Source organism: Ranitomeya variabilis, chromosome 5, assembly GCF_051348905.1.
Source record: "Ranitomeya variabilis isolate aRanVar5 chromosome 5, aRanVar5.hap1, whole genome shotgun sequence".
Taxonomy (NCBI): Eukaryota; Metazoa; Chordata; class Amphibia; order Anura; family Dendrobatidae; genus Ranitomeya; species Ranitomeya variabilis.
In genome coordinates this window covers 644568177-644712355 of record NC_135236.1, presented here as the reverse complement: position 1 = coordinate 644712355, position 144179 = coordinate 644568177, and the positions used below count along the sequence as shown (strand labels likewise).

General features: G+C 43.5%; 1 protein-coding gene across 1 annotated transcript; it reads right to left on the bottom strand.

Annotated features, from left to right (window-relative positions):
- Positions 1 to 51468: 51468 nt before the first annotated feature.
- On the bottom strand, positions 51469 to 122034 carry LOC143773992 (neuropeptide Y receptor type 2-like). Its single transcript, XM_077261287.1, has 2 exons — positions 121911 to 122034; positions 51469 to 53804 (listed from the first exon to the last, which is right to left on the bottom strand). The coding sequence occupies exon 2, from the start codon at positions 53789 to 53791 to the stop codon at positions 52640 to 52642; it is 1152 nt and encodes a 383-aa protein (XP_077117402.1). The 5' UTR covers positions 53792 to 53804; positions 121911 to 122034; the 3' UTR covers positions 51469 to 52639.
- Positions 122035 to 144179: the final 22145 nt, after the last annotated feature.

The window sequence follows — 144179 nt, the reverse complement described above, 5'->3', positions numbered from 1 at the left end:
TATATATTTTTTATTTTCACGACTCTGCATTATAAACTTCTGTGATGCACTTGGGCATTCAAAGTTCTCACTACACATCTAGATAAGTTCCATGGGGGGTCTAGTTTCCAAAATGGGGTCACTTTTGGGGGGTTTCTGCTGTTTAGGCACATCAGGGGCTCTCCAAACGCGACATGGCGTCCGATCTCAATTCCAGTCAATTTTGCATTGAAAAGTCAAATGGCGCTCCTTTGCTTCCGAGCTCAGCCATGCGCCCAAACAGTGGTTTACCCCCACATATGGGGTGTCGGCGTACTCAAGACAAATTGTACAACAGCTTCTGGGGTCCATTTTCTCCTGTTACCCTTGGTAAAATAAAAATTTGGAGGCAAAAAGATCATTTTTGTAGAAAAAATGCGATTTTTTTATTTTCACGGCTCTACGTTATAAACTTCTGTGAAGCACCTGGGGGTTTAAAGTGCTCACCACACATCTAGATAAGTTCCTTAAGGGGTCTAGTTTCCAAAATGGTGTCATATGTGGGGGGTCTCTACTGTTTAGGCACATCAGCGGCTCTCCAAACGTGACATGGCGTCCGATCTCCATTCCAGCCAATTCTACATTGAAAAAGTAAAACGACACTCCTTCTCTTCCAAGCTCTGCGGTGCGCCCAAACAGTGGTTTACCCCCATATATGGGGTATCGACGTACTCAGGAGAAATTGTACAACAACTTTTGTGGTCTAATTTCTCCTGTTACCCTTGTGAAAATAAAAATTTGGGGGCAAAAAGATCATTTTTGTAGAAAAAATGAGATTTTTTATTTTCACGGCTCTACGTTATAAACTTCTGTGAAGCACTTGGGGGTTCAAAGTGCTCACCACACATCTAGATAAGTTCCTTAAGGGGTCTAGTTTCCAAAATGGTATCACTTGTGGGGGGTTTCCACTGTTTAGGCACATCAGGGACTCTCCAAACGCGACATGGCATCCGATCTCAATTCCAGCCAATTCTGCATTGAAAAAGTCAAACGGTGCTCCTTCACTTCCAAGCTCTGCGGTGCGCCCAAACAGTGGTTTACCTCCACATATGGGGTATCGACGTACTCAGGAGAAATTGCACAACAACTTTTGTGGTCTAATTTCTCCTGTTACCCTTGTGAAAATAAGAATTTGTGGGCGAAAAAATCATTTTTGTGAAAACAAATGCGATTTTTTATTTTCACGGCTCTACGTTATAAACTTCTGTGAAGCACTTGGGGGTTCAAAGTGCTCACCACACATCTAGATAAGTTCCTTGGGGGGTCTAGTTTCCAAAATGGTGTCACTTGTGGGGGGTTTCCACTGTTTAGGCACATTAGGGGCTCTCCAAACGCGACATGGCGTCCGATCTCAATTCCAGCCAATTCTGCATTGAAACAGTCAAACGGTGCTCCTTCACTTCCAAGCTCTGCGGTGCGCCCAAACAGTGGTTTACCTCCACATATGGGGTATCGGCGTACTCAGGAAAAATTGCACAACAAAATTTGTGGTTAAATTTCTGTTTTTACTCTTGTGAAAATTAAAAAAAATGGTTCTGAAGTAAAATGTTTGCAAAAAAAAGTAAAATGTTCATTTTTTTCTTCCACATTGTTTTAGTTCCTGTGAAGTACGTAAAGGGTTAATAAACTTCTTGAATGTGGTTTTGAGCAGCTTGAGTGGTGCAGTTTTTAGAATGGTGTCACACTTGGTTATTTTCTATCATATAGACCCCTCAAAATCACTTCAAAGGTGATGTGGTCCCTAAAAAAAACATGGTGTTGTAAAAATGAGAAATTGCTGGTCAACTTTTAACCCTTATAACTCCCTAACAAAAAAAAAAATTGTTTCCAAAATTGTGCTGATGTAAAGTAGACATGTGAGAAATGTTATTTATTAACTATTTTTTGTGACATATCTCTCTGATTTAAGGGCATAAAAATACAAAGTTTGAAAATTGCAAAATTTTAAAAATTTTCGCCATATTTCCATTTTTTTCATAAATAATCGCAAGTAATATCGAAGAAATGTTACCACTAACTTGAAGTACAACATGTCACGAAAAAACAATCTCAGAATCAGCGGGATCCGATAAAGCGTTCCAGAGTTATAACCTCATAAAGTGACACTGGTCAGAATTGTAAAAATTGGCTTGGTCATTAAGTACCAAATTGGCTCTGTCACTAAGGGGTTAATTATAATGTTAGATAAATGTTGACAAAAACATTTCGCCTTCTTTTTTTAATAAAATCATATCGGAATGCAAATACATTGAAAGTTTATTTGTCCTTATGATACTTTACAAAGAATTTCCATGTTGCCAAATTTAAAGAGGCAGCGACGGATATCCTGATTAGGTTGGACATAGGACGGATGTTGGGGGTGGAGTTGGATGAATTGATGGAGCACCCTATGGATAACTGTCACAAGGGTGTCATGTCCCCCTGGGAGACCTGGAGTTAGGCGGTCACTTTGGGTAATTAATCACTCTTCTTTGGAGATGGTGTGATTCATGTCCTATTTTAGATGGATTGGCTTTCCTTCAGTGCTGAGAAGGTTAAGGGTTCTATTCATGCTGGTTGTTCTGAGTTGCTACTGCTTATCATTTACTCCCTCTGTACATACTGGCTCAGGGCATTTAGTCCCTGCTGGTGAAAGATTTGTCTTACTGTGCTGAGTGCTAAAGCTAAGTTGTTGAAGTGGAGTTGTTGTAGTTATCTTTAGTTTGCTGTAGTACGTATGTGTTTATCTCCTGGTCCCTATTCCCATTTAGTTTATTCTTCCATTTCCCTATCCTCCTGCCTATTGTTGGTTTGTGCTTTTGTTTAATAGAGGTTTTCTGTTATCCCTGTTTTGTCTTTGTGTCTTGTTAACTTTTATTTCTGTCCCATGCCTCATGGGGTGGGGGAGGAACACATTAGGGTTTAAAGGTACCGTCACACTAAGCAACGTCGCCAGCGATCTGTGACGTTGCAGCGTCCTAGGGAGCGATATCGCTGTATTTGACACGCAGCAGCGATCAGAATCCCGCTGTGAAATTGCTGGTCGCTGCTAGAAGGTCTGCACATTATTTGGTCGCTAGGTCGCCGTGTATCGCCGTGTTTGACAGCAAAAGCAACCATACCAGCGATATTTTACACTGGTAACCAGGGTAAACATCGGGTTACCAAGCGCAGGGCCGCGCTTAGTAACCCGATGTTTACCCTGGTTACCAGCGTAAAATGTAAAAATAAATAAACACTACATACTCACATGCTTCCCCCGGCGTCCGCTTCCCACACTGACTGAGCGCCGCAAATTGAAAGTGAAAGCACAGCACAGCGGTGACGTCACCGCTGTGCCCTGCTACTGCCGGCGCTCAGTCATTACAGGAAGCGGACGCCGGGGGACGCATGTAAGTATGTACTTACATTTTACGCTGGTAACCAGGGTAAACATCGGGTTACTAAGCGCGGCCCTGAGCTTAGTAACCCGATGTTTATCCTGGTTACCTGGGGACCTCGGCATCGTTGGTCGCTGGAGAGCGGTCTGTGTGACAGCTCTCCAGCGACCACACAGCGACGCTGCAGCGATCGGCATCGCTGTCGCTATCGCTGCAGCGTCGCTTAGTGTGACGGTACCTTAACAGGAGCATAGCATGGTCAGACACCCAGGTCTCTCTACCTTCAAGAGTACCCCCGGGATAGGAATAATTAGGGTCCCCACTCCAGGAACTGTTTGAGGCCCCTCTCCCTTACAGGAGATAGTCACAGTGTGACAGTAACAAGTAGAAAAGTTTTTTTCAAGCAAGTAAGGAATGTGGACAAAATTATTTTTGAGGAGGTTGCCCAAAAGATCTTGTCTCAGATAGTTGCAGAAGACTCCTAGACAGGGATATATATAGGAATTCCCGAGGTAAGAATTGGAAAAGCTATGACTTATTATGCTGGGATTCCAGCTGGAGGACAAGTGACATTTTTCCATTAACCCATTATCTATCAATGTCCTTTTTTTGGGACGCCTAACCTTTAGCTTCCAGCAAAGATTTTATAATTTTTATAATTAGGTCCAATTTTTTGTGTTGTGTTTGTAAAATGAATGTTTACAAAATATGAAATCATGTCATGGTCATTTTTAATATTGGGACGCCCTTTTCTGAAAAATCCGTACTTGAAAAAATTTTGCAAATTATGTTCCTGATTCATTAGGACCCAAATCATTAAAAATTTGTCATTAAAAAGAAAAATATGAAAATTGCTAATTTGGCAAGTAATAGGGTTGAGCGACTTTTCATTTTTTGAGATCGAGTCGGGTTTCACAAAACCCGACTTTCTCAAAAGTCGGGTCGAGTGAAATCGGCCGATCTTATTGAAAAGTCGGGGTCGGGGATCGGCCAAAACACGAAACCCAATGCATTTCAATGGGGAAGCATACTTTTTTTAATATTTGCTTCAGCACAATAATGTTGAAAAGCCAGTAATTCAATTGCCGGCTTTTCATTTCTCCTGCCTAAACCCGACATGATATGAGACATGGTTTACATAATGTAAACCATCTCATATCCCCCTTTTTTTTGCATATTCCACACTACTAATGTTAGTAGTGTGTATGTGCAAAATTTCGGCGCTGTAGCTATTAAATTTAAGGGTTAAATCGTGGAAAAAATTGGCGTGGGCTCCCGCGCAATTTTCTCCGCCAGAGCGGTAAAGCCAGTGACTGAGGGCAGATATTAATAGCCAGGAGAGGGTCCATGGTTATTGGCCCCCCCGTGGCTAAAAACATCTGCCCCCAGCCACCCCAGAAAAGGCACATCTGGAAGATGCGCCTATTCTGGCACTTGGCCACTCTCTTCCCACTCCCGTGTAGCGATGGGATATGGGGTAATGAAGGGTTAATGCCACCTTGCTATTGTAAGGTGACATTAAGCCAGATTAATAATGGAGAGGCGTCAATTATGACACCTATCCATTATTAATCCAATTGTTTGAAGGGGTTAAAAAACACACACACACATGATTAAAAAGTATTTTAATGAAATAAACACACCGGTTGTTTTAATATTTTATTGCTCTCTCAATCCATTTGAAGACCCTCGCTTGGCAAAATAATAAACCCACAATATACATACCTTCAGATGACCTGTCCCGTCCCACGAGGTAATCCATCTGAAGTGGTTAAAATATTTTACAGGCAGGAGCCCTGGTCATATGACCTGGAGCGTGGGAAAAAGTTCCCAGGCTGCAGTTCATGAGGACATCCAGCAGGGGGCGCATCACCGCGACTGAAGGTAACTATAGGTCATTGACCTACATTTCCTTCATTCGCCGGGGCTGCATTAGCAGGGCTCCTGCCTGTAAAATATTTTAACCCCTTCAGATGGATTACCTCGTGATTTCAGCCTCAAGCCGGGAAAACCCCTTTAAAATAGTTATCCAACTTCTAAGTGAAATAAATAAATATAACTATGCCAATGCTGTAGAAAAAGACATGGACCTCACATCCAAAAGTCATACATTGAGCTAATACCACCAGGCAAAAATTAGCAAAACTGAACATATGGTTCTTTTTTTAACATTTTGATCAGACTGTATGAAACCCCCTGCCATGCCATGGTGAACCTCTCAGTGGGTCCCTATCTTTTTTAGCCTGAAAAGTACAGCGCCTTGTGCCAACTAGCTCTTGAACGACAGTGCACCAGCAGGGTGGGCGACTTGGTGCCTCACAGCGCCCATGCTGCAAGGCTGAGTCCCCGTGACTCCAAGTCACACAATGCCAACACCAAGGAAAAGGAGCTAGAAAACTCACCTTCCACGTGTTCTCAGACAGTGAACAGAGGGCAAAAATAGGCAGTACCCCTCTTGCAGTCTGCTGCTAATTAAAAAAAATCCTGCTCCAAATGCGATAAATGCTGGTCCAAGTAAAAAAAAGACAGGGACAGACCATGCAATATGCCAAGAGACTGCTCTGCCTGTTTTTGCTCTCAGTTCACAGCCTGAGCGCTTTTAGAAGGTGAGTTTTCTAGCTCCTTTCACCTGGCATTGGTGCTGTGTGGTGGTCGTTGTTGCTGTGGTGTTGTGCCTTGGTGGCACATACTGTAGGTTTAGCTGCTGTCTGTGATGTTACACATTGTGAGTTTGAATCCTGAGGAGGCCAAAGAAGATAAATGTTTAATTAATTGTGTGTGCAGAGCGGAGATGCCGAAAAGGAGCTACAAAGTGATGACGACATCACACGGAGAGAGAAGAGTGAGTAATGGAGGACAGGTCAAAGCCCTGATGTGATGGGACTGCATCTTCACATTGGGACAGTCCTGCTGAATCCAGGAGGGTTGGGAAGTATGTTGTATCTAAAAATCTTTATGTATTTCATACTGATAAATAACTAAAATTGTCATGTCCCACGACTTGGGAAATCATTCAATGTTTGCATTGTTTGTGTTTTATCCTTCTTTCTAGGCAGAAGTTTGCTTTTCCCTGTATTTTGTCCCAACTCTCTCACTGTAGTCCTGTGATGTATGTTTGTTCACGCCCTTATTCTCCATTTTGTCATCATCACCATATCTGTATGCATCCTACTGCATGTACTCTGTTGAATATTCCTTTTTACCTGCTACTTTCATCATAATACAAGAATTTCGGTTAAAGCAATCCTCTTTTCCTGGAGTCTTCTTACATGAGATCGTGGCTGAGTTAAGCTATCTGATAAATCGGTATGAACGTGAGTACAGGTCAATACGGAAGCGCCCAAAAGAATAGGTCTATCCAGGCACCACTGCGTTCTACATACCCATGAGTCAGAATAGTAAAAAGGAATAGCCTGCCTTCAGAGACAGTAACTCAAGGTCTGTGCTGAACCTCAGTGGAAAAGGACATTTCCCAGATACACAGTAACCCAGTTCCCAGCCAGACCCCAGTGTGCATAGAAGCACACACTGCAGATAAACAGTGAGAAGTATAACCCTCATCATCCACTCATCCTGCCTGCAAACAAATCATGTCTGAAGCGAGGTATACAATGTCCCTACCAGACTTACAAACACAGGAAAGAGACCTAGATCCCCATCCACCAGCTAGTGAAAGAGGAAAACGTACAGTTAAACCTACATGGAAAGTCATGGAGAATTTAGAGACTGAAAAATGTGTTGTATATAGTGATGTGTCTTCACTATGGGAGAAAGTGCTGAGTCACATAGACACTGTATCAAGGCCTGCTTCTCATGAGTTACCACTAGAGGGAGTCCTAGAACAATTATGCACAGCATACCAAAGGTATATGGAGAAGACTGACCAATACATTATTCTCCTGAAGAAACTGAATCTGCCAGAGACTTTAAAAGAATTGCAAAGTTTCCAGCAGCTTAATTCTGAAAGGGACTGCACCGTACGTGACATTAAAACCAAGATAGAGGCTAAAATTGCACGGACACCAGATGCATCATCTCGCTCATCCAAATCGTCTAAGCACTCAAAACGCTCATCTAGGTCAAGTTCATCAAAATATTCCACTCTCAGCCAGCAGCTTATAAGGGCACGTGCTAAGGCAGAAACGTCTAAGATACAAGCAACCTTTGCGCAAAGGAGAGCAGAAATGGATGCAGCCACAGCACAAAAGAGAGCAGAAATGGATGCAGCCACAGCACAAAAGAGAGCAGAAATGGAGGCAGCCACAGCACAAAAGAGAGCAGAAATGGAGGCAGCCACAGCACAAAAGAGAGCAGAAATGGATGCGGATGCAGCACGCAAGGAAGCTCTGGAGAAGGAATGTGAGCACGCAACAGCCATGGCGGAGTTAAGGATCCTGGAGCGAGCTATCAGTGGGAGTCAAAGAGACAGCATCAGTTTGTGTGAAGTGGAGGCGGAGGACCCTATTGAACGCACAAGAGACTACGTGCTAAGCCAAAATGGCGAACAGCAGATCATCACTAACACTTCTGATGGCGTTCATGCTTCTCCAGGACACCAGGATGCCGATCAACTTACAGAACCCTACACTCAAGGTCAGTACAATGCTCCCAAACTTGAACTTCCTTCGTATTCCAGTATGCGCCAAGACCCTGCATCTCATCAAACTCCACAGGCTATTATCTACACGCAACCCAATATACCGGCAGGTCATTATACTCTCGACAACCGCACAGTGCCAGCTCCGCATGTAGCAGAGACTATACCCACCAAACCGGTTGCTGGACTAAATGCATATGCCACTCCATACTTACCCACGTTTCAAGTCCAAGACGTCTCCACTCCTATGTACAACACCACTCAGCCCACATTCGTGCATCCTAAGTCAGAAAGAACAGACATGTCCGACTTCGCAAGGTACATGATTCGCCGCGAACTTACTAAAACCGGTCTCACAAGGTTTGACGACCAACCTGAAAATTACAGAGGTTGGAAAAATGCCTTTAGAACCGTAACTAGTGACCTTGGCATCACTGCTGCCGAAGAGCTGGACCTGCTAATCAGATGGCTAGGACCACAATCCACAGAGCGTGTCAAGAGACTCAGGTCTGTACATACCAGTAATCCAATGGCTGGTCTCATGGCTGCATGGGAAAGACTAGAGAAAAACTTTGGCAGTCCAGAAGCCATAGAGGATGCACTGTTCAAGCGTCTACAGAGTTTTCCAAAGATATCAAGCAAAGACAGTTCAAAGTTCCTGGAGCTCAGTGACTTGCTGTTAGAGCTCCATCTGGCCAAGGCAGACACCCACCTACCTGGCCTCAGCTATCTGGACACTGCTCGTGGAGTAAATCCCATTATCTCCAAGCTACCGTACAACGTACAAGAAAAGTGGACTACACTAGGGTCAAAATACAAGAAAGACCATCAAGTGTCATTTCCTCCGTTCTCCTACTTCTGTGAGTTTATAAAAGATGTGGCAGAGCGCAAGAACGACCCAAGCTTTTCCTACCAAGAATCCAGTGGCCCAGCTTCACCTCCTTCTAAATACGTCAGCGCACGCTCGAACGACAGAAACCGCAGAGGTCCAGTGTCAGTGAAGAAGACGGATATTCTTCCCTTACCAACACCAGCCCCAGACAAGAGTAACAAAGGTGAAAAGATAGAGAACCCAAATCGTGAATGTCCCATCCACAAGAAGCCACATCCCTTAAAAAAGTGCATCGGCTTCAGGAAGAAACCGCTCCAGGAACGCAAGGAGCTTCTAAAGAGGTTCGGGGTATGCTACAGATGTTGTGCTTCTACTGAACACCTTGCTAAAGACTGTAAAACTACAATTAAGTGCATGGAGTGTGACAGTGAGGACCACGTACAAGCACTCCACCCATTCCGTCCTGACTCTACACTTACTCCTTCCCCCACCACGAGCCATGGCGGGGAGGACGCAGCTCAAACTGCAAGCCATACCACAATATCTTCTTCATGCACAGAAGTCTGCGGAGAAGACCTCTGGGACAAGTCCTGTGCGAAGATTTGCCTGGTGAACGTATATCCCAACGGTCACCCAGAGAAAGCCGTGAAGGTGTACGTCCTTCTGGATGATCAGAGCAACCGATCACTTGCAAGGTCAGAACTCTTTGATATGTTTAACTTAAAGGGAAATGCCTACCCTTACACCTTAGGTACCTGCAGTGGTGTTACAGAGGTTTATGGGAGAAGGGCCAGTGGTCTTACAGCGACATCTCTCGAGAACACCGTCGAGATACCGTTACCTACACTGGTCGAGTGCAACCAGATTCCATCCAATCGAGAAGAGATCCCAACGCCAGAGGCTGCTCTTCATCACCAACATCTCAAGGGGATAGCAAACAAGATACCAGCCCTCAACAACAGTGCAGATATCCTGATTCTGCTTGGCAGAGACATTCTCCGGCTGCACAAGGTGCGTCAGCAAATTAATGGACCACACGATGCACCATTTGCCCAACGCTTAGATCTAGGCTGGGTAATCATAGGCAATGTTTGCATACACAAGATGAAGAGACCTAACAACATCTCCTCTTACAAGACACACATCTTGTCAAATGGTCGCAGCACCCATTTCCAACCATGCCCACATCACTACTGGGTGAAAGAGAAAGTGAGCAACACCAAGTGGCAACAGGAATCCTTCAACAACATGAACACACTCCAGTCCTGGGAAGAAAACCTCGGGTCATCAGTGTTCGATTCCACAAGTAATGACAACAAGTTGGCACCCACAAGGGAAGATAAAGAATTTATAAAGGTTATGGATAAAGAATTTGTTCAAGACGACTCCAACAGTTGGGTAGCTCCTTTACCCTTTCGTTTCCCAAGAGTGAGGTTGCCGAACAACCTGCAGCAAGCAACTGCAAGGTTCTCATCCTTAAAGCGTACCCTAAAGAGGAAACCAGAGATGGAGAAGCATTTCATTGACTTTATGCAGAACATCTTTGACAGAAATCATGCTGAACCTGCGCCACCACTGAGGGAGGGAGAAGAATGTTGGTATCTTCCATCCTTTGGTGTCTATCACCCTCGCAAGCCTAATCAGATCAGAGTGGTGTTTGACTCCAGTGCTCAGTTTGAAGGCCTCTCTCTCAATAACCTGCTCCTAACTGGGCCCAACCTGAACAACAGCCTCCTTGGAGTATTGATCCGCTTCAGACAAGAACCTGTTGCCATAATGGCCGACATTCAGCAGATGTTTCATTGCTTCATTGTGAAAGAAGACAACAGAAACTATCTTAGGTTCCTATGGCACAAGGACAACAACGTCAACAATCAGGTCATAGACTACCGGATGAAGGTCCATGTCTTCGGCAACAGTCCCTCACCTGCTGTGGCGATCTATGGACTGAGACGGACAGCCCAGGAAGGTGAGAGAGAGTACGGTTCCGATGCTCGGCAATTTGTAGAGAAGAACTTCTACGTGGACGATGGGCTCAAGTCCTTGCCCACAAGCGAAGATGCAATTGACCTACTCTCCAGAACACAGGAAATGCTATCCACATCAAACCTCAGACTCCACAAGATTATCTCTAACAGTCAAGAGGTAATGAACGCGTTTCCATCTGAGGACCATGCCTCAAACCTAAAGGACCTCATCTTGGGTTCCGATGTTCCTCCAACACAGCGCAGCCTTGGTCTACTGTGGGATATCAAACGGGACACCTTCACTTTCCAAGTGTCACCCTATGACAAACCCTTTACCAAACGAGGAGTCCTATCTGTCATAAATAGCATCTATGATCCTCTCGGGTTTGTAGCACCCATCACTATTCAAGGCAAGATACTGTTAAGACAGCTTACGGCCGAGAACACGGATTGGGACACCCCGCTCCCAACTCAGAAACAGCAAAGGTGGGAGGCGTGGAAGAAGTCTCTGAAGTTCTTAGAGCAACTCCAAGTCCCACGTTGTTATTCTCCAAGATCACCTTCGACTGCAATCAGAAGAGAAGTCCATATTTTCTCTGACGCATCTACAGAAGCCATAGCCGCAGTAGCTTATCTGATGACCTTAGGAGCTAACAAGGTACACTGTGGTTTCATCCTGGGTAAAGCCAAATTAACTCCAAAGCCTGCACACTCTGTACCCAGACTCGAGCTTTGTGCTGCGGTATTGGCAGTAGAAATTGCTGAAGTTGTACAAGACGAAATGGACATTACAATTGATTCCTTTACTTTCTACACTGACAGCAGGGTGGTACTCGGGTACATTCACAACCAAACAAAGCAGTTCTATACATATGTGAGCAACAGAGTTGAGCGCATCAGAAGTTTTTCTACCCCTGAGCAGTGGCATCACATCTCCACCGATTTAAACCCAGCCGACCGAGGTACAAGACTCGCAGCTGCTTCTAAGCTTGGTGACAACATGTGGTTGACGCCTCCCAGTCTCCTGTACGAAGATTTCTGTGCGAACAACACCAAAAATGCTTATGAGCTGGTGGAACCAGAATCTGACAAGGAGATAAGACAAACTATCTCTGCTCACTATACTTCAATGACATCTAGGCAAGGTTTGAAGTCTCATCGTTTTGAACGCTTTTCAAGCTGGTCCTCCGTTGTACGAACTGTAGCTCGTCTCATTCACATTGCTCGCTGTTTTACAAAGGACAAGCCCTCAGGGTGCCATGGTTGGCACGTGTGTAAGAGTCGTCTTACTGCCGACGACATAGACCATGCTGAACAAGTTATCATCAGGTGTGTGCAACAAGAAGAATATTCACATGAGATTGGCAGTATTACCAAGGGAGTCAGCGTGTCCAAAAACAGCACTCTACTCGACTTGAATCCAGTAGTCGATCATCTCAAGTTTCTAAGAGTGGGAGGACGTTTAAGTAAATCAGACCTATACGATAAGGAGCAGAACCCTATCATCATTCCAGGTCGACATCACGTCACTACTCTGTTGATTCGGCACTATCACGAACGAGTACAGCACCAAGGCAGACATCTTACTGAAGGTGCCATCAGGTCTGCTGGCTTGTGGATCATGGGAATGAAGAGGTGCGTCTCTTCAGTTCTCCATAGATGTGTCAAGTGTCGAAGGTTACGAGGAAAACACCAACAACAACAAATGGCGAACCTCCCAGCAGATCGACTGAGCATGGACCAACCGTTTTCATATGTTTGTGTAGACGTCTTCGGGCCATGGTCGGTTGTTACCAGGAAAACCCGTGGAGGAGCCGCGAACAGTAAGCGATGGGCTGTCCTATTCACCTGTCTCAGTATCCGTGCAGTTCACATCGAGGTTATTGAATCCATGGATACCTCCAGCTTCATCAATGCCCTAAGAAGATTCTTTTCCATCCGGGGACCTGCCAAACAACTCCGGTCCGACTGCGGCACAAACTTTGTAGGAGCCTGCAAGGAACTGCAGTTTGACAACTTCTTGTCCGACAATGGATGCACTTGGGTATTCAACCCTCCACACTCTTCACACATGGGTGGATCTTGGGAACGCATGATTGGTGTTGCACGAAGGATCCTCGACTCCATGTTGCTGGACCATAAACTTCCCCTTACTCATGAAGTTCTGGTCACCTTCCTCGCAGAAGTGTCAGCCATAATAAATGCTAGACCTTTGGTTCCAGTATCATCCGACCCCGATGCTCCAACGATACTTACTCCAGCTACACTCCTTACACAGAAGATTGGAGCCGCTACAGTCCCACCTGGGAATTTCGATAACAAGGACATTTACAAACGTCAGTGGAGACAAGTTCAACACCTGGCTAATGTGTTTTGGCATCGCTGGAAGACCGAATATTTACGCTTGCTTCAAAACCGTCACAAATGGCAGACGCCCAGTCCCAATCTCCAAGAAGGAGACCTTGTTCTCTTAAAGGACAAAGAGGCTCATCGTAATGACTGGCCAATGGGACTTATCACCAATGTCCTACCCGGTGAGGACGGAAAGACTCGTAAGGTAGAAGTTAAGGTGACAAAAGGGGGCTCTACCCGAACCTTCTTCCGCCCGGTCACTGAACTCGTGCTGCTTCTACGTAAGGAGGATACCACATGAACTGAACATGCTCCTGGACGTTGTTCACGGCGGGGAGCGTTCCTCCTCATTCCCCAGTTTATTGAATGTTGACATTTTCCATTGGATTGAACCCTTAACATTCCCATTGGATTCTGGGTTGGTGGAAGAGTTTGCATGTTTGCGGCTTCCCCAATCTGAAGATGGGTTTTATATACTTGAACTTATCTTTCGGTGTGATCTACGGGTCAACAACAACGAGTTGGACTTAAAAATCTTTTATGTTTTATTATTGCATGCACGTTTTTCTTCCTCTTGTTTTTTCAGGTTCGAACGACTTCGAAGAATTACGGACATCGTGAAATCCAAGGATTTCAGACGGGGAGTGTCATGTCCCACGACTTGGGAAATCATTCAATGTTTGCATTGTTTGTGTTTTATCCTTCTTTCTAGGCAGAAGTTTGCTTTTCCCTGTATTTTGTCCCAACTCTCTCACTGTAGTCCTGTGATGTATGTTTGTTCACGCCCTTATTCTCCATTTTGTCATCATCACCATATCTGTATGCATCCTACTGCATGTACTCTGTTGAATATTCCTTTTTACCTGCTACTTTCATCATAATACAAGAATTTCGGTTAAAGCAATCCTCTTTTCCTGGAGTCTTCTTACATGAGATCGTGGCTGAGTTAAGCTATCTGATAAATCGGTATGAACGTGAGTACAGGTCAATACGGAAGCGCCCAAAAGAATAGGTCTATCCAGGCACCACTGCGTTCTACATACCCATGAGTCAGAATAAAAATGGTAGCCCAAAATTCAAATTAATGGCCTTATCTTAGATTGGCAGAACAAGCCAGAAGCGCAGTTTGTCTTTGCACTACAGCTCATCCATTTGTATGCAGAATGCTAGGTAGGGTTAGCTGCTGTTTCAGGCATGGCCAGACCTGTTGTTTGGCGCTATACCTGGATGGACATTTATAATCAGGTCTTTACGGTCGTGTAATTGTACAAATGATGAAAACATCTTTTTAGCAAATGGATTTGAAGTGACATTTCTTGTCTTTTCCAGCTGCCGTGCATTTTTGTAGTGTTAGATTAGTCGGAATTGCTGTACTTTGCATCTGTAACAAGGTTAATACGTTTGTCAAACATGGCACATAGTCACGGTATAAACCCCGTAATCTACACTTAACATGTTCCCTGCTATGCATAATGTTTGTCCTGCATCAGGGATCATAATAATCAAAGGAAACATTAATTGCAAGAATATAAATTGCTCTGATCCCTTTTAGAGCTGGTCAGGATGATTTGATGAGATGTTATTATGAGCTCTGCTAATGGAAATGCTAATAGATATTTGTACAAGATCATCTGGATACAGAATGAATATAAATGTCACTTCTGTCGCTGAGGGACACAGTTTGTAGCCTCATTTCTTTTTCTGTACTGTGTTCCCTTCAGTACACTATCTACCATCATCGGAAAACCAAATCAAGGGATGTTTTTAAATGTTTTGTGCCTTTACTGCTTGGGAATAATCCACACTTTGGAAAACATTGCCGTCTTACCTTTAAAATATAAGTCTAAAAAAATGCTTTGTTTTTATATTAATGGGACCTTGTTTTGGCCAAATATTGTCTTTCAAACCTTGGCTTAATTGACGACAGGAGAACAGGTGATTGTCCCCCAGTGACCCCCTGTACAGGAGAGGGCTTCCAAATATCACTCCCCAGATGAGAGCTACTCGCCACCGTTCACTTGATGCACTATACATAAACCTTGAGCAATGAGGAAAGCAATTTATCACAAATCAAATTTGTTTAAAAAAATTCCCCCAAATTTCGAATTTATTCAAATCCACATTTTTCAAGATTCGATTTGTGTGAACTCTGGCCAACTGGCCGCCATATTGCTAGATTCTGATAGACAGGAATGGGTTAAAAAAATATGCTCACCCGGCTTTGGCTTTCTCCATACCTGTGTCACCACCGATCCTCAGATCATCTTTGCTGTCTTCTCTTTTCTGTGTTCTATCTTTACCTGTTTCTGGCCCTCAGGTACTACCATTCTTCTCTAAACCCCATGGCGTCACATGGAGCGCAACACGTCACTGATGTTAATGACAGCCATTGTGCTACTTGCGATCCAATGAGAAGCAATACACATCATTTATATCACTGACTTGTATTGTGACTTACAGGATGGCATCAAATTTAATGAAAAACATCGTGGTAGCAGTAGGCTAGTGTCTTGTGTCTGAATTGTGGGTGTTTGTGTTGTGAGGGCCTTGTGCTGTTCAGGCCAATGGTAGCCGATGGTATTGGCTGGCCAGGACCACGAGTTTCATAGATTTATAAAGGAGACTTCTGTTCAAACATGGGAACTTTACTGAACTTGATGAGATTTCTGCACAGGGGATAGAGGGATCACAGTGTTAAGCACGTTTCATTTACATCAAGATGCTTTTTCACAGACATCGTTTCTTTCCACTATAGTTTACTCCAGGGCCAGTGTAGGTCACTGTTTTGCTCTACTTCGTCACAGCCTAGCTTGTTGCCACAGTACAGTTCAGTGAGTTTCTCTACACCCGCTCAACAGCTCCACGTCCTATCACTATGGACACCCTGGATCTTCCGCTCAGGACCCCCACTAGCGCCACAGACTTATTCCTCTTTAGGTCCGCACCTTCGGCGTTTATCAATTTCAGGGTCTCACGTGACACGTCATCCTATCCAAGGACCCATTTAAGGTGTAAGGCCACCCTGTTTCTTCTGCCAGTTCCCGATCGCACTACCTCATTGTCCCTTTTTCTCCTTTCTCTTCGTGTGGTCCCTTACTTATGATGGCGTCTTCTCCCACTATTTTTCATGCGCGGTTCCTAGATTGAAAGTTTGAATTGGAATTAATGGGACGCATGGAATCTCTCAGAGATCCAAAGTGCGCATCTTTGACTTGCGCGTTACTATCTGGGGATTCACAAATATGGGCCCACAACCCCATCCTCAAGAGCATGTGCATTGAGCGCTGTGGTACTGACCTAATGAGAGATGGCACGGGTGACATCATTTCACCAAGTGCGACTGAAAGATGAAAGTATTTCCTTCACTTTGTTTTAATGACATGCACAGCTGAACTTACTAGTCACCGGATTATGCGCTAATATTAAATGCATAATGGGGTGAGTCTGGCTACAAATTATATACACCCGACACTGGGTTATCAATAAATATATATCTGCACTTAATATGAATGCTGATTATGTGAAATACACTATAATGCACTTTACTGTGAGATAATTTGGGAACTGAAAATATGTTATTTGTTAAGTGCACCCCTTTTCTTATCTAGGATACAGATAGGAATTGTAATTTTATTCAATTTATTGCTTTATGTAATTTTGATCCTATATCATTTTAACCTGGCATACCAATACATAATTAATTTAATATTTTTTGTACTTTGGACTTTTAGTCGGCTTTTTTCTTGTGTTTCTATGGTGCTTTTTTCCAATTGTCAATTTTTAATAAGGTCCATTTTCACTTTATAATGTACTTTGATCTACTATACCTATATAGAAACCCCCAGGTTTTTGGTACCCTGTGTTGTGGTCCCCTTTTCTCGTGATGTTTTGTTCTGTAGTTATGTTATCTATCTACAAAAAAGTGACAAAGCAACATTATGTGAGGGCCAAAATATATGTCAACACTGAAAGTATGAGATCTAAACTACATAGTTTAAAATGTACTTACCAAAAAATGAAGGTTCTTAGAGCACAAATTGGCCAATTCATGTGTGCTCATCAACCACAACAAGGTGACCTCCTTCTGATGGGTCCTATCATCCTAAACATGCCTCTCTTGGACTATAAGCCTAAAATATAAATGAACAGAAACATCATTGAGCCCCAATGAGCTATTAACTCACATTTTTTTTTTTCTTAATTGGTATGCTGCCTTCATTTTTCTATCCGTCTATCTATCTATCTATCTATCTGGAATTCTTTTTCATCCTTTACTAGCATAGTTGGAGTATTTCATTATTCCATGAAAATGTAGGTATATACACATGGCTATACGTTTCTTAAATTGTGTATTTAAAAGGTTTGTCCCAAGAGCAAAGTTCATTTTAATCAATAAATCTTGGAATAATAATAATTTCCACAATTGAATGTGTGTAAATAAAATGTTCCTGTGCTGAGATAATCTTATAAATGTGCCCATGCTGTGTACCTATAGGTGCACTCCTCAAATTAACCTATAGGTAATTTTAATCAGTTCTACTTTCCCATTTACATTATAGGCTTGTAGCCCAAGAGACATGTTTGTCCATTTAATTGTTGGCATTTTAGCCCGAGAGTGGCATGTTCAGTTTTTTTCCAGTAGGATGGGACCAATCAGAGAAGTGTCACTTTGCTGTGGGTGATGGGTACACATAAATGGGCCAATTTATGCATTAAGATTAAGAACTTTCATTTTTTTAAGTATATCTTATTGAGGAACAATACGGCTTAGATTTAATGCTTCCAGTGTGGCCCTCACAGAGTGCTGCTGTATTTCCTTTTTATCTATCTATCTATCTATCTATCTATCTATCTATCTATCTATCTATCTATCTATCTATCTAATTAACTATCTATCTATCCATTCACCCATCCATCTACAGTACTCATAAGAAAAGTATATTAACACCTGTTGCCACTTTCTACTAAATCTTTTGTGGACTCAATTATCAGACAGATCAGTATAACATTATCCGGTTGACACTTTCCGGCATACAATAACGCAGTTGTGAATCTCATCACTGTACCAGTATATTTCAGACATATGTCTCATCAGATCTGATGGAACAGTGCCGTGTCTGAACATGAACGGTGGATGTTAAATGTGAAATTCTCTTTTAGCTTTTACGTCATTCATTATCCAGTAGCTAACAGTGAATCAGCTGAACCTATAGAAGTTTCTGGCCTGCTGGTTTGTTTCTAAAAGATTTTCAACTGAGATGATCTTCAGATGTTTGCAGCCATCCAGGGAGATGCATAGCAAAGGTATATACAGTGGGGCAAAAAAGTATTTAGTCATTCAGCAATAGTGCAAGTTCCACCACTTAAAAAGATGAGAGGCGTCTGTAATTTACATCATAGGTAGACCTCAACTATGGGAGACAAACTGAGAAAAAAAAATCCAGAAAATCACATTGTCTGTTTTTTTATCATTTTATTTGCATATTCTGGTGGAAAATAAGTATTTGGTCAGAAACAAACAATCAGGATTTCTGGCTCTCACAGACCTGTAACTTCTTCTTTAAGAGTCTCCTCTTTCCTCCACTCATTACCTGTAGTAATGGCACCTGTTTAAACTTGTTATCAGTATAAAAAGACACCTGTGCACACCCTCAAACAGTCTGACTCCAAACTCCACTATGGTGAAGACCAAAGAGCTGTCAATGGACACCAGAAACAAAATTGTAGCCCTGCACCAGGCTGGGAAGACTGAATCTGCAATACCAACCAGCTTGGAGTGAAGAAATCAACAGTGGGAGCAATAATTAGAAAATGGAAGACATTCAAGACCACTGATAATCTCCCTTGATCTGGGGCTCCACGCAAAATCCCACCCCGTGGGGTCAGAATGATCACAAGAACGGTGAGCAAAAATCCCAGAACCACGCGGGGGGACCTAGTGAATGAACTGCAGAGAGCTGGGACCAATGTAACAAGGCCTACCATAAGTAACACACTACGCCACCATGGACTCAGATCCTGCAGTGCCAGACGTGTCCCACTGCTTAAGCCAGTACATGTCTGGGCCCGTCTGAAGTTTGCTAGAGAGCATTTGGATGATCCAGAGGAGTTTTGGGAGAATGTCCTATGGTTTGATGAAACCAAACTGGAACTGTTTGGTAGAAACACAACTTGTCGTGTTTGGAGGAAAAAGAATACTGAGTTGCATCCATCAAACACCATACCTACTGTAAAGCATGGTGGTGGAAACATCATGCTTTGGGGCTGTTTCTCTGCAAAGGGGCCAGGACGACTGATCCGGATACATGAAAGAATGAATGGGGCCATGTATCGTGAGATTTTGAGTGCAAACCTCCTTCCATCAGCAAGGGCATTGAAGATGAAACGTGGCTGGGTCTTTCAACATGACAATGATCCAAAGCACACCGCCAGGGCAACGAAGGAGTGGCTTCGTAAGAAGCATTTCAAGGTCCTGGAGTGGCCTAGCCAGTCTCCAGATCTCAACCCTATAGAAAATCTTTGGAGGGAGTTGAAAGTCCGTGTTGCCAAGCGAAAAGCCAAAAACATCACTGCTCTAGAGGAGATCTGCATGGAGGAATGGGCCAACATACCAACAACAGTGTGTGGCAACCTTGTGAAGACTTACAGAAAACGTTTGACCTCTGTCATTGCCAACAAAGGATATATTACAAAGTATTGAGATGAAATTTTGTTTCTGACCAAATACTTATTTTCCACCATAATATACAATGTGATTTTCTGTATTTTTTTTTCTCAGTTTGTCTCCCATAGTTGAGGTCTACCTATGATGTAAATTACAGACGCCTCTCATCTTTTTAAATGGTGGAACTTGCACATTTGCTGAATGACTAAATACTTTTTTGCCCCACTGTATATATATATATATATATATATATCCATCAGTATACTGTATATGTATATAAATCTACTATATAATTGTCTAAGGGATACTTCCGTCTGTCTGCCTGTCTTTCTGTCTGTCTCTCCCGGAAATCCCGCGTCGCTGATTGGTCGCGACCAATCAGCGACGGGCACAGACCGGCCGAGAATTAGTCCCTCCCTACTTCCGTCCAGTCAGTGCCCGGTGCCCGCTCCATACTCCCCTTCAGTCAGCACTGACACAGGGTTAATGGCAGCGTTAAAGGACCACGTTATGCCGCTGGTAACGCACTCCGATAACGCTGCTATTAACCTTGTGTGACCAACTTTTTACTATTGATGCTGCCTATACAGCATCAATAGTAAAAAGATCTAATGTTAAAAATATTAAAAAACCAAAAAACCTGCCAGCTTCTGTTCCCAGAGATGCATTGCGAAATTACCCAGAAGACTTTCCTGGGGTGGTCCTCATGTGAGCCAGTTTCTTTGTAGCGCTTGATGGTTTTTGCCACTGCACTTGGGGACACTTTCAAAGTTTTCCCAATTTTTCAGACTGACTGACCTTCATTTCTTAAAGAAATGATGGCCACTCATTTTTCTTTACTTAGCTGCTTTTTTCTTGCCATAATACAAATTCTAACAGTCTATTCAGTAGGACTATCTGCACAACACAACTGATGGTCCCAACCCCATTTATAAGGCACAAAATCCCACTTATTAAACATGACAGGGCACACCTGTGAAGAGAAAACCATTCCCGGTGACTACCTCTTGAAGCTCGTCAAGCGAATGCCAAGAGTGTGCAAAGCAGTCATCAAAGCAAAAGGTGGCTACTTTGAAGAACCTAGAATATAAGACATATTTTCAGTTGTTTCACACTTTTTTGTTAAGTATGTAATTCCACATGTGTTAATTTATAGTTTTGATACTTTCAGTGTGAATGTACAGTTTTTATAGTCATGAAAATACAGAACAATCTTTAAATGAGAAGGTGTGTCCAAACTTTTGGTCTGTACTGTATATATAAATATATATATATATATATATATATATATATACTGTATATATATATATATATAATATATATCCATCTATCTATACATATATATAAAGTTCTAGCAGCAATCGGAAGAGAGGAAAATATATATTGTATATATTATATTACCCTCTGTGTATATATATATATATATATATATATAATGTGGCCAAAAGTATTGACACCCCTGCAATTCTGTCAGATAATACTCAGTTTCTTCCTGAAAATGATTGCAAACACAAATTCTTTGTTATTATTATCTTCATTTAATTGTCTTAAATGAAAAAACACAAAAAGAATTGTCCTAAAGCCAAATTGGATATAATTCCACACCAAACATAAAAAAGGGGGTGGACAAAAGTATTGGCACTGTTCGAAAAACATGTGATGCTTCTCTAATTTGTGTAATTAACAGCACCTGTAACTTACCTGTGGCACCTAACAGGTGTTGGCAATAACTAAATCACACTTGCAGCCAGTTGACATGGATTAAAGTTGACTCAACCTCTATCCTGTGTCCTTGTGTGTACCACATTGAGCATGGAGAAAAGAAAGAAGACAAAAGAACTGTCTGAGGACTTGAGAAACCAAATTGTGAGGAAGCATGAGCAATCTCAAGGCTACACGTCCATCTCCAAAGACCTGAATGTTCCTGTGTCTACCGTGCGCAGTGTCATCAAGAAGTTTAAAGCCCATGGCACTGTGGCTAACCTCCCTAGATGTGGACGGAAAAGAAAAGTTGACAAGAGATTTCAACGCAAGATTGTGCGAATGTTGGATAAAGATCCTCGACTAACATCCAAACAAGTTAAAGCTGCCCTGCAGTCCAAGGGTACAACAGTGTCAACCCGTACTATCCGTCAGCGTCTGAATGAAAAGGGACTGTATGGTAGGAGACCCAGGAAGACCCCACTTCTTACCTCGAGACATAAAAAGCCAGGCTGGAGTTTGCCAAAACTTACCTGAAAAAGCCTAAAACGTTTTGGAAGAATGTTCTCTGGTCAGATGAGACAAAAGTAGAGCTTTTTGGGCAAAGGCATCAACATAGAGTTTACAGGAGAAAAAAGAGGCATTCAAAGAAAAGAACATGGTCCCTACAGTCAAACACCGGAGGTTCCCTGATGTTTTGGGGTTGCTTTGCTGCCTCTGGCACTGGACTGCTTGACCGTGTGCATGGCATTATGAAGTCTGAAGACTACCAACAATTTTTGCAGCATAATGTAGGGCCCAGTGTGAGAAAGCTGAGTCTCCCTCAGAGGTCATGGGTCTTCCAGCAGGACAATGACCCAAAACACACTTCAAAAAGCACTAGAACATGGTTTGAGAGAAAGCACTGGAGACTTCTAAGGTGGCCAGCAATGAGTACAGACCTGAATCACATAGAACACCTGTGGATTGATCTAAAAATGGCAGTTTGGATAAGGCACCCTTCAAATATCAGGGACCTGGAGCAATTTGCCAAAGAAGAATTGTCTAAAATTCCAGCACAGCATTGTAAGAAACTCATTGCTGGTTACCGGAAGTGGTTGGTTGCAGTTATTTTGGCTAAAGGTTGTGCAACCAAGTATTAGGCTGAGGGTGCCAATACTTTTGTCTGGCCCATATTTGGAGTTTTGTGTGAAATGATCAATGTTTTGCTTTTTGCTTCATTCTCTTTTGTGTTTTTTCATTTAAGACAAATTAAATTAAGATAATAATACCAAAGAATTTGTGATTGCAATCATTTTCAGGAAGAAACTGAGTATTATCTGACAGAACTGCAGGGGTGTCAATACTTTTGGCCACAACTGTATATATACACAGTGGGTACAGAATGTATTCAGACCCCATTATATTTTTCAATCTTTGTTTCATTGCAGCTATTGGTGAATTAATAAAAGTTCATTTTTTTCCACAAATAATGTACACTCTGCACCCCATCTTGAATGAAAAAAAACTGAAATGTAGACATTTTTGCAAATTTAAAAAAAAAGAGAAACTGAAATATAACATGGTCATAAGTATTCAGACCCTTTGATCAGACACTCATATTTAAATCACATGATCTCCATTTCCTTGTGATCCTCCTTGAGATGGTTCTAAACTGATAGGACTTGATTTGGAAAGGCACACACCTGTCTATATAAGACCTCACAGCTCACAGTGCATGTCAGACCAAATGAGAATCATGAGGTCAAAGGAACTGGTCAAGGAGCTCAGAGACAGAATTGTGGCAAGGCACAGATCTGGCCAAGGTTACAATAGAATTTCTGCTTTTCTCAAGGTTCCTAAGAGCACAGTGGCCTCTATAATCCTTAAATGGAAGATGTTTGAGACCACCAGAAGTCTCCCTAGACCTGACAGTCCAGCCAAACTGAGCAATCGTGGGAGAAGAACCTTGGTGAGAGAGGTAAAGAAGAACCCCAAGATCACTGCGGCTGAGCTCCAGAGATGCAGTAGGGAGATGGGAGAAAGTTCCACAAAGTCAACTATCACTGCAGCCTTCAACCATTCAGGCCTTTATGGCAGAGTGGCCCGACGGAAGCCTCTCCTCAGTGCAAGACATATAAAAGCCTGCATAGAGTTTGCTAAAACGATACATGACGGATTCCCAGACTATGAGAAATAAGATTTTCTGGTCTGATGAGACAGAGATAGATCTTTTTGGTGATAATTCTAAGTGGTATGTGTGGAGAAAACCAGGCACTGCTCATCACCTGCCCAATACAATTCCAACGGTGAAACATGGTGGTGGTAGCATCATACTATGGGGTGTTTTTCAGCTGCAGAGACAGGATGACTGGTTGTCATTGAAGGAAACATGAATGCGGCCAAGTACAGAGATATTCACCTTCCAACAAGACAATTACCCTAAGCACACAGCTAAAATAACAAAGGAATGGCTTCAGAACAACTCTGTGACCATTCTTGACTGGCCCAGCCAGAGCCCTGACTTAACCCCTCTGTGACCTTAGACGTACTATCCCGTCGAGGTGACCTGGGCCTATCTGACCCTCGACGGGATAGTACGTCATAGCCGATCGGCCGCGCTCACGGGGGGAGCGCGGCCGATCGCGGCCGGGTGTCAGCTGACTATCGCAGCTGACATCCGGCACTATGTGCTAGGAGCGGTCACGGACCGCCCCCGGCACATTAACCCCCGGCACACCGCGATCAAACATGATCGCGATGTGCCGGTGGTGCAGGGAAGCATCGCGCAGGGAGAGGGCTCCCTGCGGGCTTCCCTGAGCCCCCCGCAGCAACGCGATGTGATCGCGTTGCTGCGAGGGTCTTACCTCCCTCCCTGCCTGCTCCAGACCCGGATCCAAGATGGCCACGGATCCGGGTCCTGCAGGGAGGGAGGTGGCTTCACAGAAGCCTGCTCAGAGCAGGCACTGTGAAGCAGCCTGCACTTCTCTCAGATCGGTGATCTGTCAGAGTGCTATGCAAACTGGCAGATCAGCGATCTGTATTGTCCCCCCCGGGGCAAAGTAAAAAAGTTAAAAAAAAAATTTCCAAATGTGTAAAAAAAAATAAAAAAAAATATTCCAAAATAATGAAAAAAAAAAAATATTATTCCCATAAATACATTTCTTTACCTAAATAAAAAAAAAAAAACAATTAAAGTACACATATTTAGTATCGCCGTGTCCGTAACGACCCGACCTATAAAACTGGCCCACTAGTTAACCCCTTCAGTAAACACCGTAAGAAAAAAAAAAAAAAAAACGAGGCAAAAAACAACGCTTTATTATCATACCGCCGAACATAAAGTGGAATAACACGCGATCAAAAAGACAGATATAAATAACCATGGTACCGCTGAAAGCGTCATCTTGTCCCGCAAATAACGAGCTACAATACAGCATCATCAGCAAAAAAATAAAAAAGTTATAGTCCTGAGAATAAAGCGATGCAAAAATAATCTATTTTCCATAAAATAGTTTTTATCGTATAAAAGCGCCAAAACATAAAAAAATAATATAAATGAGATATCGCTGTAATCGTACTGACCCGAAGAATAAAACTGCTTTATCAATTTTACCAAACGCGGAACGGTATAAACGCCTCCCCCAAAAGAAATTCATGAATAGCTGGTTTTTGGTCATTCTGCCTCACAAAAATCGGAATAAAAAGCGATCAAAAAATGTGACGTGCCCAAAAATGTTACCAATAAAAACGTCAACTCGTCCCGCAAAAAACAAGACCTCACATGACTCTGTGGACCAAAATATGGAAAATTTATAGCTCTCAAAATGTGGTAACGCAAAAAATATTTTTTGCAATAAAAAGCGTCTTTCAGTGTGTGACAGCTGCCAATCATAAAAATCCGCTAAAAAACTCGCTATAAAAGTAAATCAAACCCCCCTTCATCACCCCCTTAGTTAGGGAAAAATAAAAAAAATGTATTTATTTCCATTTTCCCATTAGGGTTAGGGTTAGGGCTAGGGTTGGGGCTAGGGTTAAGGCTACAGTTAGGGTTGGGGCTAAAGTTAGGGTTAGGGTTGGGGCTAAAGTTACGGTTAGGGTTTAGATTACATTTACGGTTGGGAATAGGGTTGGGATTAGGGTTAGGGGTGTGTCAGGGTTAGAGGTGTGGTTAGGGTTACTGTTGGGATTAGGGTTAGGGGTGTGTTTGGATAAGGGTTTCAGTTAAAATTGGGGGGTTTCCACTGTTTCGGCACATCAGGGGCTCTCCAAACGCGACATGGCGTCCGATCTCAATTCCAGCCAATTCTGCGTTTAAAAAGTAAAACAGTGCTCCTTCCCTTCCGAGCTCTCCCGTGTGCCCAAACAGGGGTTTACCCCAACATATGGGGTATCAGCGTACTCAGGACAAATAGGACAACAACCTTTGGGGTCCAATTTCTCCTGTTACCCCTGGGAAAATACAAAACTGGGGGCTAAAAAATAATTTTTGTGGGAAAAAAAAGGATTTTTTATTTTCACGGCTCTGCGTTATAAACTGTAGTGAATCACTTGGGGGTTCAAAGTTCTTACAACACATCTAGATAAGTTCCTTGGGGGGTCTAGTTTCCAAAATGGGGTCACTTGTGCGGGGCTTCTACTGTTTAGGTACATTAGGGGCTCTGCAAACGCAATGTGACGCCTGCAGACCATTCCATCTAAGTCTGCATTCCAAATGGCGCTCCTTCCCTTCCGAGCCCTCCCATGCATCCAAACGGTGGTTCCCCCCACATATGGGGTATCAGCGCACTCAGGACACATTGGACAACAACTTTTGGGGTCCAATTTCTCCTGTTACCCTCGGGAAAATACAAAACTGGGGGCTGAAAAATAATTTTTGTGGGAAAAAATTTTTGTTTTATTTTTACGGCTCTGAATTATAAACTTCTGTGAAGCCCTTGGTGGGTCAAAGCGCTCACCACACATCTAGATAAGTTCCTTAGGGGGTCCACTTTCCAACATGGTGTCACTTGTGGGGGTTTCTACTGTTTAAGTACATTAGGGGCTCTGCAAACGCAATGTAACGCCTGCAGACCATTCCATCTAAGTCTGCATTCCAAATGGCGCTCCTTCCTTTCCGAGCCCTCCCATGCGCCCAAACAGTGGTTCTCCCCACATATGGTATATCATCGCACTCAGGACAACTTGGACAACAGATTTTGGGGTCCAATTTCTCCTGCTACCCTCGGGAAAATACAAAACTGGGGGCTAAAAAAATAATTTTTGTGGGAAAAAATTTTTGTTTTATTTTTACGGCTCTGCATTATTAACTTCTGTGAAGCCCTTGGTGGGTCAAAGCGCTCAAAACACATCTAGATAAGTTCCTTAGGGGGTCTACTTTCCAAAATGGTGTCACTTGTGGGGGGTTTCAATGTTTAGGCACATCAGTGGCTCTCCAAACGCAACATGGCGTCCCATCTCAATTCCTGTCAATTTTGCATTGAAAAGTCAAACGGTGCTACTTCCCTTCCGAGCTCTCCCATGCGCCCAAACAGTGGTTTATCGCCACATATGGGGTATCAGCGTACTCAGGACAAATTGTACAACAACTTTTGGTGTCCAATTTCCTCTCTTACCCTTGGGAAAATAAAAAATTGGGGGTGAAAAATATTTTTTGTGAAAAAATAAGATTTTTTATTTTTACGGTTCTGCATTATAAACTTCTGTGAAGTACTTGGTGGGTCAAAGTGCTCACCACACCTCTAGATAAGTTCCTTAGGGGGTCTACTTTCCAAAATGGTGTCACTTGTGGGGGGTTTCAATGTTTAGGCACATCAGGGGCTCCCCAAACGCAACATGGCGTCCCATCTCAATTCCAGTCAATTTTGCATTGAAAAGTCAAACGGTGCTACTTCCCTTCCGAGCTCTCCCATGCGCCCAAACAGTGGTTTATCGCCACATATGGGGTATCAGCGTACTCAGGACAAATTGTACAACAACTTTTGGGGTCCAATTTCTTCTCTTACCCTTGGGAAAATAAAAAATTGGGGGCGAAAAATAATTTTTGTGAAAAAATATGATTTTTTATTTTTACGGTTCTGCATTATAAACTTCTGTGAAGTACTTGGTGGGTCAAAGTGCTCACCACACCTCTAGATAAGTTCCTTAGGGGGTCTACTTTCCAAAATAGTGTCACTTGTGGGGGGTTTCAATGTTTAGGCACATCAGGGGCTCCCCAAACGCAACATGGCGTCCCATCTCAATTCCAGTCAATTTTGCATTGAAAAGTCAAATGGCGCTCCTTCGCTTCCGAGCTCTGTCATGCGCCCAAACAGTGGTTTACCCCCACATATGGGGTATCGGCGTACTCAGGACAAATTGTACAACAACTTTTGGGGTCCATTTTCTCCTGTTACCCTTGGTAAAATAAAACAAATTGGAGCTGAAGTAAATTTTTTGTGAAAAAAAGTTAAATGTTCATTTTTATTTAAACATTCCAAAAATTCCTGTGAAGCACCAGAAGGGTTAATAAACTTCTTGAATATGATTTTGAGCACCTTGAGGGGTGCAGTTTTTAGAATGGTGTCACACATGGGTATTTTCTATCATAGACCCCTCAAAATGACTTCAAATGAGATGTGGTCCCTAAAAAAAAATGGTGTTGTAAAAATGAGAAATTGCTGGTCAACTTTTAACCCTTATAACTCCCTAACAAAAAAAAATGTTGGTTCCAAAATTGTGCTGATGTAAAGTAGACATGTGGGAAATGTTACTTATTAAGTATTTTGTGTGACATATCTCTGTGATTTAAGGGCATAAAAATTCAAAGTTGGAAAATTGCAAAATTTTCAAAATTTTCGCCAAATTTCCATTTTTTTTGCAAATAAACGCAGGTAATATCAAAGAAATTTTACCACTATCATGAAGTACAATATGTCACGAGAAAACAATGTCAGAATCGCCAAGATCCGTTGAGGCGTTCCAGAGTTATAACCTCATAAAGGGACAGTGGTCAGAATTGTAAAAATTGGCCCGGTCATTAACGTGCAAACCACCCTTGGGGGTGAAGGGGTTAAACCCAGTTGAGCATCTCTGCAGAGACCTGAAAATGGCTGTCCGCTAACATTCACCATCCAACCTAACGGAACTGGAGAGGATCTGCAAGGAAGAATGGCAGAGGATCCCCAAATCCAGGTGTGAAAAACTTGTTACATCATTCCCAAGAAGACTTATGGTTGTATTAGCACAAAAGGTGCTTCTACTCAAAACCGAGCAAAGGGTCTGAATACTTATGACCATGTGATAGTTCAGTTTTTCTTTTTTAATAAATTTGCAAAAAATACTACATTTCTGCTTTTTTCCATCAAGAAGGGGTGCAGAGTGTACATTAATAAGAAAAAAAAAATAACTTTTTTGAATTTACCAAATGGCTGCAATGAAACAAAGAGTGAAAAATTTAAAGGGGTCTGAATACTTTCCGTACCCACTGCATACTGTATATCAGTCCAGGTGTGACTATATGACTACATAAAGTGCAGAGTACTAGCAGGAACCACAAAGGACATGTGTGTATATGACTGTATAATATGCAAACCCCGGTGGTAATGTGTAGAGAATAATCAACTAAATACTTAGTCTCATATGTTGCACAAATGTGTCAATGAAAACATATGCTTCCACAACATGTATAGTGTGTAGTGATTACAAAATGGTATTCAAAATATAAGAAAGTGTATATCTGTGTGGAAGATCAGATGCATTGATTGGCAACTGCTGTAACACACAGGAATTACAGGGCTTAAGACGTACTAGTATCAATTAGTGTCCATTTGGTCAGTATAGAATGCACAGACATATAAGATTTGGCCCCATATGCTGCTAAAACATAGATGTAACTGTGGATGGATAGAACTATTTAGAAGGAAACGTACCAGGTAGGTGGTGTGCTGTGTTGGGAGTGTGGCGCCGAGCCCCGACGCATGTTTCGGACCAAAACAGACCTTAGTCAGACCTCCCCCCAAAAAAACATAAACTAAGGTCAGGGCCACTCATCTCCTTTACCATGCTTTCAAGTAGTTTACTTATGATTTGACTCTTACATTTGTTCTATCACTGGATTTTGCCTAAATCTTGTTCCTCTGGGTTTATCTGCTTAGATGTCGTTTGACATCCTAATTTTGACACCTTGCTCATTTTCTGCTATTTCTGATGACTGGATTGTGCAGCATTATGTAAATATCCCTATTTTTATTGTACTGATAGGTGAACTGTACACAATAGGCACTTTTTACCTTTTGTGACCCCCCCTATTTCCTGATACATCGTCAGCTTGCAAGCAGAGATCCCACTCCTCTTGGTAATTGTTGAATTATGTATTGCTGTGCAATGTCTGATATTTTCTATATATGCCCCCCTCTGAATGGTATAGTGTTACAGAATATATTGGCACAAAATACCGTAAATAAAAATTATTATTTTTATACTTGCTCCTTTTGCTTTTTTGTATCCTGACTGCCCTTCTCGTGATGATGCTTGACCTCTTTTCTCTGAGGAACATGGCATGGGCATGCGACATTACATGGGCATTCCTGAAGGCCCCCATACACATTATACTGAAGTCATCTGAAACAGCTGATATTGGCATCATTGATAGACAGTCTGAAGTTTATTGGGGCTTCCCAACTCTTCCACTGACTGATGATGTTGGGTTAGAAAAGAATCTGGCATACTACAGTTCATTGGGTGATCATTTTGATCTCCCATGTCAAACTCTTCTGAAAATACGGGAGGGCTTGGCCGAGCATTCTTGTGTATTGGAGTCCGGAGGGATAGCTGTTGACCAACCATTGTTCAGCCAAATTCATCCTATGTATTTGGTGGCATTCAGGAGCTGCAGCAATGTTCACAAAGTCACAAACTGCGTTTTAGGATACACTTTTTCAAGAAGCCCCAATTATTGATGTAAAATAGGAAGTCAACCCATGCTTGTTTAGTCCTGTTTACATGTAACATTGAAAGGAAAGGCGTTATACCATTGATTTTTCATTGGTATGACCTATCATGTGCTTTACTTCATCAACGGTGGCACATTACCTATTTACCTGCTCTGATGATAGTATGAGGTGCAGCAAGGTGATCAAATCAGGCATATTAAACTTTGCTGCACTGCCCAGGAAGTGCAAGGCAACCGCACATGCTCAAGATCTGAATGAGCCAAGTGGTAAATATACAAGGGTGGGAGGAAATTAAAACTGGATGGATAGTATTGGACACCGAACTTCAGAACTCTTCCATGCAATGTAAATGCTTATTTGACTCTTCATAGGCCTGTAAATGTCTAGTGTTTGAAATTTTTTGTTATTGCTTTTGATGCTTCTACAAAAACAATCAATTATATATTGAAAGATTGGCTCATGGTCATTAATGACATGACAGTCTGCCTTTAACTATGTAAAGAAAGATCTTACTTTGCATCTGCGACTACAGGCAATCAATTTTGGACCTTGAAACAATATTAAAATGATCAGAAATGAGCGTATCAATTCATGGAGGATCGAGTTTGAGTTGAATTTCCCAAAATTTGTGGTTTCATGCAAATGTGAACATTATGAGATTCGATTCGGAGTTTCTACAAAAACAATGTTGCCTTACACCATTTACACAACTGCTGAAGCATCAGAGAATGGGTTAACGTCATTTTGCCTCCCCATAATTTCCTGCAGCTATGACATCTAGTGGATTATCATACTTTTTCCCCCTCTCCCTAACCCCCTCCTCACCTCTCTTACTGCTGCCGAACACTGATCAATATTTGATTGCTTGATTTTGGACATTTTTCTTTTGTTTGTGTTTCCTGCAGCTGCCGAGTGCTTATCAGTGACACAAATCACTGATCAGGGTCTGTGCTTGCTGTTTTCCAAGACTTTTTTTGTTCCTGTCTATTACCACTACCACTCCCCTTCTTGCACCACCTCCATGTGTGCATCTTGTAGCCGCTGTGCGCTGATCAGTGACACAAATCACTGATTGGCACTGGTGCTTGCTGTTTTTCAGGACTTTCTTTGTCCCTGTCTATTTCCCACCCACCCCCCCTTCTTTTGTACCACCTCCATATGTGCGTCCTACAGCTGCCAAGCCACTCATCAGATGAACATCACTGATTGGCAGCCATACTGGCTTTTGGCAAGGACTTTTTTTTTCCTGTCTATTTTTTTAGAACTTTCTTGCACCACATCTGTGCGTACGTCCTATAGATGTAGAGCGCTGGTCAGGCACGCATCAGTGATCGGCCACCTGCTGTCCTTTTTTGTGTGTGTCAAAAAAGAATAAAAATAAATAATTTAGATATATTAGTTGATAGGACTAGATTAGGGACAGTAAAACTATACAGTAGTAATCGGTGATTGCTACAGTATTTTTTTACTGAATGTAGTTGGGGTTAGTGTCAGCATAGAGAAAAAGAACATCACATCTATTCATGCATCATACAGCCATGGAGCGCTGTTCAGTGATGCACATCACTGATCGGCCTCCGGTTGTTGCTTTTTTTGTGAAGAAATAATACAAAAGCTTTTGGCTTAGTTGACAGGACTAAATTATGGACAGTAAAAATATGCTGCAGTAATCGACGACTACTACAGTATTTTTTACTGAATTTAGTTAGGGTTGGTGTCAGATAGCATGGATATCTAGATAATGCCCAACCATCCAAATGTCTCAATAAGGATAACTACCTCTACGGCTCAATAATTCTTAACCACTTTAACCAGACAGCACCCGTGGGCCAGAACCTCATACAGGACTATCAGCCTACCCCGTCCAACTTGATCCATCTTTGAACACCTCAAAAAACACTCCACTCTATCTTCAATCAAAGTTGTCTCACCAACCTGCAGACCCCTATGGGCCTGCTCAGAAAAACTAACCAGTTCACCAAGCTGAAAAGCCCCAAAGGCTAGCACAAAAGCATCCAAGAACAGTAACACATCATAATTCGAAAAATAGACCACACATAAACAAGACAGCAGCCTGTCTAACAAACCAAAGGAAACCAGTCTCCTTCTATCATGACTATGCACACCTCTACAAAAAACTCTCAACTCTTGTCTAACCAAAAAATCCTTCATTATATCCTTCAACCCTTGCAACTTAAACAGAAATGCTAAGACCGCCAGCCTCTGTGTCATCATTATCGCCAATGTTGATCTAACCCTGGTGAAGTCGTGATCAACCTAGAACAAAATCAAAAACAGCTGATCCCTATACGAGGAACCAACCCACGACTTCACACCTAAAACTTCCCATTCTGCTCATGCTGTTCTGTACTGGCACTACGTAGCCATGGTCATCGATTGTCTAATTAGTTCAAAAACTACTCCATTACCAGGCTTCATAACCAGCCGGGACACTACATTGCCATGTCGTCCATCCATGGAACCTGTTCCCGAAACCTGTTGAACTGGAAACGGGACAATACATCAGTTACCTCATTTGACGCCCTCGGCAAATGTCTAGCTATAATACACACATTCCATTGCAAGCAATGCAATACCAGATGCCGCAAATAAGCTACTACTGGAAGTGATTTAGCCTTAAGAGAATTAATTGTATAAATCATAGACAGGTTATCACAATGAAAATAAACTTTCCTATTTCTGAATTACACAACATTTCACAAAAATCGTATCGTGCCAAGATACATGCCATCGGCCTGCGCACCAGCGTTCGTGAAAAAATGTCCCAAAACCAACCAATCATGCCACATCTGTATACAGCTGCAAGCCACCATTAGACACAACCTTCTCCATCCACAACAAACGTTATATTTTGACAAAAAATTATTTCAGAACACCAAATCGGCCTTAACCTTCAGATTACTTCTCAAATGTGTAGGAGATTTTATTTCTGCCATGGCAGCTGCCAAAAGCCTAGAAAAAATACGGCCCATAGGCATAATACGACATGTAAAATTGAGCTTAGGCAATAATGACTGAACCACCATCAAGCGAACCTTCTATTCCACCTAAGCACAGCCACTGCCAACTTCAAGTCTGCTAACTTATCTACTGGGGGCCTACATTCCATTGCCACCAAATCAATCTCAATTCCCAGAAAACGCATAACCGTAGCTGGGCCGTCAGTCTTAAATGGGGAGGAATCCCAAATGCTGAGGCTACCTTATTCAAATTGAACAAACCGCTGAACCAGAAGGGCCTATACAGGAAAAATCATCCAAGTAATGAATTATAATGGGAATTCCAGAAACGTCCCACACCACCCACTCAACAAATGAACTAAAGTCCTCCAAATATGAACAAGAGCTAGAACAACCCATTGGTAAGCAATAGTCTGCATAAAAGTCAACTTCCCACATGCAACCCAACAAGTAAAAAATTGTAAGGGTGCACTGGAAGCCAACTGAAAGCCGCTTCGATGTCTCACTTTGCCATCTAAGCACCTCTACAATATGATCTAACTAAATTGAGTGCTTTATCAAAAGACCCATATGATACGTAAGACAGTCCCGTATCAACACCATTGTTAACCCAAACACCAACTGGTTAAGCCTAATAATGAATAAGCCTAAACTTATTAGGTTGACATTTTGGAACCATGCTCAACAAAGACACACTCAAATTTGGCCTTGGTGGGTCTAAAAATGAATCCGTTATAAGCCCAAATTTCACTTCTTTGACAGTCCTTTGCTGATTTCAAATTTCCTTGCCTGAAAACTGGGGCCTGAGGAGCAAACAAAATCCTAAAACAAATCCTATAAAAAAAAACGCAGACCGAATTAGAAGCATCTTCTTAATTCACAATTGGTAAGTATTGTAAAGTACTCAGCACTCTAAATGTCGAAAAAATATTTTTATTCAGGAGGCAATCCACAGAATTTAAGTAGACCCTGTCATGATCTCAATGGCAAGAGAACATAGCATCAGCATATATAGAAACTAGCTCTTGGAAGATGGGAACTAAGCTGACCATGAACTAAACCTAACGCACAACTAGCAGTGGCCGGGTAGCATGCCTACGTTGATTCTAGATGCCCAGCACCAGCCGGAGGACTAAATTAAGCTAGCAGAGGAAAATATTAGTCCTAGCTCACCTCTAGAGAAATACCCCGAAAGGAGACAGAGGCCCCCCACATGTATTGGCGGTGAATTAAGATGAAATTACAAACGTAGTATGAAAATAGGTTTAGCAAATTTGAGGTCCACTTACTACATAGCAGAAGACAGAAAGGACACTTTCATGGTCAGCTGAAAACCCTATCAAAACACCATCCAGAAATTACTTTAAAACTCTGGCATTAACTCATAACACCAGAGTGGCAATTCCTGTTCACAAGAGCTTTCCAGACACAGTAACGAAACTACAGCTGTGAACTGGAACAAAAATGCAAAAACAAACATGGACAAGAGTCCAACTTATCTAGTAGTTGTCTAGGAGCAGGAACAAGCACAGAGAGGCTTCTGATAACATTGTTGACCGGCAAGCAACTAACAGAGCAACAAGGTTATATAGCGACTCCCACATCTTGATGGGAACAGGTGAACAGAGAAGATGAAGACACCAGTTCAATTCCACCAGTAGCCACCGGGGGAGCCCAGAATCCAAATTCACAACAGTACCCCCCCCTCAAGGAGGGGGCACCGAACCCTCACCAGAACCACCAGGGCGATCAGGATGGGCCCTATGAAAGGCACGAACCAGATCAGAGGCATGAACATCAGATGCATTCACCCAAGAATTATCCTCCTGGCCGTATCCCTTCCACTTGACCAGATACTGGAGTCTCCGTCTGGAAACACGAGAGTCTAAGATTTTCTCCACAACGTACTCCAACTCACCCTCAACCAACACCGGAGCAGGAGGCTCAACGGAAGGCACAACCGGTACCTCATACCTGCGCAATAATGACCGATGAAAAACGTTATGAATAGAAAAGGATGCAGGGAGGTCCAAACGGAAGGAAACAGGGTTAAGAATCTCCAATATCTTATACGGGCCGATGAACCGAGGCTTAAACTTAGGAGAAGAGACCCTCATAGGGACAAAACGAGAAGACAACCACACCAAATCCCCAACAAAAAGCCGAGGACCAACACGACGGTGGCGGTTGGCAAAAAGCTGAGTCTTCTCCTGGGACAACCTCAAATTGTCCACCACCTGCCCCCAGATCTGATGCAATCTCTCCACCACAGCATCCACTCCAGGACAATCCGAAGATTCCACCTGACCAGAGGAAAATCGAGGATGAAACCCCGAATTACAGAAAAACGGGGACACCAAAGTGGCAGAGCTGGCCCGATTATTGAGAGCGAACTCCGCCAATGGCAAAAAAGCAACCCAATCATCCTGGTCAGCAGACACAAAACACCTCAGATATGTCTCCAGGGTCTGATTAATCCGCTCGGTCTGGCCATTAGTCTGAGGATGGAAAGCGGACGAAAAAGATAAATCTATGCCCATCCTAGCACAGAATGCCCGCCAAAATCTAGACACGAATTGGGTCCCTCTGTCAGAAACGATATTCTCAGGAATACCATGCAAACGAACAACATTTTGAAAAAACAGAGGAACCAACTCGAAAGAAGAAGGCAACTTGGGCAGAGGAACCAAATGGACCATCTTAGAAAAGCGGTCACACACCACCCAGATGACAGACATCTTCTGAGAAACAGGCAGATCTGAAATAAAATCCATCGAGATGTGCGTCCAAGGCCTCTTAGGAATAGGCAAGGGCAACAATAATCCACTAGCCCGAGAACAACAAGGCTTGGCCCGAGCACAAACGTCACAAGACTGCACAAAGCCTCGCACATCTCGTGACAGGGAAGGCCACCAGAAGGACCTTGCCACCAAATCCCTGGTACCAAAAATGCCAGGATGACCTGCCAACGCAGAAGAATGAACCTCAGAGATGACTCTACTGGTCCAATCATCAGGAACAAACAGTTTATCAGGTGGGCAACGATCAGGTCTATCCGCCTGAAACTCCTGCAAGGCCCGCCGCAGGTCTGGAGAAACGGCTGACAATACCACTCCATCCTTAAGGATACCTGTGGGCTCAGAGTTACCAGGCGAGTCAGGCTCAAAACTCCTAGAAAGGGCATCCGCCTTAACATTCTTAGAACCCGGTAGGTATGACACCACAAAATTAAACCGAGAGAAAAATAATGACCAGCGCGCCTGTCTAGGATTCAGGCGCCTGGCGGTCTCAAGATAAATCAAATTTTTGTGGTCAGTCAATACCACCACCTGATGTCTGGCCCCCTCAAGCCAATGGCGCCACTCCTCAAAAGCCCACTTCATGGCCAAAAGCTCCCGATTCCCAACATCATAATTCCGCTCAGCGGGCGAAAATTTACGGGAAAAGAAGGCACAAGGCCTCATCACGGAGCAGTCAGAACTTTTCTGCGACAACACTGCCCCAGCTCCGATCTCAGAAGCGTCGACCTCAACCTGAAAAGGTAGAGCAACATCAGGCTGACGCAACACAGGGGCAGAGGAAAAACGGCGCTTAAGCTCCCGAAAGGCCTCCACAGTATCAGGGGACCAATCAGCAACATCAGCACCCTTCTTAGTCAAATCGGTCAATGGCTTAGCAATATCCGAAAAACCAGCAATAAATCGACGATAAAAGTTAGCAAAGCCCAAAAATTTCTGAAGACTCTTAAGAGAAGAGGGCTGCGTCCAATCACAAATAGCTTGAACCTTGACAGGATCCATTTCAATGGAAGAGGGGGAAAAAATATATCCCATAAAGGAAATCCTCTGTACCCCAAAAACACACTTAGAACCCTTCACACACAAAGAATTAGACCGCAAAACCTGAAAAACCCTCCTGACCTGCTGGACATGAGAGTCCCAGTCATCCGAAAAAATCAGAATATCATCCAGATACACAATCATAAATTTATCCAAATAATCGCGAAAAATATCATGCATAAAGGACTGGAAAACTGACGGAGCATTTGAAAGACCAAAAGGCATCACTAAATACTCAAAGTGGCCCTCGGGCGTATTAAATGCGGTTTTCCACTCTTCCCCCTGCCTGATTCGCACCAAATTATATGCCCCACGAAGGTCAATCTTAGAGAACCACTTGGCCCCCTTTATGCGAGCAAACAAATCAGTAAGCAACGGCAATGGGTATTGATATTTAACAGTGATCTTATTCAAAAGCCGATAATCAATACATGGTCTCAAAGAGCCGTCTTTTTTTGACACAAAGAAAAAACCGGCTCCTAAGGGAGATGACGATGGACGAATATGTCCCTTTTCCAAGGACTCCTTTATATATTCTCGCATAGCAGCATGTTCAGGCACAGACAGATTAAATAAACGACCCTTTGGGTATTTACTACCCGGAATTAAATCTATGGCACAATCGCACTCTCGGTGCGGAGGTAACGAACCAAGCTTGGATTCTTCAAAGACGTCACGATAGTCAGACAGGAACTCAGGAATTTCAGAGGGAATAGATGATGAAATAGAAACCACAGGTACATCCCCATGAGCCCCCTTACATCCCCAGCTCAACACAGACATAGCTCTCCAGTCGAGGACTGGGTTGTGAGATTGCAGCCAAGGCAATCCTAGCACCAAATCATCATGTAGATTATACAGCACCAGAAAGCGAATAATCTCCTGGTGATCCGGATTAATACGCATAGTTACTTGTGTCCAGTATTGTGGTTTATTATTAGCCAATGGGGTGGAGTCAATCCCCTTCAGAGGAATAGAAGTCTCCAAAGGCTCTAAATCATACCCACAGCGTTTGGCAAAGGACCAATCCATAAGACTCAAAGCGGCGCCAGAGTCGACATAGGCGTCCGTGGTAATAGATGACAAAGAGCAAATCAGGGTCACAGATAGAATAAACTTAGACGGTAAGGTGTAAATGGAAACAGATTTATCAAGCTTTTTAGTGCGCTTAGAGCATGCTGATATAACATGAGTAGAATCACCACAATAGAAACACAACCCATTTTTCCGTCTAAAATTCTGCCGCTCGCTTCGGGACAGAATTCTATCACACTGCATACTCTCTGGCGACTTCTCAGTGGACACCGCCAGATGGTGCACTGGTTTGCGCTCCCGCAAACGCCTATCGATCTGAATAGCCATTGTCATGGACTCATTCAGACCCGCAGGCACAGGGAACCCCACCATAACATCCTTAATGGCATCAGAGAGACCCTCTCTGAAAGTCGCCGCCAGGGCGCACTCATTCCACTGAGTAAGCACAGACCATTTACGGAATCTTTGGCAGTAAATTTCCGCTTCATCTTGCCCCTGAGATAGGGACATCAAAGTTTTTTCTGCCTGAAGCTCCAAATGAGGTTCGTCATAAAGCAACCCCAAGGCCAGAAAAAACGCATCCACATTGAGCAACGCAGGATCCCCTGGTGTCAATGAAAAAGCCCAGTCTTGAGGGTCGCCCCGGAGCAAGGAAATCACAATCCTGACCTGCTGTGCAGGGTCTCCGGCAGAGCGAAATTTCAAGGACAAAAATAATTTGCAATTATTTCGAAAATTCTGAAACCCAGATCTATTCCCCGAGAAAAATTCCGGCAAAGGAATTCTCGGCTCAGATACAGGTGCATGACAAACAAAGTCTTGCAAATTTTGTACCTTCGTGGCGAGATTATTCAAACCTGCAGTTACACTCTGAAGATCCATTACAAACAGGTGGACACAGAGCCATTCAAAGATTAGAAGGAGAGGAAAAAAAAAAATAAAAATTTCAGCAGACTACTTATTTCTCTCCTTTCTCAGCCAAGGATTTTAACCCTTTAGTAGGCCGGTCAAACTGTCATGATCTCAATGGCAAGAGAACATAGCATCAGCATATATAGAAACTAGCTCTTGGAAGATGGGAACTAAGCTGACCATGAACTAAACCTAACGCACAACTAGCAGTGGCCGGGTAGCATGCCTACGTTGATTCTAGATGCCCAGCACCAGCCGGAGGACTAAATTAAGCTAGCAGAGGAAAATATTAGTCCTAGCTCACCTCTAGAGAAATACCCCGAAAGGAGACAGAGGCCCCCCACATGTATTGGCGGTGAGTTAAGATGAAATAACAAACGTAGTATGAAAATAGGTTTAGCAAATTTGAGGTCCACTTACTACATAGCAGAAGACAGAAAGGACACTTTCATGGTCAGCTGAAAACCCTATCAAAACACCATCCAGAAATTACTTTAAAACTCTGGCATTAACTCATAACACCAGAGTGGCAATTCCTGTTCACAAGAGCTTTCCAGACACAGTAACGAAACTACAGCTGTGAACTGGAACAAAAATGCAAAAACAAACATGGACAAGAGTCCAACTTATCTAGTAGTTGTCTAGGAGCAGGAACAAGCACAGAGAGGCTTCTGATAACATTGTTGACCGGCAAGCAACTAACAGAGCAGCAAGGTTATATAGCGACTCCCACATCTTGATGGGAACAGGTGAACAGAGAAGATGAAGACACCAGTTCAATTCCACCAGTAGCCACCGGGGGAGCCCAGAATCCAAATTCACAACAAGACCCTATATCATGGGTCTTTCTCAAACTCTGTGTGATGTAAAAACAGAGAAATAATATAAGAAAAAAGGGTAACCTACATATCTGTATAATAAGGATAAATCATCCTATAATTACATAACACAAAAATGTAAATATATAATATTTCACCACATAGACAATATCTAGTCTATCACATCTCAATGTCCTCTATCATTCTGATAAAAGGCTAGTCAATTGAATATTCAGATTTATGCACAATGCACACAGGAGGATATAATAACTACTATAGAGATATTGAAATATGACCAAATTCAAATGAAGAATCAAATATTAGATCTAAAAGACATTAATCAAGCAAGCTGTAGGAGTCACCTTCAGTGATATATTAGTAGAGTAATGAAAAACAAGAGAAAAAAAGGGGAGTATTTCCAAAGGAATCGTCATACAATATAGACTATGTGTTGCAAGATCCCATGGTGTCTGTAGGTCTCCAGTAAGGAAGAGTACTGCAAGATAAATATGTACAAACAATTTATATAAATGCATGGGAACCCCTCTATTCTTGATAACCAGCCTTGCTGAAGCTGACAGCTGAGGGTTGCAGCCCCCCCAGCTGTGAGTTTTGCCTGACTGGTTATTAAAAATACAGGGAAATCCATGCCGGAAATTTCACTTATTTATTTTTTTATAGCGCAGGCGGCGGCTGATGAATACTTCCATCAACCACCACCTGCTCTCACTGTTATATGCAGCAGCAGGTGTAGGCTGATGGGAGTAGTAGTCCCATCAGCCATCGCCTGCTCTCGCTGTTATCAATTGAATATATAGGGAAGGAAATAATTATTTGATCCCTTGCTGATTTTGTAAGTAAGTTTGTCCACTGACAAAGATATGAAGAGTCTATAATTTTAAAGGTAACCTGTCACCCCCAAAATCGCGGGTGAGGTAAGCCCACCGGCATCAGGGGCTTATCTACAGCATTGTGGAATGCTGTAGATAAGCTCCCGATGTATCCTAAAAGATGAGAAAAAGATGTTAGATTATACTCACCCAGGGGCGTTCCCGCTGCTGGTCCGGGTCCGGCGCCTCCCATCTTCATCGGATGACGTCCTCTTCTGGTCTTCAAGCTGCGGCTCCTGCGCAGGCGTACTTTGTCTGCCCTGTTGAGGGCAGAGCAAAGTACTGCAGTGCGCAGGCATGAGCCTCTCTGACCTTTCCCGGCGCCTGTGCACTGCAGTACTTTGCTCTGCCCTCAACAGGGCAGACAAAGTACGCATGCGCAGGAGCCGCAGCGTGAAGACCAGAAGAGGACGTCATCTGATGAAGATGGGAGACGCCGGACCAGCAGCGGGACCGCCCCTCGGTGAGTATAAGCTAACGTCTTTTTATCATCTTTTAGGATACATCGGGGGCTCATCTACAACATTCCAGAATGCTGTAGATAAGCCCCTGATGTCGGTGGGCTTACCTCACCCCCGATTTTGGGGGTGACAGATTTCCTTTAAGGGTAGGTTAATTTTAGCATTGAGAGATAGAATATCAAAAATAAAATCCAGAAAATCACATTGTATAAATTATATAAATTTATTTGCATTTTGCAGTGAGAAATAAGTATTTGATTCCCTACCAACCATTAAGAGTTCTGGCTCCTACAGACCAGTTAGATGCTCCTAATCAACTTGTTACCTGCATTAAAGACAGCTGTCTTACATAGTCACCTTTATAAAAGACTCCTGTCCACAGACTCAATTAATCAGTCAGACTCTAACCTCTACAACATGGGCAAGACCAAAGAGCTTTATAAGGATGTCAGGGACAAGATCATAAACCTGCACAAAGCTGGAATGGGCTACAAAACCATAAGTAAGATGCTGGGTGAGAAGGAGACAACTGTTGGTGCAATAGTAAGAAAATGGAAGAAATACAAAATTACTGTCAATCGACATCCATCTGGGGCTCCATGCAAAATCTCACCTCGTGGGGTATCTTTGATCATGAGGAAGGTGAGAGATCAGCTTAAAACTAGACAGGGGGAACTTGTTAATAATCTCAAGGCAGCTGGGACAACAGTCACCAAGAAAATCATTGGTAACACATTACGCCTCAAGGTCCCCCTGCTCAAGAAGGCACATGTGTAGGCCCATCTGAAGTTTGCAAATGAACACCTGGATTACTCTGTGAGTGATTGGGAGCAGATGGTGCTGTGGTCAGATGAGACAAAAATTGAGGTCTTTGGCATTAACTCAACGCGCCGTGTTTGAAGGAAGAGAAATGCTGACTATGACCCAAAGAACACAGTACCTACTGTCACGCATAGAGGTGGAAATATGATGTTTTGGGGTATTTCTCTGCTAAATGCACAGGACTGCTTCACTGCATCAATGGGAGAATGGATGGAGACATGTACCGTAAAATCCTGAGTGACAACCTCCTTCCCTCTGCCAGGACATTAAAAATGGGTCATGGCTGGGACTTCCAGCAAGACAATGACCCAAACATACAGCCAAGGCAACAATGGAGTTGTTCAAAAAGAAGCACATTAAAGTCATGGAGTGGCCTAGTCAGTCTCCAGACCTTATTCCCATAGAAAACTTATGGAGGGAGTTGAAACTCCGAGCTGCCAATCGACAGCTTCAAAATCTTAATGATTTAGAGATGATCTGCAAAGAGGAGTGGACCAAAACTCCTCCTGACATGTGCGCAAATCTCATCAACTACAAAAAAGTCTGACTGCTGTGCTTGCCAACAAGGGTTTTGCCACCAAGTATTAAGTCTTGTTTGCCAGAGGGATCAAATACTTATTTCTCACTACAAAATGCAAATACATTTATATAACTTATACAATGTGATTTTCTGGATTTTATTTTTGATATTATATCTCTCAATGGTAAAATTAAGCTACCCTTAAAATTATTCACTGTTCTTGTCTTTGTCAGTGGGCAAACATACAAAATCAGCGAGGGATCAAATAATTATTTCCTTCACTGTGACTCTCAACTTTCTCACTGGCTTGCGCTGATCGTCGGCAAGCAAGGGAGAATGATGAGAGTGGTCTTCAGCACCCAGCGCCAGCGAGCAGGGCTAACAGTACCGCTGCTTCCCCGGCACTGGTACGTGTGGTACTGATGCAGCACGCAGCCAGCACATGGTTGCCACACATATGCCACAAGTATTACACACATAGACACTGATATCTCCGGTGCTGGTTTTTCAGGATGTGTGAAACAGGCATTAGTAAGATTTTCTTAGGTAGAATTTTTTTTTCCAAGAAATTAGCTATACCATGGAACACTGTGAAGATGGTCATCAAGATGTGGCTTAAGATTGGCACAACAGCGGCATTACTTAGAACTGGACGACTCTTAAAAATTGATGAAAAGACAAGAAGAAAATTGTTCTGGGAGGTTGTGAAGAGACATACAGGAACATTAAAGGAGCTGCAGGAATTTCTGGTAAATAGTGTTGTACTGCATATGACAACTATCTCCCATATTCTTTGTATGTTAGACCTGTGGAGTAGGGTAGGAACCCTTTTGTTACAAAGAAAAATGTCCAAGCTCATTTATATTTTGCCAAAACCTATGTCAAGTCTGCCAAAAAGCATATAGGAAACCATGTTATGGTCAAATGAGACCAAGGTTAAACTTTTTGTCAATTCCAGAAGGTATGTTGGTGCAAACAACACTGCACATCACCAGAAGAACACTGTCACCACAGTCCTTTGAAACTGTTTTCGGCAGCTGGAACTGGGGCTTTAGTCAAAGTGGCGGGAATGATGAACAGCTCCAAATATCAGTCAATGTTGCAGCTGCACAGGGGCCCTGAGGTGGAGGGGAGCCCATCCTGTATTTAAGGATATAATGGCCAACAGGTGGCAGCATTAAAGAACTGCAGCACAACATGCATTAGGGACTCTCTATATCATTGGGGGCTGTCGGAACAGAAGAAGAGAAGAAGAGAAAGCTCCTGTTGCAGCCCTCTCCATTCTGTGTGTGTATATATTGTATGTGTATATTGTGTATGTATATATAATGTATGTGTATATAGTGTATGTGGATATAGTGTATGTAAGCAATCAGTATGCATTAAGTTATATTCAAACAATAATAATGATAAATTATATTATTTCGCTATAGTAGGTGAAGGTGTAAGATAAATGAGCAATGCATTTAGCAAATAAATGTGTTGAAATCCCATTCCCCACCTGCAAGAATTCTATGCAAATAATGACATTCAGCTAATTGAACGATCAATCCATGAAGAAACTAACGTAAGCTCTTCTTCAGGAGTCTACAGTAGGAGAGAATATCTGGTCTTCCACATAGAGGCGAAGCAATTATTATTTTAATATTTTTTTCTTTTTTTGTTTTTGAAGGCAGCAAATCATTCACAGAAATAAGATGATGGGGAAAAAACTCTTTTACAAAAGAATTAAGTCTTTTACACGTCCTTCCTCCTCATCCTCAGACAAGAGCAGGCTGGATAATTGAGAGCAGTGAGGAAGCATGAAAGGTGTCCTCTGTAGATAGCGCCGCTCCACCTCTTATCTGTGTGGCTCTTTGGTGTAGCGAGTGCCTTAATACACTGGGCTTAGTGCTTTCAATCACTATAAGAAATACAGGATTTATATACTAAAGGAAGAACTTTGTTACATAGAAAGACATTCCCGATGTAAATTACATTGCGTCGTCATTTAAAGGAGTTTAATTTTTTGTCAGGAAAGCGCAGGCAAGTTTTCCAAACTACACTCATCAACACTGAAATTGCAATAAAAAAAAGAAAGGTCGTGGAATTATGGAAATTACATCACCGGTAGACAAGTTAATGATATGGAAATCATCAAAAAAAGAAAACTAAATTTTCAAAACATCTCAATTTATTCAGAGTTGTGTATGAGTGCCATGTGCAGAGATCCTTACACACGTTACATTGGTTTGGTGGTGGAACAGGTGGCACAGCCATTTCTCCAAAGTGTCCTTCCTTGGAGATGTTTTTCATCACGACAAAGCCAGGACACAGGTTGCTTGTGGCACAGTAAGCCATCTCGATGGCCTAAATGTGCTATCACATGTTACATTGGTTTGGTGGTGGAACAGGTGGAACGGCCATTTCTCCAAAGTGTCCCTAGAGATGTTTTTCAACATGACAAAGCCAGGACACATGTTTCTTGTGGTACTGTGAGCCACCTCGATGGCCTAAATGTGCCATCATGCGTTACATTGGTTTGGTGGTGGAACAGGTGGCACAGCCATTTCTCCAAAGTGTACTTGGAGATGTTTTTCATCAGGGCAATGCCAGGACATGTTGCTTGTGGCACAATTGGCCACCTTGATGGCCTAAATATGCTATAATGCGTCACATTGATTTGGGGGTGGAACGGCCATTTCTCCAAAGTGTCCCTAAAGATGTTTTTCAACACGACAATGCCAGGACACGTTGCTTGTGGCACAATTGGCCCCCTCGATGGCCTAAATGTGCTATCATGCGTCACATTGATTTGGTGGTGGAACGCCCATTTCTCCAAAGTGTCCCTAGAGTTGTTTTTCAACATGACAAAACCAGGACCCATATTGCTTGTGATACTGTGAGCCACCTCGATGGCTTAAATGTGCCATCACGCGTTACATTGATTTGGTGGAACAGCTGGAAAAGCCTTTTTCCAAAGTGTACATAGAGATGTTTTTCAACACGACAATGCCAGGACACATGCTGCTTGTGGCACTGTAAGCCATCTGCATGGCCTAAGGCAGCATCTCTGGACTAATAACCAATTGAGCACATCTGGTACATCATTGATCAGCGATTACAAAGGAAGTTGTAGATCATGATTATTTGCCCAATGCAATCAGTGCTGCAGAACATTCCTCAGATCACCTGATGACCTCATAGAGAGCAGCCAAGGTGTATAAGTGTGTGTGTTTCTTTGGTTGGTGATCATATTCGATACTGTATAAATTTAGATGTTTGGAAAATTAGGCTCCTATTTTTTCATCATTTGCATATCATTAGCATGTCTATCCATCCTATGATTTCCATAACCCCACGACTTTTCCTTCTTGGTGTTGCAATTGTGATGTTGAGGAGCAAATTTCACTCCTTCAATAAAATTGTTATTCTGTTGATTTTTACTTTAGACCTCACAGCAGTCAATGAGACATCTTTGCGAAAAATTGATGTAGGAAGATTTGATTTGGAACAATGCCACCTGTAGGGTAAGGTAAGGTATTGCAATCTAATAAAACATCCCAAAAAATTAATTTGAGAGTTAGAGTATAGGTATTCAGGGCGTACTTATAAAAACCCTTCTATAATGATGTTATAGTGTTGATGATTTTTAAAAAGTAAAAAAAATCAATTCACCCGACAAACAAGTATTTTGCTCATTCATTGGGCGATCGGCAGCATGTTTACACTTCACAATTATTGGGAAACAACTGTTCCTAGGAAGCTTGATTCCAATAATTGCTTAATATAAATGCACTATAAGGGGGAAAACATGGAGAGAAAGCTTTCGTGAAAAGGCTACAGGGTAGAAAAAGACCATGGCACTAAGAAATGACCTAACCTAATCCCAACCTTTTAAATTGATGATAGTGGAATTTGCAGACCGTACCCTCTGCAAGTTTTGCAATGTCGTCCTAATGTCGTCCTAGGGTTCCAGTGAAGGAAATAACTCATGTTATTTCAATTATCTCAATCACTGAATAAAAAAAAAATTATCCTTATTTCAATATTGGTTCTCTAGAGAGCCCCTTAAAGGGGTTGTGCCAAAAAATATTTATATTTATTTATAAAGAAAATTGTATGTTTTACTTTTTTTCAATTTACTAGTAAAATATTGAATGGTTCTAAAGATATTCATGTTTTATTATAAGGATGGTGCCCTATACAGTAATTTATGCTGCCTGCCTCCTGGTTCTGTGTATGCAATTGTTTCTAGGTGGCCAACTTTATTCTCCTGTGCCCAGCTGTAAAAAAATATAATTCTCCATCCCGGCCAGAGTAGTATTTACAGAGCCAGCGAGGCTGGAGAGAGCTATAGTTATGGCTTTGGATTTGACTTGGACTTTTTCCAGACTTTATCTTTTGTTTGCTGCCTTCCCTGACCCATACCTGTTGTAAGAAAGCTGCCAGCTCTGGCTCTGGATTTGTATGACCATGCTTCTGTTTATGGATTCTGGTGCCGAGCTTTGGAGATGCCCATCAGCAACATCTTTTTCTATTAGAAACTAATTTGGGAGAAGTGCCTGGGGATTTCCTGCACAAAGTCCATGCTCCAACGAAAATCCTTCACACGTCCGTCCCACGGTGTCATCAGTGTTTTCCATGAGTGTGTTACCCGTGTATCCGTTTTTACCTTTAGTCATCAGTGTTTTCCAGAATAGATAAAGTAAGAAAGAAATTACAAAGCTTCTCCTCCTTAATAACTGTAATGTTAAACACAGACAGCACACAGATGGCAAACATATGGCATACGGATGCCATCTGCGCGGTATAGGCATTTTTCATGGACCCATAGACTTGTATTGACCCTTGTCATCCATGCTGCTGGAAAAAAATGAACAAGTCTCCATGTGTTTTACATAGAAACACTGTCCATCTAAAATCATGGACTTGTGCATTGCACCATAGATTAGAATGGGTATGTGTGGCATCCGGGAAAAAACCAAATATCACACATACTGTAAACAAGGACGCGTAAAAGAGGTCTAAGGCAGACTGTGATGACACAGCATTTAATCTTAATTATCCGGACTTCTTATTTCAGTAGATACAGAGACATAGGCTATTGGCTGAATGTTGACCATTGAATTTGTGTTTTTCTTCGGTTGGTCAAGAAACATAGACTATTGTCATATGAGTCTGAATGTTGACACTAGTATTGATGTTTGTGAAATTGATGAATGGCTGCTGTTTGCCTCTTATATCAGCTCCTACAGGTTATTGTCTGCTATCTCCGCAAGACAGGGACGCAGGGTCATGCCCATGGGAAAGGAGAGCAGGCATTCAGTGGGATGAGCCCTGGTCCATGCAGTCTCAGGGCAGCGGACGAGAGCACCCACTTACTCCATGACTCCACACAGACAAGTCTGTGTCGGCTTCTATAGAATTTGAAAAAGCACCAACAACTGTCTTCTATCTCAGTAATGGAAAAATGTGTCTTCATCAATTACAGTCCAGAAGGTGAAAGAAGCAGATTTCTCTGATAAGATATATTACAAAGTTGCTTATTTTCATGTATGCTATTGATTTATATGCTAAAAATTAAAAGGGTCACTCCTTTAAGATTTTGGATTTGGTGAAATGTTAAGAACAAGACAATTTATTTGTTATGACAGAAAATGCAGCTTGTTCCGTTTTTATAAATTGTTGAACCTTCAAGCCTCTCTCAGCTTCTTTTAGCTTTAAGCCGGAGTGCTGAAGATGGTTGATGGATTAAATTTGTCTCAGGAGCAAAGTCTGGACATGTCGATTGTCAACGAGACATAAAGCAGTTATATCTTACAGTAGCTTCATTCTTGTAAATGGTGAGGGTCTCAGAGGCCAGACTTCACAGCTGAGAACATCTGCCATGTATCTAATACATCTGTGGAGTCTTCTATGATTTGAGGTATTCGTTATTCTAACTCCCACATTGGACGTGCAGTCCAGTGTAAGGCCACCATGGGTGAGTGGAATTCGGTTGAGAATCCAGTCATACCTCGTGGTCTCGCCCTAAAGTTGGTTTCACACATCCATGAAACATGGGTCATTCTCCGATGGAAGACTCTTGCCAACTAAAGGTCTTTCAACTTAAAAATTAAAACAACGGTTACGCTTTATTTTATAAATCAATAGTACACATGAAAATAAGCAACTTTATTATATATATTATTAGGGAAATCTGCTTCTTTCTCTTCCAAAATTGATCAGTCACTATCAAAATTCTCAGTTCTGAGGTAAAATCTGTATTCAGTGCTGACAGATTATTACATTACTGAGATAGGAGATGGCGGCTGCTACTGATCAGATTCTATGTAGACCGGAGGAGGAGGGAGGAGCTCTGCAGTTAGGCCGAAATTCACTCATCCATGGTAGCCAATGGCTGCTTGATTTTTTCCACGTTTCTTTCCAACTATCGTCTCTCACAGGTGGACAAAGGTCAGCCCCACCGCTAGCCGCACAGTGAGGTCTCACCCTAGGATGCTATTACAATTCCAGGTTTTGATCAGGTTTTTGGAGGCCAAAAACGGGTGTGGATCATAAAGAGAGAGAAGTGTGAAGGAAGGAAAGACATTTTTATAGCTTTCTAATCCAATCCTGATTTTGACCCAAGAAGCTAAGCAAAAAAAGTGAACAAAATCTGGAACTTACTTATAAGGTCAATTATACACAGAAGTTTGCCCAAATCCGACATTCTGAACCACGAGAGCCTCCTCCAATTGAAAAACGAATTTTTCGTGAAAAGTGTTTTTCTACTGGTAGAGGTTGATGGACCGTTCTGGTCAAACGCTTCTCCTTCAGCGGCGATTGTGTGGACAGAGGAACTGTGTAGTCTGTGAAGAAGGAGGAGGAGACTTATATACAGTAGGTACGGAAAGTATTCAGACCTCTTTAAAGTTTGTACTCTTTGTTTCATTGCAGCCATTTGGTAAATTCAAAAAAGTTCATTTTTTTCTCATTAATGTACACTCTGCACCCCATCTTGACTAAAAAAACAGAAATGTAGTAATTTTTGTAAATTTATTAAAAAAGAAAAACTGAAATATCACATGGTAATAAGTAATCAGACCCTTTGCTCAGTATTGAGTAGAAGAACCCTTTTGAGCAAGTACAGCCATGAGTCTTCTTGGTAATGATGCAGCAAGTTTTTCACACCTGGATTTGGGGATCCTCTACCATTCTTCCTTGCAGATCCTCTCCAGCTCCTTCAGGTTGGATGGTGAATGTTGGTGGACAGCCATTTTCAGGTCTCTCCAGAGATGCTCAATTGGGTTTAGGTCAGGGCTCTGGCTGGGTCAGTCAAGAAAGGTCCCAGAGTTGTTTTGAAGCTACTCCTTTGTTATTTTAGCTGTGTGTTTAGGGTCATCATCTTGATGGAAGGTGAACCTTTGGCCAAGTCTGAGGTCCATAGCATTCTGAAAGAGGTTTTCATCCAGAATACCTCTGTACTTGGCTGCATTCATGTTTTCTTCAATGACAACTAGTCGTCCTGTCCCTGCAGCTGAAAAACACCCCCACAGCATGATGCTGCCACCACCATGTTTCACTGTTAGGATTGTATTGGGCAGGTGATGAGCAGTGCCAGGTTTTCTCCACACATACCTCTTAGAAGTATCACCAAAAAAAGATCTATCTTTGTCTCATCAGACCAGAGTATCTTATTTCTCATAGTCTGGGAGTCCTTCATGTGTTTTTAGCAAACTCTGTGCAGGCTTTCATATGTCTTGCACCGAGTAGAGCCTTCCGTCAGGCCACCCTGCCATAAAGGCCCGACTGGTGGAGGGCTGCAGTGATAGTTGACTTTGTGGAACTTTCTCCCATCTTCCTACTGCATCTCTGGACCTCAGCCACAGTGATCTTGATTTTCTTCGTTACCTCTCTCACCAAGGCTCTTCTCCCATGATTGCTCAGTTTGGCAGGACAGCCAGGTCTAGGAAGACTTCTGGTGGTCCCAAACTTCTTCCATTTAAGGATTATGGAGGCCACTGTGCTCTTAGGAACCTTGAGTACTGCAGACATTCTTTTGTAACCCTGGCCAGATCTGTGCCTTGCCACATTTCTGTCTCTGACCTCCTTGGCTAGTTCCCTTGACCTCATGATTCTCATTTGGTCTGACATGCACTGTGAGCTGTGAGGTCTTATATAGACAGGTGTGCGCCTTTCCAAATCAAGTCCTATCAGTTTAATTAAACACAGCTGGACTCCAATGAAGGAATAGAACCATCTCAAGGAGGATCACAAGGAAATGGACAGCATGTGACTTAAATATGAGTGTCTGAGCAAAGGGTCTGAATACTTATGACCATGTGATATTTCAGTTTTTCTTTTTAATAAATTTGCAAAAATGTCTACATTTCTGTTTTTTTCAGTCAAGATGGGGTGCAGAGTGTATATTAATGTGAAAAAATAAACTTTTTTGAATTTACCATATGGCTGCAATGAAACAAAGAGTGAAAAATTTAAAGGGGTCTGAATACTGTCCTTACCCGCTGTATTAGCAAGTGCCACAAAATTGTGACCCTGACACATTTTTAGAACACTGGTGTCTTCTTAAGATGTGAAATTGCTACCCCTGTACCCCTATACTGTAGCTGCACCATGACGTTTAGGAGCATTTTAGTGATAATGGAGTTAAAGATGTAAAAATCAACCATTTACCAATATAATAATTTTTTAAATTGTGCCTCTGTTCATCATCAAGGGTAATGCATGGACACATGTAAATGTGTTGTTTATAGTGCTCCATAGCTGTAGTGTGTTATGCAATACTACTAGCGGAGTCTGCAGCCTCGGAGACCAGAATTTTAATTTTTACACATAACTGAAATACAGTACCAATGTATAGCTGAAGCTTAAAAGCAACCACCTCTTGTTGGCTAGAATGAAGCAACCAATAATTCTCTATTAAATGTCATTCAAACATTTTAAAAATATACATTTTCTGTACATTGGGTCTAATATACACAAATAATTTAATAAAAATAATACTGCAGTCTCTGCTCGGAAATATTTGGTTACAATAATTTGATGAATTGAATGTGTTTATGAATTAGAGATTTTAGTTGTAAATGTACTTATTTGGCTACCATATTAACATATCTACAACCAAATTACTCATAAGGTTTTCGGATCTATATCTGTCATAAAACCCCTAACTCTAACGACTTACAAAACGGATTCGTTGGTCCCGATTCATCAAGACCAGCAATTTTCTCTCTGGTCTTGCTGAGGGGGCATGTTGGAGTCAGATGTGCCCACCACTCAATAAATCAAGAGAATCTGACAAGTGGTGGGTGGCTCCGTATGCCACGACAGAACTCTGACTCCAGTCCCTGGCTGGAGTAGGATTTCTTTCATAAGAAAAGGAATGGATTGTCATGAATTAGGGTGCTTTCACACTGCGTTCTTTGTCACATTCAGTGGTCAAGTCAGGGCTTATGTCCGAACACCCCCCAGCAAAATGGGATTTGGGCATATGCACCGATTTGGCCATGGACTACAATGGTGCACATGGAGTCTACGTGTGCCCTGTCGTGCATAATTTTTGGGTGAATATGCCTACTTGAAGCGTAATAATCATAGTAAGTAGACTGTATCTGGGTGTTCATCTCCAGTAGGTGTATACACCCCAAAATTATGCAAAGCATACTCCCAAATCACAGCTTGCGGAGCAACTGAACATGGTGAAGAACGCAGTGTGAAAGCACCTTTAGATGAACTGTTGAGTCACAAATCTGCCGTGTACCATCCCTCCCCAGCTCTGCCCAAATTGCAGAGCTGGGAGAAACTGGAAGTAAGTCAAATGCAAAAAGCTACAAGTTGGGAAAAAAATTGCGCCTTTCAACTCAATTTGCGCCAGAATTCTGGCCATAGACGAATCGAGACCATTGTGTTTATTGGATACTGTTCAGTGACCAAATGGCTTTTGAAAGAGATTTTGTGAGTAGCTGGGAAGCTTGTTACACATGAGCTGGAGGATGTCCATTTTCTCCGGCATTCCGAAAACTACCATGATAAGTGGTGGCACGAAAAGTATAAGAATGACCCCGGAGAGAGCCATCATGTTGGCCATTATGCAGTTTATTCTTGCATCCAAAAAACATAAGAAACCCATTTCTGTAATTCTTATTCATCCATCCATAAAGGAGAGGGTTGGCAAAGGTAGAACACATGGCAATAACATGAAAGATGGAATAAAGAAGTTTGTACTCTTGGAATACAAGGACCCAGTCCAAGTCTATGGCCAACTGGAAGACATGAAAGGGAAGCCAACAAATGGCAAACAAGATGACCATCATCACCAGCATTTTAGTTGTGTTTTTTCTTCGCTGATGGGTGTCACTTCTTGGTGTTGGACTTATGTGGTTCTTCAGCTTCAACCATATTCTGGTATAAGCGAAGCATATTACAATGAGGGGAAGGACATACTGTAGAAGAAGCATCGAAATACTATAAATGGCAGCATCCCTGCTGTTATTTGAGGGCCACTTCTCTGCACAAACAGCTATTTTGAGTTTCAAAGCTGGCAAGTCCTCAAACCTATACTCTCGAAAAATAGCTAAAGGAATAGTAAAAATGGAAGCCACCACCCATGTGACTGTAACAATTAAGAAGCTGAATTTTTTGGAGATCCGACTACTTAGGTGAAATACAATACACCAGTATCTATCCAATGCGATGACAACTAAGGTCAGAGTTGAGACATTGACACTCATGGCTTGTGCATATGGTAACAAATGGCAAAGTACCGATCCAAATTTCCACTCATCCATCAATGTGTAGACCAAGGTGAAAGGCAGGCAAAGACTATCCACCATAAGATCAGCCACAGCTAAGTTGGCTATGAAAAAGTTTGTTACTGTCCTCATGTTTTTGTATTTCAAAATCATGTAGATAACCAAAGAGTTGCCAACCAGTCCCAAGAGGATAATCAAAGAATATGCTGTGATGAGGATCACCTGAACCCAAATGAGATTAGTGCTATCCGTCATGAAACTGGAGCCATGGAAAAACTGGATGGGGGAAACTGTGCTCTTTACATGCCGTCCTCTCAAATGAAGCTCTTCTGTCATGTTGCTTTGCTTTAATGTCCCCATTTGAGCTGAGAACATTCCTTGATTTTACCTACAATAGAAAGCAAGAGGGACAATCTTTAAGTTGAGCTTGGAATTTCCAACAGCATTAATATACAGTATATATGTAATATATATATATATATATATACAGTGGGGCAAAAAAGTATTTAGTCATTCAGCAATAGTGCAAGTTCCACCACTTAAAAAGATGAGAGGCGTCTGTAATTTACTTCATAGGTAGACCTCAACTATGGGAGACAAACTGAGAAAAAAAAATCCAGAAAATCACATTGTCTGTTTTTTTATCATTTTATTTGCATATTATGGTGGAAAATAAGTATTTGGTCAGAAACAAACAATCAAGATTTCTGGCTCTCACAGACCTGTAACTTCTTCTTTAAGAGTCTCCTCTTTCCTCCACTCATTACCTGTAGTAATGGCACCTGTTTAAACTTGTTATCAGTATAAAAAGACACCTGTGCACACCCTCAAACAGTCTGATTCCAAACTCCACTATGGTGAAGACCAAAGAGCTGTCAAAGGACACCAGAAACAAAATTGTAGCCCTGCACCAGGCTGGGAAGACTGAATCTGCAATAGCCAACCAGCTTGGAGTGAAGAAATCAACAGTGGGAGCAATAATTAGAAAATGGAAGACATTCAAGACCACTGATAATCTCCCTCGATCTGGGGCTCCACGCAAAATCCCACCCCGTGGGGTCAGAATGATCACAAGAACGGTGAGCAAAAATCCCAGAACCACGCGGGGGGACCTAGTGAATGAACTGCAGAGAGCTGGGACCAATGTAACAAGGCCTACCATAAGTAACACACTACGCCACCATGGACTCAGATCCTGCAGTGCCAGACGTGTCCCACTGCTTAAGCCAGTACATGTCCGGGCCCGTCTGAAGTTTGCTAGAGAGCATTTGGATGATCCAGAGGAGTTTTGGGAGAATGTCCTATGGTCTGATGAAACCAAACTGGAACTGTTTGGTAGAAACACAACTTGTCGTGTTTGGAGGAAAAAGAATACTGAGTTGCATCCATCAAACACCATACCTACTGTAAAACATGGTGGTGGAAACATCATGCTTTGGGGCTGTTTCTCTGCAAAGGGGCCAGGACGACTGATCCGGGTACATGAAAGAATGAATGGGGCCATGTATCGTGAGATTTTGAGTGCAAACCTCCTTCCATCAGCAAGGACATTGAAGATGAAACGTGGCTGGGTCTTTCAACATGACAATGATCCAAAGCACACCGCCAGGGCAACGAAGGAGTGGCTTCGTAAGAAGCATTTCAAGGTCCTGGAGTGGCCTAGCCAGACTCCAGATCTCAACCCTATAGAAAACCTTTGGAGGGAGTTGAAAGTCCGTGTTGCCAAGCGAAAAGCCAAAAACATCACTGCTCTAGAGGAGATCTGCATGGAGGAATGGGCCAACATACCAACAACAGTGTGTGGAAACCTTGTGAAGACTTACAGAAAACGTTTGACCTCTGTCATTGCCAACAAAGGATATATTACAAAGTATTGAGATGAAATTTTGTTTCTGACCAAATACTTATTTTCCACCATAATATGCAAATAAAATGATAAAAAAACAGGCAATGTGATTTTCTGGATTTTTTTTTCTCAGTTTGTCTCCCATAGTTGAGGTCTACCTATGATGTAAATTACAGACGCCTCTTATCTTTTTAAGTGGTGGAACTTGCACTATTGCTGAATGACTAAATACTTTTTTGCCCCACTGTATATATATATATATATATATATATATATATATATATATATAATTATCTCGACTACAAAACTGCCCATCATAAATTGGGAGTTGACAGTTGGGGTGGGGGTCCCTGCATACTGTCCAACAATGCCTAGTTTATTCATACATTTCTAGGAGGATTCACAGAGAAATAGCCCGACACAAAGTTCTGAAACAAGATGTTCAAAAATTATTATTTCATGCCTTGGAGAAACAAGAGTTATTGACCTGAAAGTAAACAACTGCCCATAACCAACCATCCCAAAAATACAAAAATATGTCCTCCTCGTAAGTGCTTAATTGTCAACCTTGACTCAACTACCCTAAGGCTATATTCCCGCAATGAGTATTTCGCACGTTTTTGATATTGCAGGTTTTTGGCACCTATTAGGTAAATTAGGTTACTTGCAATTTTTCATTGTGTTTTTTAACAATCGCTTTTATTGCCTTTTTGATGCTGCAATTTTTGTATTTCTTTGGTCATGTTTTAAATAAAGCTGCTTTGTTTTTTATACTTCTTGTTATTTGGCTTTGGTAAAGCGTAATTGATACAGCCATATGCTTATTAGATGTGTTTTAGTGAGTTTCCCCAGCAGAAACACCCTAAGAACTTACCGTATTTTTCAGACCATAAGATGCCCCGAACCAGAAGATGCACCCCAAATAGGGAAATAGAAAAAAAAATAATTTTATGTGTAAATGAGGGTCTGTTTTACAGTCTAAATATAGCTTACCAGGGTGGTGGCAGCGGTGGAGCAGGTCCCAGGAGATAGGGTCGCCGCTGCAGTAAGCCAGCGATGGCAAGAGTGAGGCGATGCTGCGGGCCCTAGTCTGGGAGCAGGCAGTGTCCCAGTGGTGCGACGAAGAAGCCATTGACCTCCCAGCATGGGCTTCAGGAAAATGTCAGTGGTGAGAGGCAGAAGCAGAATCCCCGCTGTTCACATTGATCTCCCAGGGGTGGGCTTCAGTAAAATGGCATAGAAGGTGGTGCATGTGCAGAATGAGATCTCAGATGTCACTGAGCTGAGGTTTCAATCTGTGCATGTGCCAAAACCACCTCCGGGAGATCAATGGCTCTTGCCTCACACCGCCAACATTTTCCTGATGCCCACGCCGGTGAAATCAATGGCTCCTGCCTTGCACTACCGTAACATTCTCTCCTCCCAGCCAAGACTCGGCAGCATCACCCGACTTCTGCTGCTGTCCCACAGCGGCGACCCTGCCTCCTGTGACCCCACTCCACCTCATGTTGATCACGGCAGTGAGAGCGGGTAAGCAGTCCATTGCACTGTCTGGCACCTTTACATTGCCGCCTTTAAGCACTTGTCACTTTATACATTTATTGTTATTATTTCTCATAGCCGGGTGCTATACATGTGCTTGAATTATGCTCTGCAGTATGTTATTTCACTGAGGATAGAAGTACTGAATGGTCATAGAACCCCAGCACTTTTAATGTATTAGATCTCTTGTACCATGAAATAATTATTATTATTAATACTGTTATATCCTCTAGTGAACCTCTGCTTTATTCTCTATCTTATTGGACATTACTGCATAATTATACCTCATGCTGCTATCCTTTTTACCTTGATTAATAATATATTGTTATCTCCCATCTCCCGCATCATGTTCTGTTGAGAGATTTTTATTTTTTGATTGCTGTCCTTATATGTGCTAATATGCTAATAAATATTTATTCTAATTTTAGTCGAGTGTCTTAGTATAGGTATTCTAAGTCTTTAGGGGTCACAAAACAATCATAATCTATGTATACATGCTAATGGTTGGTACCTAGTAGCACTCCCTTTTGAAAGTATCACGGCTTGAAAACGCTTTTTGTAGCCAGACAAGAGTCTTTCAATTCTTGTTTGAGGGTTTTTCATCCATTCGTCCTTGGAAAATTCTTCCAGTTCTGTGAGATTCCTGGGTCGTCTTGCATCCTCTGCTATTTTGAGGTCTAGTCACAGATTTTCAATGATCCTCAAATCAGGGGATTGTGAGGGCCATTGTAAAACCTTCAGCTTGTGCTTTTTGAAGTCATCAATTGTTGATTTTAATGTGTGTTTGGGATTATTATCCATTTGTACAAGTTTTACAAGGTTAGAGGTAAATGTACGTTCTGAGGCCAGCTTCACACAGATTCTTGGTTTATATATATACATCCCAAAATGAATGGACTGACCCTTGGTCTCCTGACCCAAATTTACAACCTCCTAGGTATTGCCATCCTTGTACCGCCCAAGAAATATGTCCATCTAAACAGAGCTTAAAGATGGATCTGTCTCTGTACATCCTAAATTACAATCAGCAATTAGCTACACTCACGAGAAAACAAGTATAGTATTAATGACTGTTTTCTGCTGTAGCCTTGCTGGTTTGCCAGGATCAGATATTTCACAGTTCAATGAGGGAAACCATCATTCAAAAATAAACTCTTTACTGAATGGGGATTTGGTAGGGATGATATACAATGGCTAGCGGGTACAAAATCTTATGAATGTACTCATTGCTCTTTAGTAGCAGGCACAGTAGCAGCAGCTGCCAGCTTCCTGCAGCTGCCGGGAGATCACGTGTGCCCGCTACTAAAGGGAACAAATATTCACTGTTTCCCACGCCCATGGGAGTGGAGAGCAGTGAGTATTTATTCCCTTAACTAGCAGGCACACGTGATCGCCCGGCAGTTGCAGCAAGCCGACGACTGCGACTATTGTGCTATTGTGCTATTAAACAGCAATGAATTTTCATTTCTCTTTAGCAGCGAGCACAGGCTTTAGCCACAGCAGCCGGCTCCAGCCTCCTGTGACCTGCTGCTCCTCCACTGTCGCTCACCCTCCATATTGTGGAACCCTCACTCGAGTATAAGGCTTCTTTCACACTAGCGTCGGGCTCGGCCCGTCGCCGTGCATCGGGCCGAGGTCCCCGACGCTAGCGTTGTCCCCGCCGCACAACGGGGGCAGCGGATGCATTTTTCCAGCGCATCCGCTGCCCCATTGTGAAGTGCGGGGAAGTGGGGGCGGAGTTCCGGCCGCGCATGCGCGGTCGGAAAAAGCGGACCGTCGGGAGCAAAAAACGTTACATGTTACGTTTTTTGCTCCCGACGGTCCGCAACAGCACGGCGCAACCGTCGCACGACGGTTGCGATGTGTGTCATTGCGTCGCAAATGCGTCGCTAATGTTAGTCAATGCAGAGAAATCGCATCCTGCAAGCACTTTGGATGCGTTTTTTCGGCAAAACGACGCATTTGCGACGTAATGCAGTTAACGCTAGTGTGAAAGTAGCCTAAGCCAAGGGAGGCTTTTCAGTGTTAAAAATGTGGTGAAAAACTCGGATTATACTCTCCTTGTGGCTATAATCGTGTATTATATACGTTTTTGACTCAAACGATTACATCCCCCATTGATATCACTGTTTTATGTCAGCTTATGTATGTATTTATTTCCGATATACAATTTTTTTCCTCCGTCAAGACATTTATTACTATGGTTTGCTATATTAATGATCTTGCTTTGATCCTAAACCTTATTTCTCTGCAAAGCCTTGAACTGCAGGTCACTTTCAATGACAGGAATAACTAGACTGCTATCCAGCTCCAGTCCGTCTTTGTTTAACTAGCGCTATCTCTGAGATCTTTAATTATGGAGAGAAAATGGAAAAAAAGGGTCTTTACTAAAGTTCTGTTTAACGCAGTACATGCTGGAAAGCAAAGAACTAATGAAACAATGGATATACAGTGGCTTGCTAAAGTATTCATCCCCTTGGCTTTTTACTTATTTTTTACATTACAATGTATGTTTAAATATTATTTAAATTCGATTTGTATGTGATGCATCAGCACTAAATAGTCTCAGTTGGTGAAGAAAAGTGAGAAACATATAGGCATAAATTAAGTTTATGGAATCAAGTAATTGGAATGTGCATATGTATTCACCCCTTTTTGCTATGGAGCCCCTAAAAATGTCAGACAGGACGTCCACCTGTGTGCAATCTAAGTGTCACATATCGGTCAGTATATACACTTTACCTTTTCTGAAAGGCCACAGAAGCTGTAACATCATTAACAAGAGGCGCCACTAACCAAACACCATGAAGACCAAGGAGATCTCCAAACAAGTCAGGGACAAAGTTGTTGAGAAGTACAAGTCAGAGTTAGGTTATAAAAAAATATCCCAATGTTTGATTATCCCCGGGAGCACCATCAAATCCATTATTGTCAAATGGAAAGAACATGGTACCACAACAAACCTGCCAAGAGAGGGCCGCCCACAAAAACTCTCAGCCCAGGCAAGGAGGGTATTAATCAGAGAGACAGCACAGAGACCAAGGGTAGCACTGAAGGACCTGTAGCATTCCCATGCAGAGACTGAAGTATCTGTCTATACAACCACAATAAGTCATACACTCCATAGAGGTGGTCTTTATGAAAGAGTGGGCAGAAAAAAGCCTTTACTTACAAACAAAACCTGTAAGGCATCTTTTGAATTTGACGAAAGACATGTGGGAGAGTCCCCAAATGTATGGAAGAAGGTGCTGCAGTCAGATGAAACCAGATTTGAACTTTTTGGCCACCAAGGTAAATGCTATGCTTGGCGCCAAATCAACACAGCTCATCACCCCAAGAACACCATTCCCACTGTGAAACATGGTGGTGTCAGCATCATGCTATGGGGTTGTTTTTTGGCAGCAGGCAAAGGGAAAATGGTCTGAGTCAAGGGTAAGTTGGATGATGCGAAATACAGGGATATTCTTGAGCAAAACCTGTTTCAGTCTGTCAGTGATTTGAGACTGGGATGGAGGTTCACCTTCCAAAAAGACAATGACCCAAAACTAAAGCAACACTCGAGTGGTTTAACCCCTTAACAACTTATGACTTATAGGTAAGTCATAAGCCGGCTCCGGAACTGAGCCCGTGTGTTTTCAGGCACATGAGAGCTGATCTGATCAGGTGTCATGCTCTCCTAACAGTCGTAGCTGGAATCGCAATCCACCCCTTGTGGCTGGCGTTCATAGCAGATAAGCATTTCTGCTACACAATGCAGGGCTGAAACCTTGCTATGTATAGCGCAAGCGATCAGAAGATCGCAGCTTCTAGTCTAAGGAGACTAATGAAGCAAGTGATAAGTTAAAAAAAAAAAAAAGTAAAAGAAAAATATAAAGGTTATATCACTGCCCTTTTGCCCCATGCAAAATAAAACAATAAAAAACATACATTCAGAAACGCCCGATCTATCAAAATGTAAAAATAATTAATTTAATCAGTAAGTGGCGTAATGAGAAAAAAATCAAAATGCCAAATTATTATTTTTTCTCCGCAGCATTGCAATAAAAAGCCATAACGGATAATAAAAACATTGTATCTACCCAAAATGGTATCAACAAAAATGTCAGATGGTCAGCGTGCAAAACAAAAACCCTCACCCAGCCCCAGATCACAGAAAATGGAGACGCTACAGGTCTCAAGAAAACGGTGACTTTTTTCTTTCCCACAAACTTTGGATTTTGCTTCACCACCTAAATAAAAAAGAACCTATACATGTCTGCCTGGGGAATCATAATGGCAGGTTAGTTTTCGCATTTAGTGAACGTGGTGAAAAAATAAAATTGTGGAATTGCACCAAACCGACAATTATATTTCTTATTTAATTTAAAACTTAATTTCTAGGAAATCCTAACAGTGTGCTTTGCTATTTTCAGAAGTTTTGGAAGTCGGATAGAGAATGTCAAAGGAAGTGAATACTTTTGCAAGCCACTATAAATAAGATTATTTAGTTGTGGTCCTATCCTAATCAATATCTATTTATCTCCTGTATATATATGTGAAACATTGTCAATGCAGCAATGTGTGAACAGCACTCAGGACTGATTCACACCTAAAAAATAGTTGCCAACATTACAGATTCTCATCCACAGACAATCTGCTGCTCAGTCAGTGCGTCTTCTGTAATCCTCATGTTCCCAGCGTCATACACCAAAGATGTGAAATACTAATTTTAATTCTCAAATATATTTTATTGTAACTAATTCTTCATTAACTCATAATGGCACAAGGACTAAATCTATAGTCATATGAATAATTGCTCCCACCCAATTGCCCACAAAGGAAATGAAATACACCTAGACAGATTTTTTTTATTAATGAAAATATATTGGAAAAGTTGTTATTCTGCTCTATATCCCCCCTATAAGTTCCTCTGTAAATGAGTTTTCCAAATTGTAACATTAATATGAAATCTCTAAGACTATGTTCACACTGCAGCCAAAATCTGCTCTCTTGGCAGTGTAAGCAGGTTCGGAAATGCAGCAATGCAGGGATTGCAAAACAATGCTGTATAACAACATTATTTAATTTTGAACAAAAGGATGAAACTGATCTTCTCACAGGGAGTTAATAAACACTAAACAAGAATCAAGGGGGTTAAAGAGTTAACGCAACAGTCTGATAGTTAAACGGTACTTATCGTAGTCTTTTCTGATCCTCATCCACATAGAGTCTGATGGGAGTCGGAGTACCGGCAATGGCTGGCGTGGTGTCCTCAGATGAATCCCAAACAAAATCATGGTCCAGCTTCTGGCAGCAACAGGCGGTCATCGGTTTTGCCCGCTGAGCTCCTAGTCCATAAATCTGTGCAGCCGAAGAGGGGAGCGCTGCAAGAGTCTCTGTCCAACGTGGATGCTGCTGTGCGTCTATCAGAAATGAGGAATGCACCTCAGGGTCCTGCACCTGGCCCCCGCTCCTCTGCGAGAGCACTGTACTCTGCGCAAGTTCTGCCTCTGTAACTGCAGAGCGCACCGCACACCTCCCACTGCTCTCACCGCCGGCGGGAAACTCTGACTTCTTTCCCGTGCTTCATGTACACTACTTGGCTTAGCCATGCCCCCTCTACCCTGTCCAGTCCCCCATTCTTTCCCCCCTGCAATGCTGGACGTAACCTCGACAGTTCCGGACCCGGCATGACGTAGGTACCCGCAGCCCGGTCTTCCTCCTTACAGCCGTAAAAAAGCTATCTTCAAAATGACTGTCTTGAAGGATTTTTCGACTTGTTTCTTTTTTCAGTGAGGATTATGTGTGTTTTGTCTACAGCACATGTATAATAAATCTAGTTTTAGTTATGAAAAACATTTCAACAACACCCCCCCAATAAAAAATTTTGCATCTTTTTTTTTTCACTTTTTCATTGTTTTCTATAGGTGAAAACAGGTACAGACTGGGGATGAAATTCAGTCCTGGCATTTGAAATCACACAGGCCCATGTTGTCCCCGTCCCCATGAAACAGATGGGATATATTACTAATATTACCCTGGATGGAGGAAATGAAAATTTTCTACAAGACCAATATCTCTAATGATACCCGTGGCCTGCTGGGGTAAGTAACGGAGTCATCAACTGTGTACTCCTTCACAACGCTTAACAGTATGGGTATCTTGAGAACCGATTCTATTTAACAATGTAGCAGACAAGGCAGCCCTTGACCAGACAGGCCCTTCTGGCATTTGCCAGAATTGCCAGATAGCCAGTCCGGCCTTGGGTGAAAACATGCTGAAAGAATTGACATGCTACAGGTTTCGAAATCGCTGCATTTCTCAAATTCAGTCAGGAAAAACAAGTTTGTGCATGAGTTTCTGAAATATCATAACTTTTGCTGGTACTGTTAAAACAGATTTCAATTTGCATAAAAAACACAGCAAAGAAAAGGCTGAATGTGAACATAAGGTAGTCCCTGAATTGTTCCTTAAGCATCAAGGAACTACTGGACCACACAATTCACCACTCAAATATATGTTATAAAAAATTATTTTAATAGTGCAACCTATTAAAATATACAAATTCCAAAATAAATCCTGTTTTTTACAACACAAAAAAAGACTGTGCCTCATTTGTGAGGGACCACCCAGCAGGAGATTCTTATGGACAATAACCAGATAGTGTGAGGAGACTGCAGGCATGGAGGATTCAGTAATGGACTGTACATAGACCAAGGGTGATAAGGGTTTATTAAACAGCAGAAACTCCACGCAGGGAGAAAACGGAGGGATAATATTCCCTAATACAGCAAATGGCTAATGGGAATAACTTAAGGGACAGGGACAAATAAAGCAGACAATTCAAATAAATATAACTTATCACTTAGACGCCAGTCACGGTCGAACTCATGTCTGTGACTGGGGCCGCTTAGATTGCGTTGCCGTGGGAGTCTGTCACAGTCCTGAGGAAGATGGGGTAGTATTGCCTGATGTTGGTGGTGTCCTCTTGTGGTTCTGATGATGGTGGCAACTCCTCGGGATCCTGATGCTGGTCTTGGGCGATGAAGAGGGAAACGTCCTTATCCTCAGTGGTAAGTGTCCCAACACTACGGAGACCTGCATCACTGCCCAAACACAGTTTACAATGGGCAGCCCGGGTCTGTGCTGTATAGATGCGTTCCTAAGTCCCATTCACAGACCTTGTCTCTCACGGTTAGTGCTGTCAGCGGGGGCGGCTGTGGCAGCGGTCTCAGCGAGGGCAGCGATGTCAGCGGGGACAGCGGTGTCTGAACAGCACCCTGTCGGTTGTCTCCTGTCGAAGCGCTTATCTGTCCCAGGCTCTGCTCTACCCTGCCCAGTCACCTCACAGCTGATTTTACCTCACAGGCATCTCACGCGCTCGACATTCCCGCCCAAACTGTTTGAATCCTCGCCCGTGAACGTTCTCTCAGCTTGACCACGCCCCCTTCTCTCGAGTACAGGGAGCGGTCCCGCGCTTTACGCTTTCTCCTCTATAATTTAGGTGACAGCCGTGATGGTTCCGTACCCGTTACGGAGGAGACATGCCTAGTTGGTTTCTTCCCCTTACATAAGGTAGTCCCTGTATTGTTCCTTAAGCATCAAGGAACCACTGGACCACACAATTCACCAATGAAATATATGTTATAAAAAATTATTTTAATAGTGCAACCTATTAAAATATACAAATTCCAAAATAAATCCTTTTTTTAAAACACAGAAAAAGACTGTGCCTCGTGTGTGAGGAACCACCCAGCAGGTGATTCTGAAGGACAATAAACAGATTACAGTTCAATTATATATATATATATATATATATATATATATATATATATATATACTACAGGTAATAAAACGCCTCCTGAGGAAGTATAATTCGAAACGTGCATTGGGGCTGAGGACAGCACAGCGGGACACCGTAAACACCTACAGGTAATCAATTAATCTACCCATACTTTTTTAATGCATACAAGAAAACAATATATTCAAGCTACTTGGCATTTATTTTAGCAGAATATATCTGCTTCTATGCATATGCACTTTCTACAGTTCACTTACACATTTTTTGCTACGTAGTTTGTTACCTGTAGTATATATATAAAATTATATGAAATGATTAGAAGTTATATAATATTATCCCTTTTATGTAAGACTAGCTGTTTCCAGCCAGCTAACGCTCGGCACGCTCATTGCTATCTAGTTAACGCTGCTGGTGATTTAACTAATCGTAATAGTAAATAATGACAACATTCAATAGCGCTTACGCAGGTGGTAAATTAACTTAAAATGAAGTTAATAACAATAATAATCATTAAAAATCTGAATAATACTAATAACCAATCCTACGATTTAGTCGATATTGTTGTTGTCGATCAGCAACTGCATTGTTGTCCGGATTTTCCTGCGGCCTGTGAGATGGACCTGGTAACTCTTCTTGGCTCATTTTGTTTGGGAGAATGCGGATGCAATTAAATGTATGTTTACCTTGGCTGAAGTGGTTGAATTACATAGAAAGGAAGTGCTGCGTGTGGTAATGTGGGGGGGGGGCGGAGCCTCCTGTGGCAAATTGTGGGGACGGAGTCTCATGTGGTAATGTGTGGGGAAGGAGCCTCGTGTGGTAATGTGGGGGGATGGAGCCTCGTGTGGTAATGTGGGGGAATGGAGCCTCGTGTGGTAATGTGTGAGGACGGAGCCTCATGTGGTAATGTGTGAGGACGCAGCCTCGTATGGTAATGTGTGGGGACGGAGCCTCGTGTGGTAATGTTGGGGGGACAGAGCCTCGTGTGGTAATGTGGGGGGACGGAGCCTCGTGTGGTAATGGGGGGCGGGATTATGTGTGGTAATGTGTGGGGGGCGGGATTATGTGTAGTAATATGGTGGTGGGTGGGATTATGTGTGATGATGTGGTGGGGGGCGGGATTATGTGTGGTGATGTGGTGGGGGCAGGATTATGTGTGGTAATGGGGTGGGTGGCGGGATTATCTGTGGCAATGTGTGGGGGGCGGGATTATGTGTAGTAATGTGGTGGGGGGTGGGATTATGTGTGATGATGTGGTGGGGGGGTGGGATTATGTGTGGTGATGTAGTGGGGGGCGGGATTATGTGTGGTGATGTGGTGGGGGCAGAATTATGTGTGGTAATGGGGTGGGGGGTGGGATTATGTGTGGTAATGGGGTGGGGGGCGGGATTATGTGTGGTGATGTGTTGGGGGGGCGGGATTATGTGTGGTGATGTGGTGGGGGGCGGGATTATGTGTGGTGATGTGGGGGGGCGGGATTATGTGTGGTGATGTGGTGGAGGGGTGGGATTATGTGTGGTGATGTGGTGGGGGCGGGATTATGTGTGGTGATGTGGTGCAGATTGTGTGTGGTAATGTGGTGGGGGGCGGGATTGTGTGTGGTAATGTGTGGGGACAGAGCCTCATGTGGTAATGTTGGGGAGACGGAGCCTCATGTGGTAATGTGTGGAGACGGAGCCTCGTGTGGTAATGTGTGGAGACGGAGCCTCGTGTGGTAATGTGTGGGGACGGAGCCTCGTGTGGTAATGGGGGGTGGGATTATGTGTGGTAATGTGGTGGGGGGCGGGATTATGTGTGGTAATGTGGTGGGGGCGGGATTGTGTGTGGTAATGTGGGGGGCGGGATTGTGTGTGGTAATTGTTGTGTATCCGCTTTTTGGGCTCCCCTGGTGGTTGCTGGTGGTACTGGTGACTTGTTTGCACTTTGCTTCTTCTGTTCACCTGCTTCCATCAGTGTTTGGGAGTTTCCTATTTAGCCTTGCTCTCCAGTCATTTCCTTGCCGGTCATCATTGTAACCAGAGCCTTCGGTTGCATGTTCCTGCTACTAGTCTGCTGATCAGCTAAGTGGACTTTGTCCTTTTGTTTTGTACCTTTTGTCCAGTTTGCAGTTTTTGTGATTCTCTGTAGCTGGAAGCTCTTGCGGGCTGAAATTGCCACTCCTGTGTCATGAGTTGACACAGGAGTCTTAAAGTAATTTCAGGATGGTTTTTTGAAAGGGTTTTCAGTTGACCGTGAAGTCCTCTTTTGTATCCTTCTGCTATCTAGAAAGTGGACCTCTCTTTGCTAAATCTACTTTCATACTGTGTATGTCTTTTCCTCTTAATTCACCGTTATTACATGTGGGGGGCTGCTATCATCTTTTGGGGTATTTCACTAGAGGTAAGCCAGGTCTGTTTCTTCCTCTACCAGGCGTAGTTAGTCCTCCGGCTGGCGCGTGGCATATAGGAAGCCGTAGGTATGCTCCCTGGCTACTGTTAGTTGTGTGGTAGATTTAGCTCACGGTCAACTCGAGTTTCCATCACCCGAGAGCTCGTTTGTTACTTATGTGTTTTTTACGTTCCCTTGCCATTGGGAACTATGACAGTATGACCGGCCAACAAAGTGTTAATTGTTTGGGCTGAAGCAGGAGAAAAAGAAGTGTTGAAGGGAAATTTTTTTTTTTTCTTTCCCTCAGAGTTTTGCTGCCTAGCCCTTAATTGCTGTCTAGCTGCTTCTTACCTCCTCTTAACCCTTGAATGGCTCTGACCTTAGCTGTTTAACATGGATGTCCAGAGTTTGGCTGCAGGTTTAAATAATCTTGCTACCAAGGTTCAAAATTTACAAGATTTTGTAATACATGCTCCTATTTCTGAACCTAAAATCCCTACACCAGAGGTGTTTTCCGGAGATAGATCTCGGTTTTTGAATTTCAAATATAATTGTAAATTATTCCTTTCTCTCAGACCTCACTCCTCAGGAGATCCTGTCCAGCAGGTTAAGATTGTAATCTCTTTGCTGCGAGGTGACCCTCAAAATTGGGCATTTTCATTGGCACCAGGGGATCCTGCGTTGCTCAATGTGGATGCGTTTTTCCTGGCTTTAGGGTTGCTTTATGAGGAACCTAATTTGGAGATTCAAGCTGAAAAAGCTTTGATAGCCCTATCTCAAGGGCAAGATGAAGCGGAGATATACTGCCAAAAATTTCGTAGGTGGTCTGTGCTTACTCAGTGGAATGAGTGCGCCTTAGCGGCAAATTTCAGAGAGGGCCTTTCTGATGCCGTTAAAGATGTTATGGTCGGGTTCCCTGCGCCTACAGGTCTGAATGAGTCCATGACAATGGCAATTCAGATTGATCGGCGTTTGCGGGAGTGCAAACCCGTGCACCATTTGGCGGTATCTTCTGAAGAGACGCCAGAGAAAATGCAATGTGACAGAGTTATGTCCAGAAGCGAGCGGCAGAATTATAGGCGTAAAAATGGGTTATGCTTCTATTGTGGTGATTCTGCTCATGTTATATCGGCATGCTCTAAGCGTACTAGGAAGGTTGACAAGTCCAGTTCAATTGGCACTTTACAGTCCAAATTTATTTTGTCTGTAACCTTGATTTGTTCATTATCAGTTATTACCGTGGATGCCTATGTGGACTCGGGCGCCGCTCTGAGTCTTATGGACTGGTCCTTTGCCAGGCGCTGTGGGTTTGATTTAGAGCCTCTGGAAGTCCCTATACCTCTGAAGGGTATTGATTCTACACCTTTGGCTTGTAATAAACCACAGTTCTGGACGCAAGTGACTATGCGTATGACTCCAGACCATCAGGAGGTGATTCGCTTCCTTGTGTTGTACAATTTACATGATGTTTTGGTGCTTGGATTACCATGGTTACAGTCTCATAACCCAGTCCTTGACTGGAAGGCTATGTCTGTGTTAAGCTGGGGATGTCGGGGGGCTCATGGGGACACTCCTATGGTGTCCATTTCGTCATCTATTCCATCTGAGATTCCGGCATTTTTGTCTGATTATCGTGATATTTTTGAAGAGCCTAAGATTGGTTCACTCCCTCCTCACAGGGATTGTGATTGCGCCATAGATCTGATTCCTGGCAGTAAATTTCCAAAGGGTCGTTTGTTTAACCTATCTGTACCTGAACATGCTGCTATGCGCGAGTATATTAAGGAGTCCCTGGAAAAGGGACATATTCGTCCTTCTTCATCACCTTTAGGAGCCGGTTTTTTCTTTGTCTCTAAAAAGGATGGCTCTCTGAGGCCTTGTATTGATTATCGTCTCCTGAATAAAATTACAGTCAAATATCAGTATCCGTTGCCTTTGCTGACTGATTTGTTTGCTCGCATAAGGGGGGCTAAGTGGTTCTCTAAGATTGATCTCCGTGGGGCGTATAATTTGGTGCGAATTAAGCAGGGGGATGAGTGGAAGACCGCATTTAATACGCCTGAGGGCCATTTTGAGTATTTGGTAATGCCTTTCGGCCTTTCTAATGCACCTTCTGTCTTTCAGTCCTTAATGCATGATATTTTCCGGGAATATTTGGATAAATTTATGATTGTGTACTTGGATGATATTTTGATTTTTTCTGATGACTGGGAGTCTCATGTTCAGCAGGTCAGGAGGGTTTTTCAGGTTTTGCGGGAGAATGCTTTGTGTGTAAAGGGTTCAAAGTGTGTTTTTGGGGTTCAAAAAATTTCATTTTTGGGGTATATTTTTTCCCCTTCTTCTATTGAGATGGACCCTGTCAAGGTTCGGGCTATTTACGACTGGACGCAGCCTACTTCTCTGAAGAGTCTCCAGAAATTCTTGGGCTTTGCTAATTTTTATCGTCGATTTATAGCTGGTTTTTCTGGCGTTGCTAAACCTCTGACGGATTTGACTAAAAAGGGTGCTGATGTTGCCAATTGGTCCCCTGCAGCCGTGGAGGCCTTTCGGGAGCTTAAGCGCCGCTTTTTGTCTGCCCCTGTGTTGCGCCAGCCTGATGTTTCTCTTCCCTTTCAGGTTGAGGTCGATGCTTCCGAGATCGGAGCGGGGGCGGTTTTGTCGCAGAAAAGTTCCGACTGCTCAGTGATGAGACCTTGTGCGTTCTTTTCGCGAAAATTTTCGGCCGCCGAGCGAAACTATGATGTTGGTAATCGGGAGCTTTTGGCCATGAAGTGGGCATTTGAGGAGTGGCGTCATTGGCTTGAGGGTGCCAGACATCAGGTGGTAGTTTTGACTGATCACAAGAATTTAATTTATTTGGAGTCTGCCAGGCGCCTGAATCCTAGACAGGCACGTTGGTCGTTGTTCTTTTCCCGGTTTAATTTTGTGGTCTCGTACTTACCGGGTTCTAGGAATGTGAAAGCAGATGCTCTTTCTAGGAGTTTTGAGCCTGACTCTCCTGGGAATTCTGAACCTGCTGGTGTCCTTAAGGATGGAGTGGTTTTGTCTGCTGTCTCTCCAGATTTGCGACGTGCTTTGCAAGAATTTCAGGCGGATAGACCTGATCGTTGTCCGTCTGGTAGACTGTTTGTTCCTGACGAGTGGACCACTAGAGTCATCTCGGAAGTTCATTCTTCTACTCTGGCAGGTCATCCGGGAATTTTTGGCACCAGAGATTTGGTGGCTAGATCCTTCTGGTGGCCTTCCCTGTCTCGAGATGTGCGTGTTTTTGTGCAGTCTTGCGATGTGTGTGCTCGGGCCAAGCCTTGTTGTTCTAGGGCTAGTGGGTTGTTGTTGCCCTTGCCTATTCCGAAGAGGCCTTGGACGCACATCTCTATGGACTTTATCTCGGATCTCCCTGTTTCTCAGAAGATGTCTGTCATCTGGGTGGTGTGTGACCGTTTTTCTAAAATGGTTCATTTGGTGCCATTGCCTAAGTTGCCTTCCTCATCTGAGTTGGTCCCTCTGTTTTTTCAAAATGTGGTTCGCTTGCATGGTATTCCGGAAAACATCGTTTCTGACAGGGGTACCCAGTTCGTGTCTAGATTTTGGCGGGCAGTCTGTGCCAGGTTGGGCATTGATTTGTCCTTTTCGTCTGCATTCCATCCTCAGACCAATGGCCAGACGGAGCGAACTAATCAAACTTTGGAGACTTATTTGAGGTGTTTTGTGTCTGCGGATCAGGATGATTGGGTTGCCTTTCTGCCGTTGGCGGAGTTTGCTCTTAATAATCGGGCTAGTTCTGCCACTTTGGTTTCTCCTTTCTTTTGCAATTCAGGGTTTCATCCGCGTTTTTCATCTGGTCAGGTTGAATCTTCGGATTGTCCTGGAGTGGATGCGGTGGTGGATCGGTTGCATCGGATTTGGGGACAAGTGGTGGATAATTTGGAATTGTCCCAGGAGAGGACTCAGCAGTTTGCTAACCGTCGTCGTCGTGTTGGTCCCCACCTTCACGTTGGGGACTTGGTGTGGTTGTCTTCCCGTTTTGTCCCTATGAGGGTTTCTTCTCCCAAATTTAAGCCTCGGTTCATCGGTCCTTATAGGATTTTGGAGATTCTTAACCCTGTTTCCTTTCGTTTGGACCTCCCGGCATCTTTCGCTATCCATAATGTGTTCCATCGGTCGTTGTTGCGGAGATATGAGGTACCGGTGGTTCCTTCTACTGAACCTCCTGCTCCTGTGCTGGTGGAGGGTGAATTGGAGTACGTCGTGGAGAAGATCTTGGACTCCCGTATTTCCAGATGGAGACTTCAATATCTGGTTAAATGGAAAGGCTATGGTCAGGAAGATAATTCTTGGGTAACTGCCTCTGATGTTCATGCCTCGGATTTGGTTCGTGCCTTTCATAGGGCTCATCCAGATCGCCCTGGCGGTTCTTGTGAGGGTTCGGTGCCCCCTCCTTAAGGGGAGGGTACTGTTGTGTATCCGCTTTTTGGGCTCCCCTGGTGGTTGCTGGTGGTACTGGTGACTTGTTTGCACTTTGCTTCTTCTGTTCACCTGCTTCCATCAGTGTTTGGGAGTTTCCTATTTAGCCTTGCTCTCCAGTCATTTCCTTGCCGGTCATCATTGTAACCAGAGCCTTCGGTTGCATGTTCCTGCTACTAGTCTGCTGATCAGCTAAGTGGACTTTGTCCTTTTGTTTTGTACCTTTTGTCCAGTTTGCAGTTTTTGTGATTCTCTGTAGCTGGAAGCTCTTGCGGGCTGAAATTGCCACTCCTGTGTCATGAGTTGACACAGGAGTCTTAAAGTAATTTCAGGATGGTTTTTTGAAAGGGTTTTCAGTTGACCGTGAAGTCCTCTTTTGTATCCTTCTGCTATCTAGAAAGTGGACCTCTCTTTGCTAAATCTACTTTCATACTGTGTATGTCTTTTCCTCTTAATTCACCGTTATTACATGTGGGGGGCTGCTATCATCTTTTGGGGTATTTCCCTAGAGGTAAGCCAGGTCTGTTTCTTCCTCTACCAGGCGTAGTTAGTCCTCCGGCTGGCGCGTGGCATATAGGAAGCCGTAGGTATGCTCCCTGGCTACTGTTAGTTGTGTGGTAGATTTAGCTCACGGTCAACTCGAGTTTCCATCACCCGAGAGCTCGTTCGTTACTTATGTGTTTTTTACGTTCCCTTGCCATTGGGAACCATGACAGGTAATGTGGTGGGGGCGGGATTGTGTGTGGTAATGAGGTGGAGGGCGGGATTGTGTGTGGTAATGGGGTGGGGTGCGGGATTATGTGTGGTGATGTGGTGGGGGCGGAGCTACTGTGCAGGGGGCGGGATTAGCGAGTAATCACGTTGCCTCTTATATATATAGATTCCTACAAGACTGATATAGTGTAATAAGCAGGCAAAACTGAATAAACGTTGGTTAACTAAACAGTCTCTTGTTAATGGTTCCATTTATTGTGGCTCTGTAGCCTGTCACTCTATGAAGGCGCTGTGGATCGCAGAATGCCGGCAGTGTTCGATGTAATGTCTGCTGGCGTCCTTGCCTAGCACATGGTCTTTCTTCAGGTGGCAGCGGGCGGTCACCCCGCTGAGCCAATAGTCCATATATTTTTGGAGTAAGAAAGTAGAGCTCCCCACAAGATTCGTCTTGGCGCGGGTCTCCTTAAGCAGCCGCTGTGACCTGAAGGGCTGCGCTGCAGTGTTTTACCCGGCATGCGCCTCTCTGGATATCGGCCAACACCCGGATGTCTGTACTCTGATGCTCCGTCGATAAAATGCTCCCCTGTGCAGCCGCCGGTTTTGGTGAGTTCCTCACTATGTCACCCTTTCTCTTCACGTCGCGGCCTGTCGCTCCCCTCTCACTGTTTGCGGTCTGTACCTCATCAGTGTTCTGGCGGGAAGGCCTCTTCCGTTGCCACGCAACCCATTTTACCTCACACTGACTGGCCACGTCCCTTTCACCCTTGTTACGGTCTCGCTCAGGCTGCAATCTCGTTCCCCCCAGGAGGTTCGGCCCCAGCAGATCCGGACCCAGCATTTCAGCAGATCTGGCAGCCCGGTCTTTCCTTCTACAATAGGATCATGCTGAAAATTCCACATACTACCAATCAAGAATGGTAACTATATTTCTTATTTCATTTAAAAATTAGTTTCTAAGTTTAATGTTCCAATGAATGTGGGCTGGAACTCCAGACACAGCACCCAGAAGTCAGCAGAGCTTTATGTACTAGTCCTGAACCCTTACAACCACATACTGGTAGCTACCAGAGACCCAATCTTAAAAATGTTATTCAGAAACTAGTAAATTAATCCATAGGATGAGGGATAATTTAATGATACCCAGGAGTCCAAACACTCTGACCACCAAAAATATCGAGATTTCTCTTTAATTTGAATTGCTTCCAGTCAATGACAACTTAGTGGTGCATAGTATGCTTCTACATACAGATTCATTGTTCACACAAAACGTCAAAGCTCCCCTAAGTGGTAGCTGCAGAAAAAAACTGAATTTTATTATTTAAAGAGTAACTAAACTTTTTTTTATTATGTAATTATTGATCAGCCTTTGCAAAATTATGAATCTTTGCAATGTGCTCCATTATCTTATTTTGCTTCCTTCTCTCTCAAACATGATGATAAAAGTACTATTTTGCCTGCCTAGCTGATGCTATTTTAGAAGCTCCTTTGAGCTGCTGCTCTAGGAAGAATCTGTACTGAAACACTATTTACAAACAATATGCCTGTGTGAGCATCTTTGCTCTCCTCCCCCATACTCAGACAGTGGGAGTATTTACAAATAGTGTTTGAACACAGATTCCTGGTAGAGCAGCTGTTCAAAGCAGTATCAAAAGGAGCATCAACTAGGCAGTCAAATCAATACTTTCAGCAAGGTGTTTGAGAAAGAGAGAAGAAACCAAAATAAGGTAATGGGGTACATTATAAAGAATCATTACTTTGCAAAGTCTGATCAATTATTACATTTTAGTTACTTTCTAACGTTATTGAAAAATATATCAAATATTATACACCATGTTTCTGGTGTAAAAAAAGTAATCTGCTTATTAAAAATTGTGACATTTTACTACAGCACAACTGAGGATAAAAATGGTGATTTTTTTCTCTCCCTTTTACTTACGCTCTGGGATAAATGTTTGCACTGATACTACATACATACTAGGAAGGAATGCCATTTATGTGTTAAAATTGAATAGAAAACCTACATATCTTAAAATAAAAGATGATCCTGAAAGGCGTTGTACAGGATACGAAAAACATGGCTTCTCTATTTCAAAAACAGTGAAAACTCAGTTCATGGCTTGGATCTGATATTGGAATTCAGCTTGATTAAACTTAATGGGGCTGAGTTGCAAAACCGCACACAGCCTGTAGGATGTTATGCTACAAAAAGAAACAGAGACTTACTAGAACCTCCCAATACAGGGAAACAAAGGGGAACAGGTGGAGTGGAGAAGGAGCACACAGTGTCCGCAAAGATGTATGCAAGCATTGAATATATGAATTCTAAATGTCATGAATGCCAAATAGACTATACTTAGAAAATTAAGGTATTTAGTGCACAAATTGGACTGAACAGAACCTCCCAATACAAGTAAACAAAGGTGAACAGGTGGAGTGGAGAAACAGCACACAGTGTCTGCATTGAATACCGTATATACTCGAGTATAAGCCGAGATTTTCAGCCCATTTTTTTAGGCTGAAAGTGCCCCTCTCGGCTTATACTCAAGTCATTGTCCCAGGGGTCGGCGGGGGAGGGGAAGCGGCGGCTGTCACATACTCATCAGCTCCTGGCATGGTCCCTGCATCTCCGATGGTCTCCAGGAGACGGCAGCTCTTCCTGTGTTCAGCGGTCATGTGGTACCGCTCATTAAAGTAATGAATATGGACGCATATTCATTACTTTAATGAGCGGTACGTGACCGCTGAACGTAGGAAGAAGCTGCCAGCTCCCGGAGACCATTTGACAGTGAGAAGCTGCCAGGGACTGCGCCGGGAGCAGGTGAGTATAACGGGGGAGGGTGAGCATTGCGCGATATTCAACTGACCCCGTTCCACCGCCGGGCGCCGCTCCGTCTTCCACGTACTCTGCCTGTGACTCTTCAGTTCAGAGGACGTGATGACATAGTTAGTGTGCAGCAGTGGAACAGGGAAGGTGAATATCGCAAGTGTCGGGAGCTTGAGCGACGAGAGGTGAATATGTGATTTTTTATTTTAATCGCATCAACAGCATATGGGGCATAATCTATGGAGCATCTTATGGGGCATAATCTATGGAGCATTTTATGGAGCATAATCTATGGAGCACCTTATGGGGCATAATCTATGGAGCATTTTATGGGGCACAATCTATGGAGCACCTTATGGGGCCATCAACCTTTATGCCGAATTGTATGGTGCTTAATCTATGGAGCATCTTATGGGGCATAATCTATGGAGCATTTTATGGGGCATAATCTATGGAGCACCTTATGGGCCATCAACCTTTATGCCGAATTGTATGGGGCATAATCTATGGATCATCTTATGGGGCATAAGCTATGGAGCATCTTATAGGGCATAATCTATGGAGCACCTTATGGGGCCATCAACCTTTATGCCGAATTGTATTGGGCATAATCTATGGATCATCTTATGGGGCATAAGCTATGGAGCATCTTATAGGGCATAATCTATGGAGCATTTTATGGGGCATAATCTGTGGAGCACCTTATGGGGCCATCAACCTTTTTGCCGAATTGTATTGGGCATAATCTATGGAGCATCTTATGGGGCATAATCTATGGAGCATTTTATGGGGCATAATCTATGGAGCATTTTATGGGGCATAATCTATGGAGCATTTTATGGGGCATAATCTATGGAGCACCTTATGGGGCCATCAACCTTTATACAGCATTGTATGGGGCATAATCTATGGAGCATCTTATGGAGCCATAATCGACCTTTATACAGCATTGTATGGGGCAAATGTTTCTATGGAGCATCTTATGGGGCCATTATAAACCTTTGTGCAGCATTATATGGGGCATATTTTAATATGGAGCATCTTATGGGGCCCATCAAGAACTGTATGGAGCATTATATGGGGCTCCTGATTCAATATGGATATTCAAAAACATTTAACCTACTGATGTCTCAATTAATTTTACTTTTATTGGTAGCTATTATTATTTTTGAAATTTACCAGTAGCTGCTGCATTTCCCACCCTAGGCTTATACTCGAGTCATTAAGTTTTCCCAGTTTTTTGTGGCAAAATTAGGGGTCTCGGCTTATACTCGAGTATATACGGTATATGAATTTTAAATGTCATGAATGCCAAATAGACTATACTTAAAAAATTAAGGTATTTAGTACACAAATTGGACTGAACAGAACCTTCCAATACAAGTGAACAAAGGTGGACAGGTGGAGTGGAGAAACAGCACACAGTGTCTGCAAAGATATATGCAAACATTGAATATATGAATTATAAATGGCTTGAATGCCAAATTGACTATTCTTAGAAAATGGAGGTATTTAGTGCACCAGTTGGACTGATCAGAGCCTCCCAACAGAATGAAATGAAGGTGAACAGGTGGAGTGGAGAAGCAGCACACAGTGTCTGCGACGATATATGCAAGCATTGAATATACGAATTCTAAATGGCTTGAATGCCAAATAGACTAACTTTGGAAAATTGAGGCATTTAGTGCACAAATTGGGCAATTTGTGTGTGACCACCAGATATGACAAGGCAACCTTTCCTTGATGGGACCCTAACCTTTTTAGATGTGCCACTGTTCTTTAAAAACAAATCAGCCATATTTTTTCTAATTCTGTCCAACCCTTTGATTTCCAGACTTGGACATCAAATCAAATGATAACAAATATTGAACGTGATATTTGACATACACTGTAACATAGTAACATAGCAACATAGTTAGTAAGGCCGAAAAAAGACATTTGTCCATCCAGTTCAGCCTATATTCCATCATAATAAATCCCCAGATCTACGTCCTTCTACAGAACCTAATAATTGATAGAACAACTAGAAACAGGTAAGAGATATGAGCTGAGGATGAAGTGCTCCATCAAGCTGCAGCTCGGATGTCTATCAGGGTCATATGGGATTGATTCGTTGGGATTTTAGCTTTATTCTACTTCTGAGTTTATCTCATCTACCAGATGGAAAATGGAAAACGACTCCATAATATGCTCCTTTCCTGCCAATTGGCTGTCTATAAAACATATTTCTCTTGCAGTATATGACCTTCTGAACGGAAGGCAAACAGAGCAGAACGCTGTGTGAGTGAGTGACAGAATACAACATTGATTATTTTAGGTACTCCGGGTTTTGGTAGTTTGGGGGTCCAGCGACATGAAGGGAGACATAACACATTAATAACAAACCCTATAAATAATAAGACAACTAAATACAATAAAGTTGTAGGGTGCCCACAGCAAGAACATAACAATGATTTTTCTATGGACAGTAGATAGAAAAAAATATTGTCCCCGATTCAACAAGACTTTTCTCGAGCAGTCTTAATGAGAGTCATGCATGTGTCAGATGCACCAAATTTATGAATTTGGCGCATGTTATTTGTATCATGTGTTTCCATGCACCTCGCTAGAAATATTACCCCAGTCAGGCTATACTAACGAATACTGACCAAATGTATTTCCTGGAATATAAGCTGCATGTAGCGCCCAAATGTGGTGAAAGCCTAAACCTGGCACGTTTCCGGTGTCTTTCTTCTGACAAAGAAAAATTCAAACTTCTGGATTGTTTGCCCTTAATCAAACAGGTTGTTCAGAATTATGACAGACTTAATCTAGAGTCCAAGTTCATTGCGCCATTGATAAATTGTGTTCGCTCGGTATGGCTTCCCAATAGGCCCCAAAACAGTAGACTATCCAAGAATCTCAAGGCAACAGAGGATAATCCTTGAAAAGTTAGACCTTTATTCCTTAGCATTAAAAAATCACAACAATGCAACATTTCGGCTATATCTGGTATATGTGGGAATCAAAGTGTGTAAAATGCCTAAGATATAAACTCAGCAGGTACTCACCTACCTTGGGTCCAGCGACGGATCCCTGCCACTGCTCTGGTTCTGGTGTTTTCACTTCACCTCTCTAGCCAATCACTGAGCTTAACCTCGCGTGCCGTCAACCACAATGCACTTTGGACGTGATGTCACCAACGTGCGTTTCGGTGCTCAGCCTTCTTCCGGGGGAGACATGAATAATGGAGACAACAAAAAATGAAGACATGCCAAAACTAAGGCCACGTTCACACATTCAGTATTTGGTCAGTATTTTACATCAGTATTTGTAAGCCAAAACCAGGAGTGGGTGAAAAATACAGAAGTGGTGACGTGTTTCTATTATACTTTTCCTCTGATTGTTCCTCTCCTGGTTTTGGCTTACAGATACTGATGTAAAATACTGACCAAATACTGAAGGTGTGAACATGTCCTAAATCTGAAGGTCTGATCAAAATTTGTGATACAACTTAACGGGTCCATGAAAAAAATTGGACCACACTCGCTCAGATGACCGATTTTCGCGAACTGTCAAAAATGTAGAAAGTAGAGAATTTTGTTTAACATTTCCAACATACCAGAAGATTGGATTATACTCGTCCAGGCGCTGATCAAAGTCTGATCAGAATAATCGGTCACTTTTTCTCGTACTTGGAAAAAATGGACGAGTGAATGAGCCCTTAAAGTACGGTAAATAAACAGGTGTGTTAGGAGGGGCGCTGCTTAGCACCAAGAAGAAGTGTGTATCAAGCTCTTCTCTGTGTATTTTGAGTATTTTACATAACTCCTCATTGTATTTTAATGCTTTTGGAATAATATTTGCTGGATTTTTACGTACTGGTGAATGTCGCAATTAAACTCTTATTTTATGTTTTGTTACTGTATAAATGTGAAGAACTATAGAAAATAGCTGTAATAACAGATTCTGAGAACTTTTACATACAAGTCACATGGCTAAAACATTTTCCAGAAAAAAGTGACCCACAGAAAATTTGACCCCCCCATTGGATTTGTAGTATTTTATTGAATCCGGTTCTGTATCTGTGTACTACTTGTACGCCCAAGTAACCAAACAGATCCCAAACTCCAGGGTGCTTGTAAGCGGAGGATGTTACTTTGCTTCAATCATATTATTACGCATTTGATAATTGTCACCGTGTAAATATTTACTTGAAGGATTATGGGGCCGTGCAGGCTGGTCTGCGAAACGCGATAATCCAAAGTTTTCTCCATTTCCCGTGGCAGGTTGTTTTTCCGCTCTGTGATTACAACAGCAGGCAAAAGCAATTGGCAAAGTAATCTACTAAACAGGCGCACACCTCTGGGAACATTACAGAACAAAAACAATATCGCTTTGTGTGAAATGAATATAGAAATGTAGGGGAAACAAGTGGATTGCTTGATAAGAATTGCCTGCCTCTCAACATACTACAATGTAAGCATTCACAGCTTACTTAGGAAATCCCATCTTTCACAGTCAATGCCTTCTAATTAAAATCAGTAGGTGTGCAAACAATGGCAATATACACGCTCCATCACTCACCAGCGCTAAAAAATGTCTACAAGCAGTAGGTCACCTTGTGCAAACCTTTTTATTCTCCAGGCAATGTATAGTTTGTAGAAAAAATGTAGCTGCCCCCTTACACTATGAGCACACAAGAGCTTTTTTTAAAGTTTTTGGAGATGGTCCTCTCCAAATAAACTTCCTGAAAAATTTTATTAATTTCTATTTTAAAACCACTACGCTGTTAGTATTGTCAGTGTTTTGAGCTTTTGTTTTATGCTTCAGGTTTGAAAAATGCCTAGTTGGAAAAAAAAAGAGCGTGTATATTACACTTTTGAAAGGGCTCCTGAAGAAAAATGCTCCGAAATAGGCACTGTCCAATTAAAAGGCTGTAAAAAATGCTTAAAAAAAAAAAAAACCTCTTCTAAACGTTTAAAAAAAAAAATCTTCAAATCCACTTCAGGAAGAAAACGATAACTCCTCCAGAAAAGGAGAGCTTTCCTTAATGGGGTTGTCCAGGCTTGAGGTACAAGTCTGCAGTCACTCTTTGTGTCTGCAAACTTGTGAGTCCTCACAGTGTGTGCATTGCGCGCTGTAAGGATTTTCTGATGCCAGGGCATGGGGTGGATGGGCTTATTTCTGGCCACATTCTAACTAGACTTACGGTATATTGAGCAAGGACATGCACGTCTAGTTGGCACCACACCGCATGTATTCAAATTACATACTTTTGCTCACGCATCCATCTGCACCGACACCGCAGAATCCTGACAGGGCAAACACTGCATGCTATGAGTATCCATATAGCGTTACTGCAGACTTGTACCTCAAGCTCAGACAACCCCTTGAAGTGATTTCTGTATGGATAATGTGTTGGGGTTGCCCACTCCGAACATAACTCTGTGTGCACATAGCCTTTAGTGTTGTTCAGGATTATAAAATTGTTGGCTGCTTTTTTTAAAAAAACAAAACACGGTCACACCTGAAATGTTGAAGTAATAAAGCTGAGCTACAAAATCACACACAACTGGAGGACAGATGTAACCCTGTTTTAGGATGCAAGATTTTCTGTCCCTGGGCAACCTTTTTAAGGGGACTGCCATATTCTTACAAGGATTCACTGGGTGTTCCACTGCTTGAATCTCACAAAAGAGCACCTGTCATATGTGGAGAACTTATTAATAAGTGCTTAAGACTAGTGATGAGCGAATATACTCGTTACTCGAGATTTTCCGAGCATGACCTCCGAGTATTTTTTAGTGCTTGGAGATTTCGTTTTCATCACCGCAGCTGAATGATTTACAGCTACTAGCCAGCTTGATTACATGTGGGGATTCCCTAGCAACCAGGCAACCCCCACATGTACTTATTCTGGCTAACAGATGTAAATCATTCAGCTGCGGCGATGAAAACTAAATCTCCGAGCACTAAAAAATACTCGGAGGACACCCGAGCGTGCTGGGGAAATCTTAAGTAACGAGTATATTCGCTCATCACTACTTAATACCCCTCCTTGGCAAAAAGGTACTACATGATTCCAATTATGAGTAATCCATAAAACTAAAGAATTTGCCAGGTCCTCCAGAGAGAGCGACATTTAATACGACTTATATGTGTCCTGAATAAGGGATTCTTTGTGAGAGGTTTCCTGGTTTTATCAAGTATCAAACTGAAAGAAGCACACCTCCTCCCATCAAAGTTTTTCTCCTCTTAATATATTGCAATCACCATATTATATGGCATTGTGTTCTTACAATTGCTCATTTTTCCCTTCTACCCAGTTAATTCTTCTCTTTTCCATTAGGCAAGTTGAAGCATGTGTCATCACCCTATAAGATCAATAATGGGTTAAAGGCTTGGGACTCCAGGTTGCAGTCACTCTTTGTGACTTCAGAATCGTGAACCCTCGCAGTGTGCAGAATGCACACTATTAGGATTCTCCAGTGCCAGGAGCAGACTGTTACGTGACCACAAGTATTTGATTTGAAAACATGCGGTCACGTGCTGACTAGATGTGAAAATTCAGTCACATGGACTGATTGCAGACTTGAGGCCCAAGTTTTGGATAATCCCTTTAGGCTCATTAGCTGCAGACTTTTCTACTCCTCGATCCCTCTGTGCATAATGGGTGAATGCAATTTAATTTCTATGATTTACTTAGCACCTCCTGTGACCTGACATACAACCCTCCCTGTGTGTGGGTGATTTTGGCAGGGGCGTATCTGGGGGGGGGGCAAAGTGGGGAATATACCCTGGATGCAGAGGGCCGAGGGGGCGCTGGCGGGGCCACTTCTGTCATGATCGTGGAAAAAGAAAAGTAATTACCACACGAAGTGACATTGGTCAGATTTCAAACGTTTGGTCTGGTCTTTAAGGTTAAAATTGGCTTGGTCTCTACGGGATAAAAAGTGTTTTTTAGCTCATTGCTTGGGAATGCAGCAACAGATAGAAGAAATAAGGGTGTCAATGGATTTACATTTCAAAGAACTGTATTCCCATATATACGGTTTGGGGGGGTTGATCCTACTGATAGATTCAATTTAATGGGTAGGAGAAGCTTAGATAATTTAGTTTTTTTCATGTGAGAAAAAAATGGGTGAAACAAGGATTGTAAAACCTGACACCAAAAATGGATTGAGAATGAAAAATCTACAAACTGTTTTTCAAGAATGAGGATTTTCCTCCCACGCTCCTAAGACATACCTATAGGGAATTTAGATTGTGAGCCCCAAGGATAATGTCTGTAAAGCGCTGCAGAATCAATGGCGCTAAATAAATGAGTAAAATAAATTAATTAATTAAAAAAACTGTAAAACCAGACGAAACAACAGTTTTAATAATCAATTTTGAATTGTTCAAGTCAGTAGGTGTTTTCATTTAGTGCTAATTTGCATACAAACGAGTTGTTTTTCCAGAGCTGTCACTAGGAACACTTTCTCCTTGCAGCGGTGTTAGACATTCACAGTAAACCCGGGAGCGGGTGAATTCTTCAACTCCTCCTGCTCCTGCTTATTAACTGACAAAATGTGGCAAATTCTTATCTACAGAAATAAACACAGCAGGCGGCGAAAATGCCAGAATATATAAATAGACGCGAACCACCGATAGCAGGGAAGTTACAGGTTGTGTGAGTAGCGGTATGTAACCCCAGTATAAAATAATGAAGTCAATCAGTTTCGTATCATACTGCATTGTATTCTAGCATTGTGTGGGAATTATATGGGGAAATGCATCAAGACGGGCGAAGATTTCAGCTTCTATGTACGTGGCATACGGTAATTTTTTGTGCCGCCCTGTTTCCTTTAATTAGGCACGACCCACTGTTATTAATAGCGTAAAAAGGGCAGAAAAATGCCAAATTTTGCCAAAAATTTTGTTTCAAATTTTGAAACGTTTGATCAAAGAAAAGTTGTGTAGAGGGAATGATCAGTTCCCCCCTATGGGTGTACAATGTGGCCTCTTTAAAAGATTATTATATAAATACTGCATGTTATGTGGGCACTATATGGAAGGAGTATTTTGGCATTATATGAAGGTATACTGGTATAACGAGGGTTTAAACTATGAAAAATTCTGAAAAAAGTTACAATTTTCAAAGAATACTGCAGTGAAATCAAAATACCATACCCGGGCTGGTTTATACCTATGCTCCCTATTTTCACTTCAGTCACTGGAGTGCCGAGACAAAAGCAAGGCTGAATCAATACCGATAATTAAAATCAAATTCCTTAGCCAATTAGTTTTGTAATAAATAATTAGGGTCTGGAGTAAAAATATTTTAATATATTGCTCCAAACAGATATAGAGTTATAAGATACCATGTTAGTAAACTGCTGGCATTACTAAGGGGTTAATGGTAATATCAGAGTAAACAAAGCGCCTAAACTCCCTCTAGTGGTTGCAGCAGGCAGATGGGCCAGCGGAATGCCCACAACATCCACAGAAGTCAATAAATCATTTTCAGACTTTTAGTCTCTATTTGAGATGAGCTAATATATTTGCAGGACGTTGGACCAGTAGCCAGGTCAGTATTCCATGGCCGCTGGACGGGAGCCTTGTGAGCTTCCTCCTACCTGTCAGCATCCCTCTTTTGATTAGATGGCCTGGCATGACGTTGCGGAAGTCACTCCACAACGGTGATGGTGTTCCAGGCAGGAAAATCAAAAGAAAAGCCAATTGGTATTTTAATACCAGGACTTTTTCATTTATTATGCCTATGAGTAAGGACAAGAATGGTCTGAAACGCGTGAGCTGCTTCATGTCCAGAGTCAGAATGAGCAGATCCATGGAAGTTTGGGTTCGTTGGGTTGGACCGAACTTTAGTCCAAAGTTCGGTTCGGGTACCAGAACTCTACCCAGACTTTATCCAGAAGCAGAACCCATAGAAGTCAAAGGGGACCCAAACTTTAGTCTTGTAGAATGGTTATAGTAAGTGCTAGAGGGCTGCGAAAGGAAGCAGAGTCTCACTCTCTCTCTTACAGTTTGGGTTGGATCATCTCTAGTCCTGACTCCTAAGCTCCCTGTGGGTGTGGGTTTTTTTTTTACCCTTGTGTTTTTATGCATTTTTTTTTAATAAACTTTGCAATTTTTTTTCAGTTCCGGAGCTGGATTACATTCCTCCATATTTTATTCTTCTGTCTCCTCGGGAATACCAGTTTCGAAGATCCGTCCTTCGGACATCCTCTGAATCATTGGTCTTTTCCTGTGGCATTTTGGTAAGTAGATGGTTTTCTTTTTTATTGTATCCATAGTCTGTGGCCACTGGACTGGAGCCTTGTGAGCTTCTTCCTAACTGTCAAAATCCCTCTTTTGATTAGCCGGCTTGGCATGACGTTATGTGCATCACTCTGCAACGATGACGGTGTTCCAGGCAGGAAAATCAGAAGATGGGCCGGCATGAAGGAGACAGCTTGCAGGGCTTGTGCACTCAGGAAGTGCAGCTAAGCTCAGGGAGTGCAGGAAAGGTCAGTGGTGCAGACTGGGGCGTCGCGAGGCACTTAGATCCAGGGCCCCACACCCGAATCAATAGTGCACTGCACCGAATTTCCTGTTCCTGTTTTTTAAATGAATAAACTTTTTTATAATTACAGGCAAGTACGCACACATGCAGGGTTTGCCTGCATGGTATGGCTGTGTGATAATCTTGTAGCTTCTCCCTGCTCCTCCTCCTAGGAGCCAGCTATGGCAGAGGATTTATCTATTCGTGTGCAAAGCGGCTGCACAACATCAGTGAGATCGTGAGCTCCCTCCTCTTCCCTCTATATCAGTTATGCAGCAAATTCATTAACTCATTTTAGACATTAATTCTGTTGGCCTCTATCTAAAGACAGAACAGATGAATGGAATTTCAGAATACAAGTGAGAAAGTAGTCCATGATATTACATCTATGAGGGTGCAGTCAGACGGATGTATAACACTGCTGACAATCACATCGCAGTGCATAAACTGGCCTTTTCCATCATGGCCTGATAAGAAGACAGAGTGCGGGACGCCATCCAGAAGTGGACGTCCACTGTGGTGATCTGAAGGCGTGAGTGACCCGGGCCATTACTTCCAATGCTGACATACGGTACAGGGTTTGGTCCGGAACTGTGCAGCAGACGGGACGGCGACCCGTCAGTGTGAGGAGGGTCCATAGAACATTACATGACTTTGTCAGAAGGACTTCTGGCTTACCGGGAAACACTGGTGGCCCCCATTAGCACCTATAAATTAATTGGAAACGTGCTAGAGAGACATTATCGCATGGCCTTATAGTTATTGCCATCCATAAAAGTTATCACACAAGGGACATTAAGGCATCGCTCCTACTGGAAAAATGTCCAGGATGGAGAATCTGTTCTGCATCTATTAAAGTGTGTTTATTGTCATTTTTGCTAATATTGTATTACTTTATATCCTGTTCACTTTGAATAATTGACTCCTTGCGAAATTAACCCCTTCATTTCGTAACCTGCTTACGCATTCACCTTGAGAATTCACCTTGAGAAGAACATTCTAAACCGGTCCACCGTCAGTGTGTCACTATAGTTTGCCGCCTGCCACTTGGGGTAGACAGAAGCTATGAAATGGAACCAAAGAGTTAACACTTATTATTTTCGATCATATTATAAAAATGTTTATTTCCAGTTATAAATGTTTACAAATGGGGTCACCATATCTGTGTCCGGTAAATTTTCCGAAGCTCATTTCCAGTTGTTTACAATTTCTTGCAGGATACTTAGAAGAAAAACTGTTTAGTTCTCATCCCAGGAAAAGAAAATTTGGTTGGCATTATAGATTTACTACAATTAAGCGATTACATGGTGTCAGGCGGCATAACCGGAGTACAGTAGTGAACGTTAGGAGTGAATTACCGATCCTTGTGTTCATTAAATCACGTTATTAATTGTCCACAGCGTAATTACAATGTAATTTCCTTAATTTGTTTCTGTTTTTTTTTTTACCAGGACTGGAGAAATATAGATCAGCTACTAATGTCGTAGCGTATAAAATACCATACAATGCTTTTATAAGGATTTATCCAATCTAGAAAAACTACTTTATGATGGCCACCACATCGAATTACTGGGGTATTGAACTTCAGACTGTCATTTGTGGCGTTATAACTATACAGATAAAAGGCTGGGGGAATGGCTCACTGCTTGCAACAGTGGGAACTGGTCATTGAAGCAGGTTATTTGATGGAGAGCAGACATGGAGTGAGTACAGAGAGTAATTAACAGGCAGCTGTCAATGTTGGAGAGCCATCTGGGCCAACCGAGGTGTTCCGTATGGTTCCACTGGCAAATACTGTAGGTGTTAAATGCCAGATGTCAAAGTTTTCACCATTCTGACTGAACTCTATAGACAGCAAAAGGTGAAACTATATTTGAAGGTTTTTTTGCATAATAATTCTAATTTCACAGAATCCATGGATCTATCCATGATCAGGGAACACATTAATTTCTGTGGGTACGATAGCAAAAGTTTTGGTATTTGGCAACCCACAGGAATGCAATTTCCCCCTAAATTCTGGATATATCGTATTCATGCGTGGTATGGAATGCTTGATGTGTGTTCACTAAGATGGCGGCAATATTGTTTCTCTAGGAGTTTCCTGTGGAATAATATGACCCTCAATAGGAACTAGGGACAAAACTGAGGATTAATCGCAACTAATCAGCCATCTTCCTCTGACCTCAGCTGAGGGAGGATTGAGAAGTGAGGGGTCGGGAAGACCTCTTTATAACATCTCATCAACCGAATACTACTGTCAGACCCCAGGAGAAGCAATGAGCATTGCTGATCTGTAGATATTTCCTGCGGTGTCCTCCTCTGCCAGAAGCTCTGATGGATCCAACTTGTAAGACTTCTGTATTTTATCCCTTTTATTTTATGCTCTTTTTGCCTGTTTCTATATCTTTTTATTATTTCATCTTTTGTAACTTTTTCAGCACTGTTCTTCATTTCATATATTAAATCTAAAATATAACAAGTTTGCTGCTTGCTGCTCATTGTGAGACTATTGCGATAGGTGAGTGGACGGGTGAGTGTTGGAAGTGGAGTCCCTCTGTGGTAGCATCCGAGGCACATGAGAGGTGTTTCCAACAAATCAGTGGTGGGGATATTAATTCATGACACTTACTAATCAGATCTGTCACAGAGTGGTCTCTAAATGTGGAGACCTACGGTAATCGCTTTTGCTGCTTTACCTCTGGTACTGCATCTCGGGCTAACTTTCATTCAATAGTCTATTACCATGAGCAACTTTAGGACCAGTCACCCATGGCTATGCAAATTCGCTTTGTTCCAGCTTGACCAAAAGTGTAATTCTGAATTCTTTATTCCTTTGCTGAACCAGCATGAGCGTTTCACATCCAGCTCCCAGCACAAACGCATGTAGAAAATATTACAAAATTAAAACGTTTGGCTTTGCATACTGTATGTACTGTTTGGATCTTTGTCTGGCTGGGCCCCAAAATGAAAAAAAAAACAGCCAATAAAAATATATAGGGATGAGCAGACCCATGGATGTTTGGGTTCATCTGAACTCTAGTCCAAAGTTTGGTTCGGGTTCCAGAACTCTACCCTACCTTGAACCAGAAGCTAAACCCCTTAGAAGTCAACGGGGACCCGAAATCTGGGTGTGCTAAATTCTCTTTCTCTGTCTCATTTGTGTTTGGAGTTCAACACTAGACACTAGCTGTCCGATACAACCCCCAACTCGACAGTTCGGGTTCGCTCATCTCTAAAAATTTATAGTAAGCCTCCTGATTTTGCGTGTCACTATAGACATGGACTGGAGCAAGGTTGTGAGGCTACAATGTAAAGGCATGCTTACATTGCACAATACAACATGCTTGCTGGTTGGCGATCATTTAATACCGTTTACAAAGGCCAACCCTGTTTCCCTACACTGGAAGATCTGTAATAGACTGTTCACTGCGCATTGGCAGCCACTGTTGAGTATGAGTCCTGTTTACACAGAAAGATGTGCTGCCGAGAACAAAGATCGTTTGTGCAGTGCAAAACATCACTTCACCCAAAGAACAAGCATTTTGCTCTCTCTTTGGGTGATCAGCAGCCTGTTTAGACTGCGTCATTCTAGAGAAACGACAATCGCTCACCTTAAGACACAGAGATTGCAGTTTTACAGCTTTATTAACGTGTAGCTCTGGCTTAACTGTGTAATCCTTATTGGGGATCTCAACAGGAATTATCATGTGGCCTATCCTACTGCACTCTAGACAGGTGGAGAAAAAAAAGTGTGGCAGATTTACCAAAATTGTTGAAATGTAAATGCCAGGATGTTGCAGTTTTAGTCCATGCTGTTGCAGGGGGTTGTGGTGATCAAACTGTATAGTTTTCATGTGATTGTTTTGGTGATGGATATTTCACCAGAACATCATCACTAAATGACTACATCACATTTAAAATATAGGATGTCATGGATGATTACTGCAATTTGATCATGAACTTGTGTAAATGGTCTGCAAACAATGAGTGTTTTTATTATATCCAGTGGCGTATCTTGAGGATCATGAGCCCCAATGCAAAATATCCAATAGGGCACCCAACTATTGCAGGTACTGAATAGTAACAGTCTTTTCATATGGGCTAAAGGGACCTTTTGGGTCCCCATAGACTCTAGGGCCCGGGTGCAATTAAAACCCCTGCATCTGTTATAGTTATACCCCTATCAACACCTAACTGTTTAATTGCACCCCTGTTTAGCTTCACTTCTAAGGTACACCATTTTTTTTACTTTTGCTGGTATTTATTGGGAAAAGAAGGTAACAATTTTAATAGAAGCGGTTGTCAGAGCTTGTTATCTAATATATCTTTAGGGGATGTGCAGCGCCCCAGAGTCCTGGTCGTTGCAGTATCATGGCTCAGCCACTAGGGGGGGCCATGGTGCGTTCGATGGCACTGAAGGAGTTCTCTGAGCAGGTATCACAGTCACCAATACATTTCACAGCTGGGCCTCCGGGGGGAGCTAAGGGTGCTATTCATTAGGCCACTCCCCACCATAGTGGGTAAACTGGGGGTCAGGCAGGAAGTTAGGGAGAACGCTGACGGGATTGAACGGAGCAACACCCTGTGGCAGGGGGTGTTGTGAAGGGAGAGACTGTAGGGTCTCTGCCAGGGGTGGGATCCTGGCAGAGGCTTGGCATTGAAAGAACGTAACGGGTCCGCGCAGGCTCCTGGAAGCGGCGGGACTCAAGAAAGGACTAGAAGCGAGATAGATTGTGCTGAGTGAGAAACGAAGTCAAGCGAAAGGAGATACCAGTGAGGGTTGTGCTGAAAGAGGCAGCACCTTACTGAGGCGCACTACCGGTGGCCGGAATGCCGAGGAGGTAAAGAGTTTCAAGCCATACCTCAGACCTACGGCAGGGCAGTTAGCTTTAGGCGGACTGTCTCACGCATCACCCAGGAAGGCAAAGGGGGGTACCAACAGGAGAGGGGCGCGGATAGAGTCCCGGAAGATCTCCGAGCCTCCCCGTCATACGGGTGCGTTCCTACCATAGTATCTGGAGGGACGAGGAAGATCATTGCGAATTAAGTTGTTGTGAGGGAACACGAGAAACAGACACAACAGTTGTGGGGTACTTTCCGTAAGCACAGCAGGGAAGGACTGCAACACATAGCGCTAGAAGGAAGGCACCGATTTCCACCTGCAAGGAGAGCTCTGGAAGTGCCATTGGACCGGCCGGACTTGCGCAGCCTGGTGAACCGTATTCTGGACTGAGGACCCAGAGAGCTTCAGTAAAGAGGTAGAGAGACTGCAACCTGGTGTCCTCGTTATTTACCGCGACCTGCACCCCACAACTGCACCGCTACACCGTTACTACATCACTTATTGCACCGGACGTCCCCCACTGACAGACAGGGCCACGGACCGGGTCTAGCCACCGTGACAACCCCAGGACTGAGACCTAGAGGCCCGGCTCCGGGTACCCCTCGGCCCTGCGGCGGTGTGGGGGCGCTCCAAACTTGGCGTCACGAACAGGATCTACTTAAGCCTGAAGAATCAGGTCATGTGTGCCTAGAGACTGTGATTTACTGTGCTTGGACTGTACTTTATTGCAAGACTGTGTGCTGCGCCATTAGCCGCCAAAAGTTCCCGCCAAAAGGCGCCGCCATTGCTACACCCCAGGAGAAGGAGGGTGTGTTATGGGCGGAGACTCCCAGTGTGGCGCGAGAAATGGCTACCGCCCCCTGCACTTCTGGCTGCAAAGAGATGACCTGCCCCAAAACAGAAGAGAAACACCCCTTGAGATGCAACGGCGGGAAGCGGGTGATGGAGAAGCCCGACCTCAGAGAAATGGCGGAGTCAGGTGCATGCACTGCCACCGACTATCAGGCAGCGATGATGAACGGCGAGTGCCTGAGCGAGGAAGAAGTGGTTCAGGCCTGCCCTTCTTCACCGGAGATGGACCGGAAGCCTGCGGATCCGACAGCGGAGCTATGTCCACCAATCCCGACCTTGGAGTTAGAGGAGGAGGAACCACTGCAGGCGGAGCGGAATCCGAGCATCCCATTGGCGGGGCCCCGGTCCGGGCTGCAGCCGATTCCAGCGTCCTTGTTAACGGACCGGAGCGACACCGATGGAACCACATTAGACGCAGGTATGGCCGACGCCCCTGCTCCCCTTCACGAGCCCGCTTCCATGACCCACCTCTATCGCAGTAGGGAGCGACTTATCTCGGCAGGGCTAATGGTGCTATTCCCCGATGACCTGGGAAGGATGGTGCCACCGCTGTCGACTGGAGTGGGGGAGCCTGTGGATGTGAGCTTAGATGGAGTAGTTCTTCGGTGGGACACCCCCTGGTTTAGAGCAGATGGATCCCGGGAGAACGGGTCCACTCTTGCGGTGCTTACATGGGAACAATATAGACAGTGCTTGATTCTACAGTGGAAAGGCCGGAAAGAGGCCGAGTCGATGGGCCCATCGAAAGTACAACAACCCCCTCCGGCATGGGATGACAGAGATGTGACAAGGCGGGGCACTGTGTTGGCCTACCATGCAAGAAGAGGGTGGGGCCTCATACACGAGCCAGGATTGGATACTGACGTTTTTGTTGCGCATTGTAACGTGAGGGCTCCCTGCTGTGGCCGAAGTGGAGAACCATTGAAAAAGGGGGATTCGGTGACCTACAGCCGCCACCAGAACCCGCTCGGGTGGTATGCACGGAATGTTCGGCGGTGTATGTCTGGAGCCGCGACCCTTACCGCCTCGGACCTGGTCCCAGGAGCACCCGATCTTGTCACCATCGCAACGGTGCGCCTGGTTGCGGCCACCGAGTTGGCCAGTCGAGTTCATCTTCACGTTCGAACCGCGGACGCTGGCACCACGGTGGCTGGGAGGCAGGAGCCCAAGCCACCAGATAAAGAATAAACCTCGATACCATGGAAAATGTAAATAGTTACTGTTTGTCTTTTATTCCTTTAAGTTGCTGCTAAACCCGCCCAGGGTTAATGGATCCCTCTGTTCACCCGGGATCCTCTTTGTTTGTTTTCCTTTCCTAAAATTTTTGCACAAGTTTAAAGAACTGCAGAAATCATGGACTGTGCATGATTCGAACTTTCCTTTGTAAATAGTTGCACCTTCTTAAGGGTGCTCCCTACTGGTTTTAGCCAAAGACACTTTGCGAAGATATTTGCCCTATTGGTTTGAGCCAAAAGACACTTTGCGAAGATTCCTTCTCTACTGGGTTTAGTTAAAGACACTTTGTGAAGATCCCGGGCTGGAACTTTGCATAAGACTGGTAGGCTGAGAAGACGAGCTACCTCAGAAAGACTTGGTCCCCTCTTAAAGGGGATGTGACGAAGTAAATTTGAAAGAGATACTGTTACCGAACAGTAATGTGATAATGATGCCTTGAAAAAGAAAATGTAACTGTTTTACATGCCGAGTTATATGTGTTGAAGTTGTTGAAATGTGAAATCTGAATAATGTTTTGTAGAAAGGAAAGATGCAGAGAGCCCGTAGGGGTAGATGTAGAAGCCTGCATAGTTGAAAGTAAAAGAAGTAATAATGAAGGTGAGGATAGAAGGTAAACCCCGCGTCCCCATTGAAAAGTTACTTTGTTACTAAGGACAGAGAGTGAACCCGTAGGGGTTAGAGAGTGAGTCCTTAAAGGAGCCGAGTAGAGCGGGCTCAGAGTTCTTTAAATGAAAGGAATGTTATGTCTATACTGTGTATAGTAGCGAAAGGCAGTAGGCCCTGGCTGAACAGGGCGGTCCTGTAAAAGAAAGGAGAGGCAGTAGGCCTGGTGCCGTAGGGACAGGCGGTCCTGCAGGTTCACAAGAAGGAGAATGTAAAGTTGAAATGCCTTATAATGTGATTATAGGAAGGCCTTTGATAGACTAAGAGTGTGAGTTTCTTAAAGGCAATGTTAAGTTATTGTTCTAAAAATTGCACTAAGTAGAATACCCGGTTGGGTAACAGAAGTTATTTATGCTCTGTAATTTATAATGTTGATTATGTTTGTAACGTTAAAAGTGTCCTCACCTCCCATAAAGGGAAGCTTACTTAAGTATACTTACTGTTATTTACACTCAACAAAATTGTATGTCTTTTTGCTAACCTGTATTGTTGTTTTTCTTCCCAGTCCCGGAGTACTGTGTTTAACCAGGGGGGAGTGCAGCGCCCCAGAGTCCTGGTCGTTGCAGTATCATGGCTCAGCCACTAGGGGGGCCATGGTGCGTTCGATGGCACTGAAGGAGTTCTCTGAGCAGGTATCACAGTCACCAATACATTTCACAGCTGGGCCTCCGGGGGGAGCTAAGGGTGCTATTCATTAGGCCACTCCCCACCATAGTGGGTAAACTGGGGGTCAGGCAGGAAGTTAGGGAGAACGCTGACGGGATTGAACGGAGCAACACCCTGTGGCAGGGGGTGTTGTGAAGGGAGAGACTGTAGGGTCTCTGCCAGGGGTGGGATCCTGGCAGAGGCTTGGCATTGAAAGAGCGTAACGGGTCCGCGCAGGCTCCTGGAAGCGGCGGGACTCAAGAAAGGACTAGAAGCGAGATAGATTGTGCTGAGTGAGAAACGAAGTCAAGCGAAAGGAGATACCAGTGAGGGTTGTGCTGAAAGAGGCAGCACCTTACTGAGGCGCACTACCGGTGGCCGGAACGCCGAGGAGGTAAAGAGTTTCAAGCCATACCTCAGACCTACGGCAGGGCAGTTAGCTTTAGGCGGACTGTCTCACGCATCACCCAGGAAGGCAAAGGGGGGTACCAACAGGAGAGGGGCGCGGATAGAGTCCCGGAAGATCTCCGAGCCTCCCCGTCATACGGGTGCGTTCCTACCATAGTATCTGGAGGGACGAGGAAGATCATTGCGAATTAAGTTGTTGTGAGGGAACACGAGAAACAGACACAACAGTTGTGGGGTACTTTCCGTAAGCACAGCAGGGAAGGACTGCAACACATAGCGCTAGAAGGAAGGCACCGATTTCCACCTGCAAGGAGAGCTCTGGAAGTGCCATTGGACCGGCCGGACTTGCGCAGCCTGGTGAACCGTATTCTGGACTGAGGACCCAGAGAGCTTCAGTAAAGAGGTAGAGAGACTGCAACCTGGTGTCCTCGTTATTTACCGCGACCTGCACCCCACAACTGCACCGCTACACCGTTACTACATCACTTATTGCACCGGACGTCCCCCACTGACAGACAGGGCCACGGACCGGGTCTAGCCACCGTGACAACCCCAGGACTGAGACCTAGAGGCCCGGCTCCGGGTACCCCTCGGCCCTGCGGCGGTGTGGGGGCGCTCCAGATGCATTAGGGTTCCTGCTACCTTACTCTGAGCCATTCCTATTTATATCATCTTCTTAGGTTACCCCATGTCTGTGCCACCTTCTCTCTGCTCTGGAAGACAGAAAATAATAACATGGAGGTAAGCAACAAGAGCAAAGTCACAAAAAACTAAAGGTACCTTCACACTAAGCGACTTTGCAGCGAGAACGACGACGATCCGTGACGTTGCAGCGTCCTGGATAGCGATATCGTTGTGTTTGACATGCAGCAGCGATCTGGATCCCGCTGTGATATCGCTGGTCGGAGCTAGAAGTCCAGAACCTTATTTCGACGCTGATCACCCGCTGTCATCACTGGATCGGCGTGTGTGACGCTGACCGAGCGATGTGTTCACTTGTAACCAGGGTAAACATCGGGTTACTAAGCGCAGGGCCGCGCTTATTTACCCTGGTTACCATTGTAAAAGTAAAAAAAAAAAACACTACATACTCACCTTCTGATGTCTGTCACGTCCCCGGCGTCCACAGGGTTACGCGCAGCTGCTCAGAGCTTCCTGCACTGAATGTGTCAGTGCCGGCAGTAACAGCGGTGACGTCACCGCTGTGCTCTGCTTTCCGGCCGCGCTGACACATTCAGTGCAGGAAGCTCTGAGCAGCAGCGCGTAACCCTGTGGACACCGGAGGGCATGACAGACATCAGAAGGTAACCCTGGTTACCATTGTAAAAGTAAAAAAAAAAACACTACATACTCACCTTCTGATGTCTGTCACGTCCCCGGCATCCACAGGGTTACGCGCAGCTGCTCAGAGCTTCCTGCACTGAATGTGTCAGTGCCGGCAGTAACAGCGGTGACGTCACCGCTGTGCTCTGCTTTCCGGCCGCGCTGACACATTCAGTGCAGGAAGCTCTGAGCAGCAGCGCGTAACCCTGTGGACACCGGGGGGCGTGACTGACATCAGAAGGTGAGTATGTAGTGTTTTTGTTTTTTACTTTTACAATGGTAACCAGGGTAAATATCAGGTTACTAAGCGCGGCCCTGCGCTTAGTAACCCGATGTTTACCCTGGTTACCCGGGTGCTGCAGGGGGACTTCGGCATAGTTGAAGACAGTTTCAACGATGCCAAAGTCGTTCCCCTGATTGTTGGTCGCTGAAGAGAGCTGTCTGTGTGACAGCTCCCCAGCGACCTAAACAGCGACGCTGCAGCGATCGGCTCATTGTCTATATCGCTGCAGCGTCGCTGAGTGTGACGGTACCTTAAGGGTTACCCCATTCCAAGGTGATGCAAATGCCAAAGACCAAACCCTCAATGTCCTGACCTTGGAGTAATGATATTGCACCCACAAAGGGCAGTACCGGCAGGTAGCATCGTCAGACTATAGCCAGAGGTTGGTACATGGAGCAGCAGTAGGATCTTGAGGATAAGCGGGAATCGTAGTCAGGATTTAGCCTGAGGTCGGTACATAGAGCAGCAGTATTGTAGGGAGGATAAGCGGGAATCGTAGTCAGGATTTAGCCTGAGGTCAGTACATAGAGCAGCAGTAGGATCTTGAGGATAAGTGGGAATTGTAGTCAGGATATAGCCAGAGGTCAGTACACAGAGCAGCAGTATTGTAGGGAGGATAAGCAGGTAACGTAGTCAGGATATAGCCAGAGGTCGGTACACAGAGCAGCAGTATTGTAGGGAGGATAAGCAGGTAACGTAGTCAGGATATAGCCAGAGGTCGGTACACAAAGCAGCAGTAAAGTAGGAGGATAAGCAGGTAATGTAGTCAGGATATAGCCAGAGGTCGGTACATGGAGCAGCAATAGGATCTTAAGGTTAAGAAGCAGGTGGAAAGAAGGTAGACTAAAGGCTGGGAGCTCAATAGTCTCACAATGAAGGAAGTGCAGTGCCAGGTTTAAGTAGGGTGCTCAATCAGAAGATCACAGGATGAGCCAATCAGGAACTTGGGGTGGAGACATCAGAACAACAGCGTTACTAGTATCTGATTTAGCAAGGAACTGTCAAGTGAGCTGAATAGCTCAGAGGGAAGAGCCGGTGCACAAGAGCTGCTGGGTTCGAATCCTGACACCAATCTGTATGTATCACTTCTAGCCATGGGCTTGATACAGTAGGGCCTTTCCTGTGTCAGTACAAGGCCAGAATTGTTTGATTAGGGGGGCTGACCGACTGCTCTTTTTGAATCACATAGACCTAAAATAGTTGGGCTGGCGACCTGCAACCACCTGTGATATGAGAAGTATTTAGCAAAATATATAACTTTCTATATATTACATAAATATATTAACTTGACAACCCCATCCATCCACCCCTTCTGTCGCTATACATGCTGTATGTATTGATAAGAACCTCTTGTAGACACCATGTAATCATTTTTTTCCTTTTTATCACAAGGGGTGAGTGGTATGAAAAAATCTGAAATATGAGGGGGCGTAGATGGTAACATATAAAAAAAAATCTGTTCCTCTTCACAAAGGAGAGAATGAGCTCCTGTCGTGTCGCTTTCAGAGTCTCAGTTTTTCTCTTCTCACCTGCACATGCCGGCAAGAGCACTAATTTATTTCTCATCAGTGCCATTGTCCTCTAGCTCAATTAGCCATTTTTTTCTCAGTGCAATTACACCAGGGAGGGAGCAAGTCGCAGCTTAAGTAGACACTAGTTCTGTGATCCCTCACCCGGTGCCTCTTCTTGTCCATCACTTGCTGTGCCCGGGACATAATGGTAAAAGCTATGCAGATATTCCCTGGTCACAAACTTCAGGATCATAAGGATATAGAATCCAGCAGAATCTGCAGCTGTTCTGCTCTTTCCATTGCTTTTCTTTCGCTAATTTGTAATTTAGTTTAGAGAACATGTCAGATTAGCTGAGGATATGGGATACAGCTGTATGGAATATGATGGCACTGCAGAAATAATACTATTTAAGGGGTTGTCTGATGAGGGAAACCACTTCATATGCTCTTATCAGGACACATTGACATCATGAATTGGGTCTGCTCGAGACCCCCTCCATTAGTCAGAGATGGAAGCCGCTAACAAAAGTCTGCTCTTCTCTGTACAGTTATTATATTGATGGCTATTCATTCTCCTAAGGGGGTGTCTCATTTATGTAATTAATTTCGGCCTTTTGCAATCTTTATTAGGCTACTACAAATTAAATGTATTATTACATCCAGTCCTCCTTTAAAAAGGACCTATAATTTCCCCAAAATTGTCAAATTTTTTACATCACTGTTCTCCTGGATTTGGCATGTTTTTCATTTGTTCCTGCTCCTCTCCGCTTCTGAGATATGGCCCCATCTTCCTTGTAAATGAATTTAGTCCTTTCGGCCAACTGGGTGTGAATCTCAAGTAGATGCCCACAGAGAAGAATTTAGGACAACACCCTATTGTCTAACAGGATTAGGTCCTACATTCAGGGAAGATGGGGCCATATCTCAGGAGTGGAGAGGCCCAGGATCAAAAGAAAAATAGCCAGATTCAGGAGACCAGCGGCATTTACTCAACTAAAAAAATTACATATACTGTATATGGCAAATTGTCTCTTCAGAGAGGAAGAGGACTAGCGCTCTAGTGCCACCTATTGGAAGTAGCAATCCTAAAAGTCAATATCGACCCTATAACGAGCCTTGTCACATGACTTAGGATAAAAGCCAAAGCCAAAATCTCAATTTGCAGACACTGTGTTTCGTGGTACTGTCCCTCATCAGTGCAAAGTGTAAGATCTGGCATATATATGATATATATCGCAAGTGACAGGTTCCCTTAAAATTCGTCCTTTTAAATTAAAGGTTATCACACATATAAAAAAAATAGTTTAATCTGTTAGATAATGCAAAAGTTTTCAATTCTAACAATTTAAAAAATATTTTGAGTCTGGACATTGACTTTATAGACTTTTAAGGCGCCTTCTGGTTTTTGATTCCTTCTCAGAACATCGACCTAATATGTCCAGTGCCAGGGTACACACATGCTCAGTAGTTCAGTCAGTAAGATTGAATCCCCTTATTATATTAGGTGGCCATTTAGAGAGGAATCGACCGAATAGCAGGAGGGTACCATCAAATGTATGTAACAAAAATTATTCTAAATGAAAAATTGTCTTATTTTGTATTGACTAAGTTAACCATATTTTGATCATGGAAGAACCACTTTATCCATTATGTGATCCTTTGGCAGAGATTTACATAGTCTCCCTGCTCTATAGTAAAGAATCCCTGTGTATTCCATGTCCCCTTTTTACAGCTACAGTGCCTCTTTAAATTATTGTTCCTTTATTCAAAACTTTAACTCATAAAATGTGGCATTATAAAGAACTAGCCAGTAAAGGCCCTAACATTCTATCACCTGTAGCCCAGCAACCGCCTTTTCGCGAGACCTTAGGAAACAGGTAATTTCTGGGTTAATGGAGTAGAAGCTACCAAGGTACTGGGTTAGATGTCTCACTTTTTGGAGAATTCTATTATCTCTATTAGAAGGGTGGAAAATGAAGTATTACTGTAGTATAGACTAAAATTAACATGGATAAACCTTTGTGTATGTAATAATGATTGTCTCTGTAGTCCAAAGTGCTTAATATCAACCACATACAAAGAATCACAGCCTGATCAGATAAAACTCCAAATTAAATTCTCCCAAATTAAATAAAAGGGACTCTGGAATATTAATTTTAAAGATGCAATAAAAACAGATTACACTCATTCCATATCATAAACCGGGCAACCATAACAACAATCAGCCTTCTAATTTAAGAGAAAACATAATCAAGGGGTAGGGACAACGGATGCATCATAGCCCTGGGTTCTGATGGGGTTAAAGTCCACTGTGATACACATAAGAGAATCAAAATTATTGTCTTATGGTAGGTGAGCGACCCTGTAGCAGAATATGCATCAGGGCCAAGCTTCTTTAAAGTGAATCTGTCACCATATGTGACCTATCTAACTTATTAACATGGGCATACAGATTATTGACTGCTGAACAAGGTCATACCTGTGTAAACAGGTTACTTGGATGCAACAGCGCAGACAATGAGGAGGCGGTGGTAATCAATCAACACTACCTTTCTAGCACATAAAAAAGTATCTATCTATAGGTGTGTGTGTGTGTGTGTAAATATATATGTGTAAGTGCAGCGCCCCAGAGTTCTGGTCGTTGCAGTACTGTGGCTCTGCCACTAAGGGGAGCCATGGTACGTTCGATGGCACTGAAGGAGTTCCTCCAATCAGGTATCACAGACACCAATATGTTTCACAGCAGGGCCTCCGGGGGGAGCTAAGGGTGCTATTCATTAGGCCACTCCCCACCATAGTGGGTAAACTGGGGGTCAGGCAGGAAGTTAGAAGAGAACGCTGACGGGATTGAACGGAGCAACACCTTGTGGCAGAGGGTGTTGTGAAGGGAGAGACTGTAGAGTCTCTGCCAGGGGTGGGATCCTGGCAGAGGCTTGGCATTGAGAGAACGTAACGGGACCGTGCCTGCTCAGCTTAGCGGCGGTGCCCAAGAAAGGACTAGAAGCGAGGCAGATTGTGCTGAATGAGAAACGAGATCAAGCAGAAGGAGAATACCAGCAGGGGTTTTGTTGAAAGAGGCAGCACCCTGCTGAGGCGCAATACCGGTGGCCGGAACGCCGAGGGAGTGGATTAGAATACAGCTTCAAGCCATACTCCAAACAGCGGCAGGACAGTCGGTCTCAGGCGGGCTGTCTACCACATATCACCTATGAAGTCTTGGGGGGCAATTGCGGGAGAGGGGCGTCTCTAGGGTCCCGGAAGAACTCCAGGCCTACCTGACAAACGGGTGCCATCCCAACCTGAATACAGGGAAGGGGTGGATTACAGAGGAACATCAAATCGAGTTGTGAGGGAACTTAAGAAACAGACACAACCGTTGTGGGGTCACTTCCCGGGAGCTCAGCAGGGAAGGACTACAACACACAGCGCTAAGAAGGAAGGCACTGATTTCCACCTGTGAAGAGAACTCTGGAGGTGCCATTGGACCGGCCGGACTTGCGCAGCCTGGTGAACCGTATTCTGGACTGAGGACTCAGAGATCTCCAGTAAAGAGGTAAAGAGACTGCAACCTGGTGTCCTCGTTATTTACCGCGACCTGCACCCCACAACTGCACCGCTACACCACCGTTAACACCACTTATTTTCACCGGACGTCCCCCACTGACGGACAGGGCCACGGACCGGGTCTAGCCACCGTGACAACCCCAGGACTGAGACCTAGAGGCCCGGCTCCGGGTACCCCTCGGCCCTGCGGCGGTGTGGGGGCGCGCCGCATATATATATATATATATACACTCACCGGCCACTTTATTAGGTACACCATGCTAGTAACGGGTTGGACCCCCTTTTGCCTTCAGAACTGCCTCAATTCTTCGTGGCATAGATTCAACAAGGTGCTGGAAGCATTCCTCAGAGATTTTGGTCCATATTGACATGATGGCATCACACAGTTGCCGCAGATTTGTCGGCTGCACATCCCAAAGATGCTCCATACAAGGCAGGATGGATCCATGCTTTCATGTTGTTTACGCCAAATTCTGACCCTACCATCCGAATGTCGCAGCAGAAATCGAGACTCATCAGACCAAGCAACGTTTTTCCAATCTTCTACTGTCCAATTTCGATGAGCTTGTACAAATTGTAGCCTCAGTTTCCTGTTCTTAGCTGAAAGGAGTGGTACCCGGTGTGGTCTTCTGCTGCTGTAGCCCATCTGCCTCAAAGTTCGACGCACTGTGCGTTCAGAGATGCTCTTAGGCCTACCTTGGTTGTAACGGGTGGCGATTTGAGTCACTGTTGCCTTTCTATCAGCTCGAACCAGTCTGCCCATTCTCCTCTGACCTCTGGCATCAACAAGGCATTTCCGCCCACAGAACTGCCGCTCACTGGATTTTTTTTCTTTTTCGGACCATTCTCTGTAAACCCTAGAGATGGTTGTGCGTGAAAATCCCAGTAGATCAGCAGTTTCTGAAATACTCAGACCAGCCCTTCTGGCACCAACAACCATGCCACGTTCAAAGGCACTCAAATCACCTTTCTTCCCCATACTGATGCTCGGTTTGAACTGCAGGAGATTGTCTTGACCATGTCTACATGACTAAATGCACTGAGTTGCCGCCATGTGATTGGCTGATTAGAAATGAAGTGTTAACAAGAAGTTGGACAGGTGTACCTAATAAAGTGGCCAGTGAGTGTATATATATTGCTCAAAAACATAAAGGGAACCCTAAAATACCGCATCCTAGATATCACTGAATGAAATATTGTAAAGTTGTAAATCTTTATTCATTACATAGTGGAATGAGTGGAGAACAGTAAAAGCTAAAAATGATCAACGTAAATCACAACTAATATCCCACTGAGGCCTGGAGTTGGAATGATGCTCAAAATCAAAGTGGAAAATGAAGTTTCAGGCTGATCCAAGTTCAGTGGAAATGCCTCAAGACAAGGAAATGATGCTCAGTAGTGTGTGTGGCCTCCACGTGCCTGTATGATCCCCCTACAATGCCTGGGCATGCTCCTGATGAGGTGGCAGATGGTCTCCTTAGGGATCTCCTCCCAGACCTGGACTAAAGCATCCACCAAATCCTGGACAGTCTGGGGTGCAATGTGACGTTGGTGGATGGTGCGAGACATGATGTCCCAGATGTGTTCAATTGGATTCAGGTCTGGGGAACGGGCGGGCCAGTCCATAGCTTCAATGCCTTCATCTTGCAGGAACTGCTGACACACTCCAGCCACATGAGGTCTGCATTAGGAGGAACCCAGGGCCAACCGCACAAGCATATGGTCTCACAAGGGGTCTGAGGATCTCATCTCGGTACCTAATGGCAGTCAGGCTACCTCTGGCGAGCACATAGATGGCTGTGCGGCCCTCCAAAGAAATGCCACCCCACACCATTACTGACCCACTGCCAAGCCGGTCATGCTGAAGGATGTTGCAGGCAGATCGCTCTCCATGGCGTCTCCAGACTCTGTCATGTCTGTCACATGTGCTCAGTGTGAACCTGCTTTCATCTGTGAAGAGCACGGGGCGCCAGTGGTGAATTTGCCAATCCTGGTGTTCCGGTGGCAAATGCCAAGCATCCTGCACGGTGTTGGGCTGTGAGCACAACCCCCATCTGTGAACATCGGGCAATCAGACCATCCTCATGGAATCGGTTTCTAACAGTTTGTGCAGACACATGCACATTTGTGGCCTGCTGGAGGTTATTTTGCAGGGCTCTGGCAGTGCTCCTCCTGTTCCTCCTTGCAAAAAGGCTGAGGTAGTGGTCCTGCTGCTGGGTTGTTGCCCTCCTACGGCCCCTTCACATCTCCTGGTATACTGGCTTGTCTCCTGGTAGTGCCTCCAGCCTCTGGACACTATGCTGACAGACACAGCAAACCTTCTTGCCACAGTTCGCATTGATGTGCCATCCTGGATGAGCTGCACTACCTGAGCCACTTGTGTGGGTTGTAGAGTCTGTCTCATGATACCACGAGTGTAAAAGCACAACCAACATTCAAAAGTGACCAAAACATCAGCCAGAAAGCATTGGTACTTAGATGTGGTCTGTGGTCCCCACCTGCAGAACCACTCCTTTATAGGGTGTGTCTTGATAATTGCCAATAATTTCCATCTGTTGCCTATTCCATTTGCACAACAGCATGTGAAATTGATTGTCAATCAGTGTTGCTTCCTAAGTGGACAGTTTGATTTCACAGAAGTTTGATTTACTTGGAGTTATATTATGTTGTTTAAGTGTTTCCTTTATTTTTTTGAGCAGTGTATATAGGCAAGTAAGCATGATATTATGGGCAACAGAAATAAGGGTACTACAGTATATTATAAGACAGTATCAGAACTAAATGTGATATCTTATTTATCGTTCTATTTATATACATTGTCTTTATTATCTAGCAGTTGAACGACTGTTAATGAGTAATGCTTAGCCTTTATGTCTCAGCGTAACGGGCGTCACTCTGAATTCTAGACGCGTCATCGTCATATTCTCTTTAAGGGTCTCTGATCGCTACACTGGCCCTAACGAGGGTCACGAGTACTTCTCACTAGGCTCCAAGTCCTAAATATATGAGTCATTTGGTGCAGAGTGTGCTCCTCATACTGGCCGCCTTTGTTCCCTGAAGCACGTACCGTACGTCTATGCTGGAAGTAACAGCGCGGTTCACTTGAGGTCTTCTTTTAGGGATGACAGCCGTTTCCCTCTGGCCGGCGATCAGCATCTGACTTTCAGGGATTGACCTACAAAGTCGGTTTTTGGTGCTTGAACTAAAAAGTCAGTCTTTTCGGTGATTGACTTAAGTTGTCGAGACCTCCCCAGGATCAGACAGCTCTCAGTTAGTTCTAGCACAATGTTGACCATGAGCCCATTCTATTGCCCTCATATGCTCTTCCTTTCACATCCTGACCTCAACTGACTTGTCCTTTGCCATCCTGGTTTTCCTGGCCTTTTACATTTAGCAACTGCACCACAGCTATTACCTGACCCGGCATCCGCCTCAAATTCTTCCATCCAGGAAACACACTCTCAGTCCTTCAGTTCCTGCCTATCCAGTCCAACCAGCAGATGTCAGCATTTAGTAGCAGGTGCTGTGCAATATTGATTAAATGCATTTTTCTTTTGCCACACCTTTACACCTGTATGCCTCATATCAGATGCCTTGTTGTGGAAAAATCAGCTTTTATCTCTTTATGTAAATGACTGTTTCCAGGCTATTGGGAGGATGTTGCCCGGAAGATAACACTGCCTCCTCTCTTCATTATCCTATCTTTCTCTTCCCATATTGTCACTCTGTCTCTGTGACATCAGGTGCATGGCTGGAAATCCCATGCCTGCGCATTCTGACTGCCATCGCTCCTCTTCAGCATTCCTCCCTTCTATGGGCATTGGCTTCACACATCGTCTGCGCAGGTGGCGGCGAGTCACTGGTACTTTCTCTCCCAGTGATCTCCCAATGATTTTATTAAACTGGGGCATCGGAAATTACATTCTTACTCTGCAGGGAGAGAGGAAAGAAATTGGAAGGGTACCTTTTTCTGTGAGCCAGAGATCACTGGGAGCAGAAGTACCAGTGACTCTCTGGGATTGTATCACCAGGACTTTAGTGAACAGTTGTCTGCAGTGTGAGGGAACTCAATTGTGTGTATTGAAAGGAAGCAAAGGTCAAAATATTGGGACTTAAACTTTCTTACAGAGAACAGTGGACTTTCAAAGTTTTAGTGAGAAGTTGTACCGGTGCACCTCAAGTAGTTGGGTCCTCATTAAAGAGTTGGGAACTGAGAGTAGCTGGTAACAGCCAAAGCATTACACCTCAACCCATGTGGCCTTCTCAGGGGAAGACAAAGTCTTCCATAATAGTTTGCTGGATAGTCATGAGATGTAAGAGTCTGAAAAGAAAAATTAATTGGTATCAAATGTAAGCAAAAAGAGGTTTATTTTTGAAGTTTGGTCTCCCTCATTTTGTTCCTTAACATCTGTTCCTGGCCTGCCCGATATAACAACACCATGCAATCTGCAGAGGTGTGTCTCCCAGGTAGCAAGAGCACACACACGGAGCCAGGATCCCGATTTTCATATAGTATGCATGATAGACGAGTACCTTGCCTAAGCTACCACCTCGCACCACGTTACACTTCCACAACAAAGCATCTGATATGAGGCATACGGGTATGACTTTTTTCGGCAGTCTATAACCTGTATGCCCATATTAATAGGTTAGATAGTTCAAATGCTGTGATAGATTCTATTTAAGTTACAAAGCTATTATAATCTAATATCTGGGGAATACACTGAAAGCTGGAGACATGGAATTATGAAGTTATGAGATAAGGTAAGAGACCCATAGACAGTGATGAACACCTTCACAGTAATTAATTTTAATAAAGACTATAATCTGATAATGAGCAGACAAGTGCAGACGTAATTACAGACATTTTCCTGATAAATGTTCTGTCTGTTATACATGCACAGAACTCTGAAAAATATCATTACAATCTTACAAAAAATGAATCTTATATTCTGCCCAATTTCAGACAGCCATGAATTAAGGTCCATACGAGCTCTAAGTCTCATCCAGTAGCAGGCTCTAGGTGCGACCATAAGAGGGACCATGCTACAGCCACCTGAAAGGGGCTTTACCAACATGGGAAATCCTGATTTTATATTTGTGAAACTATTAACATACACTCACCGGCCACTTTATTAGGTACACCTGTCCAACTTCTTGTTAACACTTAATTTCTAATCAGCCAATCACATGGCGGCAACTCAGTGCATTTAGGCATGTAGACATGGTCAAGACAATCTCCTGCAGTTCAAACCGAGCATCAGTATGGGGAAGAAAGGTGATTTGAGTGCCTTTGAACGTGGCATGGTTGTTGGTGCCAGAAGGGCTGGTCTGAGTATTTCAGAAACTGCTGATCTACTGGGATTTTCACGCACAACCATCTCTAGGGTTTACAGAGAATGGTCCGAAAAAGAAAAAAAATCCAGTGAGCGGCAGTTCTGTGGGCGGAAATGCCTTGTTGATGCCAGAGGTCAGAGGAGAATGGGCAGACTGGTTCGAGCTGATAGAAAGGCAACAGTGACTCAAATCGCCACCCGTTACAACCAAGGTAGGCCTAAGAGCATCTCTGAACGCACAGTGCGTCGAACTTTGAGGCAGATGGGCTACAGCAGCAGAAGACCACACCGGGTACCAATCCTTTCAGCTAAGAACAGGAAACTGAGGCTACAATTTGTACAAGCTCATCGAAATTGGACAGTAGAAGATTGGAAAAACGTTGCTTGGTCTGATGAGTCTCGATTTCTGCTGCGACATTCGAATGGTAGGGTCAGAATTTGGCGTAAACAACATGAAAGCATGGATCCATCCTGCCTTGTATGGAGCATCTTTGGGATGTGCAGCCGACAAATCTGCGGCAACTGTGTGATGCCATCATGTCAATATGGACCAAAATCTCTGAGGAATGCTTCCAGCACCTTGTTGAATCTATGCCACGAAGAATTGAGGCAGTTCTGAAGGCAAAAGGGGGTCCAACCCGTTACTAGCATGGTGTACCTAATAAAGTGGCCGGTGAGTGTAGATGTAATTATTGGAGACTTAAAGAGGTTGTTCCCTTTCAAAATATCTTGTCTGCGGACAAAGTTTGCTATAAAAAAAGCCATACTTTACTCGCCCTCCTTGGGTCCAGCAGTGAGTCTCTGTTGCTTCTCCCAGTGTTTGGTTTTGGCTGCGCTGCTGATCTCATTTTGATAGTGCGGCAGCCAATAAGTGAGCTCAGTGGCTTTGCCTATGTAAGCAGAATGCTCCACTCAGAGCTGCAGTACGAACTGATTGGCTGCTGCACAAATAAACAACAAACCAGTCTTTTCTTTTGGGTAAGGCAAAACAAATCAAATGGTCTCGCCAACTTGCTGTCAAAGGCTTTTTTAAGACGATGTCTTTCTCCAGCTCAACATCATCTACTGAGCTAACCCTACTGCCTGTTATTAGGCCTGTAAGTCCTGAATTGGAGTATGGAAACAACATTTCCCACCCAGGTTCTTTTAGTCACTCCTAAATCCTGGACCGGAAATACAGTCAAAAATAAAATCATCTCATTAATTTATTGTTACTGGTGGACTTTCTCCCGGGACTTACATCACCGAGGTCAGCCACCTCAGTGACACACACCTGCCATCCAGGACCTTAGCGCCTGCTTTCTTCCAATATGTTTGACTAACTGCGCAAAATTACTAAGATTTTCTGATAATGGATAACCCCTGTAGGTAAAAGACCTTCATGTGATATATTTGTAAGGGATCCTGAGTAAGACATAGATGTTGGTGTTCAGCAGAATAATTGATCTTTGTGATTATCTGTTTAGCAGATAATTGATCACTGTGCATTCTTGAGTGATCTGCACTCTTCCTCGCCTTTATGCCACTTGCATCAGTCACTTTAAAGGGAACTGCTCATCTATTCCTTGCGCTCGCAAACACTTGCCATGTAACAAGCGATAATTTGATCACACAACATGGTGATAGACACTCCAGAAGAGGAGTAATTATTCAGAAAATGATCTCCTTGCCTCCCCAACGTATTCATAATAGGAGTCTCCATTGGATGGTAACTTTATGTCACTGGCTAATTATCAAAATTCGTCAAGATCTCCCTTTTTTTTGCTGACTTTAGCTTTGGTGCATTTCTCTTCTTTCTGACACATCAGATGATGGCTGCTTCATTCATTAGTCCTATATTAAGTTCCTCTGACTGCACACATGGTTAGAGTTGCACTCAGCACTTCATGTCCCCACTTCCTAATATCATCCCTGTGCCACATTGTTGCAACTGCCTCATCCTTGATCTATGTTGACACCTACTTCCAACTGGAAGCTACTGTAGTTGCAGAATTTTGTCTTTCAGCAGAATCATCAGGAGTGTGGGGGAAGAAGCCTTGGGAAATACCCCAATCATTACATGAATCATCTCAACATAGAGTTTAACAAGATGGACAAACAAAACTGAGGACGTACACACATATCAACAAAGTGTAACTTCACATAGCGCCATCTGCTTTCTGCTAAACACATTCCCACTCTTTAGCATGAGCCTGCAGCTGTTGTATACGGTAAAATTGAAAAATTTCAGTAAACTAATTGCAATTGGTAAAACAAACACAAGCCAAGGTCAAGGAAAAACAAGCCAATGATAGAGGACAAGAAATTTCACATTTATTTGCCCTTTTAATAATGCACATCAAGCGAGACAACCTGGGATAAACCATAAACCTTGAATGTACTGTACACAATAATCATATTCATCTACCATCAGTCAATTTGAAAATAGGATGAGTATGGATTCAAAAGAGGAAATAGAGATCCACATTTATCGATTAATTTGTATAGATAACTCATTTCAATACATGAAGACCTGAAGAAGGTAAATAATGCGAAACATAAGATCAGGTTATAAAGGTTACAGGACAGACCCTTGACAAATTGCCCTGGTTTATATCTGTTCTTCTAAGTAATTAGTTTTCTCCAGCTGCTGAGGATCTATCAATAAAGTCAAATGATTATTTTTTCCCAGTATCATCCCTTCAATGTGGGCAGCCTACCAAGGCCATAATGACTATTCACAGAAGTTTCGATTTTCTCAAGTGAAAAGTCCATTTACTTGAAGTCTTCTGTGATGTTTGATGACAAACTCTTCATGATCGAAAAAAAGCAGAAAAACTGATACATTTACAGAATCAAGAGCACGATCTGCTTCATCTCATGCAGAAGTGTTGGCACATCTAATATTTGTCTTAAAGAATCCTTTAAGCTTTGGAAATCATTGAAGAACTTAGATCACAGACGTTCTCCTTTCATCTGATTCTCCCTGGAAAATATGTTCACATGTGGATTTTATGTTCGGACTTGTGGATGGATAATCTGGCACAGTAATACCATGGCAGCAAGATGGGTAAGATTTTGCCAAATTGAAATCAAGCTCATTTCTGTAATAAACTCCCACATCCTGACCCCTATCCTGTAATAGTGTCCTCTGTGGGGGCCATTTCTTGTAATAATGGCCTTGATCATGTTATAATGTCCCTCATCTTGGCACCATCCTATAATACTGGCCACTGTCCTGGCTCCAACTCTGTAATAATGTTCCCTGTCCTGTATTGTGGAGCATAACTCTGTTATGGGGACAACAAATGGCAGCAGAAGTTAACTTGAGATGTTGATTTTATCAATGCAAAATATCAATTTATGCTGTGAATTTTGAACATGGATTCGCCATTTGCAATTCTTAGAGAGAAGTCCAAGGCAAATCATTATCTCAGCAAATCTGTGAGAAAAAAAAATGTGTACATGAGATTTCTGAAATCTCATAGGTTTTGCTGGTGCTGTAAAAAGCAGCTTTTAATTTGCTTTAAAAAAAAAAACGCAACGAAAACACAACATGTGAACATAGCCTTAAGTTGCATGCACACACATTGAGTTTGGGTATTTGCTGCTTTATCAGCATCTGTTACACGCAGGTTTTTCTGATGATTTTATTGCAGAATTTACAAAGACTTCTCTCTATGCCATTCAAGTCCCCAATGAAATTTGACAATCAAATAGTCATTTTTCAGATTTGAACATTTGTGCCAACATGTCAATTGACAGACAAAAAATATCATCTAAATTGTGGTGACAGAGTTATGCTCCACAATACAGGACAGGGAACATTATTACAGAGTAGGAGCCAGGACAGTGGACAGTATTATAGGATGGTGCCAAGATGAGGGACATTATAACATGATCAAGGCCATTATTACAAGAAATGGCCCCGACAGAGGACATTATTACAGGATAGTGATCAGGATGTGGGAGTTTATTACAGAAATGAGCTAGGATGAGGGACATTATTACAGAATGCAGACATCATTACAAGAAAGGCCCAGGATGGTGGACATTAATACAGGATGGGGCCAGCAGGAGGAGACATTAGTACAGAATGAAGGACATTATTACAAGAAGGGGCCAGGATCTTGGACATTATTACAAGATGGGGCCAGCATGGGAGACATTATCACAGTCTTTAGCCAGGAAGGAGAACATTATTACAAGAAGGGGCCAGGAAGAATGACATCATTACAGGAAATAGTCAGGATGTTGTACGCTATTACAAGATAAGGCCAGCATGGGGGACATCATTAGTTTTGAGACAGGATGGGGGACAATATAACAGTTTGGGTGCAGGATGGGGAACATTATTTCAAGAAGGGGCCAGGAAGAAGAACATTATCACAAGAAGGGGCCAGGATAGAAGATATTATTACAGGATTGGGGCCATTGTACAGGGTGGGGACATTATTACAGGATGCATTAAATAAATTGCATACCTTGATTAAAAAAAAAAAAGCAAATTCATTAATATCAATTGTCTTGCTGTTTGACCTGAAGATTGAATAACATGATGTGGATTTGTATTGACCTCTTTACATTGGTATACGCTATCTGAATTCATAGACAGTACATGTAAAATTTCAGTACGTATTTGGATCGCAGTTTGCATAAATGCCCCCAGCGTGACATCCAGCTGCTGTGTATCACCTGTCAAAGTCTCTACGTAAAATCTCAGACACTCCAGCGCAGAGTATAATTCCATCTCTCATCTTTTCCTGCCTCCGGGTGCTACCATTTTCTGCTCCACTAAAATCATTGCTCCGCTACATATTAGAAAAATGCTGATTATTGAACCAAGAAAAATAACCCATCTCATGCAAAAGGACTTCTCTTACGCTAACAAATTGAATTTACCTGTTTCTTTTTGTAACAATTGCATTATAGGAATTTATTGAATCATCCTAAGTGACCTATACAGCCTTGGAAGGCAAGCACGATCTGATTATCCCATACAGGAGCCATTGAAAATAACCTCTGTAACCCGTCTCCATAGAGATCAATATTATGAAGGCAGGGTCCATACCACAAGTCTACATATATCATAGGCTGCTTTCAGATTTGCTCATAAAATGCCAATGACTAAAATCATTCATATCAGCTCCATTTTTTCCATCATGTTTAGGTGGGAAATGTTCTCAAATTGCTCAATGTTAGAATAACCTTAATGTGCATGTTCACTGTCGAAGACCATTTTTTCATTTTTTTAATATATCTTTATATTGGTATTAGCCTAGTTTTCCGATTTAAATATAGCTAGAAAGAAATATGAATCTTAAAACGGTTCTCCGGGAACAGAGAAAAATTACTTTCATAAATCATATTAGAAATAAATTCTAAAAAAATAAGCAATTTTAAATCGAATATCTCAAAAATTTTGTTTAGAAGAAATCAATATACTGGTAATTAAAATGTTCACCATCTTGTATCGCTGACAGAGGCTGCTCACACTGCCACACTGCTGCCCTCCCTGTCTGTCTGATCTAAAATTGGAGATTCCTGGACTGCTGAGGTAAGAAAAAGCTTACAACATCCTGGCCTCTTCTTGTAATAATGGCCTCCATCCTGTAATAATGTCTCCTCCTGCTGGCCCCATCCTGTATTAATGTCCACCATCCTTGCCCCTTCTTGTAATAATGGCCTCCATCCTGTACTAATGTCTCCTCCTGCTGGCCCCATCCTGTATTAATGTCCACCATCCTTGCCCCTTCTTGTAATAATGGCCTCCATCCTGTACTAATGTCTCCTCCTGCTGGCCCCATCCTGTATTAATGTCCACCATTCTTGCTCCTTCTTGTAATAATGTCTGCTGTCCTCCCTGTCTGATCTAATATTGGAGATACCAGGAGTGCTGAGCTAAGAAGAGGCTGCTCACACTGCTGTCCACCCTGTCTATCTGATCTAATACTGGAGATACCAGGGGTGATGGCGTAAGAACAGGCTGCTCACACTGCCATCCACATTATATCTGACAAAATACTGGAGATACCAGGAGTTTTGAGGTAAAAAGCTGCTCACACTGCTGTCTACCCTATCTGATCTAATATTGGACATACCAGGGGTGCTGAGGTAAGAAGAAAATGTTTACACTTCTATGCAACCTGTCTATCTGATCTAATACTGCAGATACCAGGGGTGCTGAGGTAAGAAGAGGCTGCTCACACTGCCACGCACCCTGTCAATCTGATCTAAAAATGGAAATTCCAGGAGTGCTGAGGTAAGAAGAGGCTGCTCAAACTGCTGTCCACCCTGTCTATCTGATCATACTGGAGATTCCAGGAGTGCTGAGGTAAAAAGAGGATGCTTACACTTCTGTTTACCTTGTCTTTTTTCTAATACTGGAGACAACAGGGTGCTAAAGTAAAAAGAGGCTGCTCACACTGCTGTCCATCCTGTGTCTGACCTAATACTGGAGATACCAGGAGTTCTGAGGTAAGGCAAAGCTGTTTACACCGATGGTTACATTGTCTATCTGATCTAGTATTGGAAATACCAGGGATGCTAAGGTAAGAAGAGACCTCTCACACTGCTGTGCACCCTATCTATCTGATACAATACTGTTATGAACTGGTGGCCTAGGAGCAGCATGGACGAGCTCTGGAGTAGGTGGCCTCTATACTGACCGCAGACCCTGAACTTAACACATCAACTAGAAGTTGCCGTGGGATGTTCCTGTCACTCCCTAGACACCTCGTCACGGCCGGAGGACTAGTTACCCCTAAAGAAAGAAACAGGAATACTATCTTGCCTCAGAGAAAATTCCCAAAGGAAAGGCAGCCCCCCACAAATATTGACTGTGAGAGGAGAGGGAAATTACAAACGCAGACTGAAAACAGAATTTAGCAAAGGAGGCCACGCTACCTAGAAAGAAAAGACAAGACAGAGTACTTTGCGGTCAGTATAAAAAATACTACAAAATCCACCATAGAGAATACAAAAATCTCCACACCTAACTAAAGGCATGGAGGGTAACTCTGTGACCAGAGCTTCCAACTTGGCTGAATAAATCTTTACACAGACAAAGCTGGACAAGAATAAACATAGCAATTCACAGAACTATTAAGTCCACCGCATGTGGACTGCAAAAACAGAGCCAGGACTTATCTTTGATGATTTGGACAATCCAGAAGGAGAAACCAAGCAGAGATGTGGATCCCTAGAAAACAATGGACAACTGGCACTCACTAAAGGAAGGAGCCAGACTAAGTAGCCCCGTCCAAAGTGGAAGCAGCTGATGACTGCTGTGAAGGACAAACAGCAGCACTACCACTTATAACCACCGGAGGGAGCCCAAGAGCAGAACCCACAACAGAATTCACAACAGTACCCCCCCCCTTGAGGAGGGGTCACCGAACCCTCACCAGAGCCCCCAGGCCGATCCGGACGAGCCAAATGGAAGGCACAAACCAAATCGTCAGCATGAACATCGGAGGCAACAACCCAAGAATTATCCTCCTGGCCATAACCCTTCCACTTGACAAGATACTGAAGCCTCTGTCTAGAAAAATGAGAATCCAAGATCTTCTCCACAACATACTCCAACTCCCCATCAATCAACACCGGGGCAGGAGGATCAACAGAGGGAACCACGGGCACCACATATTTCCGCAACAAAGATCTATGAAAAACATTATGGATGGAAAAAGAGGCTGGAAGGGCCAAACGAAAAGACACTGGATTGATAATCTCAGAAATCCTATAAGGACCAATAAACCGAGGCTTGAACTTCGGGGAAGAAACCTTCATAGGAACATGACGAGAAGACAACCAGAAAAAATCCCCAACCCGAAGCCGGGAACCCACACCCCGACGACGGTTGGCAAAACGCTGAGCCTCCTCCTGAGACAACACCAAATTGTCCACAACATGAGCCCAAATCTGCTGCAACCTGTCAACCACAGAGTCCACCCCAAGACAATCAGAAGACTCAACCTGCCCTGAAGAAAAACAAGGATGTAACCCAGAATTACAAAAGAATGGTGACACCAAGGTAGCAGAGCTAGCCCGATTATTAAGGGCAAACTCGGCCAATGGCAAGAAAGCCACCTAATCATCCTGATCGGCAGACACAAAGCATCTCAAATAAGTTTCCAAAGTCTGGTTAGTTCGCTCGGTTTGGCCGTTTGTCTGAGGATGAAATGCGGAAGAAAAAGACAAATCAATGCCCAGCTTAGCATAAAAGGACCGCCAAAACCTAGAAACAAACTGGGAACCTCTATCGGACACAATATTCTCCGGAATGCCATGCAAACGAACCACATGCTGAAAAAACAACGGAACCAACTCAGAAGAGGAAGGCAACTTAGGCAAAGATACTAAATGAACCATCTTAGAAAACCGGTCACAGACCACCCAGATAACAGACATCCTCTGGGAAACAGGAAGATCCGAAATAAAATCCATAGAAATATGCGTCCAAGGCCTCTCAGGGACCGGCAAAGGCAAAAGCAACCCACTGGCGCGGGAGCAGCAAGGTTTGGCCCGCGCACAAGTCCCACAGGACTGCACAAAAGAATGCACATCCCGTGATAAAGAAGGCCACCAAAAGGACCTACTAACCAAATCTCTGGTACCAAAAATCCCAGGATGGCCAGCCAACACAGAACAGTGAACCTCAGAAATCACTTTACTAGTCCATCTGTCAGGAACAAACAGTTTCCCCGCTGGACAGCGATCAGGTTTATCAGCCTGAAACTCCTGAAGAGCCCGTCGCAAATCAGGGGAGATGGCAGAAAGAATCACCCCCTCCTTAAAAATACCAACCGGCTCAAGAATCCCAGGGGAATCAGGCAAGAAACTCCTAGAGAGGGCATCAGCCTTAGCATTCTTAGAACCTGGAAGATACGAGACAACAAAATCAAAACGGGAGAAAAACAGGGACCATCGTGCCTGTCTAGGATTCAGCCGTTTGGCAGACTCTAGGTAAATCAGATTCTTATGATCGGTCAAGACCACAATACGGTGCTTGGCCCCCTCAAGCCAATGTCGCCACTCCTCAAATGCCCACTTCATAGCCAACAACTCACAATTGCCGACATCATAATTGCGTTCCGCAGGCGAAAACTTTTGAGAAAAGAAGGCACACGGTTTCATCAAGGAACCATCAGAATTCCTCTGAGACAAAACGGCCCCTGCCCCAATCTCAGAAGCATCAACCTCAACCTGAAAAGGAAGAGAAACATCCGGCTGACGCAACATAGGGGCAGAAGTAAATCGGTGCTTAAGCTCCTGAAAGGCAGAAACGGCCTCAGAGGACCAATTAGCTACATCAGCGCCCTTCCTCGTCAAATCGGTCAGGGGTTTAACCACACTGGAGAAGTTGGCAATGAAACGGCGATAAAAATTAGCAAAGCCCAAAAATTTCTGAAGGCTCTTCACGGATGTGGGCTGGATCCAATCATGAATGGCCTGAACCTTAGCCGGATCCATTTCTATAGATGATGGAGAAAAAATGAAGCCCAAAAGTGAAACCTTCTGTACTCCAAAGAGGCACTTAGACCCCTTCACAAACAAGGCATTGTCACGAAGGACCTGAAATACCATCCTAACTTGTTTCACATAAGACTCCCAATCATGTGAAAAAATCAAAATATCATCCAAATATACAATCATGAATTTATCAAGATAATTCCGGAAGATATCATGCATGAAGGACTGAAACACAGATGGGGCATTAGAGAGTCCAAATGGCATCACAAGATACTCAAAATGGCCCTCGGGCGTATTAAACGCAGTTTTCCATTCGTCACCCTGCTTAATACGAACCAGATTATATGCCCCTCGAAGGTCAATCTTAGTAAACCAACTAGCCCCCTTAATTCTGGCAAACAAATCAGAAAGCAAAGGCAAAGGGTATTGGAATTTGACCGTGATCTTATTCAAGAGGCGATAATCAATACAGGGTCTCAAGGAGCCATCCTTCTTGGCAACAAAAAAAACCCCTGCTCCTAATGGAGAAGAAGATGGCTGAATATGCCCCTTCTCCAAAGACTCCTTTACATAACTCCGCATGGCGGCATGTTCAGGCACAGACAGGTTGAAAAGTCGGCCCATAGGAAACTTACAGCCTGGAATCAAATTAATAGCACAATCACAGTCCCTATGCGGTGGAAGGAAACTGGACTTGGGCTCATCGAAAACATCCTGGAAATCTGACAGAAACTCAGGAATTTCAGAAGAGGGGGAGGAGGAAATTGACATCAGAGGAACGTCATCGTGAACCCCCTGACAACCCCAACTAGTCACGGACATAGATTTCCAATCCAACACCGGATTATGTATCTGTAACCATGGAAACCTCAGCACAACAGCATCATGCAAATTATGTAACACCAGGAAGCGACAATCTTCCTGATGGGCTGGCGCCATGCACATGGTTAACTGTGTCCAAAACTGAGGTTTATTTTTAGCCAATGGTGTAGCATCAATCCCCCTCAAAGGGATAGGACTCCGCAATGGCTGTAAGGAAAAACCACAACGTCTGGCAAATTCTAAGTCCATTAAATTTAAAGCGGCGCCTGAATCCACAAATGCCATGACAGAGAATGACGATAATGAGCAGATCAGGGTCACAGATAACAGAAATTTAGGTTGTACAGTACTGATAGTAACGGAATTAGCGATTCTCTTGGCACGCTTAGGGCAATCAGAAATAACATGAGCAGAATCGCCGCAGTAAAAGCACAACCTATTCTGACGTCTGAATCCTTGGCGTTCCGCTCTAGACACAATCCTATCACACTGCATAGGCTCAGGACTCCGCTCAGAAGACAACGCCATAGTGTGCACAACTCTGCGCTCACGCAAGCGCCGATCAATTTAAATGGCCAGAGACATAGAATCACTCAGACCTGCAGGCGTGGGGAACCCCACCATAACATCTTTAACAGATTCAGAAAGACCCTTTCTGAAAATTGCCGCCAAAGCATCCTCATTCCACTTAGTAAGCACAGACCATTTTCTGAATTTCTGGCAATATGACTCTGCCGCTTCTCGACCCTGACACAGGCCCAAAAGTGTTTTCTCAGCATGTTCTACAGAGTTAGGTTCATCATACAATAACCCAAGCGCCTGAAAAAAGGTGTCTACATTAAGCAAGGCCGGATTCCCAGATTCCAGGGAAAATGCCCAATCCTGCGGGTCACCACGCGACAGAGAAATGACAATTTTTACCTGCTGGATGGGATCACCAGAGGAACGGGGCTTCAGAGCAAAAAACAGTTTACAGTTATTTTTAAAGCTCAAAGATTTGGACCTGTCCCCGAAGAACAGATCGGGGGTAGGAATTCTAGGCTCTAAAACCGGAGTCTGCACGATATAATCAGAAATAACCTGTACTCTAGCAGCAAGTTGATCCACCCGAGAAGCAAGTCCCTGAACATCCATGTCAACGCCTAACTCCTGAGCCACCCAGAAGTGAAAATAAAACACAACAGAGTACAGAAAAAAAAATGGCTCAGCACTTTCTTTCCCTTCCTTTGAGATGCGGTTAACTCATTGTTGGCCAGTTGTACTGTTATGAACTGGTGGCCTAGGAGCAGGATGGACGAGCTCTGGAGTAGGTGGCCTCTATACTGACCGCAGACCCTGAACTTAACACATCAACTAGAAGTAGCCGTGGGTTGTTGCTGTCACTCCCTAGACACCTCGTCACGGCCGGAGGACTAGTTACCCCTAAAGAAAGAAACAGGAATACTATCTTGCCTCAGACAAAATTCCAAAAGGAAAGGCAGCCCCCCACAAATATTGACTGTGAGAGGAGAGGGAAATTACAAACGCAGACTGAAAACAGAATTTAGCAAAGGAGGCCACGCTACCTAGAAAGAAAAGACAGGACAGAGTACTGTGCGGTCAGTATAAAAAATACTACAAAATCCACCACAGAGAATACAAAAATCTCCACACCTTACTAAAGGCATGGAGGGTAACTCTGTGACTCCAGAGCTTCCAACTTGGCTGAATAAATCTTTACACAGACAAAGCTGGACAAGAATAAACATAGCAATTCACAGAACTATTAAGTCCACCGCATGTGGACTGCAAAAACAGAGCCAGGACTTATCTTTGATGATTTGGACAATCCAGAAGGAGAAACCAAGCAGAGATGTGGATCCCTAGAAAACAATGGACAACTGGCACTCACTAAAGGAAGGAGCCAGACTAAGTAGCCCCGTCCAAAGTGGAAGCAGCTGATGACTGCTGTGAAGGACAAACAGCAGCACTACCACTTATAACCACCGGAGGGAGCCCAAGAGCAGAACCCACAACAGAATTCACAACAGTATACTGCAGATTAAAGTGGGGCTGAGGTAAGAAGAAGCTGCTCACACTGCTGTCCACTCAGTCTATCTGATCTAGTATTGGAGACACCAGGGATGCTGAGGTAAGGAGAGGCTGCTCACACTGCTGTCCACCCTGTCTATCTGATCTAATACGGGAAATACCAGGAGCGATGACGTAAGAAGAGGCTGCTAACACGGCAGTTCACTATGTCTATCTGATCTAATATTGGAGATACCAGGAGTGTTGAGGTAAGAAGAGACTGGTCACACTGCTGTCCACCCTGTCTATATGATCTAATACTGGAGATTCCAGGAATGCTGAGGTAAGAGGCTGCTTACACTGCTACACTGCTGTCCACCCTGTCTATCTGATCTAATACTAGAGATTCCATGAGTACTGAGGTTAGAAAAGGACGCTTACACTGCTGTTCCCCTTGTCTTTTTTGATCTACTACTGAAGATCAGGGTGCTGAAGTAAGAAGAGGCTGCTCACACTGCTGTCCACTCTGTGTTTGACCAAATACTTGAGATACCAGGAGTTATGAGGTAAGAAGAAGCTACTCACACTGCTGTCCTCCGTGTCTATTTCATCTAGTATTAGAGATACCAGAGGGGCTGAGGTAAGAAGAGGCCTCTCACACTGCTGTGCACCCTGCCTATGTGATCTAATGCTGCAAATTCCAGTGGTGCCGAGTTAAGAAGCTGCTGTCCATGCTATCTGATCTAATACTGGAGATACCAGGTGTGCTGAGGTAAGAAAAGGCTTCTTTCACTGCTGCTCACCTTGTCTTTTTATCCAATACTGGAGATACCAGGTTGCTGAAGTAAAAAGAGGCTGCTCACACTGCTGTGCACCCTGTCTATATGATCTAATATTAGAGATACCAGGCATGCTGAGGTAAGAAGAAGCTGCTCACACTGCTATGCATCCTGTCTATCTGATCTAATAATGGAGATACCGGAATACTGAGGTAGGAAGAGGCTGTTCACAATGCTGTCCACCATGTTTATTTGATCTAATAGTGTGGATACTAGAGGTGCGTAGGTAGGAAGATGCTGCTCTCGCTGATGTCCACCCAGCCTTTATGAATGACAATACATGGTATAGGCTCCAGTCTTAACATTCCATGACAGGTTTTTGTCTGTGTAGTGGCCATCCTAATTCTAAAATGATTATCTCTCTAGAAAAAACAATTGTAATTTGGTAATTAAAAGTCTTAAGGAATTTATTTATAATGGCATTTTCTTCGGTTATATACTTTTCTCAGAAAACATCTTCAAATTCTCTATTCCTATAGCCACCATTAGGGAGAGCTTAAGAGTTTACTGCATACTGTCATAAATTGACCACGACAACAAAGCACGATGGAGAAATTTTTAAGACTGAAGTTACATACTCAAATCTTGAACAAATAGAATGGTGGAGATGAGTGTTCTAAAGCCTCTTAATACATTTGGCCTATCGGTTGGCTATCCGTGTACCAGAATTGATATGAAACAATTTATAACAATTTTCTGTAATTATTGTAAATTTGTTGAGTGTCTGCTGGCCATGGTCTTTCTGATAATCTCCTCCTGATGGGGCCAAGTTAAAAAAGTTGTAACATTTTACTCAACATTACACCAGAGAACTGGTACAGAATGATTATCTGCCCCTATGTACTGAAGCTTCTAAGCTGCTCCTAGTTTTGTAGGTGAACAGTCTGTATCATTTACAGGGAGTCTATCTGCGCATGTTTCCCGAACAGACTGCTAGATAGGTAATGTGAAATTAATGAAAGTAATGTTGCCATTAATATGAGTATCATAATTGACAAAATCCACTGGACATTATTCAGGAGTCTTGAGGTTTGGATGTTAAACTCGCCAAAACACCTCCTCCGGGTCTTGATTGACAGCTTTGGTGCGTCGTCCAGTAGTGATCTGGTGCATGCGCAGTGCCTTTATTTTTTGGCCATTGGTTTCAGTTTTCCTTATGGATTGGAGTCACAGCTGAAGCCGCCCATTAAAACCAGAAGGGAAGGATTTAGGAACATTTACGGACCGAACCTTGGGCCACTGCCTAGGCTGGAGACGGAGTACTTTTCTCCTTACGTTAACATTATAGCTAAGAACATATTTTATTTATTGAATTATTTCATGTTTCTAATTACGTCCGCTTACTTTCAGAAATAGCGCCACTCTTGTCTATTGTTCATTTCCAATATTCAGCTCCAAGACTAAATTGCAGTACCAGACACAACCTGTAGACGGATGTGGCGCTGTTTTTGAAACAAAGTGTCAGCGTTTATCAAAAACTGAAACAATCCTTTTAAATAAGCTTTCAAGGCATCTATTTAGTGGAGGGAGCAGTATGATGGGATAAAACATCCTGACAGACTCCGGTAGCTGAGAAGACTGGAGGAAAAAACCAGAAATTTTACCAATTTTTTTTTGCCGTTTTGAATGAGAGTGATTTTACTGGTGCGAAAGTGACCACTGCAGGGTCAGATGACTGTTAAAGAGCACATCAACACTCAGAGCAGCAGCGCCGATGGAGTATTTTGTCTGAAGACTATTTGGAGTGTTGTGTTAATTTTTTCATTGCATATTTTACATGGATTGAAGCAACAAAATATGGTTGAAAAAGTAAACATACCCCAGAAAAAGTATACATACCCTATAAACTTACTTGTGGAGTCACATGCGTAGCACATAGATATAATAATGATACAAAGCACATCTGAATCAGAACTCTCCATACTGTAAGTATAATGGACTTATTACCATACACAAGATTAATTGTCTTTGCCGTCATATTGTTATTGTTATTCATTAGCACAGCACAGTACAAAGAACCTGCCAATCACCAAAGTAATCGGCGACTCTGATCCTTCCGAGTGGGAAATAAAGTGAAATGTGTGAGCAGTAATTCGGAAACATTTGTGACTATAGACTGTGTGTGAGGAGACAGGATACTTTCTATGTTCAGATTCCATTCACTGCAAATATATGAAGCGGGCAGCACTCAAATAGTTAAAGCAGTTTACCTGCAGTCCTATGTCAAGCCACTGAGAAATGTGATATATAGGTGAGTGCTGTCAGATGACAACCCCAGGACTGAGACATCTGTATATTTATAGGCTTGTCTACATTTTGGGAGAGGGCTATAATGTTAGTGCACATCTATCTATCTATCTATCTATCTATCTATCTATCTATCTATCTATCTATCTATCTATCTATCTATTATCTATCTATCTATCTATTATCTATCTATCTATCTATCTATCTATCTATCTATCTATCTATTATCTATCTATCTATCTATCTATCTATCTATCTATCTATCTATCTATTATCTATCTATCTATCTATCTATCTATTATCTATCTATCATCTATTGTCTATTTATCTATCTATCTATTATCTATCTATTATCTATCTATCATCTATTATCTATCTATTATCTATCTATATATCTATTATCTATCTATTATCTATCTATTATCTATCTATCCATCTATTATCTATCTATTATTCATCTATCTATTATCTATCTATTATCTATTTATTATCTATCTATCTATCTATCATCTATCTATCTTGAATATCTTGTATATTTATCTATGCATTATCTATACTTCTATGTAATTATCTGTCACCCATCTATTTCCTTCTATGTACAGTATCTTTCATCAATCTCAGATCTATCTATTGTCTATCCCATATCTATCTATCTATGTATCTATCATCCATCATCACCTTTACATACAAGTAATTATATCAATTATCTATCCATCTATATTTCAAACATTTATATGCAATCAATCTCTCTAACGATCTATACTCATCTATTCATTATCTATCCATCTATCTCCTTCTATGTCCCTTTGATCAATCTCACATTTATCTATGCTTATATATCCATTCCCTATCTATTGATCATCATATCCTTCTATCTATACCTCTATTATCTATCTATCTATAATCTTATCTATCTCTCCCTCATCTGACGCACTGTGCTATGATGCATTTTCTGAGCATTTCCACAAGATTACAAATGAACCTTTACTCCATGAGCATAGATAGAAACCTTGGCGGTAAATGTGTCAGTCTCTGCCTCTTATTACAATGTGTGATCTTTGACTTTACATAGGACTGCAGGTTAACCCCCTACATTACCATAACCCTATCAGCACAATGCACAGACCATCCACCCCTTTACAATACATGTTATAGAAGCCATACAATGTTACTTAGCCATTTCTGGTAAGTTGCTTTGTTCTTACTGTTCCCCCTGGATCAGTTGTACAGATATTAGTCAGATTGCACAATAATCACATCTTAATATATCAAATACCCAAAAGCATGAACTCTATTGTGTGACCGGTGCCCTAGTCTCCCTGAAATGACTGGAGGTTTTGCTCCCTAGTAAGATGTAGACAGGTGCACAGAATGTATAGAATAAGATATAGGACATTACCTGTAGGATTTACATCCCTGAGTCCTTGGACCACCGCATGGAGTAGTTTGGCTTCAGATGTCCTAGAGGCACAGAGCCCACCACCAGCCGGATACATGTGTAGATGCTTGGAGGGAGAGAGCAGAATTGAGGGGAGGGAGGTGAACTGAGCCTGAATGCTGCTGCTCACTGTTCCTCCATGCCAAGGGTTGCATCCTCCAGGGAACACACTTAAACACTTATCTCCATTGTCACCCTCTGGATTTACTGGGGATGACAGGCGTGGAGATGATAGAATAGTCAATGAGGTCCTGCAGAGAAGGGACACAATAGGGTGAGCACAGTCAGGGTCAGCGCAGGGGTCCCCAATCAGCGCAGCTCATTTCACACTCTCCCAATTCTGAGATTTCAGTTTTCTCTCCGCAGTCACAATCATTTCATGATGCTGGGTGTCAGGGAGGAATTGGGGAGGCAATGAGGAGAACACTTCATTTCTGAAAGTGGCGTCTCCTTCAGGAGAATGAAAAAAAGCAAAAGAGAAAAGACAAACAAGAAGCACCGAAAAGTCAAAAATTAGATAGCGATACTAAACTTGTACCATGGAAACAGTCACTGCCAAAATGTAAAATGTTGATTCTTTCTGATGTACAGTTGAAACCAGAAGTTTCCGTACACTATATAAAAAGACACATCTGCAGGTTTTTCTTAATATCTGACATGAAGTCAGAATAAACCTTTCCCATTTTAGGTCAATTAGGATTACCATAATTATTAATATTTGCCAAATGTCAGAATAATGCGATAATGTTATAAGGTATTTTTGTTACTTTCTGCAAAATCAAAGTTTACATACATTTCTTAAACTGAATGACTTGGGTCAGACGATTGGGATCTCCTTCCACAAGCTTCTCACAATAGTTGGTCGGAATTTGGGCCCATTCCTCCTGACAAAACTGGTGTAACTGATCCAGGTTTGTAGGTCGCGTTGCTCGCACTGGCCTATTCAGCTTAACCCATAAATTTTCAATACGATTGAGATCAGGGCTTTGTGATGGCCACTCCAAAACATTGGCTCTGTTATTCTTAAGCCACTTTGTTACCATTTTGGCAGTATGCTTCAGGTCATTGTCCATTTTGAAGACCCATTTCCGCCCAAGCTTTAACTTCCTGGCTGATGTCCTGAAATGTTACTTCTGTATTAAAACATAATCTTCTATTCTCATGATGCCATGTATTTTATGAAGTGCTCCAGATCCTCTTGCAGCAAAACAACCCCACAACATGATGCCGCCACCTCCGTGTTTCACAGTTGGGATGGTGTTCTTAGGCTTCCAAGCTTCTCCCTTTTTCCTCCAAACGTATCGATGGTCATTATGCCCAAAAAGTTCAATTTTAGTTTCATCAGACCACAGGTCATGTCTCCAAAAATTAAGGTCTTTGTTCCTGTGTGCATTTGCAAACATTAATCTGAATTTTTTTATGTTTCTTTTGGAGTAATGGCTTCTTCTTGGCAGAGTGGCCTTTTAGCCCATGTTGATACTTGTTTCACTGTGGATATTAATACAAACGTACCAGCTTCCACCATCATCTTCACATGGTCTTTTGCTTTTGTTCTTGGTTTGATATGCTCATGTCGGATCAAACCACGTTCATCTCTGGGACACAGAACCTGTCTCCTTCCTGAGTGGAAAGATGGCTGGACATTCCCATCTTGTTTGTACTTGCGTATAATCTTTTGTACAGCTGAACAAGGTAACTTGAGGTTTCTTGAAATTGTACCCAAGGATGAGCCAGACTTGTGCAAGTCCACAATTCTCTTCCTGATACCTTGGCTGATTTCTTTAGACTTTCCCATGATGCTACAGATAGAATCAGTGTGTTTCAGGTGTGCATTAAATTACATCCACAGGTGTGTCTCTAATTAACTCAGATGTTGCCAAGAAACCAGATGCTTCCAAACACATGACATCATCATATGGACAGTCCAGAATAATTTAAAGACAAAGTGTATGTAAACTTTTGACTTTGCAGTTAGTAATAAAAATGCCTTAAAACGTTATCTCTCGCACAGTATTCTGGCATTTGACAAATATTAATAATTATAGCAATCCTTTTTTTTTTTAATTATGGCAATCCTAATTTACTTAAAATGGAAAAGGTTTACCATATTTTTCGGACAATAAAAAGCACTTTTTTCCTCCAAAAATGTGGAGGAAAATGGGGGATGCGTCTTATAGTCCTGATCTACCAGCTCTGGTTGTGGTGGGGAGGTGGGGAAGCGGCATCTGCGGAGCAGCGGGTCACAGTTAAGTTGCCGGCTACTGTGGCTAACTCCTGTGCCTGCTGCTAAAGAGAAATGAATATTCACTGCATTCCACACACATGGGAGGGAGGGCAATGAATATTAATTTCCCTTTAGCATCTTGGTATGATTGCCCCTGACCCATCCTGGTATGCATGGCCCCATCAGAAAACATAAAAAAAACAAACCATTAAACTTACCTTCCCTGCTCTCCCTTGCAGCATCCTGCTCTGTTGCCAGCAGCTGCTCTATGCTTGTAAGCAGCGCATGGCAGGGACTTCATGCACTGCTTGTAAGCCGAAGGGCAGCTGCCAGAATACTTAATGCTCTGCATGCCGGGACTGTGTACTGTGTGCACAGAGAGCAGTAAGTATTCAATGCTCTTCAGTAGCGTGCATAGTGTCAGCCGCCGGTTTCCTGCAGCTACCGGTGGTCATGTGTCCCTGATACTTAAGAGAAATGAATATTCACCTCGCTCCATGCCCATGGGAGTGGAGCGAGGGGAATATTCATTTCTCTTAAGTAGCGGTGTAAGGGGATGTAAAGTCTACCCCTTTAAGCTTTCTATGCTGCTATATATATAGTAATGTAAGGTATTATATTAATATTAGTGTGACGGAGAGCTTTATGCCCATATTTAGCCACTAGATGGGGGGCATCCTAGTATGTTTAGTATAGATAGGTTTCCATGCTGTAGATAGTTAACTGTAGGAGCCATCACTGGTGTAAGAGGAAGGGAGCTTCCTGATTAGAGTCAGAAGGGCGAGGGCGCCCATAGAGCTCGGGTGGGCTATAGGCCCGGGCAACTGGAAGACCCAATATGTTAATTCTAAGGAAGTGTCCAGGCATCCAGTGTGAGGGGAACAGCACAGATGCAGCTACAGGAGTTGCAGAAGATTGATCTTCAAGTATGGAAGCTATAAAGGTGGACACGGCACGACAGACAGGCCGTCTCTCACTATGTGGCATGTTCTAGCCTGGGTAGATGCCCTCAGATCCGGTCCGAAATGGCTGAAGGAACATCCAGTGGCAGTGAGTCTGGACAGGGAGGATGCCGAGAAAATGTACAGTGTGGTACGACCTGATCTTGAGCTGTTTGACAGGGAGAGAAGCGAGGGGAAATCTGTAATGACGTGTAATGAGAAATCTGCTGAGAATGCTGTGTTGAAGCTGGATGTGCTGCGAAGTTATGAAAGTAAAGTTCTGTGTTATGAGTTACTACTGGACTGTGTCTCTGTTATTTCACAAATGGCCAAAATTTACCCTAGAGAACCAAGGAAGAACTGTGATGGCACAGCAGTGTATGGAGAGACAAGTAAGCTGAAAGTGAAACATGATTTATATGTAAAGGGAGGTCAGGGCATGCAAAGCCTGATAAGCTCATCCACGAATACGGCCCTGGCTGACCTCTACACTGCCACACAGGAAGCTGGTGGCTGACACTGTGCCTGCTACTGAATAGCAATGAATACTCACTCCTCTCTATGCACACAAGCCGGAATTTAGAGCATTGAGTATTCCGGCAGCTGCCTTTTGGCTTGCAAGCAGTGCATGACGTCCCTGTCATGCGCTGCTTACAACCATAAAGCAGCTGCTGGCAATGGAGCAGGATGCTGCGAGTGAGCGCCGGGAAGGTAAGTGCAATGTTTTTTCTTTAAATGTTTTCTGATGGGGCTATGCATACCATGAAAGGGGTGAGGGCCAATCATATCATGATAAGGATGGGGCTATGCACACCAGGATAGAAATGGGGCCATGCACACTTGGACGAGATGGGGGCCATGCATACCAGGATAGTGATGAGGAGGCATGCATACAAGGATGGGGATGAGGGGACCACTCCTACCAGGATAGGGATGAGGGGACCATGCCTACCAGGCTAGAGATAAGGGGACATGCATACCAGGCTAAGGATGAGGGAGCCATGCATACCAGGATGGGGATGAGGAGCCATGCATACCAGGATTGGGATGAGGAGCCATGCATACCAGGAAAGGGATGAGGGGGCCATGTGTATCAGGATGGGGATGAGGGGACCATATATACCAGAATAGGGGATGTTAAGTACAGAATTGACCACATTTTTTGCTTCATTTTTTCCCCTAATTTCCTCCTCTAAAACCTAGGTGCGTCTTATGGTCCGGTGCATCTTATAGTCCGAAAAATATGGTATTCTGATTTCATGTCAGATATTGAGAAAAACATGCATATGTGTCTTTTTATATAGCGTATGTAAACTTCTGGTTTCAACTGTATATATAAATTGACAGCACTATGACATACAGCTTTGCTGCACACAAACACCGCTCTGCTGAATACACATATACTGCAGGAACAGCACATACTTGCATACACAAACAACACAGAACTGCGTCACACACAGTCTGCTACATACATACACAATCACAGGACTACAACATACAGTCTGCCACATATACACAAACTCACAGCAGTAAAGCATACACAGACTGCTACATTATACACACTCACATCACTACAACACACATATCTATGCTGCATACAAACACATCTCTGCTGCATATGTAATTCATGCACCACTATGCCATAGGTCGCACACTATGTGGTGTGCGGATGTTTCCCACTTCGCTATGGTAGGGACAAAAAATAAAAGAAAATAAAGTTTGTGGTGCCAGGCTGCACTTAATTAACCTCTTCTTCCTGGTAGTGGGATGTAATGTGGTACACTCCAAATAGTCCAGAAAACAGGGAGGCCAGAGGGGCTGTTAATAACTTTTACTTACTACACAATAACACAGGTATATACAGATAAACGATTCAGCTTTCCTAGGCCACTAATCTTGTACAAAAAATGTTTCCTACTCTACCAAACCAAAGACCCTGTCATGTGTTCTAACTAGTGATGAGCGAATATACTCGTTACTCGAGATTTCCCGAGCACGCTCGGGGGTCCTCTGAGTATTTTTTAGTGCTCGGAGATTTCGTTTTTCTTGCCGCAGCTGAATGATTTACATCTGATAGCCAGCATAAGTACATGTGGGGGTTGCCTGGTTCTAGGGAATCCCCACATGTACTTATGCTGGCATATCAGATGTAAATCATTCAGCTGCGGCAAGAAAAACGAAATCTCTGAGCACTTAAAAATACTCGGAGGACCCCCAGCGTGCTCGAGAAATCTCGAGCAACAAGTATATTCGCTCATCACTAGTTCTAACCACGTGACCTTATGGTCACATATGGTAAGCAGGGCTGCTTTGTTAACTCTTTGCAACCTACTGAAAACAGAACATAATACATGCATCACTTTCTGCATAAATAAGCCACTTCGATGTAATGAATTCTCATGTACATTATCTGCAAAGAGAAAAGTGGACATTGTGCAAATATAATAATGTAGCAACGAGCTCCACTACATCTTAAGGGCACACATACTGCAGTTTTGGCAATTTTGGGGCATTGCACATGCATACACATTCTCACACAGTACTGCTGTGCACACACACATAAGCACACAATCTCATGCCTGTGATTACATGGGAGGTCCTGCAGCTAATTAGGACATATTCTCTCCTGCTCTGTTCCGTGATATACTTTTTTTCATACAGGTCCCTTACATATTCTTCTCCTAACCAGCACTGATAGATCAGTGTGGGGCAGGGAGCGAGAATCTTGTATGGCTGCACAGTTTTCTGAGCACTCTGTTTTGGTGCTGCTGCAGAGCATCTGAATTACTTTTGGGGGGGCCTGGAATCCTGGACCCTCTAAAGACTCAGGATCCTTAGCACCCTCTATAGCTGCTACGGATATAGTTCTACCTCTGTGTCATACTAATATGGACTGATAAATCACACTCGCCTACAGTAGGGTCTGTTGGGGTTTTGTCAAGGTGTCTGTCATTTTGATAGTAAAAATAGTTCAGCATGTAAGATATTTCTCCCTTTAAATCTGGTGGAACATGTGAGCAGAGCATAATCTGTTCTAAACTATCATTCATAGTCTATATTACCTTAACCTCCATGAAAAGATGAGTTATTTTGCAAACACATTTCTGTATGCCACTTACCTTGTACTGATCCTGGGTTCATGTACAGTATATACAGTGAAGGAAATAAGTATTTGATCGCTTGCTGATTTTGTAAGTTTGCTCACTGACAAAGACATGAACAGTCTATAATTTTAGGTTAATTTTAACATTGAGAGATAGAATATCAAAAATAAAATCCAGAAAATCACATTGTATAAATTATATAAATTTATTCGCATTTTGCTGTGAGAAATAAGTACTTGATCCCCTACCAACCATTAAGAGTTCTGGCTCCTACAAACCAGTTAGACGCTCCTAATCAACTCGTTACCTGCAGTAAAGGCAGCTGTCTTACATAGTGACCTTTATAAAAGACTCCTGTCCACAGACTCAATCAGTCAGTCTCTAGCCTCTACAACATGGGGAAGACCAAAGAGCTTTATAAGAATGTCAAGGACAAGATCATAAACCTGCACAAAGCTGGAATGGGCTACAAAACCATAAGTAAGACGCTGGGTGAGAAGGAGATATATGTTGGTGCAATAGTTAGAAAATTGAAGAAATACAAAATGACTGTCAGTCGACATCGATCTGGGGCACCATGCAAAATCTCACCAGGTGGAGTATCCTTGATCATGAGGTAGGTGAGAAATCACCCTAAAACTAAACGGGGGAACTTGTTAATGATCTCAAGGCAGCTGGGACCACAGTCACCAAGAAAACCATTACGCTGTAAAGGTTTAGAATCCTTCAATGCCTGCAAGGTCCCTCTGCTCAAGAAGGCACATGTGCAGGTCCATCTGAAGTTTACCAATGAATACTTGGATGATTCTGTGAGTGTTTGGGAGAAGATGCTGTGGTTAGATGAGACAAAAATTGAGGTCTTTGGCATTAACTCAACTCGCCGTGTTTGGAGGAAGAGAAATGCTGCCTATGACCAAAAAAACACCATCCCCACTGTCAAGCATGGAGGTGGAAACATTATGATTTGGGGGTGTTTCTCTGCTAAGGGCACAGGACTACTTCACTGCATCAATGGGAGAATGGATGGAGCCATGTACCGTAAAATCCTGAGTGACAACCTCCTTCCCTCCACCAGGACATTAAAAATGGGTCGTGGCTGGGTCTTCCAGCAAGACAATGACCCAAACCACACAGCCAAGGCAACAAAGGAGGAGCTCAAAAAGAAGCACATTAAGGTCATGGAGTGGCCTAGCCAGTCTCCAGACCTTAATCCCATAGAAGACGTATGGAAGGAGTTGAAGCTCCGAGTTGCCAAGCGACAGCCTCAAAATCTTAATGATTTAGAGATCTGCAAAAAGGAGTGGACCAAAATTCCTCCTGACGTGCACAAACCTCACCATCAACTACAAAAAAACATCTGATGATGTGGTTGCCAACAATGGTTTTGCCAACAAGTATTAAGTGTTGTTTGACAGAGGGATCAAATACTTATTTCTCACTGCAAAATGCAAATAAACTTATATAATTTATGCAATGCGATTTTCTAGATTTTATTTTTTATATTCTATCTCTCAATGTTAAAATTAACCTACCCTAAAAATTTTAGACTGTTCATGCTCAAATCATCTGCTTTCTGAGACATTTTTAGCAGAAGACCAAATCAGTGCAGCAGTGGTTGCCATTTTGGGTTTCACCAGTTAGGGCAAGTTATCACCTATACAAATTACGACTCCTTTTATTTTTTTTATGGGAATGCCAGAGACAGCTGAGCCCTGATCTTCAGTGTAGCATTTGAGACCATGTTTTCAATATCAGTGGGGTTCCCAACAGCAAGTTATCACCTACATTATTATGGGTAGTGTCATCTTTGTTCCAGCAAATTGTCCCTTCAGAGAAGAAGAGTACTTAAACTCTAATGTCACCTACTGGAAGCAGCAATCCTGAAAGTCAATATCGCACTGTTAATGAGCTTTGCCACATGACTTAGGGCCCTCTCACACAGCATTTTCTCCTATGTTCAGTGACCCGTGCAAGGAGGTGAAGACACCAATTGTATTAATGTAATGTATTAATTGTATTTTGTAATGTGCATTGCCATGTGAAATGTAATATGTTCTTGAGTAATTTTTACATAGAACTGTGAAAGATTGTAAGTCTGTCCAGCAACAGACTGCAGGGTCAGTGACAGTTAACAGTTGGGATAAACCCACAGTGGGAGTGACTAAACGGGAGTGACTTTTTTGCACTTAGTGTGTTGTGGAGACCTTCAGAGAGCAGACAAGTACAAGGGAGCAAGACCACCAAAAAAGAAACCTACAGTGGCGGCAGTTCTCTTAAGCCGCTGAGTGGGGTGTACTCTGGGACTGAAAGAGCTGTAATACAGCAGTAGGGTACTGAACTCTGTGGAACAGCCCTGAATGGAAAGTGGATTTGGACAGACCAGTAGGGTCGTAGCTAGCAAACGAACCCTAGCATTATTTTTTATGGAGTCAACCCTATGGCCAAGCTGTTCATTTGAAATGTTCACAAGTAAAGTGCTGTCACCAGAATCCATGATGAATGTACCTCTGTATGAGGCAGAAGAGTTCTTGAAGTGTGCTGACTGCAATCCTCCATACCTAAACTTGTCTTCAAGTAAAAAGAACTGTGTTGTTATCAGCTTTTCTGGCTGCTTCATCCTGGGGATTATGTTTGAAGCCATACGTAGCACGGCAGGCTTGAATTGAAGGTGTCCACGGTAACAATAGCACCACATACATGCATCCAGGAACCCCTTATTACTGTAGTGTTCAGGGGGCGCAGAAACTGTAGTATTAGCCCATGACCACCACCCCAAGCTACGTTACACCCATCAGGGCTTATGTTATGATCCGGTGACTTTGGAGCCGCATGAGACTTTCTCAGGAGAAGTGGAATCTGTACTGACCGCAAACCCTGAACTTAACACCGCAACTAGAAGTAGCCGTGGGGTGTGCCTAACATACCCTAGACATCTTGACACAGCCGGAGGACTAAATACCCCTATAGATAGAAATAGGAATACTAACTTGCCTCAGAGCAGAACCCCAAAGGATAGGCAGCCCCCCACAAATATTGACTGTGAATAGGAGAGGAATGACACACACAGGCAGAAAACAGATTCCAGCAAAAGAGGCCACTCTAGCTAAACAGGGAAAGATAGAACAGAATACTAAGCGGTCAGTATTAAAACTCTAAAAATATCCACAGCAGAAAATACAAAAAGTTCCACAATCTAACTAAAGACATGGAATGTATATCTGCAACTCCTGAGAATCCAACAAGATTGAGAAATTACTGATACAATCTAAGCTGGACAAAAAAACACTGAATAGCACTTAATCATAAGCACACGGCATGTGTGCCACGAAAACCAGACACTTATCTTTGTAGATTTGGCAGCAAGGCAGAGGAACCAGGCAAGGACAAAACCTCCAAGAACAATGGACAACTGGCAAGGACTAATGAATCCTGCTCACCTAAATACCCCAGTCAGAACTGCAATCAGCAGAAACACCTGACCAGGGCTGCCACCCAGAGACAACTGCATTACCACCTACAACCACCGGAGGGAGCCCAAAAACAGAATTCACGACAGGCTTACATCCAAAATCCCCTGCAAAACGTGTTTCATTGGAAGTGTCAGCACTGTGTGCTCTGTCGTGCATCATTCTATTCCATATACGCCTGTTGAAGGAGGACAGCAAGACATAGTCAACTGCATCTTGCTATCCGCTTCCAATAGGTGTGTACAGACAAAAATGATGTAGGACAGATCACACAGTGACTCCGTCTGCACCATTATACTCTATGGCCCCTTGATGCATATGTCCGAATCTCATTGTACGGGGGGTTCGGACATAAGTCCTTATGGGGCCACTGAATGTAGGAAAAAATGTAGCATGAAAAAGCCAAACCAGAATTTCAATTTGCAGACACAGGTTTCGGGCTGTTGCCCCTCCTTAGTGCAAAGCAAGAGATCTGATCTGATTTGGCTGTTTGAGAGACCTCTGACTGGTGTCTAATGGGTATACATATGTACGATCTTGTATCACATAGTACATAACGCCATGATCGTAGCATTTTTTTTTATTGGCAGCCATTCATATACTCTGCGTGAGAGCTGTCGCTCCATGCTGGTAGTGTAGCATGACATTTATATAGCTGTAGAGCACCATCTTCCTGCTTGCGTTTGCAACAAGCTTGTTTCCAATCACAGTTGGCAGAATTAAGAATGCAGCTCCGGATTATACTACAAGCTGAAGCACAGAATTAATGCAGGAAACGTAAGATAAGGTATTTAAAAAGTCACTAATCACCACAGGGAGGTTTGCTCGTCAAGCTTATTGACAGCATTACAATAAATGTTACTATACAGTCAGCTTAAATATCTTTTCATGTCGCATTTACAATTAAGCCTTGACTGGTGAGGAATACTAACAATGCAATAATGTGTATTTGCATCTGAAATTATCAGAAGATATTTTGTTCACATCCACGGTGCAATCGTCACCTTAATAACATTTAGAATACATTGATTGTGATGCCGCAGTTTGTTAGAATGTCGTTGGCGGTCTGATTGTTAATTTTAATAAATAATTGATATTTAAATGACTCGCTTTGTGCTCGGAATATTTGCCGCTCATGTATTATCCAAATCAAATCATTTTAGTTCTCATGCAGAAATGTTATTAGGACTGGCATGCAAATTTCTCTGCCGGTGAAGGTCTTAGAACATCTGCAGTGCGAGAATAAGAAATATTTCATTGTGATCACCATAATTGCCAGAATCCATTGTGTATGTGTATATATCAGTGTATATGTATGTGTGGAGCGCCCCCACACCGCCGCAGGGCCTAGGGGTACCCGGAGCCGGGCCTCTAGGTCTCAGTCCTGGGGTTGTCACGGTGGCTAGACCCGGTCCGTGGCCCTGTCTGTCAGTGGGGGACCTCCGGTGAAATAAGAGGTGTTGTAACGGTGCAGTTGTGGGGTGCAAGTCGCGATAAATAACAAGGACACCAGGTTGCAGTCTCTTTACCTCTTTACTGAAGATCTCTGAGTCCTCAATCCAGAATACGGCTCACCAGGCTGCGCAAGTCCGGCCGGTCCCATGGCACTTCCAGAGTTCTCTTCACAGGAGGAAATCTGTGCCTTCCCCCTAGCGCTATGTGTTGTAGTCCTTCCCTGCCGTGCTTACGGAAAGTACCCCACAACTGTTGTGTCTGTTTCTGATGTTCCCTCACAACTCGATTAGATGATGTTCTGCTAATCCTCCGTCCCTCCCTGAGGTTCGGGTAGGAACGGCACCCGTTTGACGGGTAGGCCTGGAGTTCTTCCGGGACCCTAGAGACGCCCCTCTCCCACAATTGCCTCCCAAGACTTCATAGGTGATTTGAGTTAGACAGCCCGCCTGAGACTGACTGTCCTGCCGCTGTTTGGAGTATTGCTTGAAGCTGAATGTTATTCTACTCCCTCGGCGTTCCGGCCACCGGTAGTGCGCCTCAGTAGGATGTTGCTTCGGTCTTACAGCACGACTCCTACTGGTATTTCTCCTTTGCGTGATCCCGTTTCTCACTCAGCACAATCTATCTCTCTTCTAATCCTTTCTTGGGCACCGCCGCTACCCGGAGCAGGCACGGTCCCGTTACGTTCGTTCTCGTTGCCAAGCCTCTGTCAGGATCCCACCCCTGACAGAGACCCTACTGTATCTTCCCCTACAACACCCTCTGCCACAAGGTGTTGCCTGGTTCCAACCCAGTCAGCTTTCTGATCTAACTTCCTGCCTGACCCCCAGTTTACCCACTATAGTGGGGAGTGGCCTAATGAATAGCACCCTTAGCTCCCCCCGGAGGCCCGGCTGTGAAATGTATTGGTGTCTGTGATACCTGATCAGATGAACTCCTTCAGTGCCATCGGATGCACCATAGCTCCCCATAGTGGCGGAGCCACAGTACTGCAACGACCAGGACTCTGGGGCGCTGCATGTGCACGATGCAAATACATTTTTCTAGGACTCTTTTTCTAAAGGGGTGTTCAATGCATATTCGTGCCGACTGTCAAAGTTTTACATTTATTTTTCAAGATAGTTATTCCCTTTCTTAGGACTTGTTCACACGTCGCGTTTTTGCCGCAGAAAAAGGCAGTGTTTTACTGTGCCTGCATAGTGAATGAGATTTCTGAACTCTCATGCACATGCTGCTTATGTTTTCCTTGCAGATTTGAAGCATGTCAATTCTTTCATCCTTTTTCACCCATTCAAATGAATGGGGGAAAAATCTCATCAAGAACGTGTAAAATATGAGCGTATTTTAAGCAGCGTTTTCTCTGCCAACAGATAAATTTTGGTGCAGAAGATTGCAGAACGTGAACCTGTCAGAAGGATTTTGCTAAGCAAACTACAGGCATTGTCAGGTTGGCCGTGTTAAATTGATTAAAATCATACCTGGGGTGAAGAGATCCATCTTGTAGTTCTTGAGTCTTCTCTTCCTTCTCTAGGCCAGAGAAAGCAAGGAAAGACTTGACCACAGGCTGCCCTGAAGCACATCCTCTCTCTCTGTCTCTAATAGGGTTGAGCGAAACGGGTCGTTCATTTTCAAAAGTCGCCGACTTTTGGCTAAGTCGGCGTCTCATGAAACCCGATCCGACCCCTGTGCTTGTCGGCCATGCGGTACGCGACTTTCGCGCCAAAGTCGCGTTTCAATGACGCGAAAAGCGCCATTTCTCAGCCAATGAAGGTGAACGCAGAGTGTGGGCAGCGTGATGACATAGATCCTGGTCCCCACCATCTTAGAGAAGGGCATTGCAGTGATTGGCTTGCTGTCTGCGGCGTCACAGGGGCTATAAAAGGGCGTTCCCGCCGACCGCCATCTTACTGCTGCTGATCTGAGCTTAGGGAGAGGTTGCTGCCGCTTCGTCAGAAGCAGGGATAGCGTTAGGCAGGGTCCACTAACCACCAAACCGCTTGTGCTGTAGCGATTTCCACTGTCCAACACCACCTTCGGTGTGCAGGGACACTGGAAGCTACATTTTTTTTTTCCCTCAGCGCTGTAGCTCATTGGGCTGCCCTAGAAGGCTCCGTGATAGCTGCATTGCTGTGTGTCCGCCACTGTGCAAACCAACTGCTTTTTTCAAAGCACATATCCTCTTGTTCCTTCCTTTCTGCACAGCTATCTTTTTTGTTTGTCCACACTTTTTATTTAATTTGTGCATCAGTCCACTCCTATTGCTGCCTGCCATACCTGGCTTACATTACTGCAGGGAGATAGTAATTGTAGGACAGTCCCTGTTTTTTTTTTTTTTTTGTGGAAGATTAAGATTGGCATTTCTGCTACAGTGCCATCCCTGTGTGTGCCATCTCTCACTGAGTGGGCCATAGAAAGCCTATTTATTTTTTTCCTTGATTTGTGTTCTAAAATCTACCTCAACACAAAAACACTACATCAATCAGTGGGAGAAAAATATTGGCCTCAGTCAGGGCTTGTGTGCCACTCCTGTGTGTGCCATCTCTCATTCAGTGGGCCATACAAAGCCTATTTATTTTTTTGTTTTTTTAATATTATTGGGTTTCTAAAGTCTCTGTGAAAAAAAAAAAAAACATAAAAAAACAGTGGGAGAGTAATATTGCCCTTTCAGCTTGTGTGCCAGTCTTGACTCCTGGGTGTGCCACCTCTCTCTCTCTAATTGTGGGCCATAGAAAGCCTATTTATTTTTTTGCTTTTTTTTAATATTATTTTGTTTCTAAAGTCTCCCTGAAAAAACAAAATACATAAAAAAACAGTGGGAGAGTAATATTGCCCTTTCAGCTTGTGTGCCAGTCTTGACTCCTGGGTGTGCCACCTCTCTCTCTCTAATTGTGGGCCATAGAAAGCCTATTTATTTTTTTGCTTTTTTTAATATTATTTGGTTTCTAAAGTCTCCCTGAAAAAAAAAAATACATAAAAAAACAGTGGGAGAGTAATATTGCCCTTTCAGCTTGTGTGCCAGTCTTGACTCCTGGGTGTGCCACCTCTCTCTCTCTAATTGTGGGCCATAGAAAGCCTATTTATTTTTTTGCTTTGTTTAATATTATTTGGTTTCTAAAGTCTCCCTGAAAAAAAAAAATACATAAAAAAACAGTGGGAGAGTAATATTGCCCTTTCAGCTTGTGTGCCAGTCTTGACTCCTGGGTGTGCCACCTCTCTCTCTCTAATTGTGGGCCATAGAAAGCCTATTTATTTTTTTGCTTTGTTTAATATTATTTGGTTTCTAAAGTCTCCCTGAAAAAAAAAAAATACATAAAAAAACAGTGGGAGAGTAATATTGCCCTTTCAGCTTGTGTGCCAGTCTTGACTCCTGGGTGTGCCACCTCTCTCTCTCTAATTGTGGGCCATAGAAAGCCTATTTATTTTTTTGCTTTTTTTAATATTATTTGGTTTCTAAAGTCTCCCTGAAAAAAAAAAAAAAGTACATAAAAAAACAGTGGGAGAGTAATATTGCCCTTTCAGCTTGTGTGCCAGTCTTGACTCCTGGGTGTGCCACCTCTCTCTCTCTAATTGTGGGCCATAGAAAGCCTATTTATTTTTTTGCTTTGTTTAATATTATTTGGTTTCTAAAGTCTCCCTGAAAAAAAAAAAAATACATAAAAAAACAGTGGGAGAGTAATATTGCCCTTTCAGCTTGTGTGCCAGTCTTGACTCCTGGGTGTGCCACCTCTCTCTCTCTAATTGTGGGCCATAGAAAGCCTATTTATTTTTTTGCTTTTTTTAATATTATTTGGTTTCTAAAGTCTCCCTGAAAAAAAAAAATACATAAAAAAACAGTGGGAGAGTAATATTGCCCTTTCAGCTTGTGTGCCAGTCTTGACTCCTGGGTGTGCCACCTCTCTCTCTCTAATTGTGGGCCATAGAAAGCCTATTTATTTTTTTGCTTTGTTTAATATTATTTGGTTTCTAAAGTCTCCCTGAAAAAAAAAAAAAAAAACATAAAAAAACAGTGGGAGAGTAATATTGCCCTTTCAGCTTGTGTGCCAGTCTTGACTCCTGGGTGTGCCACCTCTCTCTCTCTAATTGTGGGCCATAGAAAGGCTATTTTATTTTTTAATTTTTTTTATTAGTATTTGGTTTCTAAATTGTCCCTGAAAAAAACATTTTATCTTATTTGGTTTCTAAAGTCTCCCTGAGAAAAAAAAAAAAAAAAAAATTAGGTGGGAGAATAATATTGACATTAGTGCTTGAGTGACAGTCCTGCGTGTGTGTCATCTCTGTGATTTTGTGCCACAGAAAACAGAGTGTGTAACATTGTGCCTGATTTTCCTTGTGGTCTCACCAACCTGTTAAGGGATATAGAAATCATACTGAAGTTATAGCTCACCGTGTAAGTTGTTTGACAGCAACAAATAAAGTTACTTTGGTTAATTTTTTAAAACAATGAGGAAGTCTGGTGCAAGAGGTCGTGGCCGTGGGCGTTCATTGTCAGCTGGTAATGATGGTAGTGGTAGTGGAGCATCAGGTGGTCGTGGGGATAAAAATATTCCACCTAAGTCTGGAGCTGTGGAGCCAGTTTCGTCGTCTGGCTACACAAGGCCTCGAGCGCTCTCTTTTCTGGGAGTAGGAAAAACGCTTTTAAAGCCGGAGCAGCAACAGCAAGTTTTGGCTTACATTGCAGACTCAGCCTCTAGCTCTTTTGCCTCCTCTTCTGAAACTGGTAAATGTAAAAGCAGCGCGTCGCTTGTGGATGTTCACGGTCAGGGACAAGTCGCTTCCTTGACCTCCTCAGCAAAAACTACAACAAGAGAGAAGGATGCAGCAGGCGACACAACGGGTCACTCCATGGAGCTCGTTACACATACCGTCCCTGGCTTAGAAAGTGAAACACTTAACAGGCCATGCCCATTACAAGTAGATTCTGACATGGAGTGCACTGATGCACAGCCACAGCCAGAGTACTATGCTGCTCCTTTGACTCAGACCACCACATTGCCCTCTCAGGGTACTGATCCACAATCAGACCCTGATGAGACTATGTTGCCCCGCCACGAACGCTATACCACAGACCGACACAGTGACACAGACGAAGTTGCACACGAGCTCGAAGAGGAGGTAATAGATGACCCGGTTGTTGACCCCGATTGGCAGCCATTGGGGGAACAGGGTGCAGGCAGCAGTAGTTCAGAAGCGGAGGTGGAGGAGGGGCCGCAGCAGGCATCAACATCGCAACAGGTTCCATCTGCCGGGCCCCTATCTGGCCCAAAACGCGTGTCAAAGCCAAAACCTGTTGGAGCACAGCGTTGCCATCCGGTTAAAGCTCAGTCTGCAATCCCTGAAAAGGGATCCGATGCTAGGAAGAGTGCAGTCTGGCATTTTTTTAAACAACATCCAATTGATCAGCGCAAAGTCATCTGTCAAAAATGTTCTACTAGCTTAAGCAGAGGTCAGAATCTGAAAAGTCTCAATACTAGTTGCATGCATAGACACTTAACCACCATGCATTTTCAAGCCTGGACTAACTACCAAACGTCCCTTAAGGTTGTAGCACCCTCGGCCAATGAAGCTAGTCATCAACGCAACATCCCTTCCGTCACTGTAAGGCCACCATTTTCCGCACCACCGGCAGTATCTGTGCAGGTTTCTTTGCCAGCCAAAAGCAGTCAGGGTCAGGGAATCACCAGTTTTGTAGGCGGAAATATTGCATCTAGGGCACCGGCGGAAACAATACCGTCTCCAACCGTCTCTCAGTCTGCCATGTCCACCGGCACACCCGCAAGTTCCACGATCTCCATCTCTCCAGTTCAGCTCACACTACATGAGACTCTGGTTAGAAAAAGGAAGTACTTATCCTCGCATCCGCGTACACAGGGTTTTAACGCCCACATAGCTAGACTAATCTCATTAGAGATGATGCCCTACCGGTTAGTTGAAAGCGAAGCTTTCAAAGCCCTGATGGAGTACGCTGAACCACGATACGAGCTACCCAGTCGACACTTTTTTTCCAGAAAAGCCATCCCAGCCCTGCACCAGCATGTTAAACAGCGCATCGTCCATGCACTCAGGCAATCTGTGAGTACAAAGGTGCACCTGACTACAGATGCATGGACCAGTAGGCATGGCCAGGGACGTTATGTGTCCATCACGGCACACTGGGTGAATGTGGTGGATGCAGGGTCCACAGGGGACATCAATTTCGGGACAGTTGTGCCTAGCCCACGGTCTAGGAAACAGTTGGCTGTAGGCGTTCGCACCCCCTCCTCCTCCTCCTCCTCGTCCTCCTGCAGAAGCTACAGCTCTTCCACAGACCGCAGTCGGCCAACCACTCCATCGGCAGATGACACTGTTGCACACCAGGTGTGCCATTATGGGACAGCTAGTGGCAAGCGTCAGCAGGCTGTATTGGCAATGAAGTGTTTGGGCGACAACAGACACACCGCGGAAGTTCTGTCCGAGTTCTTGCAACAAGAAACGCAGTCGTGGCTGGGCACAGTAGATCTTGAGGCAGGCAAGGTAGTTAGTGATAACGGAAGGAATTTCATGGCTGCCATCTCCCTTTCCCAACTGAAACACATTCCTTGCCTGGCTCACACCTTAAACCTGGTGGTGCAGTGCTTATTGAAAACTTATCCTGGGTTCTCCGACCTGCTCCTCAAAGTGCGTGGACTTTGCTCACATATCCGACGTTCGCCTGTACACGCCAGCCGTATGCAGACCTATCAGCGGTCTTTGAACCTTCCCCAGCATCGCCTAATCATAGACGTTGCAACAAGGTGGAACTCAACACTGCACATGCTTCAGAGACTGTGCCAACAGAGGCGGGCTGTTATGTTTTTGTGGGAGGATACACATACACGGGCAGGCAGTAGGATGGCAGACATGGAGTTGTCAGGTGTGCAGTGGTCGAAGATACAAGACATGTGTCAAGTCCTTCAGTGTTTTGAGGAATGCACACGGCTGGTTAGTGCAGACAACGCCGTAATAAGCATGAGCATCCCCCTAATGCGTCTGCTGATGCAAAGTTTGACGCACATAAAGGAGCAGGCGTCTGCACCAGAGGAAGAGGAAAGCCTTGGTGACAGTCAGCCATTGTCTGGTCAGGGCAGTGTACAGGACGAGGTAGCGGGTGAAGAGGAGGTGGAGGACGAGGAGGATGATGGGGATGAGTATGTTTTTAATGCGGAACCTTTCCCGGGGGCACTGGAAATTGGTTGCGTGTCAAGGCCGGGTTCTGGTTTTTTGAGGGACACAAGTGACGTAGATTTGCCTGCAACTGCCCCTCACCCAATCACAACCGGAGATTTGACAACTGGAACTTTGGCCCACATGGCGGATTATGCCTTACGTATCCTAAAAAGGGACACACGCATAACGAAAATGATGAACGATGACGATTACTGGTTGGCCTGCCTCCTTGATCCACGCTATAAAGGCAAATTGCAAAATATTATGCCACATGAGAACTTGGAACTAATATTAGCAACCAAACAATCAACTCTTGTTGACCGTTTGCTTCAGGCATTCCCAGCCCACAGCGCACGTGATCGTTCTCACACGAGCTCAAGGGGGCAACAGACTAGGAGTGTTAGGGGTGCACACATCAGAAGTGGCGTTGGACAGAGGGGTTTTCTGACCAGGTTGTGGAGTGATTTTGCTATGACCGCAGACAGGACAGGTACTGCTGCATCAATTGAAAGTGACAGGAGACAACATTTGTCCAGTATGGTTACTAACTATGTTTCATCCCTTATCGATGTTCTCCCTCAACCGTCATTCCCATTTGATTACTGGGCATCAAAATTAGACACCTGGCCAGAATTGGCAGAATATGCATTGCAGGAGCTTGCTTGCCCGGCAGCAAGTGTCCTATCAGAAAGAGTATTCAGTGCTGCAGGTTCAATATTAACCGAAAAAAGGACTCGTCTGGCAACCCAAAATGTTGACGATCTAACATTCATTAAAATGAACCACAACTGGATTTCGAAATCTTTTGCCCCACCTTGCCCGGCCGACACCTAGCTTTCCTATGAAAAGCTCTTGCCTGTGGACTACTGTGAATTACTTTTCTAATGTCTAATTTGCTGCAGCTGATTGTCCAGCATACGACATGTTTACACCTCCCTAAATGGCCAAACTCCCCACACGGGGCCGTGGTATCGCGACTTGGCGCAAGCACCCGTGAGACTGCTGTTTGTCTGAAGAGGTGGGTGTACTCGCTTTTGGTCGACGGCATTGCTACTGGGTTCCTCATAGTACAATAAAGTGTCTCTGGCGGTGGTGGTGCGCACCCAACGTCAGACACACTGTTGTAACATGAGGGGCCTTGGGCCTGTAACGCCGGCCACAAGAGAGTTCACCCACCCCCAGGTCAAACATTGCTCTACCACTTCCACAGTTATCTCTCACACTTCCACCAATGTTAAGTCTATGCGCTGACATCCTTCCATACCTGCCACTGACAATACCATTGTGTTGACATGTATGATGGTACTTAACATAGTCAGGGGCAGCGTCCTCTATTTACCACAGTAAATACTTTGCGCAAAATTAGTAGGTCTGAAACAACGCAGAGGATCCCACCCCTGAACCTAATGATTGCACCCTTTAGTGTTTTTGTTTTGTTTTAATGCGAGACATTCACATTTAGTTGTTGTTTTGGACTACTAACTGGCAGACACTCATTACAATCGGCCTCCGTTGACCAGACCACTGCTGCCCGTGTACCCCTGTAACTAATAATAAAGTGCCTACAGCCAGCCCAATTTAATTATGTTAGGCCTTCGAAGCCTGTCTGCGGTCCCTCCTTCCACTAGGCCTCCACTGACCAGACCACTGCTGCCCGTGTACCCCTGTAACTAATAATAAAGTGCCTACAGCCAGCCCAATTTAATTATGTTAGGCCTTCGAAGCCTGTCTGCGGTCCCTCCTTCCACTAGGCCTCCACTGACCAGACCACTGCTGCCCGTGTACCCCTGTAACTAATAATAAAGTGCCTACAGCCAGCCCAATTTAATTATGTTAGGCCTTCGAAGCCTGTCTGCGGTCCCTCCTTCCACTAGGCCTCCACTGACCAGACCACTGCTGCCCGTGTACCCCTGTAACTAATAATAAAGTGCCTACAGCCAGCCCAATTTAATTATGTTAGGCCTTCGAAGCCTGTCTGCGGTCCCTCCTTCCACTAGGCCTCCACTGACCAGACCACTGCTGCCCGTGTACCCCTGTAACTAATAATAAAGTGCCTACAGCCAGCCCAATTTAATTATGTTAGGCCTTCGAAGCCTGTCTGCGGTCCCTCCTTCCACTAGGCCTCCACTGACCAGACCACTGCTGCCCGTGTACCCCTGTAACTAATAATAAAGTGCCTACAGCCAGCCCAATTTAATTATGTTAGGCCTTCGAAGCCTGTCTGCGGTCCCTCCTTCCACTAGGCCTCCACTGACCAGACCACTGCTGCCCGTGTACCCCTGTAACTAATAATAAAGTGCCTACAGCCAGCCCAATTTAATTATGTTAGGCCTTCGAAGCCTGTCTGCGGTCCCTCCTTCCACTAGGCCTCCACTGACCAGACCACTGCTGCCCGTGTACCCCTGTAACTAATAATAAAGTGCCTACAGCCAGCCCAATTTAATTATGTTAGGCCTTCGAAGCCTGTCTGCGGTCCCTCCTTCCACTAGGCCTCCACTGACCAGACCACTGCTGCCCGTGTACCCCTGTAACTAATAATAAAGTGCCTACAGCCAGCCCAATTTAATTATGTTAGGCCTTCGAAGCCTGTCTGCGGTCCCTCCTTCCACTAGGCCTCCACTGACCAGACCACTGCTGCCCGTGTACCCCTGTAACTAATAATAAAGTGCCTACAGCCAGCCCAATTTAATTATGTTAGGCCTTCGAAGCCTGTCTGCGGTCCCTCCTTCCACTAGGCCTCCACTGACCAGACCACTGCTGCCCGTGTACCCCTGTAACTAATAATAAAGTGCCTACAGCCAGCCCAATTTAATTATGTTAGGCCTTCGAAGCCTGTCTGCGGTCCCTCCTTCCACTAGGCCTCCACTGACCAGACCACTGCTGCCCGTGTACCCCTGGAACCAATTATAAAGTGCCTACAGCCAGCCCAATTTAATTATGTTAGGCCTTCGGAGCCTGTCTGCGGTCCCTCCTTCCACTAGGCCTCCACTGACCAGACCACTGCTGCCCGTGTACCCCTGTAACTAATAATAAAGTGCCTACAGCCAGCCCAATTTAATTATGTTAGGCCTTCGAAGCCTGTCTGCGGTCCCTCCTTCCACTAGGCCTCCACTGACCAGACCACTGCTGCCCGTGTACCCCTGGAACCAATTATAAAGTGCCTACAGCCAGCCCAATTTAATTATGTTAGGCCTTCGAAGCCTGTCTGCGGTCCCTCCTTCCACTAGGCCTCCACTGACCAGACCACTGCTGCCCGTGTACCCCTGTAACTAATAATAAAGTGCCTACAGCCAGCCCAATTTAATTATGTTAGGCCTTCGAAGCCTGTCTGCGGTCCCTCCTTCCACTAGGCCTCCACTGACCAGACCACTGCTGCCCGTGTACCCCTGGAACCAATTATAAAGTGCCTACAGCCAGCCCAATTTAATTATGTTAGGCCTTCGAAGCCTGTCTGCGGTCCCTCCTTCCACTAGGCCTCCACTGACCAGACCACTGCTGCCCGTGTACCCCTGTAACTAATAATAAAGTGCCTACAGCCAGCCCAATTTAATTATGTTAGGCCTTCGAAGCCTGTCTGCGGTCCCTCCTTCCACTAGGCCTCCACTGACCAGACCACTGCTGCCCGTGTACCCCTGGAACCAATTATAAAGTGCCTACAGCCAGCCCAATTTAATTATGTTAGGCCTTCGAAGCCTGTCTGCGGTCCCTCCTTCCACTAGGCCTCCACTGACCAGACCACTGCTGCCCGTGTACCCCTTTAACTAATAATAAAGTGCCTACAGCCAGCCCAATTTAATTATGTTAGGACTTCGAAGCCTGTCTGCGGTCCCTCCTTCCACTAGGCCTCCACTGACCAG

Bases quoted from the DNA above. Each gene is read 5' to 3' on its own strand.
- LOC143773992 (XM_077261287.1), bottom strand. From the start codon at position 53,791: ATGTTCTCAGCTCAAATGGGGACATTAAAGCAAAGCAACATGACAGAA.